Raw genomic sequence first — 114,800 nt, 5'->3', positions numbered from 1 at the left:
TTTGTCTCAACCAGAGAACACAGCATGTTATCTTTTCAGTATTCTGCTCTTTCACCATAATCTAAACAGGAAAAAAAAAAACACAACGGCGGTTCATGGCTTTTGAAATTCTGTAGAAAATACATTTCAGCTCTTGTTGAATGTCTTGCTGCTTCTGTCACTTCTTTAAATACATGCAGACAGACAATAAAAGGATCTTAGTGAAAAGGAGTTTTCAACCTCTGTCATCAGCTACAACCCCCGTGTCAGGTACAAAAATCTGCACAGAAAGAAAATAGGCCACATCAGGTGAGATGTCACTGCAGAATGATTATAAAAGACAGATATCAGGTCTCATAATCAAAGCAGTCAGATGAAACAAAATGTGTCAATGCTACCTGTAAATACACAGGGGGCTCTTGAAGCACTAGTTTGACATTTGCTGTAAAAAGCTTATTTGCTTTTATGCAGAGTTAGATTAGGAGACAGATCTGACTCTCACATCTGTAGTAGCTGGTTAACTGAGCTTAGGACATAGAGCAGAAACAAGAAGAAAACAGCTCGCCTGGCTTCATGTACATTGTCAGGCCACTTTATTAGGTACACCTGTTAAATTGCTTGTTAACACAATTATCACATGGCTGCAAATGCATTCAGGCATGTAGACGTGGTCAAGACAACTTGCTGAAGTCCAAAGGAGCATCAGAATGGGGAAGAAAAGGAGATGTAGGTGACTCTGAACGTGACATGGTTGTTGGTGCCAGACAGGCTGGTCTGAGTATTTCACAAACTGCTGATCTACTGGAATTTTCACACACAACCATCTGTAGGGTTTACAGAGAATGGTCTGAAAAAGAGAAAGGATCCAGTGAGCGGCAGTTGTGTATATGAACAGGTCTTGTTGATGCAAGAGGTCAGAGTAGAATGGGCGGAGTAGTTGGAGATGATAGAAAGGCAGCTGTAACTCAAATATCCACTCGGTACAACCAAGGAATGTAGAATACAATCTCTGAATGCACAACATGTCAAACCTTGAAGAAGATGGACTACAGCAGCAGAAGACCACTCCTGTCAGCTAAGAACAGGAAACTGAGGCTACAATTCACACAGGCTCACCAAAATTGGACAATAGAAGATTGGAAAAACATTGCCTGGTCTGATGAGTCTCGATTTCAGCTGCAATATTCTGATGGTCAGAATTTGGCATTAACAGCATGAAAGCATGAATCCTTCCTGCCTTGTATCAACGGTTCAGGCTGCTGGTGGTGGTGGTGTAATGGTGTGAGGGATATTTTCTTGGCTCTCTTTGAACCCCTTAGTAGTAACTGAGCATTGTTTAAACACCACAGCCTATCTGAGTATTGTTGCTAACCATGTCCATCTCTTTATGACCACAGTGGACCATCTTCTGATGGCTACTTCCAGCAGGATAATGAACCATGTCACAAAGCTCACATCATCTCAAAGCGGTTTCTTGAACATGACAGTGAGTTCACTGTACTCCAAAGGCCTCCACAGTCACCAGATCTCAATCCAATAGAACCTCTGGGATGTGGTGGAATGGGAGATTGGCATTATGGATGTGCAGCTGACAAATCTGCAGCAACTGCGTGATGCTATCATGTCAATACGGACCAAAATCTCTGAGAAATGTTTCCTACACCTTGTTCTATCTATACAGCAAAGAATTAAGACAGTTCTGAAGGGAAAAGGGGGTCCAATCTTTTACTAGCAAGATGTACCTAATAAAGAGGCCAGTGAGTGTACATCAGCAAGAAGATGAATTCCTTCATAACCCACAATGTGAAACTATTGCTTGGCAACATGTGGATGAATAAAGCTGTTAGTAACTAAAAATAATACTTAAATAAGTAGCTGTACTGTTTGAGTTTATTCCACATTTGTGTATACCAGAGTTCCCTGACTTGTACAGGCGCATTATGATAACAACAACAGAGTACTTTTATACAATTATTAATTGAACTAGGCCTGTCAAGCTCCATAATAAATTATACTGATATACTATTAATTTGTTTTGGCAGCTATATTTTAAGTATAGTCACATAAAATGGAAAAGTGGAAGGCTTTGATTCCTAAAAAGAGGATTTACATTCCGTGTTTCTTCATAAATTCAAAAAGCACCAAGAAAAGAAACTTGATCTCACTTAAAAAAAAAAAAAGATGAGCATTCAAGATCTTTTTTCAACCTTAGGTGATTCAAGTGCTTAAACATAAACACAGTAAAAACATAAACAAGTAAATAAATGCAACGTCTGTCAACAAAAAGACCTTTTGGTCTCTGCAATACACCTCATTGAGACACTTTTCCTGGCTGTTTTTTAGTGGAACTAAGTTTAAAGAAAATCTTAGAAAGAAATAAAATTAAAGTTTATTTATTTAGCTCTGAGGAGACACAATGGGGAGAGTAAATGCAAAAGAAGTTTAAAGGCAGGCAATGTACAGGCTAAGGCAAAACATGTGGTGAGAGGTGTACATGTTTGTGTCCATTTGATTCCGGTACTGTTTGATACTGATGCCGATTTCTATCACTGCAACCTCTTACTGCTTGTAGAAAATCTGTTTTATCTACTGTAGTCCTACAATGATTGTTCCACTGTTCCTGAACATCACAAACAGTAAAAATTAAAAACCAATCAGAGGTACACCCTGGTGGGTACTTCTGCAGTGGCCAAGGACTACATGGAAAAACATCTAAAAGATCATAAATTATAATTTGAATAAGTAATTAAGGTGAAATCTGGAAAGGTTTGTATAGAAAACTTAATAGGTACCTAAAAGTAATAGAAATTCTGTTGAGACCAACATCCAAAAGACATGCATAAATGATTAAAACAGATCAATCATATTAAAAGAATGAATAGATTGTTGAAATAGCGCCTTCGCAACAGTGCATACTGTTACTTTTAGGTGACAGCTACCTAGAAGTATGACCAACGGTTGGAATACTTTGCTAACAGTTCAGATAGAAAGCTAAAACAGTTCACCTAAACTATGGGAACAATTGAAAATTGTTAAAATATGGATAGAGAGCTGAAGCTGTTTACTAAAAGTATGAAAACAACTGGAAATTGTCAGCTAAAAGTATGGACAGACAGAAAATTGTAAACTAAGCATGCATAAGCAAATGAAATTGTTAATGAAATAATAAATAAACAGCTGAAACAACTAGCAAACATTAGCAAAAGCAGTTAGCTGAAAGTTTGGCTAGCCGTTGAAATTGTGAGCAAACAGTATGTATTCATAGTAAAAACTGCTTACTAAAAGCAGATGAACAGTTAATATAGCTAACTACAAGTATGGATAAACAATTAGAAATTGTTAACTGACAGTATGGATAAGCAAATGAAATTGCGAGCTAAAGAATTGCTAAACAATAGACATATAGTTTATATGTTTATATGTCTATGGGATAAACTGTTGCAATTAAGTAGCTAAAATGAGCACTAAATATCTGGAAATTGACTTAGGGTAATGTTTAGCTGGCAATTGGAACTGTTCAGTGACAATACTGGTTAACAGTTGAAACAATTTCAGATTAACAAGTGACCTTGCTAGCTTTGTAAATAAACAGCTAAAATAGCAAGCTGGATATATGGAAAAACAGTTGTGGATAAACTGTTCAAACTGTTAAATTTTATAATTTAATACATTTATACATCTGCGCAAACTGACATCAACTGATTATTCAATGAGATGAGAAATTATTTATACAATATACACCTTTCACAGTTATGTATTCAATAGGAATCTGTTTAAAATGAGTTCAAATGCACACATTTGAGCTGAAATGGTATTGATGAAGAGTAGAGTCTGAGTGATGGAGGCGGCCTAAGTTAGATGAAGATGGATACATAATGCAGCATGTAGGCATGATAAAACAAGTTACATCTTCAAGTTAAAGAGTTTTCAGTGATGCAAAAAGACTAAAAAAAGGTCCTTATAAAAGGCAAACCTATAAAAGCAGCCATGGTTGTGTTGGGGTTGGCATGCTGGCCAATTTAGCTGCTACATTTTGCTCTGAGCTGTTGCTCTTCTGCTCTGGAAATATTTGATGTTGTTGTGTGGTAACATCCCAATCTGAAAACCAATCATCCAAACCTTTGAGTTGTGGGGCATTTTAAATTATTTTCTGAAAGTCCAAATTTGATTCCAACAAAAACTAGCTGATTGATTAAATACCGCACATCATACCCTGAATACCAAAATATATTGCACAGTATCGTTCTTTCTCTGGAGAGGTCATCACTAAATTTCTAATAAAATAAATACGTTTGTCTGGATGAGTTTTCCTTCATTTTTTCTGCAGTGTGGCATTCACTGTTGGCCAAAGATTCACCCTGAAATACTCCTCTCAAGTACTGAACCAAAAAATTGTAGAAATAACTTGCTCATTCCTTTTAGTATTGCTGATCACTTGGCAATGCAACTTTCATTGTTTATTTAGGTAACATTTTTCTCGTAGTAAATGCATAACTTGGCAACATTTGATTATTAAATGTCAACTTTTGAAAGTATAACTACTTCTCTTTGTGGGTATCAGAGGTCAAAGGGAAGTAACCAGCGTGTGCACATTATATCTGATCAGGGAAGAGAAACTTTTACTGTGAAATAAAATTGCATTATTTGAATATTCAGAACATAATGGGACTTTTCTATTTGCTCCATACATGTCATACCCCTCTGGAATATCAGATTTTCTAATTTGCAGCAGCAAAAATGTACAGTGCTGTGTTTTGAAAAGGGAAAATTGAACATGGGAACCATTATTCAACAGATATGTTGAAATCTGCAAAGGCCTGATGGAAAATAACAAACTTCTTATACACAAAGGTCTTTTGATGTCACTATTTAATTTGACAATCAGTTTAAATGGAGAAGCAGCTTTTTAATCCAATTGAAATAAAATTCAGGGAGACAGAAATAAATAGTTTAAAGACTATGTTGGTCTTATCAGACATCCCAGTAATCTATCAAATACACTATACTCAAATGGAACTTACATTGTGTCTGATGGATGTTTGCTCTGAAAACTGATGTGAAATCATCTGAAAGCAACGCTAAATGTTAGAAACTGAACAGTTAAAGGACAAGCAATAGGTTTATTTTTTCAAAAATGAGTTTTATTTTACCCCTAAAAACAAACAAAAAAAATCAAACAAAATAAAACAAAAAACAGCTGGGAACTTAAAAGAGGTGAACCAAACAGAACTCTTCTCAAAAATGAAACTACTTTAACAAGATGTTAACACAACTGACTGACCTTACAACATGAGGGATGAGGAAAACATCTACACCGCCTTGTTATAAATTAATGTCTTTTAACCGTTTCAACTGTGTATTTTGGAATAATTTACTGTTATTTTACAGATTTTCCCTGTTTTGATAAATTACAAAGAAATGAAATCACAGAAAAAAATTATTTACATTCTATCTGTATTAACTGTACCACATTATAAACTATTCTTACTGTATTTAAATTGGTAAACTCTTATCACTTTACAGATGCTTTCCAATATTTGATGAAGTGTTTCTGTATATTAAGGATTGAAAATGAGTAAAAAAAAAAAAGAATTATTTTACAGATTTTCTGCTTTGTGAAATTACAGATAATATCTAATATTACCCAAAAAAGGAACAAATAAAACTAAATAAAAACAGGCCAAAACTGATATCAAAACAAGCATCATTATTCTCCAAATATTTGCCACTAGTTTTGTCTTTTTTTTATACAACTTTTGAGCATTACACCATATTTTTTTAAGTATTTTTTCTGCCACCTTTTCTGTCAGATTTTCCCTTTTTTTCTGGGATTTATGTTTACAAGATAAGCCCATTACAAAAAACAAAGATGAAAACAGCAGAGATAATAACTACAATTTATCAACACAACATTTTTTCAAAACATATTCACTCCCCTCCAAAAGTATTGGAGCCGTGAGACCAGTCCCTTTATTTCTGCTGTAGACATCAAACGATGAATATGAGACAAGAGATCAACATTTCAGTTTTTATTTCCAGGTATTTACATCTGCATCTGATACACAACTTAGAAGATAGCACCTTTTGTTTGAACCCACCCATTTTTGTGTGAGCAAAGCTATTGGAAAATGTAACTGACAGGTGTATTTTGTTGCCCTGGTGTGTCCGATTACATTGATTATTCAAACAATAAGTAGCGTGCGAAGTCTATGTTTAGTTTCAGATTTGGGTTTTACCTGTGCAGACTACAACTATAGTTAGTGATGTAACCAACATGAAAACCAGAGAGCTGTCTGTGGGTGAAAAATAAGCAATTGTGAAGCTGAGAGAAGATTGAAAATCAATCAAAGCCATAGCACAAACATTGGCCATAGCCAGTACAACCATTTGGAATGTCTTAAAGAAGAAAGAAGCCACTGGTGTACTAAGTAACAGATGTGGAACAGGTGGACCAAGGATACAGCAGCAGCTGATGACAGGAACATTGTGAGAGCTGTGAAGATAGACCCTAAAACAACTGTCAGTGACATCAGCAAAAACCTCCAGAGGGCAGGCATGAAGGTATCACAGTCTACTGTTTGCAGAAGACTTCATAAACAAAAGTACTGAGGCTACACCAGTAGATGCAAACCACTCGTTAGCAAGAAGACTAGGAAGGAAAGAACAGACTGGAATTTGTCAAGAAGTACAAAGATGAGCCTCAAAACTTCTGGGACAAAGGCTTATGAACTCATGAGACAAAGATGAACCTTTACCAAAGTGATCAAAAGGCTAAAGTTTGGAGAAAGAAAGTATCTGCTCATGACCCCAAACATACAAGCTCATCTGTGAAACACAGTGGAGGTAATGTCATGGCTTGGGCTTACATGGCTTGTTTTGGGACGGCTCATTAATCTTCAGTGATGAGGGAACACATGATGTCAGCAGCAAAATGAAACTCAGAAGTCTGCAGAAACATTTTGTCTGAAAATAGAAAGATGCAACCAAACTGATTGGGAGATTCTTCATCTGCAGCAAGATAATGACCCAAAACACACTGCCAAAACAACAAAGGAGTTCCTAAGGGGTAAAAAGTGGAAAGTTTTAGATTGACCTAGTCAATCTCCAGACTTAAACCTTAACAAGGAAACTGAAGGGAGTAACCCCCTAAAACAAACAACAACTGAAGAGGCTGCAGTGAAAGCCTGGAAAAGCCTCTTACTGCAACAGGTTATGACTCTTTTATGGCAGATCCAGGTTTAGTGCTGGAGACAATGTGGATTTTGTGAGGCAAATCACAATGTAATCATATATTCTGGTGTTGTCCATTACTAATAACCTTGTAGCAGGAGGTACAAGTATTAAGGTCCCTCTAAGGCTAGAAATGTATACAGATTTTAAGTGTAGCCACCAGGAAAGCCATTAATAGGAAATGATCAAGCACAGAAATAACTAGAACAGATAATTGGATTGACATACTTTACATATCGTCTAAGAAGTCTGTTCTGCTTTTGCAATGCTTTTTCTTTTTTCATTTTATTTCTATTTTTATTAATTCTAAAGGGCTTCATATGGTTTTGTGCTTATTCAAAATATTTATTATTGCTTTTTTATTGTTTTTTAAAACTGTATTTTGCAGAAGTCCAAGTTCTTGCTATTTGCAAAAATACAAATTAAAAAAAGAAATATAGTGTAGAAAAACAAATTCTAAACCAAACTTAACTGACTACAAAGAAAGGTAACAAAACTGTGATAATGACGTGGCAGAGTGAGTGAGACCATTATACTGTATTTTGGATTGTGTGGCTGTGGATCAGGCCTTCACTATCACAGTACAATCATGGTATGGACTCAAAATGCACAACTGTGGAGACACAAAGTCTAATGGCCTTATCATGCAAAAGAACAATTAAAAGGCAAATGTATCCAAATCATAAAAGCAAATTTGGTAGTTAAAACAGTCTGAATCAGAAAACACACAGGCAACACTGGGAAACTCACTAGGAAAAAGCTGGGATGCTGGCACGAGGGCACCAGGCAAATGGTCAAGGAAAATAAGGGAAAAGGCTAGAGGCAGAGGAGAACATCGCACACAGGTGGAGAACACTGGGTGGTGGTGGTGACCCAGGTGGAGCCCCTCTGGGCAGGGGGCCGATGGTGGTGTCGGTAGACTCCAACTTGAGAGCACGGGCACTGTCTGCAGACTCTGGACCAGACTCTGGGCCACGGGAAGTGACCATGTTAGGCCTTGGACTTGACATTGGCTGACCCAGGTGACCACTCCAGAACAGACAAGATGTCTGAAATGTGAGCCAATGAACTTGTCAGTTGTGTCTCTGGAGCCAGGGGAATCCCAGCTGAGGTGGTGCTGACCTACATTAACTGGGTGAAAACTGAGTCTCACTGTGTGTTTGTCAGAGAATGTACGATTTCCTGGGTTAGTATAGAGGGTCACTTGCCATAGGAGCTTGTCATTGAAAGTTGTGGCTCTCTGGTGAGGCTGGTGTCCATTAAGTTACCATCAGCACCAGCATCTACCACCAACACCTGTGAGTGAGAAGCAGCGGGAGAGGATAAGATTATACTGGGCAAAGGGCAACGAGTCATTCTCAGCGGTGTCATTTTGGCCGACTAAGATTCTCTCTCTGTTTTCAGACTATTCTCAGTCAACCCTAGAGATGGTTGTCCATGAAATCCAAGTATATCAGCAATTTCTGAAATACTCAGACCAGCCCGTCTGTCACCAACAACCATGCCACGTTCAAAGTCACTTAGATGAACTTTCTTACTTGCTTTGAACTTCAAGTTGTCTTGACCACGTCTACATGCCTAAATGCGTTGAGTTGGCTGATTAGATATTTGCATTTTCGAGCAATGAACAGGCGTACCTAATAAAATAGCCGGTGAGTGAATATACATTGGAGCAAAGAAGACAATCACACACAGGTGGAGCACTTCAGGGTGGAGCAGATGGTCACACAGGAAGAAACAGACACCTGTGAAGACACCTACAATGAAATAACAGTGAATACAACACACAACAGGAAATGCCAGAATAAAACAGGAAATTTAAAATTATTAGTGGGAGCTGGACATGACAATAAGACTGTGAATAGTAACACCATTTTGTTCACATAAATGTTTAATATTTTAGAGCAAGCCAATAAACTAAATCACTCCTATACCATGGCTGTATATTCATATACTATATGTAGCATATAGGGTTTGTACTGCGGATTTGAGAATCTGCAGTTGTGCACTCAGAATTTGTCAAATGACTTTGATCTTTTACAACGTGCTCTATCTGATCCAGCTGTGGCAAGTTAGGATTGACCAGTACAGTCAGATCTGATCCACGGCGTGGTAGATGGTCCTGGAAGGTCCTGTGGAAAAGTTCATTCAAGCAGCTGTGCCCTCTTGTATCTCTGAAGTGGGTCAACCTGACGTTAGTTTGTTAAAACAAGTAGTTATTCTTTATTCTTGAAATGTTTTCTGCTTTAAAACAAAAGAATATTTTTAGAACATTCTTCAGAAAATTAAGTTTAGCCTAAATACAGATAATTGGATGTATGAGCCGGTTATGCATTAATCTATTTGCTGCTTCAGTGAGATATTTAAAGACAGTTTAAAGGTACAGTGAAGAACAAATTATTTATATCTATAGCAAATTTAGTTTTTTTTGTGGTCGAAAACGACACAAACAAGTGACAAAAGACAGTAAGACATTGTGTTTGAGATGTTAATGATATATCTATTTTTAAATTGTTTATTTATTTATTTTTAACTTTAGCTAAAAATGACATTTCCTGTCTAAATGATTAACAGTAAAGCTTTACTATAAATCAAAATTTGGCTGGGGTAATTATGAATAACTGTACATGAGGTCAGGTTTAGAGAACAGAGTCTACTATTCAAGGGCTAAGTAGATATATACCTGTTGCAGGGACTAAGAATGAGTCATATTATTATGTCATATGAACGTTAGACTTCCATAGAAGACATGTAGACAATCCAAACAAGATATCAGAAGGGCACCATTCATTTATTAGAAATATTTACACATATTTTACAGTTTACCATTCCATTATTTGTTATTGTTTTCCTCTTCATAACCGTGTGAAAAAGGCAATGCTTTCACATAAACATAGATCACATTTCAAAGACACAATATGAATGAAGATGAATAGGTCATCCTGTCCTTGATTTCAGATGTTAAATGCTCAGACAACAGTGGAACAAATCCCCTTAAAAATGCCTCACCTGTTCCCTTTGTAAGGTGATTCTCACGCTTCTTTCATGAAGGAGCAGCTCTTAGACAAATGTCTGTGAGCTCTAGCAAAGGTAGCTGTTTGGCTTGGCTACATGCCATCAGGTGCTTGGAAACAACGTTGTCAGTGCAGCTGGTGGGAAACAAAAGACTCATCTATACATTTTGAATTTCAGCCTTTAAAATGATGATTTAACATCTAAAACTCACATCCATGTATCACAGTCACACATTTAGAAGTATTGTTCATGGAATGAATCCCTTCCTGCCTTAAAATGACTTAAATGTAACTGGACACCATCACTTTCTCTAGATTGTGCAGCCCTATGAAGTTCTTGCCTCTCTCTCCAACCATCAGCCCCCTTACACTTACTGCACCTGAAGCACACCAGCTCACCTATGACTCTGCTCAGAAACTGTAAGGGGTGTCAAACTCATTTTAGTTTAGAGGCCACATTCAACCCAATTTGATCTCAAGTGGGCCGGACCAGTAAAACTACAACATAATAACCAATAAATAATGACAACTCCAAATTTTTCGCATTGTTTTAGTGCAAAAAAAAGAACATTCTGACAATGTTCACATTTAATGAACTATCTTTTTACAAAACAGTATGAACAACCTGAAATTTCTTAAGAAAAATAAGTGAAAGTTACACATGGAGACCACATGGAGGACCGGTTCGAAGTGCTCGCAAAGGTATCTCGGTATCTACAAAGGCACAAAACATTTAGTTGCAGGGGTCAGGCATATGGGTTCTGTAAAGCGTCTCAAGACAATTTGACTGTAATTGGCGCTATATAAATAAAATGGAATTGAACTGAATTGAATTGAATCTGGAACTGAACAATATAGTATTTTACAACTTGTCAAGATCTAGAAATTATTTTAAATTCTCATCCCGTCATCTCTCAAGTCAAAGCAAAGTTTTACTTGCGAAAGGAATCGCTTGAACAGAGCAGAGTCAGTTTCAACTGGCTGCTTGCAGGACCAACGTGTTATATTTTCATGGTCAAAGTTAAATCAGTTTAATCACTGGGTACATTGGGTTAAATGAGTTCACAGTCACACAGTTTTACAGTAGTTTGAAATCATAAAGAGCATTTAATCATAACATAATTCTAATTTGAGAACAATTTCCACATCTGTGTAGTAATCCTGACACACCACACAAACGAAAGTGGGAGCTACTAAGGAAGAAGGTTAAGTTACCCCCCCCCCGCCTTGTAAATGTAGAAAATTTATACATAAAAAATGCATAAAAGTTGTGACAGTGCATCAACAATAGGGTTCAACCAAACCAAACTCTGTCATACTGAAGCTGCTGACTCATATTATATTGCACAATGTTCAGTGTCTTTAAATATTTTCACAATAAGGATTAATTTTCACCTCTGTAATTTTTACACTTCACAAAGTCATCCCGCAGGCCAGATTAGACCTTCTGGCTGGCCGGTTTTGGCCCGCAGGCCTTATGTTTGACACCCCTGCTGTCACGCCTTAACTATACTCCCTTGTTAACACACTGATATCACAGAAGCTTAATATTAAATATAAGCAGCGTCATTTGATCAACTAATTTAACTTTCAAACTTAATGCAAACATTTGTTGATGAAGATCAGATCAGCTAGAACCTGTCAGTTCAACAACATACATACTGTATAAGGAAGTTAATGCTGCAGTTCCACTTTCAAACAAGAAGAGCTTCGGTAGTTACAGTAAAACTACAGAGCTCCTTAAATCACAACAGTAAAGCGAGACAGTTTAATAACTAACTGTGTCTTTAGATGCAGCTATAATTACATTTGATGGAACACTTGATTAGAAGTACAGCACCCACTGGGGTAAAAATAGGACAAAAGTAATAATAATATGAATTTTAAAGGTGTACCTCAAATGCTACTCATTAAGCTGAGTGAATGCAAAAGTAATGCATTAAAATGATAATACAAAGGCAGCCACTGCTTTGATAAAAACTGCTGTTTCATCCTCACAGACAGTGCCAGTAACACAGTGCAGCTACTGTTCAGCATCCAAAGTAATGCAGTTCAGTCTAAAGCCACTATGTGTCACTGTGCCTTAATCACAGGAGGATTTAAAATGTACTCAGCATCAGCTCTTATTTTTGGGTATAGCTGCATCAAAACAACTCCATATTCCCTTAATCACATAATTTTATTCAACATTTAGAAGTGAAACCTGGACTCATCTGCTGATAAATGCTTTTCATGACTTCTATGCAAGAAATACTTTCATTTTCTCTTCTTTTAGTATTTATGCAATGTTGAAATAAACAAAAATATTAATAAAATTAAAAAAACTATACCTGTTATTCTGAATAACCATAGAGTCTTAATCTATTTTCAAAAAGACATTTTTTGACGTAAATAAGACATCTATCACTAAAAAAATATACAGAATCTCAAGTAAAATTAAGGACAGAACATCTAGTTTAATTATGTGTTTTTTTTTGGGTCACAGTGCATTAAAAACTCCAAATTCAACAAAATCTTTCAGGATCACTAAATTAGTCTTAAAATATATTTTAGAAAAACACAGTCTAGCTTCATTAACACATTAAAGTGAAATAAAGGGGTAAAGCCTGCTTTCAGTTACTGCACTTACTGTTAGTTTTGAAAGATAAAATGGCAGAGATCCCTGATGAAGCTGTATGGTGTAACTGAGTCACAAAAGTTGCTCTTCATGCAAAGTGGTCATCGTTTTAAGGGGTCAAGGAGGATTTTCTTTAGCCAGCAACAACTGCATGCACACATTTCTTCTGGAATGACAACCTAAGAACGCTGTACAGGAGTTTCAGGCCCTGGCATTAAACTCAGCAGCTTCTATCTGTGACACTACATGTGCTGTTAGGTGCACAATGAACATTAGCATTGCTCTTGTGCTCAAAACAGAGCAAAGAAAGCACGCTCGGTAGAAACTTGACACCCCTTAGACATGCGGTTAGTGAAGTGCTATTTAAGGATTTGGGCATGACCTTTTTTCCCTTACGCCTCCACTCGTCTGTGCATAAAACCTCAGCAGCTTGATATGTGCAAGTTCCCCAGTGAGCCACTGACAGTTTACCCACCGCATGTTTTAACAGAAACATTTAACAGGGTTGTAGGGCAAATGATGCATTAAGGCGTCGCCTATCACCACCAGCAGAGATGAGGAAATGTAACCTGTTTGCAGAAGAGAATATGAACACCTGCATGGAGAAGGAAAAAAAAAGAAGAAAGACTGATGGTGAAGTAAAGAACTAAGGGGAGGAAGTGTACAGTCAAAACATGCCGACCACAAATATGAAACAAACAGAACGATGAAACGAGAGCTTGACTGTGTTAAAGTTTGAAGGCACTGAGGACATTTACACCAAAAATACTTTGCAAGCCAGTCCAGGAAACTACAGTGAATCCTTAGAAAGTGAAAGTGAGCAATTTGTACGTTACATGACCTGTTCCTGAGAAACAGTTCTGCACAGTGTTTCAGTGTTTTGAGACTTCAGCTCCACAGTTGAGTGAGCTGAAGTGCAGTTTAGTAAGCAATTGTAAGTATTAGTAAGTTTTGACTGGTGCTTTTACTACAGTACAGTGGTGGGAAAAGTACTCAGATCTTTTCCTAAAACTCCAGAATGACAAAGTAAATGTGTATAAGCATTGGGGACAAAATTTAAATAAAAGTACCTCTGACTGATTTATTAGTATGAAGAGAATATTAACAATTACTGCTAAATTATTTACTTTATCAAGTTTCACATATGTTGACAGCAATTACATCTCAGGGCTCGTCACATGATTAATAGGAGAGGAAAGAAGAATGAACAAAGATCTAATACACAAATCTGTTTTCAGTTTTTCTCTTATTTTTAATTTTTATTCAGATATGGGATTATTCGAACATTTGTTGAAATAGAATGGTAGATGAAAAAAGAATCCTCATGTGGTGGCCTTCTGTCACATTTTTACTCACAGGGAACTCATTTTTCACTGCAATATAAAGTCCTGCATCTCTATGGAAACAACACAGCCATGGCTAGAAGTAGACAGAACTCAAAGCCAATAAACCATAAACATTGAAAAAATAAAAGGCAAATTAATTAGAATATTTATTTTAAAAAACATTGAGAAAACATTTATTTTATTGATCCTTCATTTTTCATTAATCTCTGTGTCTTTTACTGTCTTCTCTCTGCTCTGTGGAAACACTACCTGCAGTTCAGCTGAAAAGTCACTATATTTTTGATCACAGAGTCAATCATGGTGTCTCATTTGCGACATGTGACAGAATTGTTTTTGCTTTTCTTTTTTTTTTACAGAATCTCATTAGATCAGACATTTTATTTTTGGCAGTTTTTTGAAAGACATAAAGAATAAAGGATTTCAATGAAATATCACATTTTAAGCTTTGCCAATCATTTTTCTGATGGAACCATTTGTCAAACACACACTAGAGAACGGCTAAAAGTTGAAAATAATATAAGTCTTTCTGCTTTTACTGTTCCTAGCTCTGATAAATTCTGCAATTTGGGCAATTTAAAAAAACAACAACAAAAAAAAAACATCTTTTAAACTCGTTGGTGGGTTTGATTTTGTGGTTCAGAGGATTAATATTTAACAGTGTTCTATTTTTAAAACTTGCTGTCTAAATGGCAAATTAGCTGTCAGATAAATGTAGTAGAGTAGGAAAATAGAATATGGCATAAAATAGAAATTACAAGCACCTAAAAATTGTGCTTGAGTAAATGTACTTAGTTACTTTCCACTTTTTGTAAAAAAAAAAATAAAATAAACTCCCATATAAAACTAGAAATGCACTCAGAGAGCGCAGTATTCCACCAAGGCTGCTCAGTCGTATCATTTCTGATGGTTGAAATCTTTCAAACATTCGTGGATGTTTGAAAGATTTCATCACTGCCAAAATCTAATCACTTGGTCCTTGTGTCATTTCTGACCTTCCCTGAAACTTTTATCCAAATCTCTTAATCTGTTTTTGAATCATGTTGCTAACAGACAAACAAACAGACAGACACACAAATCAACGCCGATCGTCACATGACTTTGCCGAGGCCCCGCCTCCTTGGCTGAGAAAAAAAACAACAAATTTCATAATCCAAACATCAAAATGAGTAACTATGTCATATACTACTACTTCAAAATTTTTATTTATGTGTTTAGTAAAGCCAAGACTCCTCTAAATCTCAGCCTACTCTAAAAGTCACAGTGGAGTTAATATGGTGTACATCAGCACTTCACAAACATCGAACCATCCCACAAGAATGTTTCCACCACTTTGCTTTTTATGCACTCAGAGCAGATACTGTTACAACAGACGGACCTCTAGCAGTATTACGTGACCTAAAAATGCCTTTCTTCTGCAGAAGTTTGTCTGATGTGCTGTCTCTGTGGTAAAACTGTCTGACCACATCCTCAGATCCGAGTGATGACGGTGGTGAGTGAAATGTTAGTACATTAAATAGAAAGGAATGACTGTGGAAATTGTAAACGAAAGGAGAGACTGGTTGGTCGGAATTCCTTCTGCTGAGTAAGATTTATCTTTGAAAAGTGTTTTTCTTTGACTACATGCTGCACACACCTGTTACAAAACAACCACAGTTCTTATTGTCTGTCTGTTAACTCAGCAGTTTTGAAGCAGCTCTCAGCTTACAGCCACCAGAACATCGTGCGCTTACTCTGAATATGACACAAAAACAGGTTTTTTCCCCAACTTTACATGGCTTCATATCACTTTGAGAACAAGCAGGGTTATGCTTGCACATAGAAATTTAAGTAGTTTATCTTGTAAATGTCCTTGAAAAGCTGAGAGATAATGATAAACCGTTTTACCAGTCAGTTGCAACGGCTCCCTGAGTTTAGCATTGTACACCATTTTGTTCAATAAAGGTTGTTTTGTGAAAAGTGGAAGAAAAAAAAAAAAAATATATATATATAATTTCAGGGGGGAAATGTTGTATTTTCCACTTTTCCACACTTTTCCACATTCTCCACTGCAGACTAAAATATAACATTTAGGCTAAAAAAAAATAAAAAATTAATGCCATTTTTTGCATCAATCTTTTAGAGTTGTCACAACTTCTAATGACATTATGTTCAACCAACAAACAACATTCATTAAGGGGAATTGGGCTTTCCTCTATACAATCAAAAGTATTTTTAATAACCAACTATTTAATGATTTATAGCATAATTACAAGTGTTTAAGTTGATTAAGTTGTTCAGAAGAGTATTTCCACATAATTTCAAATGGATGTTTAAATGTTATTTACTTAATTACAAAAATTATGAAGACAAAGAAAAATAAGTTGCTCAAATTTTAAGTAAGTAGAGGAGGAGATTTGAAATTTGAAAGGAAATTATATTTATTAAGTATAAATAAATTCTATGTACAATTGTATATTGTATTTATTCTTTAAGTTATCGGAATTCACATTAGTATTAGATTCAAATTTGAATATAAATTACACTAACTGTTGAGTTGATGAAATTAAGGGACTGGGTCCCTTGAATTCCTTGTTTTCTTTCTGTTTTGCTGATGAAAGTTCACGTTTGTGCATTCTATCAACTTGAAATTACACCCTTTAAATTGCTGCTTTGATTTCAGTAAAAGTGCAAAAATTACGTTTGCTACTTTTTCTTTTTTCTGCTGCAACTCCACTGTTGTTTTTCTTCAAGCAGCATTACGGATTAAAAATTAGGAGCATTAATCTGATGACAATCTCATATTTTACTTTTCAATAAACACTTAAGTTTGAAAATTTTGAAACTAAAATAAAATTTTTCTTAAAATTAGGCAAGTTGTAGCAATGCAAACGGTACATTTGAGAGGAATCACATGATTTTGATTTAGGTACATCTGACTTAAACCAGTGGCCTAAATAATACTCCTTAACTTAATTTAGAAAAACTTAATTTTGCTGCATGTTACCAGTTGAGGCAATTCATTTAAGCTGATCCGATAAGTCTCTTCTTTCAGTGGAGGAAACCTTGCAGTCAGGCTGACTTTGATGTGAACTTATGGTATCCACAGAGGGTGATGTGTGACTGGGTGGTGAGTAAACAGGAGTCCAGCAGCAAATTTATGACTCACACATGGTTCTTCAAACATGTTTATCTGCCTTTTCTTCTTCTTATTATTATTATTATTATACAATACTCACAGGTACATTACCCATCCGGGTCTAATTATCAATTTAATATGGAATAATCACTGTGAGTAAAAAGGAATTGATTCACTTTCCACACCTTCAATAGGTTTATTAGCATCGTTTCTGAGTTACTCAGTTCTTCCTTTTTTTTCTATGGACGCTGTGTAAGTACTGGATGAGACATTCAGCGAGATTAGAGGCTCCCTGCTTATCTCAATGAATATCACGTGACAGTGCTGCATTCACAGTTTTCATATTCCAGACAAATGCAAATCACATCTTTTGGCGTCACAGTGGTGAGTCAAGAAGCTGCTCTCCATTGTGTGTTTGTATCTGAATCCTCCGTCAGTTCAGTTGAATGAAATTAAACAGGTCCTAGAAGCTGATTAGAAAAACTACCGACTCCACATAGTCTCTTAGAGTTTGATTGTGTTGATCTTCTCAGGAAAATGCAAAATCTATTTAAATTTGCATCAAAGACATAAATTTACACATGAACTGTTTGATCAAAACACATTATTTAAAGTTAAATATTGTTCTTATATTCTATAGTACGATGTATTGCTGGTAGCACTCTGTCTAATGAGTTTAGGGCAGCTTCAAATGTTTGGTTAGGACTTCATTGACAAGAATCTTCGTTTTTCTCTGTTACAACCTCAATGAATATGAGATATGAAGGGATGCAGTGAGGAAGAGATAGAGAATGAGAGAAACAGGCGCTAGATACACTGCCAGTCCAAAAAAAAAAAAAAAAAAAAGTTGCACACTGTAATATTTCATTGGACCACATATAGTTTTGAGAACGGCACACATTTGCCATGGCATCGTTTTGATACGTTTCTGCAAAGACATAGCAAGCATTTTTTTCTGTCCAGAGTTGCATTGATTTTTCACCAAGATCTTATATTGATTATGGGAGAGTCCAACAGCTGTGCAAAGTCTTCTCCAGTACATCCCAAAGATTCTCAGTGGGGCTGATGTCTGGACATGATGTCTCATGATCCCTGATCCATTCATTCACAATGTGAGCCCCATGAATTCTGGCATCGTCATCTTGGATCATGTCCATGTCATCAGGGAAGAAAAACTCCATTGATGGAAAGACCTGGTCATTCAATATATTCAGGTAGTCAGCTGACCTCATTTTTTGGGAACATAACGTTTCTGAACCTGACCAACCCCAGATCATAACCCTGACCCCCACAGGCTGGTAGACACTAGACATGATGAGTGCATCACTTCATCTGCCTCTCTTCTTACCCTGATGCCCCATCACTTTGGAACAGGGTAAATCTGGACTCATCAGACCACATGACCGACCACATTTGCTCCTCAAAGATGAAGGTTCACCACTATCCTTCCAGGTTTTAATAATGCGTTGGACGGTTCTTAACCTGATTTGAATAGCTTCAGAAATCTGCTTAGTTGTTTTTTTTGCTTGGAGCAGGTCAATAATTTCACCCACCTGAGACAGATTAACATCCTTTCCATGACCACAGGATATGTCTTCCAACATGGTTGTTTAAGAAATGAGAAGCTTCTCACTGCATCAGCTAGGGTTAAATAAGTTGTTGCAGCTGAAACTTATTCATCACTGCAGTAATTATTCAGTGGAATATTTGCTTAGTTAAATCCAGGTGGCGACTTTTTTTTTGGACAGGCAGCGTATAATAGTAATAAAGTAATAAAAGCTGACCACTCTTTTGACTTCTAAGTGTTATTGCCTGTTGAGTTTGTAGTGTTCTGTATTCTTCTGTTTGTTAAACCCTATTGTTTTAGTGTATATATTGTCACATATATTGCTGTGGTGATATATATGTTGGGGAATGCTTTATTGTTTTGTGGTGTTTTATTGTTTTTCTATATTTCTGTACTACATGTAGTTGTGCTAATTTTAAAAAGTTCACTTCAGACTCACTTCAAAGGTGAATTGATTTTAATAATGGGTTCAAAGGGGATTCTCTGCCTTTATTTTATTTGCCTTATCATTAAAAACATATATGTAGCTGTGATTCCTTTTCTTCACCTGAAAAACTTAAATTTGCATTGCAGTGTATTTTAAGCCATTATTCTTGACATATTCTAATGCAGGCAACAATACATTGGATTACTTGTTGCCACTTTTGTCATTCTGTGTTGTTTACAGGAACAAATGCAATGTTTGTAACGTCTATGCAAAACCCTAAAGCGGAAGTGAAACCAAAAAAGCCTGTTCACCCAGTAAAGCAGATGTTTGTGCAGATGTCTAAACGTGCCTGAGTGGACACCACTCGCAGCCTCAGCTTCTTTCAAAATATACATATTAAAGGACAAGCTTTCGATAATTTACTGTCAGTTCAGTATCATTTAGACCTGACGCTACAGTTTGTTAACCCAATTTGACTGTTACCAGATGACTGAACAAGCGTCAATGCTGCCTCAAGCATCAGAACATGTCATTTAATGCATTGTGGAGAATTTTTATGCACTGATATGTGGCTTTTGTGCGTCATTTTATTGTGGAAACATCTTTATTTATGGAAAATCCAGAATCCAGGCACAATTCTCCTACTAACCTACACCGAGGCTGCTCGAGGACTAAGCCTCTCTTATCTCCTCTCCTCTTCTCACCATTGTATGGATCCACATGGATGCTCCTACAGATGTCCACATGCAGTCTAAAATTGTGAACGCATGGACCGTCAGTTCTGCGAGTTCACCAACTGCACATCTGTCAGAAAAAAACAAATAGAGCTTAAAAGAAATGTTTGTTTTGAGAAGATACTAAGAGATTCTCCATCATCCACTTCTTTACAATTCATCATCAATTAAAGTAGTCACTTTGGGACAGCTTTGATTTGTACAAACTTTCAATCAGCAGTGTCCAAACACAGCAGGAAGTTGTAAATTCTCCAGATATCCTGTGCTGTATCGGCACACTCTGCTTGCTTATCTCAGGAATAATTACTGACATGACGCTGTAGCCTAATCTGTAACTAGCTGCTATAATCTGTATAGTCCCAGAAATATCAGTAGGTCATGTGCATCTATCATAGTATGAACAGAACTGTGTGTGAGTCTGTTGTCCATTTTCAAAGTTGGTATTGGTTATGCAAAAACCACGACACCCTCACCCCAACCAGTCGAGGCAGATGTCTTCCCCCCTGAGCCTGGTTCTGTTGGGGGTTGGTTAATGTTTTTCTTCTTCCCTCTGTCACCAAAGTGCTGCTTAAAGGGAACTATTTGGATTTCTTGGCTTTCTCTTAAATTATTAAGATCGATCAGGTATAACATTATGACCACCTGCCTAATAATGTGTTGGTCTCCTTTATGCTACTAAACTCCTCTGACCCAGTGGTTCATGGATACAGGACCTCTGAGGATGTACTGTGGCACCAGGGTGGTGGCAGTGAATTCTGTGGGTCCTATGGGTTGTAGGGTGGGATCTACCTAGATCAGGCTGATCCTGGTACATCCCACAGATGCTCAGTAAGATCTGGATCTGGGGATTGTGGAACCCGGGTGAACAGCTTAGCTCTGTCATGTTCCCCGGGTCACTCCTGAGCAGTTTTTGCAGTGTGTTGGGATACGTTGTCCTGCTGAGGGTGGCAACTGGCATCAAGGACTGCTGCTGCAATGGGGAGCTGGGGGGTTGCTTAACCTGCAATGTTTAGGTGGGTGGTACATGTCAAACATCCACAGGAATGTCGAGACTCAAGGTTTCCCAGCAGAATGTTACATTGTAACAACATAATCGATGTTATTCACTTCACCTGTCAGTGGTCATAATGGTGTGGCTGATCGGTGTAGTATTGTAGTCGCCAGTTTATGCTTTCTGTTTCTGTGTGCTGAGACCAAAGTGGCTTTGAAAGCTGTGAGCAGATGCACAGGTGGTTCTGTTCATAGATACATGTCGATCTGGCAGCAGCTACTTCAAGTACAGCTCTTGGAATGAGGAATTATAAAGATGTGGATGACTGAGAGTCCCCTCACACATTTTTCTTGTACCAAACCTTTCTTTTAAGCACCCTTTACTTTCCTGGTTCATGCACAGTAGGCATGCTTGCAGTGTGGACAGTCAGTGTGGCAATTTTTGGCCTGCACACAGACACCTATGCAGACCCTCAAGGAATTAGATAGATGACAGAATTTACATTACATGTACCCTCGCAAATGCAAAAAGCATGAATTGGCCTTAAAGTCTGTCTATGAAGTGACTTGAGATGATTTATGTTGAGAAATGGTGGTATATAAATAAAATCAAACTGAACTAACCTGTGTTTGTAAGGCCTCTATCAACATTTAAAATTCATTTATACATTTCAGACAGGGACCGTGTACATTTATATAACAGTTCTGTAAATATAACAGTCATTTTCATCAAAACTCACACTTTTATTCATGCGCTAACATAATTGCACAAGGGTTTTCTAATCATCAATTAGCCTTTAAACATGATTAGCTAACACAATGTAGCATTAGAACACAGGAGTGATGGTTGCTGGAAATGGGCCTCTGTACCTCTATGTAGATATTCCATTAAAAATCACTCGTTCTTAGCTAGAAGAGTCATTTACCACATTAACAATGTATAGACTGTATTTCTAATTCTTTTAATTTTATCTTCACTGAAAAAAAATGCTTTTTTTTTCAAAAATAAGAGCATTTTAAAGTGACCCCAAACTTTTGAACAGTAGTGTACATAAGATAAAATATTGCAAATTCGAAACTTTTCTATAATAATTCCTGCAGATAATTACAAAACAGAAAGATTAATTCAAGCCTAAATAAATAAATGACGACGGACACACCAAACAGAAACAAGAAGACAGAAGGAAGGATGGGTTGACTTATTGTTGACAGAACAGATTATCAAATTTCTTGAACTGACATTTAAAGGTGTTGTATGTGTTCTGCTGTCTGACACTGATAGAATAAAGGTCTATTGTTGTGCAGCCTTTACAGAAAATATTATACACGACGAAAAGAACTCTTCAATGCAGCCACCTCTTTTTGTACTTCATTTGATCTAGTTACTGTATGAGTGACAGAGTGGTGTAAAATATTATACACAACACAAACATTTGTATATTAATATAAAGCTCAGTAGGTTGAATTTCTGTATAATCAAATAATTGTGTGGTTTTCAGTGAAGAATTTTCACAGTTCTGTTATATAGAGATAATATATCTACATTTTAGCTCCATGAACATACGTTATTTAAAGTTTCCATTTTTTTATTTGGGAAAATAGTGAATCTATGACAATTCCAATGTATATTTAATATGCTGTAAATCTGCTTCCTTTGTCTTTGGTTCTTCAGCATCACATGTATTTGTATAACTGCTGACAGCTTCAGTTCAAACATTATGAAGAATTTCTGTCTCTGACAACGACACATTCATTTGTGCGTGTGTGTGTGTGTGTGTGTGTGTGTGTGTGTGTGTGTGTGTGTGTGTGTGTGTGTGTGTGTGTGTGCGTGTGTGTTCATACAGTGCAGGTATTGAATGACTGAATGGACGTTTCTCCTGATGAGTGGATGAAGTGAATGTGGTATTCTGACAAACAGGTTTTCTCGCATATCATGACAGCTCCGTATTTTTTACACCTCTCCATGAAACTGTCAGGGATTTTTTTTTTAAACTGTCACATTTTCCTTGAACTTCTAAGTCTTCCCTCAGTGGGTTCAGATGACTGCAACCACGGGGTTTTCATTCATGCCACTGTAATCAGCTGCAGCTTCACATGTCCAGGAGTAGAGTACAGGTTCACTTTCACACACTTACTCTTTTTATTCACTCTTACTGTACGTAGAAAAGGCTGTTCGATCAAATCGGTGGGGACAAATGACAGGTTTTTTTGCAGCTCTTGTCTGTAATTACATTTCCTGGACTCCTCCCACGTTCCGGGTTATTTCTCAGATCGGAGCTGCCCTCTCTCCTCACCGACACTCTGAGGCACCACGCAGGCTGGGACTCACTTCAAGTTGTGCGTCTTTACGCTTTTTGAGCTCTGGATAATAAATCCAGATCGGATCGCTACAGCGGTTTGACTTTTTGTTGTCTCCAGCGGTGCGTAAAAAGCGTAATGGCAAAGAGGATTCTTGTCCACTCCTCGTATTTCTGCTGACATCGGTGAGTTGTTCCCACATCTAGGAGGAGATTCTTTATTCTGAGCAGCTCAGGACATGATCAGTTATTTAAAATCTGGATTTAAATCTAGTTTTTGCAACTTTTAGGGTGACTCCATGAAACGGTTTGCAAAGCGCTTTGCAGACCGACACCTGCGTATGGAGCGAGGTGAGTGTTTTGCCCACTGTGGAATGTTATTTGTCACCTCCACGCGTCTACGTGGTTTCTCCCGCCCACTCCTGTTTAATTCTCGTGTTAATGTAAATTCAGAGTTTGTGCTCCCTCTCAGCATGTTTTCTCTCTTTCCACAGAATGAATACAAGATGTTCATTACTCAGGCTAAGAAGGAAACAGTTCATTCCCTCCCTCCTGTCCCTCCTGTCCATATGTGTCCTGCTGTTGATTTATACCAAGTACAGCTACATCAACAACTCCTTTTTTCCCCCAGATATTCAGACGTTTCACAGGTATAACATTAACTGCTCGGCTATCTATGACATGGACCCGGTGGAGGTGGGGAAATCCCTCATCATCCGAACAAAAAACGTGGTGGAGGACAGAGATGAAAGTCTGGTTAACTTCACCTCCCACTGCTCAACGTTCCTGCAGTTCAGAGGATATAATGATGTGTGTGTCTCAGAGGAGGAGAGAGACTTTCCTCTTGCTTATTCTTTAGTTGTGCATAAATCTGCCTGGATGGTGGAGAGACTCATCAGAGTGCTGTACTCGCCCACGAACATCTACTGCATCCACTATGACCAGAAGTCCTCGGCTCATTTCATCTCAGCCATGGAGGGTCTGGCCCGCTGTCTGCCCAACGTCTTTATTGCCAGCAAGAGAGAATCCGTCTTCTACGCGAGTATCAGCCGACTGAAAGCCGATCTAAACTGCTTGTCTGACCTTTTGGGCTCAGAGGTCAAGTGGAAGTATGTCATCAACCTGTGTGGCCAAGATTTCCCGCTCAGGTCCAACATTGAGCTGGTGTCAGAGCTAAAGAGGCTAAATGGTGCTAACATGTTGGAAACAAGCCGACCCAGTCAGTCAAAGAAGCAGAGGTTCACCTTTCACCATGAGCTGAGAGACGCCAGCTTCGAGTATCAGAAGCTGCCGGTAAAAACACATCAGACAAAGTCTCCTCCGCCACACGGCATGGAGGTGTTCTCCGGCAATGCCTACTTCGTGCTTTCGCGGGAATTTGTTGTGCACTTTGAATCCTCGGCTGTAGTGAAGGATTTTCTGAACTGGTCTGAGGACACCTACTCCCCAGACGAACACTTCTGGGCCACGCTTGTGCGACTGCCGGGTGTTCCAGGAGAGGTGTCCAGATCACAGCCGGACATCACCGACCTGATGAGTAAGACCAGGCTGGTGAAGTGGCAGTACCTGGAGGAGAAGCTGTACCCGCCATGCACGGGGCAGCATGTCCGCAGCGTTTGTATATTCGGTGCAGCCGAAATGCGATGGTTGCTCAACTATGGTCACTGGTTCGCCAATAAGTTTGACCCTAAAGTGGACCCAATTCTCATTCAGTGCCTGGAGGAGAAGCTGCAGGAAAAGCAAAAGCTATTCCAGTTACATGGCTCCTTGAACTGTCCAAAAGGTTGACTGACAACATACTGTAGAGCTGCAGTCGACTGACAGGGAACTAATCAGCAACAAATATAACAGTTGATTGGGGTTTTTTAAAAGTTATTTTTCATATTTTATTGAATTTGCTGCTTTTTCTTGTCTGACATTGTAGTAAATTGACAGAATTTTGGACACTTGGTCAAACAAACCATAACATTTGATGACATTATCTTGAGGCCAACTCTCTGAACCCTCAAGGTGTTTCTTAGTTATTTTTTTCTCCTGTCACATTTTTCCTCGCTGTGGGCACATTTTTTACTGCAATATAAAGTCCTGCACCGCTGTGGAAACAACACAACCTTGACTAGAAGTAAAGATAACTTAGAAATGTCTTCTGTGCAATAAACAAAATTCTAGTTTTTACTAAATCTACAAACTAGTTGTTTTTTACATGATGCTGCACATCAACTCTAGAAAGATATTTCATCATTGTGAATGTATCTTCCAGAAATATTCTCCTCTGTGTACTGTGTTCAGCCACGCCTAATTTATTTTATTGATCAGATATGCTTAATTTTCTTTCAGTCTCTCCATCTAGCCATCCATATTTTTCTCCTCCCTGCTCTGTTTCATAGCTGACTACATCTCAGAATTTTTTATTATTTTTGTACAGAATCTGGTGCAAATGATTTATTTTTGACAAATTTTTAAATGAGACGTGTAGAAGGATAATCCAGACTTCTCACTGTGAACTTTCTGCCTCTTTCTACTGAAGGAATCATCCAAAAACTGTAATTTACAGTACAGGCAGAGAGAGAATGTGTTTGTTTGTAATTTGGCTGAGTGGCTGTTTGATGATGAGTAATTACGCTGTAATGAGCAGTTCCATTAAAGATCTAACATGCTCTAACCTGTTTATCCACTTCCTCTCATACTCTCATACTCTATGTGTGTTAATTCAGACGCAATTTTGACAGAATCTTCTAAAGATATCAGCGTTATTTTTTCCAAGGTTTCAAAATCCACAATCTTGGGAGCAATTAATAAAATGCAACTTAATACATGTTGCAAGTCTCTATATTTAGAGCATACATATTGTACAGTAAAACAGACGGATATGTTGAAACTCTCTGGTGAATTAATTCAAGAATGTTGTCTCATGACACAACATGCAGTCTATGCCATCTTGTTTTTATATTTAGTATATTGGACAAAGGAATTTAGAGTCAGTTTGACAAGGTCAAGTGAGTGTAACACATGTCACCTTAATAATAGTTCTAAATTTGCTGCTTTCTGAAGCTTAAAGGAATGTTGCAAGATATTTAATTACCTCATTCAAGCTTCGTAAAGTGGCATCTGGTTCGAGACGAGGAGGGAGCAGCTCACACACTTGAGCTAATATGTAAAGTAAATGAGTGTATTGTACCTAAAACAAACAGTTGCACAAGTCAGCAATGCAAACACTTCATGAATACACATCAGGTGCAGTGGAGGTGTTTGTGATACAAAAGTGGAACAGGTGATGAATAGAACTCCTTCTCCATCAGTGAAAAACCCACAACCTGCACTATAACAAAAGCATGCAGTGTGCATACTGGCAGCTGTTATCTCCAGTATTTTACACTCACTGTAAAAGAAAAAGTTGGTACATTTTACTGTGAAAAATTGTCACACCATGACAGGAAAAATCTGCACACTCTAAAACAGTTTGACACAGTTTACACTACTGTTCAAAAATTTGGTGTCACCCAGACAATTTCATGTTTTCTATGAAAACTCACACTTTTATTCATGTGCTAACATAATTGCACAAGAGTTTTCTAATCATCAGTTAGCCTTTCAACACCATTAGCTAACACAATGTAGCATTAGAACACAGGAGTGATGGTTGCTGGAAATGTTCCTCTGTACCTCTATGGAGATATTCCATTAAAAATCAACCATTTTCAGCTAGAATAGTCATTTACCATATTAGCAATGTCTAGACTGTATTTCTGATTAATTTAATGCTATCTTCATTGAAAAAAACATTTTTTCTTTCAAAAATAAGGACATTTCTGAGTGACCCCAAACTTTTGAACGGTAGTGTAAATAACACTGAATTACCGTAAACAAGTTAATCAAAATAATAATAATAATAATAATAATAATAATAATAATAATAATAATAATAATAATAATAATAATAATAATAATAACAATAATTATAATGTTTTTTTCTCTTGGGAAAATGCATTTCCCTACTCTTGCACAGTTTTTTTCATAGAAAAATGCCGTAATAACATTCATAATATTCAATACTGTAATTTTTGCATAAATTTCTTGAGAGAATAAAATTTCTCCCAGTTCAATGTGTGTACTGATAACAGAAACATGCTGTAATATTTATAACAAGTAACATGGCGATTTTTGCATTTCTTTCATTTGTTGCCGGTCAAATTGATGTACTTTTGTGTTAATAACGGACATATGCTTTAATATTTATGACAGCCAATTTTTGTATATATGTCAGAAATACATATATTAAATGTTAATTACACTAACTGTTGTGCTGATAATGGAAAAATGCTGTAATATTTATAATAGGTCACACAAACTTTATTTTATATGGTATTTTCAAACTACAGTTTTTTGAAAAAAGTACAACTTTTTTCTTCCGTAAAATATGAAATGAAGCACTTTTTTTAAACCGTAAAATCAACAGTATCAGTACATTGTTTATTTTACCACAATTTTACTGTAGCTTTTTTTTACAATGCTGTTAATATTCACTTTCACAATTAATTATTGTATAATTGATTCCAGCACTCAACAGTAGAATATACTGTGTAATACTGTAACTGGACTTTACAAAGATATGCTGTATTTATATTGTGTTGTGTCTCATTTACGTGGTTTTGTGTCTCTTTGGGACAGTTTTGTCTCCTTTCTGTCTTTTTGTGTCTCATTTGTGTTGTTTTGTGTCTCATTTATCATTTCTATCTTACTTGAGTCGTTTGGTCTAATTTTTTGTCATTTCTTTTTGTTTGTGTCATTTTGTACCTCATTTGTGTTGTTTTTCGGGTGATTGTTTCATTGTGTCTAGTTTGCGATGTTTCGTTTGTGTCTTATTGTGACACAATAAGTCACAAACACTACTTTCTATTATTTTGTGACCTGTTTTTGTCACGTTGTGTAACAAATAATTTTATGTTTCTTTTGTTTTGCTTTGGGCCTCATTTTTCTTTTGTGTCCCATTCATGTCAATTTATGTCTCTTTGGGACGAGTTTGTCTTCTTTTTGTCGTTTTGTGTTTGGTTTGCATAATTTTTGTCTAATTTTTCATCTCTATCTTTCTTATTTTGTCATCCTGTGTCTAATTTATGTGGTTTATAACTCACTTTACTTTTGTATGTAGTTTGGAAAGTTTTGTTCATGTCTCTGTGACACTTGTCTCCTTTCTGTCATTTCCTTTCTGCTGTGTCTCATTTTGTCAAGTTCTGTTTTGTTTTTCTTTTGTGTCTCGTGTATGTCATTTTGTTCTGCTTTTTGTCATATTGTGTTATATTTTTTGTCCACTTCACATGGTAAATTTTTACAATGGCCTAGTGTTAAGTTGCATTTTGAAAAAAAAAAACAATTAACTACTGTTAGAATTTGGCTGAATTTTTTTTACAGTAATTCATTCTATTGTATGAACCTGCGAAAGTCTTTTCTCTCAGTAGTCTAACTGCTGGAAACAAGCAGTTTCCCACTCAGTGCTCAGTGACTATGCAATAAAGGCTCTCTATAAACACTGCAAACGGAACCGTGACTGACAAAAAAATGATGCTCACGCATACAAAGTAACACTCAAATATAAAGTGCTTACAAAGAAAAACTGTCCTGCCAGTGTTAAACTCACACATACTGTATGTGCACTTATGTAAATCATTGGGTGCAGTAAAACTCAGGTGAATTATCAACAAGTAAAACACATTTTCGTTTCGAGGGAGAACTGAAACACGTCAAAAGTGGCTCTTTGTGAAGCCAGTAGCACTTTTCATCATTGTATACTCCCACTGGACAAGATCAGAAAAATACTGGATAAGTTCTAAACCTTATTGTTCATTATACTGACAATTTATTTGCCTTGCACAAATTCACAGGTACATTACAGGATGGACTCCATGTCAGTTTATTTATAACATTTGTCCCAAAGGTTATTTAAGTTATTAAAGTCAAGGAGTTTATAAATGAATTCAAATAAATGAACTGATCTTTGGCCTGAAAATGTCATTTAAAGAGGTTACTGCCCCAAATAAAAGACCCAAAAGATGACATAGGAATGAATCATGTCTGTATGTGTGTTGACTCAGCAGGACAATATTAAATATAAAAAATGTAACACTTTCAAGTATTTCAAAGTGTTACAAAGTGCCTGAGATCCTTCCTATTTGTCTTGTCTTTTAACAAGGAGACATGGAAGTCACAATCTCCAATCTATGGATACTCGTGCAATTTGTCATCAACAAAGTAGTTGATCTGAACTTGGCAAGAAAGCATTTAGGTTTTCTGCACCTAATGCTTGGAGTAATCTTAACTTCAACCACAAGCCCTTGTTCCACTGAATGAGTTTAAAGCTCCGGTGAAATCATTACAGTCTTCTTTGTATGTGTGCAAGTGTTATATGTGATCAGATTTAAATGTTTTTAATTTTATCTGCTGTTTATTGTTGCTCTGCCAAGGAGTTATGTAACGATCAGCACGTCTGCTCATCTGTGAATCTGTTTATCTGTCTGTGCTCAACAATACTCAAAAACAGACTAACAGATTTGGATGAAATTTTCAGGGAAGGTCAGAAATGACACAAGGTCCACCTCATTAGATTTTGACAGTGATATGGCTTATAGTCTGGATCCATGGCTTTGTTAAAGATTTCCGTATCATTGCGAGATAGCGACACGGCGTCACTGTAACTATGACAACAAGTGAACACTACGTCAGCTGCCTGCTGACGATCACGATTGCGATTGTACTACAAATCCACCGGACTTATCCGTCACAACTGATACAAGGAACAGTTGATTAAATTGTGGGGTGTTTCTGAGTTCCATCAATTCCTGCCGCACACTACATATTTAGGTCACGCGATTCGGTATTTGTACATGACATACACATGCATAACACACGCCTGTGCTCAGGCAAGGTCATTTAAAAAAAAAAAATTCTATAGTAAATGGCCACATTCTATGTTGCCATGATTTCTGATCATCAATTACTAATAAACAAATGCTACATCTCAACAAAAATATGCTGCATTTCTGGCAATGCCATTTGGGGGAATGAACAGCCTTGGCGGAGTACTGTGCTCTCTGAGTGCTCTTCTTGTTTTTAATGTAACTATGCTGTTGCCATCTTGGCCAGGCCTCCCTTGTAAAGGAGATCTCTGATCTCAATGGGACTAACTTGGTTAAATAAATCCATCCTCATTGTGTGTTACCTGGTGCCTGAATTATATGCTGTCCTTTACATAAATTACATTTACACCATTAACAGATGCAGAAAAGAGACAAATTGGTGCATAACAACTCACTAACTTGCAGAAATATAAGTGTTTGATGTCCAGATGTCTCTGATATTCAAACAAAGTCCCAGCATGCCTTTACTTTCTATCTTTCTGATAGATGGTTTTTGTGCATTCATGAGGTTTATTGAGCAACATGACAAAAAGTGTCCTTTGTAAACCATGTGATCTGTTACAGTTTGTGCTGTTTACTAACCACTGATTCCCTGATTAGATAACATTACTGCCACATGAAACAATAGATTTAAACATGAACTGCTAATCTTCTACTTGGTTGTGATATCAGGAAAGTTTACAGTATGCATTTCCTACATGAGCAAGTGCATTTGCTTGCAAGTCTGTGAGTCTTGTCAGTGTCAGTGTGGCATACTTGGGAGGAAAATAAGGAACTTCAGTTGTCCTTAGAGGTAATGTGAGTCACCATTTATTTTTTAAAATTCTCTTTTCTGGCAAACAGTAGAGACATGTATTAAATGACATGCTATTGCAAGACTGAAGGGGCTTATCAAAGGCTTGTTGTTTGTAATTACAGATAAGCATGAATTCTAGAAGTTCTCTGAAAAACTTTCAAACAATGACGAGGCAGAGAGAACAAAGTGTTTTGTAATTTGTAAAGTGGAGATCAGTTTCCCTATTGTGAAACTTTTTTCTTAGGGACAAGACATTAGCTGAGAAACAGGAATGTGGTGAAAGATGAGGCTCTCACCAAACTGATGTCAATTTACTTCATCATAATCACACAGAAGGATTTATCACATAATGCTAGTCAAAACTATGAAGACAAAATATTTTTAGACACCGAAACCAGTACAAGGGAAGAACACAGTGACTTGGCTGACAATCTGAGAACTAGTTTCCTGTGCACTGAAGTACACAGCAAAATACAAGCATCAGTGTACAGACAGGTGACAAATTGAAAGAAAAACCAACATAATTAGTCTTAGTAAGGCGTTGGGCCACCATGTGCCACCAGAACTGCTCCTTGGCATCGATTCTCCAAGTCTCTGAAAACTCTACTGGAAGGATGAACACCACTCCTCCAAAACATATTCCCTCATTTGGTGTGTAGATGATGGTGGTGGGGAGTGCTGTGTTGTTAGATGTGAAGGGTCACACCTCTTTATTGCATTGGATGCTGTGTGTGGAGGCAGTGTCGTGGAAAAAAGATTGACAGGTGCTTTTCTCCAACAGAGGCTTGCTACAGCTGCACAAACACTCCCTGTACCTGATTGGATAAGTTCTTCTCTCAGGGACTCTGCATGCATCTGGATTTTAAGTGGACCAAGTTTGTGGCTCATTTGGAAACTTTTGCTTATATGATGAAAACGGTTCACAAAAATGTGCTTCTGAAAACATTTAATGCACACCTTAGGATTAATCATTGATATCAATCTGTAGCCAGCTGCTATATCCTGTAAAGTGACAGCCTGAAAAACAACTATCTGTGTTTAATATAAGGGCCAATATGACATGCTCCCAAACCACTCCGGCCATACCAGAACCCAGAGAGCCCAGAGCAGCCCAGCACCCATGCCTGCCCACCCACAGATTCTCCAGGTTGTAGCCAGCCTGGAGAATCTGTTACATCTCCAGGAGCCACTGCTCTTGGACCGGCAAACTTACAAGTCTGCCATCGACCTGCTGGCTACAGACTGGTGGACACAGTGGACCGATCTGCAGACTGTACGCTGCAGCAGCCAGGAACAGGCAGTCTCCCTCCGGCTGTGGTTCACACACAGGTACGCCACAAAATTTAGGAAGCTATGAACCACTGCAGTAAGTCATGTTTTATTTTAGTTTACTTTGAGAACAGTTGCTTCTGTTTTATAAAATTATTTAGATACCTTGTTCTCCGGTTATTTCAGTCAATGTTGTATGAACATGTACATCCTCACTTTTGCGCATCCACTACCTTTTGCACTGCGTATATTCCATAAATATTACCATTTTACCTGTTTTAATTTCTTGTATATTGTAGTTTTACCTACTCGGGGGTTTTTTGTATTTGTATTTTTCTTTTGTAATTTAATATTTTTACCTATTTTAACATTTTGTATGCATAAAGCCTGGTGGACAATCACTACATTTCACTGCCATACTGTATGTGCATGAATTCATCTGCAGCAGAAACACAAACAAGTGCTGTTCAGAGTCTCTGTAGTTGTTTTGTATCTCTTTGTAGTTGTTTTGTTTCTCTTTGTGGTTGTTTTGTATCTCTTTGTAGCTGTTTTGTGTCTCTTTGTGGTGGTTTTGTGTCTCTTTGTAGTCGAACGCCAAAAAAATTTTTATCTAATGAGAGCTCTTTGTGGTGTGATTGTTTTGTGTCCCTTTGTGTCACAGCCTGGCCTGGCTCCTCTTCCTGCTATCTTCTCCTGCTATCTCTGGCTCTGTCTCTGTCTCTCCCCCCTCCTCTCCTCCTTGCTTCTTTCCTTCTTTCCTTTCTCCCTCTCCTCCCTTTCTCTGCTCCTTCCCTGTGTCTCTTCTCCCTGATCAGCTTCTGTCCTGCTCTAGTCCTCCCCTCACTCCTTCTGTCCCTCCAGTCTGTCAGTGGTTCAATCTCCTGGTACCTCCCCCATCCTTGCTACACCTCTGGTCGTATCTGCATTATTAAATTATGGGACACGGCTGTGCAGCTGCAGCTGATCACCCATTAGCTCCTGCTAAAGCCGGGCTCTTTCCCTCGCCGCCAGATCGTAGCGTCCGCTACGCCGTGTCGTGAGTAGCGTTCATAACTTTATGATCATTTGTTTCAGCCACCATGCTTACCTTGGTTTCCTTGTCCCTTCCTCTTTAGCTCTCCACTGGACCAACCGGTCCGTTGGCAGCCTGTCTGTTCTGCCAGTCTTCTTGCTTACCTCTGCTGTTGGTTCCCTTCCCGGCTTTCTCCCCCGACCTCTGCGGCACATCCAGTTGCCGCCGATCCCCGTGGAAGGTCCAGCAGCGCCTCAGGACCACCAGTTACCTGAGCCTGCCAGACCCCTCTCCCTCAGTTCCTTGATAATGTGAAGTACAGTCAGGGCTGTTTAATTTAGTTTAGGGAGTTGATCCGCTTTGTGACAAATGCTTTTGTTCTAACCTCTGACTGAGTGTTTGCACTCTGGGTTCAAACCCCTGACCCCATGACACTTTGTAGTTGTTTTGTGTCTCTTTGTGACGGTTTTGTATCTCTTTGTAGTCGAATGGCAAATAAATAAAATAAATAAATAAAAATCTGATCTAATGAGATATCTTTGTAGTGTGGTTGTTTTGTGTCTTCTGGTAGTTCAGTGACAAATGAAAAAAATCTAATCTCCGAAACATCAACATGAGCAGAAATCTGGCTGAAACACATCATTAAAATGGTCCACATTCACATTTAAAGACTTTACTGCCCCAAATAAAAGGATATGCAGCCTGAATGTGTTCTGTCTTAGAAGGGATAATATTACATGACAAAAGTTACAGGAATTTAATATATGAAAGCTAAACCAAATGTCTGAGAGTCTTACTGCAACGTTTCACCACATTTTGAACTATTTTGTTTTCTGATGCATAGATGAAGACATTTCCCTCATAAATTGATGCAGAAAAAGCACAAATTGATACAGAAAATTTTTACCAGAAGCCAGAAAATTCAAAATTTGGACCTAACTCTCCTGAAGTTCAAATGTAACCTACAACTCTGTGGTTAAGCATAGGTGTGATAGTCTCCTCACAAATATCAGACATCAGCAGTTGATTTCCCCTGGCAGTAATTATCATAAATTAGAAGACAATCTGTCAAACGTGTTTTAACTCCCACACAGTGTATTAGCTAACACCTCTGTACCACATAAGGAGTGCTCTGTTGCTCCTCTGTGCAGCTGAGCAGTTTAGTTACAGAACACTGAGCAGATGGAGTCAAGAGAGCTTATTAGGTTCCAGTAAATTATTAATTTTACTGGATGTTCTGGTGTTGTGTACTTCTGAGTGAGTAAGATGAGCTGGCGTGAGAATGCCACACCTGCATCCCCCAGCAGAGTGTCAGGTTTTCTTCAAGTGCAGTCAAACAGGAGAGCAGCTCTGCTACATATCACATATTTCTGTCTGTGCACCAATCAGGATTTAGATACATTTGAATCACAAGCTGACAATGTTTGATGGTTGTTTGATCACCGTGAATCAGTGAGAAGGATAGTTTACCTGAGTGTCCAGTGTGTGGGCTGAGCAGGAATATGCAGGTCAGGCCAACAGAGGAAACTAATGTGCCAACTCAGAAGCAGGAAAATACCTGGCAAGCAAATTTCATTTTGGTGAGTCAAGGCTCCTTAACAGTGCAGACTAAATTCACATTAAACCATTCACAATAACAGCAGAAATAAGTGGGGCTAGTTTTTAAGTGTGGTGTTATCCCAAAGTGGTTAACCCTATATGTGCTAATGTCCACATAAAAAGCCTAAATTAGCTATTTTGATGTGTATTTTAAGCAGTTGTTTACCAAAAGAAAAAAGAACCAGCACAGGGCTCCTGTAGAATGAACTACATTTACTGGATTATTGTTAAACCTGGATTTTATTTTCATGAGCCAGCGGTGATGTGATGTGACTGATGACATCCAATAACTATGTCATTAATGTACATTTCCATGTAAATACGAGAGATCCATCTCGTGTCCCATTGGCAGATCAAAAATAAAGAAATTACAAATAACATAAGACCATAACTAAACAAAGACATACAAAAAAGAAAAACAAGCAACAACCAATAACATGTAGTGCACACAACAGGCAAAAGCTGGGGGACCAAGGCAAGCTACCAAGAGGTAATTAATCAACATTTACACATGATTATAGTGCAAATACCTCTTTGTAATTATTGCACATATCCCTCTATCATTATTGCGCATTGCTATACAACACTTATTCCTTTGTCACTATAACATAAGATTCCAATACTGCACATTTCTCTTAACCACTATTGCACTTATCCCGGTCTACATTACATATAATTACTAGGGCTGGGACTTTAACGTGGTAATTTTGGTTAATTCATTACAGAAAGAATAACGCTTTAATTAAATTAACACGTTAATTTAATCAGCCCAGTAGGTGGCGGTAAAGAAACTAAAGTCTGTCTGCAGACTACGGTCTATGATCTGCAGCCGTGAAGAAGATACACAGGAGTGACATCAGCGCTAGGAGGTTTGGTGAACAGTGAAGGAAGATGAGACTCATTGAGCTTGTTGGGAGGAAAGGTTTCTTTTAAAAATCTTCCTGATGGGAGCTTGGATAAAAGTGTGGCTGTGTGCAAATTGTGCAGCAAAGAGTTTTCTGATCACTGCAGCACTTCATGCCGACTGTATCACCTCAATGCAAAACATGTTGCTGTTAGCACCAGAGCTAACATTAGCTATGACAGTCCTGCTAATGGCTAACTGCTAATGATGTAGCCATCCCAGAATTAGACCCCTCTAGAAGATAAAGAAAGTGCTTGAGTTTACAAAAAGTCTTCAAATGTTGAATATAATCACTATAATTGCATTTTGAGTTTGCAGTAGGGCTGCACAGTGGTGTAGTGGTTAGCACTTTCACCTTGCAGCGAGTAGATCCCTGGTTCGCGTCCCGGCTTTCCCGGGATCTTTCTGCATGGAGTTTGCATGTTCTCCCTGTGCATGCGTGGGTTTTCTCCGGGTACTCCGGCTTCCTCCCACAGTCCAAAAATATGCTGAGGTTAATTGATTATTCTAAATTGCCCGTAGGTGTGAATGTGAGAGTGCTTGTTTGTCTTTGTATGTGGCCCTGCGACAGACTGGTGACCTGTCTAGGGTGTCCCCTGCCTTCACCTGAGTCAGCTGGGATAGGCTCCATATATATATATATATATATATATATATATATATATATATATATATATATATATATATATATATATATATATATATATATATATGTATATATATATATATATATATATATATATATATATGTATATATATATATATATATATATATATATATATATATATATATATAGGTGGCGGTGCTGGGCCACCACCCTTTTTACAGGCATCTGCTTTCTTTCTGTTGGCTGAGTAAAAGTCTGTGTTAGTTTAAATAGGCTTAATTATTAAACAGAAAATGATATGAATGAAGACATTTAGGTTATGTGTGGGATAAAATAACTGCACAGTCAGCCACCTAATATTTAGGCTACTTTACAATGTAAAACATGATCAAAATGAGTTACCTCCATGAGATTATGCCACGTCTTACCTTTTTGAACAATGTTTTTATATTTCATCTTAAGCTGCTACCACATGCGCTTCTCCCCTGCAGGACTGCACCTAAATGAAATAACTTAATAGTTTTCCCCTGTAATATTATTGTGATTTCAACTTACACATTGACCCGGGCAGCAATGTTCTCCCACGCCGTCTCCCTCTCTTTTGCAGCTGCAGGTGTTGCACTTCTTTCTAAAAACGTGTTCAAAATCGCTATATAAGTGCATTAAGAGTTCCAATTCTAACGGTGTAGTCCTCCGCTTCCCCGTTGCCATGGTGACTCGTTGAATCGGCGCTCCATTGATACTGGCTTTTCAGAGTTGTGGTGCACGCTCTGAACTCTGGGTGAAACTACTCCGAGTTGATTTAACCAACTCAAATCAGCCGTTGTGAAACCGAAAACTCAGAGTTTTCTATCTCAGAGTAGATCAACTCAGAGTTCAGGGTTAAACTCAGAGTCTGTGAAACGGACCACTGGTGTGTGTTTTAATACCTCCACTATTGTAGTATTTGGTATGCCAAAAAAACATTCGGCACTGATCGCTCCAATCTAGTGCATCGAATTAGTCTGGATGTGTGTGATTTAATAAGAGCAGCGTTGTTCTGTAGCCACTCGACTCCAAAAAATAAAAAATTATGTTTGGGCTCACAAAAGACAAAGAAATAAATTAACCCAATGGTTTGCATCAATCTTTCTTTTTTCTTTCTTTTTTTTATAGCATTTTGGCCTTTATTACATAGGACAGTGAGAGAGACAGGAAATACGGGTAGAAGAGTGGGGGAATGGCACGCAGTAAATTGTCATGAGCTCGATTCGAACCCATGATCGCTGCATCGGGGACTATAGCCCCTGTTTATGGGTCGTCTGTCCAGCCAGCTGAGCTATCCGGGCGTCCTGCATCAATCTTTTTGAGTTAAAACAACTTCTAATGAAATTATATTCAACCAACAAGCAACAACAAGTTAGGGGAACTAGCGATTCCTCCTAACAAAAAATGCCTTTTTAATTACAAGGTATTTAGTGATTGGTAGTATAAACCCAAGTTTTTAAGCTAATTCCTTATATACACTATATTGCCAAAGGTATTCGCTCACCTATCCAAATAAACAGAATCAGGTGAACTGTGATAGGATGCCACCTGTGCAACAAATCCAGTCGTGACATTTCCTCGCTCCTAATTATTCCACAGTCAACTGTCAGCTGTATTATAAGAAAGTGGAAGTGTGTGGGAACAACAGCAACTCAGCCACCAAGTGGTAGGCCACGTAAACTGACGGAGCGGGGTCAGCGGATGCTGAGGCACATAGTGCGGAGAGGTCGCCAACTTTCTGCAGAGTCAATCACTACAGACCTTCAAACTTCATGTGGCCTTCAGATTAGCTCAAGAACAGTGCTTCAGCAGAGAGCTTCATGGAATGGGTTTCCATGGCCGAGCAGCTGCATCCAAGCCATACATCACCAAGTGCAATGCAAAGCGTGGGATGCAGTGGTGTAAAGCAGCCACCACTGGACTCTAGAGCAGTGGAGACGTGTTCTCTGGAGTGACGAATCACACTTCTCCATCTGGCAATCTGATGGACGAGTCTGGGTTTGGCGGTTGCCAGGAGAACGATACTTGTCGGACTGCATTGTGCCAAGTGTAAAGTTTGGTGGAGGGGGGATTATGGTGTGGGGTTGTTTTTCAGGAGCTGGGCTTTGCCCCTTAGTTCCAGTGAAAGGAACTCTGAATGCTTCAGCATACCAAGACATTTGGACAATTCTATGCTCCCAACTTTGTGGGAACAGTTTGGAGCTGGTCCCTTCCTCTTCCAACATGACTGTGCACCAGTGCACAAAGCAAGGTCCATAAAGACATGGATGACAGAGTCTGGTGTGGATGAACTTGACTGGCCTGCACAGAATCCTGACCTCAACCCGATAGAACCCCTTTGGGATGAATTAGAGCAGAGACTGAGAGCCAGACCTTCTGGTCCAACATCAGTGTGTGACCTCACAAATGTGCTTCTGGAAGAATGGTCAAAAATTCCCATAAACACACTCCTAAACCTTGTGGACAGCCTTCCCAGAAGAGTTGAAGCTGTTATAGCTGCAAAGGGTGGACAGATGTCATATTGAACCCTATGGATTAGGAATGGGATGTCACTTACGTTCATATGCGAGTCAAGGCAGGTGAGCAAATACTTTTGGCAATATAACGTGTATATATATATATATATATATATATATATATATATATATATATATATATATGGCATGCCGTTTAGGAAATTATATATATATATATATAATCTAGAATTCTGAATATATGGAATGAAAGTCGGAATATATTGAATGAAAGTCTGAATATATGGAATGAAACTCTGAATATATGGAATGAAAATCCGAATATATTGAATGAAAGTCTGAACACTTTCATTCAATATATTCCGACTTTCATATATATATATATATATATATATATATATATATATATATATATATATATATATATTTATTTATTTATTTATTTTTATATATATATATATATATATATATATATATATATATATATATATATATATATATATATATATATATATATATATATTTATTTATTTTTTTATTTTTTTATTTTTTTATTTTTTTTAAAGCATGTTTTTCTTTTGGCCCAACAGATTCTGATGGTACTATCTGCCTGGTGGAGCCCCTTCACACCACAACAGACCTTGTAACTGTAAGTAGGCAATATTCCAAAGATTTTGCCAAATGGTAGTTTAAGTCTACTGAAACATATCACTCATCTAGGATGAAGAGGATGAAACTGTGTCTGCTGCCTTTACAGAGGGGGATCCAGAAAGGCATCTAGAGGTATGTTACTGATAGTTCTCTTCCCATTCACATTTCTTAACATTCTGGTGGAATATAGACTGGCATTTAGCCTACACTAAAGTATTGCACATTCTCATCCTTTTTAACAGAGCATGGCTGGACAGCAGCAGGATGCTTCCTCAACTTCCACTGCACAGATTGACACAGTGAGATGGATGTTCAGTAAACACCAGAGGTTCAGTCCATGGAATTCATGTGCAACTGTATAATTTAATGTCCTTTATGTATTCCCAGTAACCAGTAAAACAAATATACCAAATCCACTTGCTGAGAAAAATCCAAAAAACAGATGAAGAAATGCAGTACTTGGACCACCAGATTAAGAAGGCAGATCTGGAAATTGAAATACTGGAGCACAAGTTAGAGGTGGATGCAGGTCACAGGTGAATTATGTTAACTACTGGAACATTAACTAAACTAGCTCTTTTATTTGTAGGAAATAAAGAAGACCAAATGAAATGTGTGTCACGTGTTTATTTCACTGCTGTGGTGGTGATGATGGTGACTTAAACTCTGAAGTGATTATGGCATATGGTGTCTCTGACTGCTCTGCTGTCCTGGATAGCTGGCAGGTGGATGAGGTCATCATCTGGGTCTTCAGTTTGTAGGGCAGAGTGTTGCTCTCCTCTAATAGTGGTAATATTATGAAGAACAACACATGCCACAATAATATCACAGGCCTCTCAGGAGTCACCCTGAAGTGATGTAGGCACTGGAAACAGGCTTTCAGCAGGTCTATGGTCATCTCCACCCGGGCTCTCGTCTTGCAGTGAGCCCGGTTGAAGTTCCGTTGGGGGTCTGGTTCAGGATCAGGGTATGAGGTCATCAGCCTGGATTGGCATGGTAACCCCTGTCACCCAGCAGAAGGCCATCAAACTCTCCTGTAATGTATAGTGGATACATTAGAGTATATTTAAGGATGGAGACAAGTGAATTATATTGTTAAAATCTTTAGGATGCCTACCACGTTGCAGTCTGTTGCTCAAGTTAGACTCATGATAAACCCTCCAGTCATGAACAGACCCAGGCCACTTGGCCTCCACATTGGAAATGATGTGTGCAGCATCACATATGATCTTGACAGTGCAGAGAATGACAGATGTTGAACTATGATGCAGTCTTTAACATTTTGAACTGTAGTCAATCTACCTCTAACCTACCTGCACATTTATACTGTGAATGGACTTCCTGTTCACATAATCAGCTTCATTATATTTGAGAGCTTTGATGGGGATGTGTGGGCCATCTATACAGCCAATCACACTGGGAAATCCTAAAAGAAATTAAAATTACTAATCCCAGTCTGAGGTTGCAGCACAATGTCATTAACAGAATATTATTTAAAATTAATTTAACAGATCTCTACATCATTCACCTGCAATCCTGTGGAACTCCTCCTTGATGGCTCTGACAGGTTTATGTCCAGGGAAAACCACAAAGATGAGTAAAAGTCGTTTCAGGGCCAGACACACCGTCCTGCATACAGTTGCCTTACTGAAGTGCTCTGTATCTCCGACAATATATAAAAAACTTCCCTTTGCAAAGAACCACAGCGCAACACACAATATCTGCTGGGATGTGAGAGCATGACTGTGGTTGGTAATGTTGCAAATGTAAGGACGGATTAGGTTGTGGATGTAGATTATGGACTGTGACGGGAAACAGTACCACTGAAAAAGATAACTGTCCGGAAATGCCAAAACATCTATGCGCGGTCTGAAAACGATCTCCCAACGAATATTTAATTCTCTGCGCAGTAATGCTGCTCCTTCATCTACTGGATCGTTCATAAAAGGACATGATATTTTGACACATGGCAGAACTAGACTACGCCAAAACTCGCCAGCTGACTGAATGAGTGAGGAAATCAAATAGTGTGTGTGGCTGAAAGAGGGCGGAGACTGAGAGAAACTCGAGGTTTACTGAGAAAAACCTGGTCCCGACCAGGTTAGAGTCAGAGAGTCTGTTACTACGGTAACTGACCGAGAGTTTAAGTTACCCCTCTTTGTGAAACAGGCTAGAGTTACCCCTCTGTCTCGGGTTTGAGTTACCTCCCTTTGTGAAACGGAGATCAGAGTTTTCCTCATTTCAGGGTTAACAAACTCAGAGTTTTCACTAAACCTGCTTCATGAAACGGACCCCTTGCTTTGTGAAATGGACCCCAGGTCACACATATGATGCAAGAAGTAAGTGCAAAGCTACCAGGGACCATAACAACATTCTGTTCTGGTTAATGCACTTTCAACAAGAATATACAGGCAGCATGCAAAACATCTTTTTTCTTGCTGACAGTTAAAGGTAAAAATTACATTCCCATTGTTCTGGTCAGACATGGATTACGCAGTGCACAAAATGTTCTTAATTGTTTAACAGGTGACAGATTGTTAACCACTGAATTAATCCACAGACTTGTCAGAGGCCCGCAACCTAGATGTCATTTGACATGATTCTGAGCTAACAATGCACAAGTGACCAACGTTGTATCAGAGCCCTTGAAAGAGAGTTGCAACTTCTCTGTTCACTCTAATGGACTGTGGAGGGTCTAAGTAGTTCCTAGAGGTTGACAGCTAGCGGCACAGAGGACTTGTAACAAAGGAGACCGTTTATGATGCACTTTTAAAAGGTTAGATGTTTAAAGAATACAATTTATTATTATTAAAGCTTATCAGTGGATTTTCTCTCACTAAATTAGTGGGTTTGAAGAATGTCGACAAGTAACAGATTGGGCTCTGGTGGGTTGGGCTAACCACAAACAGCATATTAACTGGAAATTATCTTGATGTCGTTTAATTCAAAATTGTGGTATTAGACAAATAATGCATATAAAAGTGATGTTTTTTTCCATTTTTATTTTTCAGAGTGCAGGGAGTTAAATGCTATTTAAACCTCCGGTTAGCTTTGTTTGTCAGGAACAACAATAATTTTCACAGGCATGTTTAATTATCCAAAAATGTCAGAAACCAAAAGAATCTCAACAAACCTTGCTTATATCTCATTATTAATTGCATTACAAAACATTTTCGTCTATATTTAGTGCAATGGTGTTCTGTACCTCTCACAATAATTGTTCAATGAGGATAATTCACTCATTTTTCATTTAAAAAAATGTTAAATTCTTTTTAATGTACACTGGACAGACCTACATATAAAATGAAATAGTTTTACATGACATTGTTTTTTTCAAAATGTTATTTTACATTTGGGACTTTTTTGTTTTTATGGAGTGATGTTAATAAATTAACACAAAACACATCTTCTGGTCAGGGTTGCCAATATGTGAAGTGAACCATTTTGTATGTTGTTTACGTTTATTAAGTCAAGCGAAAGGAGTCTCATTCTGAAAAAATGCTTTTAACATTTTTTTAAAAGATTTTTTTCGCTTTAAAAATGGGTCAATTTGACATAATTTGAAGTAATTGTTGATAAATGTTTTGTTAAAAAACTATTTAACATAACAAGAGGGTTAAATATAATACTAAGGTGTGATTGTAGAGTATATATGGAGTGCATATATGATTGAATACACACACACGCACACGCGCACACACACACACACACACACACACACACACACACAAACACACACACACACACACACACATATACACACACACACACACACACACACACACACACACACACACACACACACACACACACACACACACACACACACACACACACCAGAAATTTCCTCTTATTTCAGCAATAAGTGTACAATAAAGTTGCAATGAATTTGAATAAATACTGTACAGTATATCAGTGTTTATACGGGTAAGTGTATAGGTGCTTAAAAATGGCAAACATCTAAATACATTTAATTTCACTTATTTGCAATGAGTTTCCTAAGACATCACATATTCCATACTGCAGCTGCTGCTGGTCTATTGATCCACTGGCAGTTCTCAGTCTTCTTCTTTCCTATCTGAAAATCCTTACTATTACATTAGTCTTCAAATCATTGTGACTGCTTAGGGTATGAGTTACTATGGGATTACTGAAACCACAACAAATTTGTTGCAGAAAATTGATCTACTGGTGAACTGTTCAAGCTGTCAGGTTGGTAAATATCCAACATATTCTAATGCTGCCCCCCGCCCCCCATCTCTACAGTATGCCTATCAGCACAGAGCGCTCAGAAGGACCAAAAACTTGATCAGGGACCACACCCACTCACAGCACCACCTCTTCACACTGCTCCCATCTGGCTGATGCTACAATACAGAATCTTTAGTTTCAAGGACAGTTTCTAACCCCAGCAGACCATAAGACTGACTCAACACTTTCATGCCACTGCCCCGTCCCCTCCCCATGTCACCTAACAAAAGGCTCAATGCAAACTTTGCACTACGGTGTGTAAACATTTTGACAGACTTTTTGGCAATTTTTTTTTAAGTTCGTGCTCTTTTTTTGCAGTGTTCTATATACATTTAATATTTGTCATCTCAGTATGTATGAGTAGATGTCAGTAATCAGTCTCTTTTACTACACAAGGTACACAGAATTTCATTGCACTGATAACTTGCTTATTGCTGCATATGACAATAAAACCCCTTTAAATCTTGGTGTTGAATTTATGGATCCATTTCTGCACGTTCATTTCTTGACATCTTACTTTCACACACTACAAAACAAACAACCAAAAAAACATTTGTTATTTTATAGAATTTTTGATTTTCACAGATTGTTTTCCTAGTTTTTGAAATGCACAAAATTCCCAATAAAACTACAAAAAAGGACTGATTTACATGTTGAATGTAAAACAATATTAAACACCAGTGGAAAAAAAACTGTGGTTAAAGATAGAATTTCATTTTTTAAAATGTAAATAGATTTTTTTACATGTATAATATATTTGAATGTTTGTTGTAGTTGACCAATATTTTCTTTTTATTTATTTAATAAATAATACTAAAAACTTTGCTGTTACATTTAAAATAAATACAGTACATATATTTCTAAAATCAGATACAATTGGTGACAACAGAGAGTATTGGTTTCGTAATTTCACATAGATCTATTTATTAAATGAGCGATATTTCGTAAAAGTACAAATGTTTTCACAACCAAAATGAATAAATGTTTTTTTCAAAAGTATGAAATATAATCAAAATACTATTTCAATCCATCTATTCATCTATGTATAAATCTATCTTTGCGGAGTCATCATCATTGCACATACACTATATTGCCAAAAGTATTTGCTCACCTGCCTTGACTCACATATGAACGTAAGTGACATCCCATTCCTAATCCATAGGGTTCAATATGACGTTTGTCCACCCTTTGCAGCTATAACAGCTTCAGCTCTTCTGGGAAGGCTGTCCACAAGGTTTAGGAGTGTGTTTATGGGAATTTTTGACCATTCTTCCAGAACTGCATTTGTGAGGTCACACACTGATGTTGGACCAGAAGGCTTGGCTCTAGTCTCCACTCTAATTCATCCCAAAGGTGTTCTATCAGGTTGAGGTCAGGATTCTGTGCAGGCCAGTCAAGTTCATCCACACCAGACTCTGTCATCCATGTCTTTATGGACCTTGCTTTGTGCACTGGTGCACAGTCATGTTGGAAGAGGAAGGGACCAGCTCCAAATTGTTCCCACAAAGTTGGGAGCATGGAATTGTCCAAAATGTCTTGGTATGCTGAAGCATTCAGAGTTCCTTTCACTGGAACTAAGGGGCCAAGCCCAGCTCCTGAAAAACAACCCCACACCATAATCCCCCCTCCATCAAACTTTATACTTGGCACAATGCAGTCTGACAAGTATGGTTCTCCTGGCAACCGCCAATTCCAGACTCGTCCATCAGATTGCCAGATGGAGAAGCGTGATTGGTCACTCCAGAGAAGGCGTCTCCACTGCTCTAGAGTCCAGTGGTGGCTGCTTTACACCACTGCATCCCACACTTTGCATTGCACTTGGTGATGTATGGCTTGGATGCAGCTGCTCGGCCATGGAAACCCATTCCATGAAGCTCTCTGCTGAAGCACTGTTCTTGAGCTAATCTGAAGGCCACGTGAAATTTGAAGGTCTGTAGCGATTGACTGCAGAAAGTTGGTGACCTCTTGGCACTATGCACCTCAGCATCCGCTGACCCCACTCCGTCAGTTTACGTGGTCTACCACTTCGTGGCTGAGTTGCTGTCGTTCCCACACACTTCCACTTTCTTATAATACAGCTGACAGTTGACTGTGGAATAATTAGGAGCGAGGAAATGTCACGACTGGATTTGTTGCACAGGTGGCATCCTATCACAGTTCCATGCTGGAATTCACTGAGCTCCTGAGAGCGACCCATTCTTTCACAAATGTTTGTAAAAGCAGTCTGCATGCCTAGGTGCTTCATTTTATACACCTGTGGCCATGGAAGTGATTGGAACACCTGATTCTGATTATTTGGGTCGGTGAGCGAATACTTTTGGCAATATAGTGTATCTTGCATGTGACACATATGATGACACTAACCCCCACGTGGCCAAATTGTTTAAAATGTTATTATGATATCCAACAAAACAACAATAAAATATGTATACAATCTTTTTTTTTTTTTTTTTTTTAAGTCAAAGTAGAAAAAATGAATACATTTAAGGGTCTTTGATTTAAACTTTGTTGCTTTCAATGATGTTTTCACAGAGACCCGGAGCGTCACGTTTGGCCACGCCCACCGACGTTATCTCATCTCGTCAGGATTTCCGCATCGCCATATTGGTTCGGTTACATCAGTACAGCTACCTGAAGACTTCGTGTGAGGGCCATCATCACCACCACCATGGAAATGACTCTCTGACCGCGGTGAAACCGACCTTTGGAAGTACGTGAATTCTATTTTATTACAAAACAGTAGTTAATAAAGTGTCCCAAGGCTGTGGGAGTAATAGACCTTACTGACAGGCTGTGTAAGTCAGTCCGGGTGTGACGGCTAATGTAGCTAATGCTAACCAATGTTAACTGTAGAGAGTAGAAGCTGCTAAGATGTAGCTAATGCTAACCAACAATAAGGCTTAGAGGGAGATGCTGCCTGTGTGTGTGTGTGTATATGTGTGTTTTTTTTAGAGCTATAGGACTACACTGAAGTGAGTCAGTGGATTTTGAACCAACGGTAATCCTTCACGGCAGTTAACAGTCAAGAATGAGCGATATTGTGGTCTCATAGCTGTCGGCTAAACATATAGAAGTGTGTACCCGGTAGGCGTGTGCCTGCCATTTGCCAGTGATGGAGTGGCCCTTTCGTTAGGCTGGATCTGAATACTTAATCGAAATAGTATAGAAAGTGTAATATGGCGAAGTGGAACATCAAAATCGCAGGAGCTGCAATCTTTTGATTAGAAGTTACGAAGTTTGATGCTGCAGAGATGTTCTGGCCGGAACAGAACATACTTATTTGGTACAGACTAGTTCTGCAACTAGCATTTTTTTTCACTGTCGATTAATATGTTGTTTTCTCGATGTATGTGGTCTATAAAATGTTAAAAATGATGATGATAAAGATAATAATAATAATAATAATAATAATAATAATAATAATAATAATAATAATGATAATAATAAAAACGTCATTCAGTGTTTCCCAGAGTCCAACATAACAAATATCTTCAAACATCAAATATCTTGTTTTGTCCCCAACCCAAAGATTTTCAGTGTACTGTCTTAGAGGAGGAATAAATGTCTAAAACATTCTAATTTAGGAATCTGGAATTGGAGATTATTGATGTTACTTTCTTTAAAAAAATACTGAAATCTGTTAATTGATCAATTAAGTAATTATTGATTATTTTCATAGTTAGTAAATGATTGCTTAATTGTTGCAGCTCTAGTACAGACCACAGCAAAATGACATCCTCATTTAATTTTAGTGTAAAATAATTACAATAATCACTGTTCCTACTTAAATTGTGACTTATATTGGGATATGTTAAAAGAATCACAATATTCCTCAATTTTATTTTTGCATTGTGTTTAGCTCTAGGTACGGTTGTGACTTTCAGTAGCAGGAAGGCATCCTGAGACCATGTTGGCACGTCTGTTCAGGCTCCATGGCCTGCTGGTGGCCTCCCACCCCTGGGAGGTCATAGTGGGGACCCTGGCTCTCACCGTCTGCCTCGTGTCTATGAACAACCTCTCAGCCAGCAACCAGATATGCAGCTGGAATGACTGTCCCAAAGTTGAGGAGGTGAGGCTGGTGTTTGTGTGGCACTTACGAGCAAGTGAAACCTGCATGATACTGAATAAAACTATTATCAAGAGTTTTCATTAAGTGGTTAGGAAAGAGTTAATCACTCTAAAATAATTGGGGTAGTTTTGTAAACAAGTTCATATGCAACAAAATTAGAGTGTAATTCAAAAGAAACTTTTTTCACATAATGTAACACTGACAGAGGCATCCAGTATAGTTTTTTTTTTTTTTTTTTTTTGCTTTGGATGGCATTTCAATCTGACTTTTCACTCATTGCACAGAGCTGTGAGGTGCTGATTTAAATGATTAAACAAATTAGTTGTCTTGTTATGTGTAGTGGCAAGAGTTGCAAGACAGAGTACCATACAAAGTTTGCAAGTTCAACGTTAAAGGAACAGTGGGTACGCTATCTGGACATGGCAGAAAAAGGAAAGAAGAAACTATCAGCAGCTGCCATCGGATGTCCGAGGAGTCAGGTGACCATAAACCTTCAAATGACTGCAAAAGACCTGCAGCAAGACTTGGTGGCAGCCAGCACTGAGGTTCCAGTGTCTACAGTAAGGCGCACACTAAATGCTGAAGGTCTCCATGCCCGAACTCCAAGACATACACCACTACTGACTGATAAAATAAAAGTCGCCTCCAGTATGATTGAAACCATATAAATAAGCTACAGAAGTTTTGGGATGCTGTTCTGTTAAGTGATGAAACAAAACTGGAACTTTTTGGGCCTATGGATCAGCGGTATGTCTGGATGAGGAAGAATGAGGCATACCCTGAAAAGAACACCCTGCATACAGTGAAGCATGGTGGTGGGCTAGTGGTGCTCTCATGCTGCTTTGCAACTTCTGGCACTGAAAACCTGCAGCATTTGGAAGGCAAGAGAGATTCTGTCCAGTATCAGCAAATCCTAGGTGAAAATGTCATGCCATCTGTGAAGAAGCTGAAGCTTGGGCATCATTGGACTTTCCAATTGGACAGTGATCCCAAGCATACCTCAAAATCCGTCAAGGCTTGGCTTCAGAAAAAAGTCCTGGATGATACTAGAGTGGCCATCAGAGTCGCCTTGAAGCCCATAGAAAATCTTTGGTGGGACTTGAAGAAGGTGGTTGCAACACGTCAACCCAAGAATATTAAAGAGCTGTAGGCTATTGCCAATGAGGAATGGGCTAAGGTTTCTCAGGAATGCTCTCAGAACCTAGTCAGCAAAAGGGTGCTCTCCTCAGTACTAAAGATGCTTGTTAACAAGGGATTGAATAATTTTGAGACTGCAGTACTCATTAAAAGTAGCATTTTGTTTTGAATTTGGGGAAACCGCCTGTAATACTGGTTGTGTTCTTGTTTGAGTTGTTTATCAAAAACAACTAAGTTTGTAAATTTTGCCATTAAACCTGATTTGCAATGCGGGTTGAATAATTTTGAGTGCAACTGTATATGCTAATAGGAAGAAATTAAGGCATGTGTTTGTCTGATCTCTTATAGAAAGTCCACAGCAGTGACATTATCATTCTGACAGTCACACGCTGCATGGCCATCGTTTATATCTATTTCCAGTTCAAGAATCTCCGACAACTGGGATCCAAATATATACTGGGTCAGTATAATGAGATGTTATAGCTTGTTCAATTCTGAGCTTGAATAGCACTACTACATATATCACACACAGAATACACTTAACCGTAGTTTTGACCGCAATTTTAGTTTTTCTGGTGCCACGTGTACTTTTTAAGTATTTATACTTCTGTAAAGCCACATTCAGCTTTAATAATTAATATGGAAAACATAATTTGAATTCATAATGCTTTATTTGTTTTTCAACACACAAAAAATATGTAGGTGTGTTTGGTTCTTGCAAACTTGTAACCTTGGGCTGTAGTTAACAAATGAAAATATCAGTTAAATTGTCACCATTTTGTTTCCTGTCTTTCTGCAGGTATTGCTGGATTATTTACAGTGTTTTCCAGCTTTGTTTTCAGTACTGTGGTTATCCACTTCTTTGGGAAAGAGCTGACAGGCCTGAAGTGAGTTTTTCTAATGCAGTCATGTACACTAAAGGTTACTGCAGATGGTTTATGATCTACTTGGAGTGTTTCCATTTATGACTAAGTTTACTAATGCTGTTCCATCTTCCCAGAATCCCATTCATGTGGTTTTGATCAAGAAGCTTATTAGAGGGAGAAGTAAATCTCTGCCTGTGTTTAGAGTGCTGGAGAGTTTCTTGCTGTCTTTTTAAGTTCAAAAAACATAGCTATAAAAATACTTTAAAAAATTATTCCAAGGAATGTTTGAAGAAGAGGCTTTTATAACCAGTGCATGTTTACTGGCCAAACAGTATTAAATGTGTAGCTAATATAGTCTCAGACAACAGGCCAGCTGTTCGCTAGTGAGATCAAATGGTTATAGTAGCTGACAATTCAAGCCAGGGGTCAGTTGGTAGATGTAGTGCACCATCTGGGTAATATAATGGTTTCATTCTCCTTGAAGATGTGACTAAAAATTACAGATTCCCTTTTTAAAATTTCTGCACATCCATCATAGATGTAAAAAAAATTGCCTGTTTGACATTTGACTCCTTTGACTCCTACAGCGAAGCCCTACCGTTCTTTCTCCTGCTTATCGACCTGTCCAAAGCCTGTACATTAGCAAAATTTGCTCTCAGCTCGAACTCTCAGGTAATGTCACACGCCTGGTCCAACCATATGTATGACCTGTTGCTGCTCCATATGAAGAGTGTAGATGAGGTGACGGATGATACGGCTCTGTGTCTTGTGTACAGGAGGAGGTGAGGGAGAACATTTCAGAGGGCATGGCCATCCTGGGCCCCACGTTCACCCTTGATGCGCTGGTCGAGTGTCTGGTTATAGGAATTGGAACCATGTCAGGTAAGATTTACTAATACTTGACATTGATGAAAAATGGTGACAGGAATCCTTTGTGTATTATACAGCTGCAATGATTAATGGATTTGTTTTATCAGCTATTAAGATAATCCCAGACATCTTTGATGATTCATTATTCGATTTGAGTAATAATAAAAACAGAAGTATAAAGTTTCTGATTGTAGTTTCTTAAATTTGAACATTTTCTGGTTTCTTTCTTCATCTACTACAGTAAACTGAATGTCTTTGAGTTCTGGACAAAACAATTTATATTTTTCACCATTTTGTCGACCAAACAACTAATTGGTTAATGGAGAAAATAATCGATAGACGTGTTGACAATGAAAAATAGTCATTAGTTGTAGCCCCAGTATATCCCAAATGTTGTGGTAGTGCTAAATGGAGCAGAAAAAGAAACGAGCTGTGTTTCTGTTGTTTTCCAGGTGTGCCACAGTTAGAGATCATGTGCTGTTTTGGCTGTATGTCTGTTCTGGCCAATTACTTCGTCTTCATGACGTTCTTCCCTGCATGTGTCTCCCTGGTCCTGGAGGTAAGTGTGATTTGTAAATTGTAGGAAAACTGTCGTCTGACAGGATGAGGCAATGAGCTGCTTGAATCTCACCATACATTTTCATGCATGTTTGTGTGTATAGCTGTCAAGGGAAAGTCGTGAGGGCCGTCCCATCTGGCAGCTGAGCCAATTTGCCCATGTGCTGGCTGAAGAGGAGGATAACAAGCCCAACCCTGTGACCCAAAGGGTGAAAATCATTATGGTGAGAAATAATTTGTAGCCTTGTTGGCGCAGATTTTAAGAGTGTTGATATGTTATGCTACGTGTCAACTAGATGCGTTTTTCCCACATACAAACGCGCTGCATCTGAAAATTGCCTGCTTGGTGGGCATGTACTTGAGGCCAGTAGCAGGTGTTCAACTCCTGCCGACCTTCTTCTTGAACTATCCTGCCTGCCCCCGACTGGACAAATGCATACACTCAGGAGCTGTCTACTCCTGGATTTCAAGCCGGACTAACATGGTGGCTCAGTCGCAAACTTTCGTTTTTATTACGAAAACAGCTCAGCGAAAAGTATTTCTGAAAGCATTTGAGTTGAGAAATAACCTGTGCAGTAGCTAAATCTGTCCTCGTTTTAGTTCACTGACGGTAGTTTAGACATTTGACGAAAGTTTTGCAATGCGTCTGAGCTCCGTACGCCACATCGAATTTGCATAAAGTAGAAGTCGAGTCTATTTTATGCAAATGAGCTGCAGCCTGCTCCGGGGAGAAGCACCGGATTGTAGCTCGAAACGCACCACAACCGTACCAGCATGCAACGCAGTGTGTTTTACATAGACAGTGAATGGGATGCAGGAAATTGCCTGATCTAGTGGACACGTACATTTAACCTTTTGAAAGCTGCTGGCAGGGTTGAATGACATGTTTTCTTTAAAAACATCACCAGAGTGACACTATTTGTCAGAGCCAGAACCTGTAAAAATAGAGTTGTTGGATTTTTAACTTTCTGACAGTCCTTGAACTATGAACTCATGTGTTGTGCACTTTTGTCGAGAAAATTTACAAATCTAAGCTTAAAATTGTGATATTTGATCAAAACAACCTTTTGTCTGTATGTCTCATTTAAAAATAAATCGTAGAAGTGTAAAGTCTTAACTGCGCTGTCTGTGTGACGATGTCTTTCAGTCTCTGGGCTTAGCCTTGGTTCATGCACACACTCGACTAATTGCCGAGCACTCGGGTCAGAATCGCACAGAAGAATTACCCATAGTAGAGAGGCTGGACCCTGCTGGTACCCAGTGGCCTGTACAGCTCAGCAGGTAAAACATTAACAAGAAACATTATGTACATGTTTACACCGTTATATTTGTCTGTAAGCATGTCTTTTGTTATTGACTCCTGTGCTGAGATGTCCACTGATGCCTGGCTTTGTCTCTCTCTCTACCTACCAGCATAGACCTGGAGCAGGTGATAACCCTTGGCCTTGCTCTGCTTCTAGCTGTGAAATATGTCTTCTTTGAGCAAGCAGAGACGGAGTCTTCGCTGTCCCTCAAGAGTCCCATTATTAGCTCCCCTCCAACCCAGAAGCAATGGCTGGCAGAGGACTGCTGCAGGAGAGACCTCCCAGCCCCAAAACCCCAGAAGACCTCAAATGGTATCTTGGCAACCAGCCCTACCTTCTTACCTGTCTCCGACTATAAACTTTCCCCTGAGGTTGACATGGCAGTCAGACAGAACGGTGAGACTCATAATTATAGCTTCTATTTCAGAAAACATCTTTACTCATTCAGGAAAATACAAAAACAGTGATGTAATTGTTGCTTCATGTGAGTGTTGTCTCTGTCTCTCCTGATTCCTCTGCAACAGAAGTGACTCAGCCTTCAGCAGCCAGTGTTTCATGTTCTGGGGAGTCCCTCGCTCAGACATCTTGTCCTCCTCAAAGTGTTTCAGAGTCCCGATCACTGGAGGAGTGTATGGCCATCCTCTCAGATCCTCAGGTAAGTTTGCCAGATCAGAGAGACTGCGTAACAAATGTTATCCTCTGCTTTTGCCTAATGGGTTAAAAATATCACTGGTTTGTGCATGGTGTTCTCCAGGGAGGTGCTCATTTACTCAGCGATGCAGAGGTGAAGAACCTCGTAACCTCACGTAAAATCCTGAACTACAAACTAGAAGCTGTCCTTGAGACTCCAGAGAGGGGCGTGGCCATCAGGAGACAAATGTTATCATCCAAACTTCCCATCCCCACTGCCTTGGCTAGTCTACCTTATAAGGACTACGACTACTCAAAGGTACTGGCAACAGTCATTATTTATGAAATGTGTAGTTAAAAAATGAAACTTTCACCTTCAGTTATTGGTTGTCTCATTGGTTTTTAATTTTTTTAAACAAGTGAAATGTTTCTATGTGCATGTTGTTGCATATTTTTTATTTAATCAGTATTCCATTATTGCATTGTAGGTGATGGGTAATTGCTGCGAGAACGTCATCGGCTACATGCCAGTGCCAGTAGGTGTGGCTGGTCCTCTTTTGTTGGACGAGAAGCAGTTTTACATTCCCATGGCGACCACAGAGGGCTGTCTGATCGCTAGCACTAACAGAGGATGCAGAGCGCTTTCTGTAAGTGAGCAATCTCTTATGACAGTGGACAAATTGAAGGGAAAGACCTGAACTGTTGACCCCCACAGTGAGTGGATCTGGTGGCTGTGTTATCCTGTGAAGGGATTATTGCTGGCAGCTGAGATTTTCAAAAGAAATCCAAGTTTCTATTAAAGCCCGTACGAAAGTGGAACATGGACGCAGTGGACATTTTACAAAGCAGCTAAAGCAACAATTTTTTCCCCTATTTTGTAATTGTTGCTGACTTTGGTGGTGGTTCAAAAATCTCTGAAAATTCAACCAAAAATGTCATCACAGCACAGTGTCTACATAATTGATCATCCTGACAATCCTGAGTTGTTCTCATTGATCACTTCCTTCTGCGAGTGGTCTTTTTCAGAATGACACTGTTAGCACGAGGGGTCACTGAATAGTTTGGAGAAAATAAAGTGAATCAGAAACTGTGGCCTTCACAGTCACCAGATCTCATTCCAGTTGAACACCTATGGGAGATTCTGCACGGACATGCTAGACGGCACTCTCCTCCATTATCATCAAAACACCAAATGAGGGAATGTCTTTTGGAAGAATGTTGTTTCATCTCTCCAGTAGAGTTCTAGAGACTTGGAGAATCAATGCAGTGAAGCTGTTTTGGCGTCACATGATGACCCAAGACCTTAACAAGATGCTTCACTTTGGTTTTTCCCTTCAATTGTCACCCATCTGTAGCTGTTGTTAACTGTGCATGTGTGTGTGAACCATGGTGACAATGTTATCCTTCCTGTCCAGCTGAGCGGGGGCTGCAGCAGCAAGATCCTGGCTGACAGAATGACCAGGGGTCCTGTGGTGAGGCTGCCCTCAGCTTGCCGGGCTGCAGAGGTCAAAATCTGGCTCGAGACCTCTGACGGATTTAGCCTGATCAAAGAGGCCTTCGACCAGACCAGCAGGTCAGTAGACAAACTACACTGACACAACACTAATGCCTCCATTCCACCCACCTGAACAACATATCTTTAACTTAATCAACATTGTGCTCACATCAGCACAATGTTGAAAGAACTTTTCTGTTTCAGAACTTTGCACTATATGAAAACAAATGTTTAATTGATGGAAGCTGGACTTTAACTTGTTATAGTTCTTCAAATCCCTTAAAAAACTCACCTTTTTAAGATCGCTTTTAATGTTCAACTGTTTTTATGCTTTTATACCTGTTCTATTTTATTTGACTGTTTTTGTTTTTATTCTTGCCTGTAAAGTGTCTTTGAGTGCCCAGAAAAGCGCTATATAAATTAAATGTATTATTATTCATATTATTATTTAAAAATGTACACAGGAACACGGTACACGAGTAACACAAATGACATTTATAAAATATTTATTGAGAAAGCTAGTTTGGTTAGTACAGATGACAGAAAAGAAAAACTGTAATTTTGATATGTACATTTAAATTCAGTGGTTTTATGTAGTGTTTATTAACTTTAAATTAAGTGTAGTTTTATTTGTTCTGTCGTCATATTGGTTTAGATATAATTAGTTTGAAATGTATTTCTGTGGTATTACTGTGTTATTGTTATGCTAATACAAGAATATACCAAACTGTAGTTTTTGGGTGTTTCTGTTTTCATCCTATAATGTATATATAAAGAGAGGAAATTTTATTTTTGTACTTACGACAGTAAAAGATTTTTTAAAAAGTTTCAGAAAACTGGCTAAACACCTGCCGTGGTGGTACGGTTGTCCTGTGAACAATCCATTAAACTGGATCCTGATAAATAGATAAAATGAACCTCTCTCCCATGCAGGGTTGCTCTGCGTCCTGGAAAACCTGGAAAATGATTGACCAATTTTCCAGTCATGGAAAATGTATGGAAAATGAGAAAAAAGGTCAAATGTCCTGGAAATGGTTAACTTATCCTAGAAGAATATTTATCCTCCCCCTGTCAATGCAAACGGGTTAAAAGTTATGCGCATGCATGTCTGTTGTCACCTTATCTTCTGGGCAACATGAAGGCAAATATATAATAGTGCTTCTCTGCTTCTAGCCAGCGCAGCGCCCCACGTGACGCTACCAGCCAATCAAATTTGCATTTCCGCTTCGAGCAAGTTCTGCAACCCAGTTCTTCCAGTTGACTTTGTCGCTACACTTAGCGACTTTTCAGACCCCGTTAGGGACTTATCGCCTAGAGACAAAACTAGTGACTGTTAGTTTAAAAGTGTTGCTAGTGTTGGTCCACGAGTGTGAGGGTTTTCTTTCCCATGGGCGGCCACAGGCTCCTCTCTGTCCTCCGTTGAGTGACAGGCAGAGGAGAGTTCTAGTGGGCGTGTCGGTTACTGAGTTGGCTGAGCAACACATCTCTGATTTCAGCACAGCGGGAGCTTAACAGGTGATCTTAATGGGCCACGTTTCACTCAGTATTTCACACTTGTTTTATTGTCTGACAAAAATAAGTGAATGAAAACAACGTTAGGAGTTGTGTTGTATTACTATGTGCACAGATAGATAGAGAGAAGAAATTAGAGAGATTAACGACTTTTCATGTCGACTTAATCTCGTTAATTTCAAATAAAAGTAGTTGTCAACAGAGTGAGAGGCACAGAGACCACAGGGAAGAGGGGCACCCTTACAATGAGAAGACTGTAACTATGGCATGTTCATTTATAGCACCCCGGGGGGATGTGGGTGTTGTGACACCTGCACTTTTACTTAAACATCATTTCATCCCCCTCACTGCGTGGTGGTGTCCGCATAAACTACATCTTCTCACAACAGTTGAGGTGCAGCTGAGCGCTTCATGTCTGGAATCAAACTTTCACTCGATGACGCCGGTTAACACAGATACATAAAGTCTCTGTAGGGACTGTCTGCCTCCATATGATGGTGACGTCACGGTGACATCGCTCACTACACCTCCTGCGTCTCAGTCATAGACTGTATATTAAAAATGCATAAGCTGACATGAAACAAATAGTTTTTAAGTGATTTGTTGAAAAGATACAAATATTTTTAAATGAATTGCACCAGCGAAAGTAAGAGAGAAGAGAAAGTTGAGTTGGGAATTACCCAATTGAACACTGTAACTGCAGTTTGTCATGCTAGTGAAGTGCTACGCTGTAATCTGTGGGCGTGTTTGCATTATTCTATGATACATTTGTCATAATTATTTTTCATAGATAAATTATAGCCATGGACTGCACATCAAATGTCTGAGTGATAAATATAGAAACAATCTGGGTAAATCCAAGTTACAACTGTAGTAAAGAACACTTCCAAAGAATGAGGGGGATGGGAATGTATTAGTGTATGACGTGACAACGTGTGTCTGTACCAGCTTAAAATGTCCTGGAAAATAATTTCAGGGAAAGAGTGGGAACCCTGCCATGACTGCAATGAAGTTTCCATCCATATGTAAAGAAATGCATTTCCTTGCGTGGTAGGGATCTTAATCTGTATATTATCTGGAATTATGGACACCAAATGAAGCTGTGTGGAAGCGAGGCCAAACAGAATGAATACAGAATCACGTATGAAATGTTGTACTCACATGTGAGTACAGACATATCATAAATGATTATTTTCACTTTGTAGGTTTGCTCGCTTGGAAAAGCTGCTGGTTTGCTTAGCTGGCAGAAACCTGTACATTCGCTTCCAGTCTCTGACCGGGGACGCCATGGGCATGAACATGCTCTCCAAGGTACAAACTCATTTTCTTAATCAGGAGTCACTTCAGTTGAAATTAACGTACTGAACTTCAGCTGCTGTGCAAATTCAGGCCACTCATTTATACAGTATTTTCCAGTGTGTCCACATCTGTAAACACATGTTCTTTTATGCTGTGTTCCCTAGGGGACTGAGCAGGCTCTGCACAGACTCCAGCAGCAGTATCCAGACGTGGAGGTGCTGTCGGTCAGTGGCAACTACTGTACTGACAAGAAGTCTGCTGCCATTAACTGGATTCTGGGCCGGGGCAAGTCTGCCGTGTGTGAGGCCACCATTCCGGCCCGGGTGGTCCAGGAGGTAAAGACTGTCCAATCTCCTCTCACTGTATTTCACATTTTAACGCTGAAATCAAGTAACAGTTCGTCCTTGATTTCACTTTCCACAGTTTTTGCTTAGTGGTGCTGTTTTTTTCTGTTAGCACAATGATGCTGTCCTTACTAAAGCAGCCTATTCATGTATCTGCAGGTGCTGAAGAGCAGTACAGCTGCTCTGGTGGAGCTGAACATTAATAAGAACCTGGTGGGCTCAGCCATGGCTGGCAGTATAGGGGGATTTAATGCTCATGCTGCCAACATTGTAACAGCCATCTACATCGCCTGTGGACAGGTAATGGATCACTCAGCATGCTTTACTTGACCTCTACTAAATACATTTTACAGTTTGTCGCAAAAAGTGTCCAGATGGTTCAGGAATTAGTTAAAAATGTTTAAAAAGTGAAACTACACAGATTCCTGATGAAACTCATCGCTGACATTGGTATTTATTAGAGTGTATCATGTTCTGGTAAGAGACGTGAAAGAATAGACACTGGAAAAATGAAACTATTTTCCAAAGTGCTTGAGAAGCAGACATTTGGCAGTATTAGAAGTTGAGCTCGACTTTTTTTTTTTTTTTAAAGAAACTTCACCAAGAAAACTCTAACAGAGAATAATAATCCTCCTTTATAAGAGCGTCCTGGCTGAGACAGGCTGCAGCTCAATTCAACAGGTTGTAGAGGTACATACACTTTAAACAAGCCTGACATAGAGCTTGGGAGTGCATTACAATATCACAAAATCACAAAAACACGTATCACAAGTCATCAATGTCAGTGATCAGACGATGACAATGTGAATCAGTCATAATAGTCCATCTATATGTGTCTGCTTCCAAGTCATGAAAAGTTTCTATGAATTTATTTACTATAATTAGCTTTTAAGATTCTGCCAATTTTTCTGCTTATTCCAGGCAAAGGGCCAGCATTCTTAAATGCCCTTTTTCCCAATTTAGTACAGACTTTGAAGGCAGGCAGCAGGAATAAGTCCTGGGAGTTAAGACAGTGGTTTCCTGTACTTTTTTGACAGATGTACACCTGTAGAATGACTCTTTGTGGAATGGATTTACCCCAGTTAGTACTGTAAAAGAACCCAGAATGATCTCTACAGCAACATAGGATTTTACTGTAAGAAGATTAGATTTCAATTTCCAAGATGAGTGATTAACAGGCCACCAGAGCAGGTGCAGGACAAGAAAGGATAAGATAATCTTTTACTGGTCCCACAGGTGGGACATTTGCAGTATTACTGCAGCAAAGGGACAGTGCAAAAACACAAGGATATCAGTAAAAAGTCACAAAGTACTGTTGGTATTGTACAGATTTTTCTACATGTAGAAGTCTAGATCAGGGGTGTCAAACATACGGTCCATGGGCCAAAAATTGGCCCACTAGAGGGTCCAATCCGGCTCGTGGGACGACTTTGCAAAGTGTAAAAATTACAGAGCTGAAAATGAATCCTTCCTGTGAAAATATTTGAAGAAGTCAGCAGCTTCAGTACAAAATAGTTTGGTTTGGAGGAATCCTGTCAAAACTTTTATGTATGTTTTCTGTATAAATTTTTTACAATTACAGTTTTTACGGCCGGGGGATAATTTAACCTTCTTCCTTAATAGTTCCCATTTAGTTGCATGATGTGCCAGTCCAGGTGGTCAGGATCACTGCACTCTTAAAATAATCTCCAGATCTTGACAAGTAGTTTTGATCTTAAAATAAAATACTATATTATTGTTCAGTTCCAGATACGTGAGACTAAATGTTTTGTACCTTTGTACATACACTGTTATCTGTAGGTTGTAATTTGTAAATGATAAACTGAGGCAAAAATTGCACTTAATCTTCTTCAGAAATTTGAGGTTGTTCATAATGTTTTGTAAAAAAGATAGTTCTTTAAATGTGAACATTTTCACAATGCACTTTTTTGAATTAAAACAAAGGGAAATATTTGGAGTTGTCATTATTTATCGGCTATCATGCTCTGATTTTACTGGTCCGGCCCACTTGAGATCAAATTGGGCTACACGTGGCCTCTGAACTAAAATGAGATTGACACCGCTGGTCTAGATATTGTCTAGACTCCTCTGAATGTAAAAAAACAATGATATTGAACAGATCCTTTCATGAGTAAATAATACTGTTACTGAAAATACTGATACTCTACAGGCTCTTTTATACTTAGAAACCCATAGATAAAGAATGAACACAATACATGTTTGTGATGATTTGATTTAAAATGAACTGAGGAGAAACGAAAGACTTCATAAATTGAGGATAGAATCTGTAGATGATATAAGATTTTCATAGCCATTTGGGACATTTTCTGGTGATGAGTGCTGCTTCTGTGTTGTGGTTCAGGACCCGGCTCAGACGGTGGGAAGCTCCAACTGTATCACTCAGATGGAACCTGCTGGTCCGGCGGGGGAGGACCTGTACATGAGCTGCACGATGCCCTCTATAGAGCTGGGAACAGTGGGAGGAGGAACCAACCTGCCACCACAGCAGGCCTGTCTGCAGGTAGTCACCTCATCTTATTTTACCTGCACAAGAAGGAATTGTTTTATTCAAGTTTGTACCTTTTATCATTTCTAAAAGCTTTCATAACTACCCCGGTCTGATATACACACATGGACGAAATTGTTGGTACCCCTCGGTTAATGAAAGAAAAACCCACAATGGTCACAGAAATAATTTGAATCTGACAAAAGTAATAATAAATAAAAATTCTATGAAAATTATCAATGAAAATCACACATTGCTTTTGAACCGTGGTTCAACAGAATTATTTTAAAAAATAAACTCATGAAACAGGCCTGGACAAAAATGATGGTACCCCTAGAAAAGACTGAAAATAATGTGACCATAGGGACATGTTCAATCAAGGTGTGTCCTCTAATTAGCATCACAGGTGTCTACAAACTTGTAATCAGTCAGTCGGCCTATTTATAGGGTTACAGTAGTCACTGTGCTGTTTGGTGACATAGTGTGTACCACACTAAACATGGACCAGAGGAAGCCAAGGAGAGAGTTGTCTCAGGAGATTAGAAAGAAAATTATAGACAAGCATGTTAAAGGTAAAGGCTATAAGATCATCTCCAAGCAGCTTGATGTTCCTGTGACTACAGTTGCACATATTATTCAGAAATTTAAGATCCATGGGACTGTAGCCAACCTTCCTGGATGTGGCCACAGGAGGAAAATTGATGACAAATGGAAGAGATGGATAATACGAATGATAACAAAAGAGCCCAGAACAACCTCTAAAGACATTAAAGGTGAACTCCAAGGTCAAGGTACATCAGTGTCAGATCACACCATCCGTCGTTGATTGAGCCAAAGTGGACTTCATGGGAGACGACCAAGGAGGACACCATTGTTGAAAACAAATCATAAAAAAGCCAGACTGGAATTTGCCAAACTGCATATTGACAAGCCACAAAGCTTCTGGGAGAATGTCCTATGGACAGATGAGACAAAACTAACTTTTTGGCACATCAGCTCTATGTTCACAGATGCAACAATGAAGCATATGAAGAAAAGAACACTGTCCCTACTGTGAAACATGGAGGAGGTTCTGTTATGTTCTGGGGCTGCTTTGCTGCATCTGGTACAGAGTGTCTTGAATCTGTGCAGGGTACAATGAAATCTCATGACTATCAAGGTATTCTAGAGAGAAATGTGCTGCCCAGTGTCAGAAAGCTTGGTCTCAGTCGCAGGTCATGGGTCTTGCAACAGGATAATGACCCAAAACACACAACTGAAAACAGCCAAGAATGGCTAAGAGGAAAACATTGGACTATTCTGAAGTGGCCTTCTATGAGCCCTGATCTAAATCCTCTTGAACATCTGTGGAAGGAGCTGAAACATGGTGTCTGGAGAAGGAACCTTCAAACCTGAGACAACTGGAGCAGTCTGCTGATGAGGAGTGGACCAGAATACCTGCTGAGAGGTGCAGAAGTCTCTTCTGTGACCATTGTGGGTTTTTCTTTCATTAACCAAGGGGTACCAACAATTTTGTCCACGTGTGTAATGAAGGCCACACATTGTACAGATGTCTTTTCACATTTATTTTCTCCTCAGTCAGCCGACACCATGAAAACTATGAAAATGAGGAACTACAAACATTTCAGACATACACAAAGTGTATTCACCAAAAGTGTCTCTAATTAAACGGATTCCAAAAGTAAATCTTTCAAGCTACTTTTCTGTCCTTAGATGGGTCCAGCATGCTATCTTGTGACAACAATGTATTAAACTGTCCATACAAAGCACTTGAACAAATAATGCCAACAAATATGAAACAAATAAAACTTAAAGTCACAATTACCGTGTGCACGTCTCAGGCCATGCAGGATAGTTCTGTTTTTTAGGTCATATCTTTACCTCTCTGGCAATGTTGGCGTTTTCCCTCCGCAGCCATATTGCATCTGACCCACAATCCCACAACTGTGACCTTTAACTAACCTGTGGTCATGTGACTTGTTTCATTCTCCATCAAATGAACATTGTAAAACAGCATTACATTTTAAACCAGACCTCAGTTTTAAAGGTGTTACCTTTCTTAACATCTTATTTGTTGTGCTTTTAATTAGTTTTCATTAGGGCTGGACCCGAATATCCGAATTTTCGGTCCCGACGGTGGTATCCGGATGTTAATTTTGAGATCCGAATATTCACCGAAAATTCGGTTCCTTCCTCCATTAGCTCACGGCCTCTGACCTCACGGACCGAACCAAATATTCGGGTCGTTCTCCGTCCCTCCGTCAACCCCCCATCCACACCCTCCTTCATATCCTCAAGTGGTTTATGTGCATTTATTTGCTCCTGCACCGCTATGGAAACAGCACAATTACTACAAGCAGAAGACAGTCAAATTTAATTATTTAATTCATGAAAATTTTGGAATTGACATGTACAGTATTTTTCCAGTTGTTCACAGGAGTTACCTTTTACCACCAGAAGTTCTGCAGTTCAACCCAGTTGAGCTAAAAAAAAAAGTTGCTGATTTTTTGTCACTTGACTATTAGTCACAGTCATTAATGGCTTAACCGTTGCACCAAGGAGTGCAAAATATTGTGTTTTTTACAGAATCTAGTTACAACTAACAGTAACTTAAAAATAGTATGAACAATAAAGTGAGTTTGATTTACAGTTTTTTCTCAGTCGCTTTGGTCCATTTCTCAGATCAGAATTGAAATTCTCAAAACTACTCGTTCAATCTTCACATCATTGTGTCACTTGTGCACATCAAAAAAGCAGTTTCTCATTTCTTTGAAGAAGCTGCAAATGCTTTGGTTCATCCATGCAAATGATTATGTACAATTCTCTGCTGTTCCCTACATTATCAATTGCTTATGTCATGTTCATTAAAACGTATTATAATAGGTCTCTGTTGAATAGTCTCACCCTCCACAACAGTTAGGCATTAGTTCATTGCATAAGTGTTTACATGCAAAATGGTTGAACAAGTTTTCATAATATGTCAAGGATATTTCTATACATTCTATACATAAGTCTGCTTATGTAGTCCTAACCTTTGACTGCAGTATCAGCTGTGCAGATGACAGCTGAGTGTTTTGCAGATGGAGGGGAAAGGGAATGATGACCCTCCAGTGACTGTGTGATGAATCAAATGAACTTTCTACAGCAGATAAATGAGGAAACTGAGTGACTTTAAATAGAATCTGCTGATGTGTGCCAATAAAGCCGGACTCAAGTAGCAGAACAGCTTGAATAGCCAGAACACACATGAAAGAGGTGCATCTTTTCTAACCACTCACTCAGATCCCAGATGTTTTTCTTTCCCTAACAAAACTCTAATATCCGTTCCAATCTGTAGATGCTTGGTGTTGAAGGTAGTAGTCCGGACCAGCCAGGTGAGAATGCCCGTCAGCTGGCCCGTGTAGTTTGTGCCACCGTCCTGGCGGGGGAGCTCTCCCTGATGGCAGCTCTAGCCGCCGGACACCTCGTCAAGAGCCACATGACCCACAACAGGTCTGATTTTTACTCCTCTTTTTTTCTCTGTACATGGAGTTTTTCCCAGAGATTTCTCACTTTATTTTCCCTCTCTTAGATCTAAAACAAGCCTATCAGAGGTGCCTTCAACGTCAGTCAGCTGTGTGACATTGAACGATGGTCCATCTGAGTGAATGTGTCTTCAAATGACGTGGTCCTGAAGTTAGCGCTGCAGGACGTCCTCATAAAAGGACTGCTAACAAACAACCAACGCCTGCTTGCTTTCGTGTGCCACCCGACTGATTGCAAGTTTTTTTTTTGTTTTTTGTTTTTTTTTGGGGGGGTGGGGGGTGGGGGGTGGGGGGGGTTTGAGATGTTTCTTTGCACCTACTAATTTGTGCCATTTTTCTGCATCTGAACTTTTTTTTATTAGTTTTGAAGAAGCCTTTATTTTTGGTCCGTTAGACCACTGTGAATCACTGACAGTGTTTGGATCGGTCAAATCCACCGTGCTGCTCAAGAAACTTGTGTCTCCTAAGAGCTGCACGGCCAAAAGCAGACAGCTTTTTTCTCATCATGCAGAGGACAGATACGACTTGTGACTAAATTCTTGTACGTTTTTTACATATAAAATGCATGAGGTGAGATCATAGGACAGGTGGAACATTTTCTTTCTTGAGAAATGGATCTTTGCACTTGCCAAACGCTTACTTGAGACAGCGCAGTTCATGTCATAGATGACTTCTATTGAAAATGCCAACTTTATACCTGAATGTATGTTGTACTCTCCGTGTTGTAGAATGAACGAAGGTGCTACTGTATACTGTGTATACTGTAGACTGACCCAATCTTTTGGACTTCTTGTTTCCAAGAAAGAAAAAACAAGTGAGTTTTTGGTCTGAGTGTGGCTCTGGTCAGCCTCCTACTAACACAGGCCGGCCGTTACGGGCTGGTTTCTTATGAGTTAAAGAAAACTGAAAGCCATATTAGTTTATAAAATTTTTATGGTAAATTATATGTGCAGAATTATTGGAGGATTTATTGGAATGTGGTTGAATAATAAAGGTTCTTGTATCATTTTCAGAAAGCGGTGGAGCTTACAAGTGGCCTTACATACAGTATCACTTAGCACGCTTTAGATAGAATGTCCAGTTTTCAAGCAAATGTCAAGATTGTTCTGTCGTATTTAAAAAAATAAATAATACTACTTTACCTATCTCTTGTCTTTCTGTAACACACACACAAATGGTCACGTAGAAAACTGGAGGATAAACTTATTTATTTCACTTTTTAAACAGGGCAGAACAAGTGCCACATTGTCGTCACAGTACATTTATAAGTTGATCCCACAGCATTAGTATGAACAAATTATTTACAAAAAAAAAAAAGGATTTCTAATTACATTCAGCTGAACCAACATGCTAACAACTAAACCTGTATTAGAACTGTTAGGAGAGTGATCGCGAGATGCTGTGAGATCGCGAGATTCAGTGAGAGTGACGTAATTCAACATGGCGGCTCCCAGCTGCTAGATGAGAAGTAAACAAATCGCCGCTATCTCGACGTATTTGTATGAAAAATAAATAAATAAATAAAACAACAACCTAACTAAATAGCCTGCTCAAGATCGGAAACGGTAGTGCTCACAGTGGAGGACCTTGAGAACTTTATTGACGACTACTTCGTCCGGTGCACGATGGAAGACGCCAACCCGAGCAAGAGGAAGAAGGCAGACTCCTCGACGGACACACAAGACTTGGAGGTCACGGATATCCAGGTAAGTGTTCTCGAGTCAATTAATAAGAAGCTCGATATCCTTAGCTTGCTTCACCAGGAGATAAAAGACCTGAAAGCAAGCCTGGAGTTCACCCACCAGCAGATCGAGGATCTGCAGAGGGACAACACCGAACTCCGGTCCACGCTGACAGCGGTCACTTCAGAGGTGTGTACACTTAAAAAAGAAAACAAAACCCTGAGGGAGACCGTCCTGGACATCCAGTCGAGGAGCATGCGGGACAACCTGATTTTTTCTGGTATCCCTGAGTCCACACCGGATAACCCAGAGACCCTTGTTAAAAACTTCATGGTGTCGGCGCTTAAAATCCCTGCGGAAACGGTGAAAAACATCACTTTCCACCGCGTCCACCGGCTCGGACCCCGAGGAGGAAACCGACACCGCCCCATCATTGCAAAGTTCGAGCACTTCCAGCAGAAAGTGCTCGTAAGAAGCAAAGGACGGGAGCTGAAAGGCACGTCGTTCGGAATGAACGACCAGTTTCCCAGGGAAATCAACGAGAGGCGCAAAGTATTATACCCCATCATGAAAGAACACAGACAGAAAGGTAAACGGACTGCACTGGTTGTGGACAAACTATACATAGATGGGCAGCTATTTCGGGAACCCTCCATTACCCCCTGGCTCTTCTAAAAAAAAAAAAAAAAAAAAAAAAAAAAATGGCTTAAAGGTTTAATATATCACTTAGTCATTTATGTTAGAAAATGTTATTAAAAAAAAAAAAAAACAAAAAAAAAAAAACTCACAGGTGTAAATGTCTCACTCTCCTAACCTACACTCCCCACTGGAGAACCCCCTCCTCCTTCTACTTTTCTCTCTCTCCCTCTCTATATGTCTCCCTTTAGCTCTCTCCCCCTCTCACACACTCACCCCCTACACTCTCACTCACACTCTATGTACCCCCCATGTTTATTGTGCTTGTATGTTTTATAATGTGTTTGTTGATAGTTTTTCAGGCAATGATGTGCTATTATATAATGTATATATAGATCCTGACCTGCTGTATACATCTCTCTCCAACACTCACAGCTCACAGACAGCAACAGACAGCTCACAAGGACACACACAGATGTTATATTACATTACTACATACTCAGTGACAGAACATCTTCTCTCTGTATGTTCAAGTTTAATATCGTAACCTGGAATGTTCATGGCATACGCTCACAAACAAAAAGAGTTAAAATCATGGACTATGTCTCTAAATTAAAAGCAGATATTTTGCTCCTTCAAGAAACACATTTACTACAGTCGGAAGAAAAATGTTTATCAGACTCGAATTATAGTATTATCTTTTCATCTTGTTATAACAGCAGACAAAGAGGGGTCTCCATTCTAGTCCATAAGAGAATTCCATTCACTTTAAACAGTACAGTAACGGACTCAGAGGGCAGATATATTATTATCCAGGCAACAATCTTTAATAAATTATATTCTATTGTAAACCTCTATGCTCCGAATAATGAAGATCCAGCCTTCTTTCACACTGTTTTCTCTCACTTAGCAGACTTATCTGCTAACTCAATAACTATTATCGGTGGTGACTTCAACATAGTTTTAAACCCTTCAGTAGATCGATCTAATAGTCCAATACACGTTAAACAGTCACAATCAGTTAAAGTCATACATGACTATATGAAAGATTTCGGACTAGACGACGTCTGGAGACTCAAAAACCCTACAAAGAGGGACTATACGTTTTTCTCTCCGGTGCACAAAACATTTTCAAGAATTGACTTTTTCCTCTTAAATAACTCTATCGCACATAAAGTTACTACTAAAATCCACCCAATCATTATCAGCGACCATGCACCAATATCACTCAGCCTGCAAACAGATTCCATCCCTAAACCTCCTCAGACTTGGCGCCTCAACATCTCTCTACTCAAAGATCCAGAATTTGATCGAGTAATAAGGAGTGAGTGGGCAGACTTTCTAAAAAACAATGACTCTAATGACTTATCTCCATCTTTGCTTTGGGAAACTGGAAAGGCCGTAATCAGAGGTAAAATAATATCATACTCCTCATACAAGAAAAAAAAAGATCTACGAACAGAGAAAGAAATTGAAGAAAAAATTAAACAACTTACAGAGAATTTTGCAATAAACCCAAGTGATCAATTATGGTCCGAACTACAAAATGCAAAACTAAACCTCGATAATATCCTATCCAAGAAAACAGAGTTTTTATTACAACAACTAAGATATAATGATTTTGAAAACAATAATAAATCTGGAAAATTTCTGGCGAACCAACTCCAGCGCAATAAAGAAAAATCCTTCATAACAGCAATTCAGGATCCCTCAGGAAAGTATACTCAGTCACCTCAGGAAATCAACCAGACCTTCTATAATTATTACCAGAGTTTATACTCAGCAGCAGTTAACCCAAACATAGAAGATATACATAATTTTCTCAACAATCTAAACATGCCCGAACTAACGTCAAATTACAGAGACATATTAGATGCTCCATTGACTATGAAAGAATTACAGTGTGCATTAGACAGTATGCCAGCAGGCAAGGCACCTGGTCCTGATGGTTTCCCTGCTGAATTTCTTAAACATTTTTGGTCAATGTTAGCACCCCCTTTTCTTCAGGACAGTGACAGAGATTAAAAATAATGGTTATATCAGTCCGCACATGAATACAGCTGCAATTAAATTATTATTGAAACCAGACAAAGATCCTACGCTTCCCTCTAGCTATCGACCTCTGTCACTAATCAACACCGACATCAAAATTATCTCAAAAGCTCTCGCCTCTAGGCTGGAGAAAATCATCCCATCAATAATTCACAGCGATCAAACAGGATTTATAAATGGCCGACACTCCACCAACAACATCAGAAGACTTCTAAATCTAATCTCTTTGACGCAACGCCACAACAAAGAAGCTATTGTTATGTCACTAGACGCAGAAAAAGCCTTTGACAAAGTTAATTGGTCCTTTCTCTTTGCTGTGCTCCACAAATTTGGCTTCGGAGAATCATTTATCCAGTGGGTATCAGCTCTGTACAACTCACCCAAGGCTACAGTCACCACTAATGGGATCACTTCACAAAGCTTCAGTCTGCAAAGGGGAACGAGACAGGGATGCCCACTCTCTCCCTTATTGTTTGCGATCTTTATCGAACCATTAGCAACAGCTGTACGTCAGAACACCGATATCAAAGGTATCTGTGCTCTGGAGTCTGAACATAAAATTAACCTATACGCAGATGACATTTTACTTTATCTACAAGAACCCAAAACTTCAGTAAAGGAAGTATTTAACCTCATCACAACCTTCTCGCGTCTTTCAGACTACTCCATCAACTGGTCAAAATCAATTATATTACCTTTAACAGAAAACTCGTGGAAGCCCGCAGCCCAAAACTCGCATTATTCTTTTCCTACTGGCAACATCAGATATCTGGGCATAAATATTTCCTCCAAACTCTCAGAATTAGTTCACCTGAACTTCACTCCACTTTTGGACAAAGTCTGTGATGATCTGAGGCGTTGGAACAACCTCCCCATCTCCCTTTTGGGACGAATAGCTACAGTCAAAATGAAAATATTACCTAAAATCAACTATCTTTTCTCCATGATTCCATTTAAACCCACATCAAAGTGGTTCCAATCATTAGACTCCGCTATTGGTAAATTCTACTCAAAGAATAAAAAGGCTAAAATCAGTCTGACTACCCTCCAGAAGAATAAATCCGAAGGGGGACTGGAGGCTCCCAACTTCATGTATTATTATTTATCCAACCAAATACAATATCTCACCAAATGGATACATCCTCATGAAGAATATAACTCCTGGCTGGAACTAGAACAGTTAGATTGTAACCAGATCAAAATCTCTGACCTTCCCTTTATCACTTCTGCCCTTAAACATCACTCCTGCTTCAAGAACCCTATGATCGCTTCCACCTTGTCTGCTTGGTGGAAAGCACTGGAAACCACAGGCTCCCAATTAAAACCCAGTATACTCTCCCCAATCTGGCACAACCCTGATTTTGCAAACAACAAAATAGCTCTTTATTTCAGCACATGGGCAGAGAGAGGAGTCACTCACCTCCATCACCTTCTGGATGTTAACACATTTAGGACATATATAAACTTATTCCAAACATTTGAAATAAGAAATGGAAATTTTCTTCAGTACCTACAGGTAAAGAAGACTATTACAAGTAGAATTCCATCGCTTCAGACTACTTTACAGCCAACGGATTTACAGCCACCTGAATTTGTCAACTACATTGTGAAACTCTCTCCAAGAAATAAGAAGAATCTCTCAAAAATTTATAGTTTACTCTCAAAGACACACTCTATACACCTACCAACTCAAAAATGGGAAAAAGACGTATCCAAATCTTTTGACTCTGATTTTTGGACCCAAATCTGTGAAAACACATTTAAAATGACTAAAAACACCAACTTACAATTGATCCAATTTAAGGTGCTTCACAGAACGCATATAACGCAATATAAACTGTATAAAATGGGCTTCTCACGCTCAGACACATGTACGCAATGCACCCAAAACATGACTGACACTTACTTTCACGCTCTGTGGCTTTGTACACCCGTCTATCAATTCTGGGTAACAATCACGCAGAAACTCTCCAATATTTTGGACTGCGGGATTCCACATTCCCCGAACGTTTGCCTAATTGGTGATCTAACGCAAACAGCCCTTCCAGACATTCATATCCAACCCACACTTGCAGCTATCGCCATTGCCAAAAAGACAATTTTAGTTAACTGGAAAGATAAGAAAGCCCTCAACATCACCCATTGGCTGAACCTCCTCACAGAACACATTTCACTAGAGAGAATATCTGCTATCAGAAAAAACCATTTGGACTCCTTCAAAGAAAAATGGTCTCCATTTATTAAATCAATAAATATTAATCTATAGCCTCCGCTTGTATGTGGGCGTATGCCATTTCCCTCATAAAATTGTAATTATTATTCTGTCTGTGTGTATGGTCTGACTTCTCTCTGCTTTATTTCAGCTTATTAACCCTCTACCTTTTTAAGTAGGATGGCACCATGGACTTCAAGGCTGTGTGCATACACTGGTGGTGTCCCTTCCCTATTGCTCTTGGGGTTGCTCTCTGGCTCTGCGGGGCCTGCGTGGCTCGGGCCCCTCTGCCTGGGGGTGGGTGTCCCCGGTGTCTCTCCCTTTGAGTCCTGGGTCTGCTGGGTTTGTGCGCTCTCCTGGGGCCTTGGGGGTGGCGGCGGCTGGTCTCTTCTGGGGCGCCCTGGCTGGCCCTGGGGTTTGGGGTGGGTCGGCCCTCCGGTCGCTCCCCTGTCCCTTCCTGCTCTGCTTCCCTCCTCCTCCCTCCTCTCCTGCCTGGCCGCTCGTCCTCGTCCCTCTCCCTCCCCTGGGGGGGCTGGGGGCCCTCCGCTGCCTGGGGGTCTGGCATGGGGGCCGGGTGGTCTCTCTGGGGGGGTGGCTCTGGCTCATCCGGGCACAGGCCTTGGTACTTGCCTGTGTGCCGCCACTGGAGATAAATTTCTGCTGGCTGGGGGCTTCTGTCCGGGCCCGGTGCTGTCCTGGGGAGTAGTGGGGTGGGTGGGGTCTCGGTGGTGCTGCGGAGTGGGCGCCCTGCATCCTGGACGTGCCGGCTCCGGGGTGGGCGTGGGGGCTCATGGCCCTTGCTTCCTAGTGGTGCGGCCTGGTCCTCCCTCCGGGGCGGGGTGCTGCATGCGGCTGGCCCGTGGTGGGGCTGTGGCGCCTACCGGGGCGCTGCTCTAGCGCTGCGACTTCTGGGGGTTTCGGTGCTGGCCGGGCCGGTCGGGTTCGTGTGGGCTCACCTTGGCCTCTTGCCTCTGGGCTCTGGGGGCCCTCTGCATCAGTACCGGTGGTCTTACTACCTGTCTCCCCCGCTGCTCTCTCCTCATGGGCCGGATCCACACCAGACTGCCTCTTACTGTGCACTTCACACACTCCACACGTCACTGTATATAGTTAGTCTTAGGCACATATAGGGACACAACAGCTAGGGCCCCGAGAGCAGGTGGGGGCAGGAATGATGGGCTCTGTGGTGGGGCAGATGGCAGGGCTCTACGGCCTTGTCTCTTCCCCATCACCCTCTTGCTTGCCTCCCCTGCTCTCTAATTTCTTTTTAATGCACCACATACACTCACACCTTGGGGGTAGGTCTGGGACGGCTCGGGGAACTTGGGCCAGGGTAGGCTGCAGAGTAGCCATCCTCTGTGGTCCTCTGGCCCGCCCCCTGGACGCCTCGCCCAGCCTCCCCACTTTTAATGCACCACATGACACTCAGGGTTACACTATCACGGTGCAGGGATAATGTCTCCAGTCTGGGATCGGGAGACATATTAACAGGGAGTAATGGGGGGATCTCACTAATATGGCCTCACTGGTGGGACCCGGCCCCCATTTAGCTATGGGGTGGCGGGGGTGGACCATCATCCGTGTTGCTGTGGCTGGGGGGTCCCCGGGACCTGGGGGCTGTGGTCGGGGGGGGTTCTCCTGCGTGCCCGACGGGTCCGGGCAGGTGCGATGGCTCTTGGTGGGCTGCGGGGGCTGGATTGGCCGTCCTGGTGGGCGCTGTGGCTGTACTGCGGGCTGGTGGCATGTGGTGGCTCTGTCCTGGTGGGTTGTCAGGGCGCATTGCGGGGAGTGGGGGCCCTGGGTGTGCTGCGCTCACCTGGGGCCTGGTGCGGGGGGTATGCGGGGTGCCTCCCTGTCGGCGTCGCCGGGCCCCACCACACTGTCCATTTTTACCCTCTGGACTCACATCGGGTCCCGGCTCCGATTTCCTCTGGCCGGCTCCCGGTGGCGGCCTGCCTTGTGATGGGCTGGTTGCCATCCCTTCGGTGGGCCGCTCGGCCCCTGTGTCTGGCTTCCTGGCTGTGTGGGGCCGTTGGCCCCCTTGGGGGAGGGAGAGGGGGTGGGGGTGGGCGGGTCGGGTGGTGGGGTGGGGGGTTTGGTGGGGACTGGGGTGGGCGGGGTTAGGGTTTGGGTGGCGGGTGGGTCCTCGTGCCCCGGGCCACCTGGGTCGGTCTGGGCGCGCAGGGGGTGTCAGTAGCTGCTCCCTCTTGTTCTCCGGGTTCGCGTCGTTCACGGTGGCCCCGGTGGCTCTCTGGGGGTGCCGCCCTGTGGCTCCTACGGCCCGGGGGGAGGGATGCCCTGTTGACTTGGCCCTGCCTTGCCGTGACTGCTGTTCTGGGCTTCGGGGTTCTTCACACTTGCATGTTTGATCAGGTCTTGCCAGCTACTGCCGAGTCCCATTTCAGCGATTGATGGGTCCCGCCAGAATGTGCTGAGAATTTCTCCAGTCTCTACCCTAAACTCATTCTCTCTCGCACTAGTATCCTTTTCTGGCCTATTCTATTCTATTCTATACTATCAAGACACCCACAATTATGGTGCTCAGTACCATTTGTTCATTTATTATTGAATCTCTTTTTCTTTTGTGTTGGTTTGGTTTTCTTTTCTTTTTTCAAATTTTTATTTATTTATTTATTTTTTTTTTTTTATTGATGGGCAATTAGTAGTTGGGCATAACACACCACCTTACAATCTTTAATTGCAATAGCAACGCCTGTTATTTTCTATCCCTGTTCATCCTGTTCGTCCTGTTCGTCCTGTCCAGTCTTTGTTTCCCCCACACATCACTGAGGTGTAGCACTGCCCTCCCTGGCTCATAATAGGGAATTCTAATAAAGAATATCTGCTTAGCTTTCAGGGAGGGCCGGTGATGGTCACACACATGCACTAAATATTAAAATATTTGGCTGCAAGACTAAAATATGCATCAATCTCATAAAATGTTGACTCCCCTTTTGTGGAGTTAAACAATGAGAACAAATGCAGACAAAAAAAAAAGAAAAAAAAAAAAAAAAAAAAAAAAAAAAAAAAAAAAAAAAAAAAAAAAAAAAAAAGAACTGTTAGCTTCAGCCTGGAGCATCATGTGGCTTCACTTCACCCACATCTGGCAGCTCTAAAATCAAAGGCGTAAGAGTGAAGACTGATAAAACAGCTACAAATCACCGGCAAGACCCCAGGGTAACATTTTGCGCTGTCAAAAGGTGAAAATACGACTAAAAATGTATTTGATGCTGTCTGCAAAACAAAATGAAAACCTTATTTCTGTCCAGAAGTGCAGTTTTATCCTGTAAAACAAACATCTAATAAGGTATTGAAAGCACAATACTCCCATAAAAAAAAAAAAATCAGAGTAGAGCCTTACTAACAGTCCTGCACACACATTATCAGCATTTTCAGACAGGAAATACATGATGCAAAGACACATTAACAGAATGGTTTAACTGCACGTGTAACAAATCCCAGAAATACTGACGGAAACGTTGAGGTGTCAGCAGCTGATGGTGAAATGAACCCGACATCTTCATAATACTAAAACAAAAGATCCTGCAAGCAACACGTCACATTCATTCTGTAACTACACTGTCAGACAGAATGGAAATAGACTCTGAAAGACATTGATAAGGGGATCGTAGCCGCGAGGCACTTCACTAGTGATTTCCAAGGTTCTCTACCAGCACCCTGTCCCATCTCAATCTAGAGTTTCAGGTAACACTAAGGCATTTGGGCTCAAGTCACAAAAAAGCTTTGCAGATCTTCAGCGAAAATGTTAGTGACACTATTTACAGTTCATTCAAAACATGTGCGATGACACTAAAAACATAAAGCCAAGAAAATAATGTACATGAACAAGACATAAATGACGATGTTTGGTCTCTCCTTCAGCACCAGTAAGAGGTGTTTTCATGAGAGAGACAAACTGTGAAGTCTCACATCATCGGGGTCACTGGTTAATGACAGCCCTCTGGACTTACTACTAACAAATCATTTATGTTGTTTTACAAGCGAGGAAACAGTGAGCAGCTTAAAAGAAAGCTGAAAATGGTACTACTTAACAATATTGTGAAAAATCAACACAAAATAGGAGCTAAATATTTCAGTCTATCGAGTGAGTTTGTTTTTTTTTTTTTTTTTTAACAAACTTCTTACAGAACATACATACATTTCTATATTTACACATTTGTCATAAACTGGTGTCCCTATGTGAGCATGAAAGATGTGGCTTCAGGAGCTGCTGCTGCAGCCAGAGGAACAGTAACAGGTTAACCCACAGCTGCAGACAAAGTTAAAAATACTTACCAGGCTTTTACTGACACTTTAAATAATCTACAGTACATTTGACTGACTGTGGTATAGTATTTTATAAATTAAACCGCAACGAAGGGGAACGAAACCAAGCAGTAATCTCTTTTGAAATGATTAACAAGAATTACTGCCAGATTTCAATCAACTGGACAGATTGATGTTAGGCTGATTCTGAATGCAGCAACCCGTGGCCATTATGACTCTTCCTCTTATACTGGGATGAACCTGTGGCTCAGAACCGGGAAGGGGACAATCACTGTGAGGAAGGAGTTTGTTCATCGTCTTGCAGATAGCAGGTCCTCAGCCTCAGATGCAGCTCCGTCTTCATGTCTCAACACTGAAACGATGCAGAAGCCGCGTGTTGTCGTTTTGCAGCATTTGTACGTACTCAGTAAATACTCAGTGGTGACAGATGTGGACATAAGACCAGATTAACACTCACCGGTGAGTCTCAGAACAAGATGGGCTTGCCGGCAGTTTTTTCCTGCACGTAGGAGGTGAAGCGCTTGAGGAACTTGGGGTACTCCCTCTTAGCCACAGCCCTGAGCACTGAGGCCGGAGCCCAGCCTCCAGGATTCACTGCACAAACACACAGGACACCAACTTTACCAAGCAGGAAGGCCTCAGTTCATAATAACCACTTTAGAGCATATTAGAAGTTGTCACACCAACTTCCAAGGTCACATAACATGAATTTTAAAGAGGAAACATCCAAGTGGACGGTTAAACAAAAAAAAAAAGCCATCACTAAATATGTGCTGGTACATCCTTCCTCAGGATGTTTTGGGTCACAGTGAAGCTAAACCAAACAAGAAAACCCGAGAAAGGAAAGAGCCAATATGTGGTACTTCATTTATATTCATGCACTAATCCATAATCATACAATGGTTTTCTTTTGTAATGGTCAGATTTGTTAAATATATAATATTATAGGGCCTTAATCTTAATATGTAAAATAGAACACTTCAATAAAAACTATATTACAGGGTCTTAACTTTCACGTTTAAGTTTGTTGGGTGAATTTATATAAAAAATGATATTGTAGGATCTTAACCCTAATATCTGAAATACTTGGGTACATTTGCATTATATACAATACTGAAGGGTCTTCACCTAAACATATAAACTTAGAAGGCAACTTTGCAATAAACTGGGTAAACATCTGCTGTTTTTAATGTTTCCAAATGAATAATGTTTTCTGCAGGATGCACACAGTTCAGTAAAAGACCTTTTAAGACATTTTTAATGCCATGTTTCACAAGCATAATTCCCAGTGTACGAAAATATAATGGAAAACCAGCAGAGACCATATGGCCTGTAAATATTTCACAGTTAATCACTTTTTTCCACTATGGAAGTATATAATAGTATCTCCTAATGATAAAATGAATTGCCAGGTTAAAATGATTAATTGACTGAAGTTTTATGGTAAAATTCTGAGATAGTGTGTAACGTAGCGAGCAATAGTAGAGTGTTTGCTACAGATTCAATGGTGCCGACTCAAACACCAAAGAACAGGACTGAGCAGCCTCCTCATTCACTCACTGCTGTAATAGATATTTAACTCCAGACTCTTGACAGGCGGCTACACTAGTAGAAAACACAGGCATGAAAAGATATATATACTAAGGTTCAAAAGTTTGGGGTCAAATTTTCATGGAAAACATGAAATTGTCTGAGTGACCCCCAACTTTTAAACGGTAGTGTAAGTCCCATGTGAATTCAATTTCAATGTTACTGTAGGTGGACACTCACCATTGGCGACATAAGTGATTTTACACAGGATATTGTCTCTGCTGATCTCTTTATCTCCCTCTGGTGGGCTGACCAGGGTCTGGCAGATCATGGCGATGTTGATTTTGGCACGGACACACCTGTTGGTTGGCTGTGGACATGGAGGGAGCACACAATTAACAAAAGCGGCTTCTCTATATAGAAACAGCTCGATGTCGGGAACCTAAAACAGATCGCTCACCTGCGCACCGTCGTGATCCACAGAGAAATTACAGACCAGCCAGGTGTCTGGGTCATTCTCATTGTTGGCCAAGATCTTTCTCATGGCAGAAAGGTACAGCACGTCCCTCTGAGATGCAGGCCACACCCGCTGAAACACAGAATATTGTTTTTGTCATTTAAGATTCCAGTGATCATAGACAAAACAAGCAAATCCACATCGATCATGTGTCATTTTGTCTATGACCATGAGTCTAGCTTGGAGCGGCTGTACAGACCAGCTGTGTGTCTAAATTAACATATGTAGTCTGTAGCTCTTACCTTGTGTGTTTGATACACAATTGCAGCATTGTCTGACAGTGTCTCCACAACATTGAAGTTTTCAATAGTGGCTAAAAGAAACGAAAACATGAGAGTGTTGCAATGAAGGAGCATGCTTAAATCGGATTTTAGGAGTAGATTGTCTGAAACTAGCATCAGCTGAAACCTACTCTCCCAGTCGTTGCGGTAGGTGGTGTCCCAAAAGTAGTGGCAGACCTCGTGACCAGTCACTCCTTTTACTGAATGAGTGGCCTTCAGAGGGTCCAACACAATCCCATTTTCTTCCACCTCTCTTCTGTACACCTGTACACACACATCACATCTGAGTGAAATCATTCCATATTCACATTTTCTAATTTGTATGAATGTAGGTTTTGATAGAAAACACTGTGGTAAAATGGTCTATCCCAGGTACTTTAAGAAAAGCTTATAGTAGATGCTATACTATGTTGTTTAAAACTGCTCCTTGCACCTTCATTTCTCCCTCTTCTACAACCAGCTGCCAGTTGGCATCCCCACCGACATCCTGCAGAGAGTAGGTCATGTGACTCTGCACCATCTCCTCCACCTACAACACAAGGCCAGTGACAGAAAGAAAAGGTAATATTGATTATGACAACTTAATGACATCAACTTGAAAAGGTACTCAGGTATCAACATGGGAGTCAAAGTGAGCTGAGAACTAGAGACAACAGCCGAAACGCTGCCTAAAAAGCTGCACCTGGTGAATTTTATATGTATTTTATACTAACAATACATCTGAGGCACAAAAACTAAATGACATTGTTGAAGATGGATTAATGAACATAACTGTATTGCTTTAGTAAAGTGACCCGTATGCATTTTTAAAATCAAACATAATGCTCCCTAGCTAGTTCAACAGTGTGCTCTGCTGCCAAAAAGCTTCTCATCTTCAGAAGCTGATTAGCTGCACTAATGAGCATCATCTCGTATTCAGTCTGGCACTAATGTTACCAAGTGCCAGGAAGGCCTTCATCCACAAATTACACACAACTGACAACAAAAGAGCTCAAACAGACCACAGAAACATGCAGGCCAGCACCAGGACATTTAGACAAAAAGATACTTTAACATTATACAGGGCTGTGAATGTGGATGCAGACAAAATGTAGGAATAACAACTGAATTTATTATGAAAAGGGAGTCTTGTTTTACTAAAGAACAGAGCGTTATATGTATACTGTGTGACTGAACCTCTACAGTCTGGTAAAAACAGATAAATTTTTTCTACTATCATGTGATACACAAACAGCACTTGTAACTATGGGAACTGTACACTTCAAACATAGCGGAAATTATGTAAACTGCACTTAAAACTCTTGTTTTTGTGAACAAAAACTGACAAACTCAAATGAAACTTGGGAGGAGAACCTGGTTGCAGCCTGCAGAATGGGGCAGAGTTCAGCAGCAAATGTTAAAATGCAATTCATTACTACGAGGCTACTTTCATGTCTTATAAATTTATTATACTATATGTAACCACTATAATGTAAGTGAAACAGAATTATAAATGATGAAGGCCTGTTGTGCACTATAAATACAGTTTATGCTATTCACCTTATATACACTGCATATAACTTCCCTTTTGTCTCATATTCTCTGTTCACACTGTCATTTATGCCTATCTTTATATTTACATTAATCTACACTACTGCTCAAAAGTTTGGAGTCACTTAAAAATGTCCTTATTTTTGAAAGAAAAGTCTTTTTTTTAAATTAAATGAATAAGAAATACAGACATTGTTAATGTAGTAAATGACTATTCTAGCTGGAAACAGCTGATTTTGAATGGAATATCTCCATAGAGGTACAGAGGAACATTTCCAGCAACCATCACTCCTGTGTTCTAATGCTACATTGTGTTAGCTAATGGTGTTGAAAGGCTAATTGATGATTAGAAAACCCTTGTGCAATTATGTTAGCACATGAATAAAAGTGTGAGTTTTCATGGAAAACATGAAATTTCCTGGGTGGTCCCAAACTTTTGAATGGTAGTGTATCTTTAAAGTGTTATTTATTTAGCAAATATATATTGCTTACAGCTTATTCCATTTATATTTAATGTATATACTTAGTATGTTTATACCACTCTACTTGTATTGCTCCTTCTGCTAATACTGTATCCTACTGTATACATTTTTGCATATTTATATTCAATTCAATTTTATTTATATAGCGCAAATTCACAACATGCAACATCTCACAGCACTTAGCATAGTAAGCGACTGTTAAAGCTATTTTACTAGATACTTGACATTGCACTGCACTTTACCTACTTCTTCTGCAGTGCCGCTTAGATGCTAAACTGCATTTACTTGTCTTAGTACTTGTACTCTGTGCAATGACAAAGTTGAATCTAATCTAAAGAATGCAGCAGGTGGTCTAATCATTTTTTCTAAAGCTGTGTACTGGCAGGTCAAACATTAAACCCCGCCTCTTTCTGCAAGCTGCAGCAACTTGAAACCTTGTAGCCATAAAGCTTTGTGTACCAAGGAGGTCAACGGTAGAATATTTGTGTTACACAGGTGACCTGGCAGCACATTATCTCTTAACATAAATTATTATTTCCCACACAAATACAATAGTAGCTCATGCTTCAAGCTGCTACAGTGACTTAAAGGCCCTTACAGAATATTCTTGAATAAACTCATGCAGTTTCCAGGGATTCAACAGTCATGCAAACACAGTGTTTATTTTAGACAAGTGGGACAGTGGAAGAGTGAATGGCTCAGCCTTGGCAGCGAGTTACCTCTGCGCTGAATCTGTGGACGTGATGAGGAGGGGCCGTAACTATCAGAGCAGGGGAAGACTGACTATGAGGCTACAGGGAAAATGAGAACACAGAGGATGATGGACCAAATAAACAAAGGAAAACAAAGTCATGTAAAATGATGTGAGAAATAAGAAGAGGAATAAAGGGAGGTGAGACCGGTGGGATGATTAAGGTTGAGGCTTGTTGAGTTTCAGAGAGTGAAGAGTTTAACAACCTTGTCAGAGAACCTGTGTGTGCCGGTGCTGGAATAGACGTCTCCAGGGGGAACAGGGCTGGATCTCTGTATCCTCGTCTTCTCTGTTTGACACTAGACACAAACAAACAGAAGTAGCTTTATTATAAACTGGACAGAGAGAGTAAAATTGGTTTAGAATTGAACCTAAAAAAGCTTTCTGAGTTTTAGTCACATTTAACACTCTGTAATTTAATCACCTTCATGATAGGGATGGGCATTGTGAAATTTAAACAGCACTACTACAATCACCGAACATACGGTTTATCAACTGGGTACTTGAATAACACTTGTTCTTTTAGTTATTTTTTTATGAATTTTGATTGTTTTATTTACTTTTTGTATAATGTAATCTCCCTCACTCTTTTCTAATCAAATTCTACTACTACTTTTTCCTCAACAGTGTTTTTACTGGGCTGTATTAATCGTTTTACTTAAAAAAAAACACTGCCAGCACTGACACTTACTCTAAAAAGGTGACAATAAATCAGTCTAAATCACTTAAATCTGTCCTGCTCTGAGCATTCTGAAACAGAATTTGGGAAAAACAGTTCAGATGATGCTGTGACCGTGAATGCACCCCATCAGTTTAACCATGTTTGTGTAATGTTGTTCTCTCTGTGTGTGGCCTCCAGACCACTAGCATACATAACATGTGTGGAGCAACCAGAGATAAACTATGCGGTAGGACTGCCAGTAGGGAGTACTTTTCAAAATGAATAATTGTCCTCCAAAAATGCAAAATTTCCACTTAATTTAAGTATATTCCATTTTGACAAACTGTATGTCACTGTATGAGGTAGCACAGTGCAAAATGGAAACAAAGGTTACAATGTTAAAGTGCAAACTGTAACTGGAATCTCCAAAGCAATTCCTTTTCTCCTTGTTTTTTGATTGTTCTCTGACTTTGGTAGCAGCTTCAAATTCTATGTAGAGATAGCTGAATTCACAGCACAGCTTTGTGGTGAGTTTGTCAGACACTATATTGGTTGTAAAAATTGGGATTTCAGTGGTACGGAGCAGCGTCTATGAAGTGACTGCTGGTTAACATGTAGTCTTAAAGAGTCGTGTTTCCGTCACTATTTCAAACACTGACAATAGAAACCGAAAAATACATAAATAAGAACAGCTCTACTGGGAGTTCAGCTGTATTTAAACGCAGTATATATGAGCACAGAGACCAGGAGAGAAACAAAACGATGCAAAGTGCCTCCGTGCTGAATAGGGAGTTTTACTCATATCTGGATTGGGAATAGCAAAAATGCATCATATTAGAAACAGAGTTGGTGAGAGAAAATGGGCAAGATAACAATGATGAAGCAATGTTGAATAGGAAATCTATTTTTAAATTTTTTTCCACTACTGTTAGCAGAATAGATAATAACAGAACTAATATCTGGTCTTTAATAATTTTGCCCTAGGGCCTGTTTAAAAACTAGGTTTTGGTACTGGTTCCTACTTGACTGTTACCGTTTTATAAGAAATGTATTCGATCTTTTGCTTACCTGTTCCTCTATTTTGTCCTGTCTGTCAAGAGCAGCTTCAACTGCATCAAAAAATTCATCCTCATTGATGAGGCTGTTTGGACCTTCCTGCCAATAAAACAAAAAGGGAACATTGTTTGAAAAGTTCTTTTACAAGCCACAACTTTTGGTGCATTATGGATGAATTTCACAATTGTATTACCTCATAATCTGGACCGCCAAAGTGAGACTTTTTCTTCAACTCAGTCAGGGCTGATTTATAGCCCTCCTCTATTCTTCGCCTCTTCTCCATTTCCTACACACAAAAAAATTCAGTTGAGGAAAAGGACATTAGAAAAGAGCCTTTCTTTCAAGCAAACAGATGAAACATGGGTATTTTGTCACTGCAGCGATCTAAATATTACAGACCTTATCCAGTCTCTTCTGCCAGCTGTCTTCTCTTTTCACCATGAGGTCAATACAGTGTGACAGAGTGGCTAAGATCCCAGCTGTGGTCGCCTTGAATGTGATGGCCTCACCCTTAAAGTCTATGCCATTGATTCCCTTGGGACTCAAGGACTGGAACACTGCATAAAAGAGAAGCAGAGAGCAACGGTAAATGTACTTAGAAATGCCAGATTTCTATGACGAGTGTCACGTGTGTGCTGGATCAAGTGCTGAAGTCCAAGATTACTCCTTACAAGGTTCAGTGTTTACATTATGAAAGAAACAACAGTTTTATAAGGTCTAAACCTTATTTTTTCAATCTTTTTTTAATGACTCTTTCTGTCCTCTCAGAGAAATACTTACAATATGAAAACAAGCCAGAGAGAATTACACGTTACTCACATTTTTCTTTGCTGCCATTGTTATTGTGCAGAAACTCTCCATCTGTCCGGGTGTTTGGAAAGTCATCTTCATCATCTTCCACAACTGAAAAAGAAAAGAAATATTCAGAGGGAACACAAAAACACCAAACAGGTAGTTGTTGCACATAAGTCTTCTCTCATAGGACCCTTCTAGAAGTCATGGCTCCAGGACAGGGCAGCGCCTCGTGGCCCATTCACAACTTCAGCTACAGCACAGTGAACCATCAGACTGACAGATCTCTGCTGTGCTGGACAACATGACAATGGTCTGATTTCATCTTTAGAATAGAGAGAGGGTGAGAGAGGAAAAGGGAGAGAGGAGCAAAGGAAGGGAGGTGAGGAGAACAAAAGCAGGGCTTCATTCACCGCAGTCATCCACAGGCGCCCAGCGCAGGCTGCCATGAACAAATGTTCAGCCAGCCAAGATGGGGTGAGGGTGAGGGGGATGTAGAATAACTGCTTTCTGAGTCACAACACAGACATAAACACATTCCTTACGAGATACAGTGCAAGGGTTGCCTAAATCTCAAATATTTTCATAATGTATGCATGGAAAAAGAAAGTTTTTTCCAGTTATCCCTTTAGTTAAGAATGATCATTTATGAGATTAATTCTCATTCGCTGCTTGATTTTTGGCACCTTTTCTTGAAAAATGATAAATTAATTAACTCACTGACTGACTGTTTCAGGCTTAAAGGAAACCTAAAATGTTATAAAGTTTTATTTTCACAATTAAATGTCCAAAATCACCCCTAAAAACACAATGAGATAAAACTGGATAAAAGAGTTGTTTAGTCAGAGTACACAGGTCTGTGGTTCTTACTTTTGTCTCTTTGCAGCTCATCCTTGGACACAGCATCTGCACAACTATCGAAGTATTTCTGAAGCGTGTCCACCTGCCTGCACAAGATATCTCTGAATGTCTCCATCTCTGCCAGCTTCTCTCTCAGGCTGTGGCCCTTCTGATCAAACAATACAGAAACAGAGTGACTAAGGCTTTTGTTTACATTTCCATGAACAGCTATGCAAAAATAAATAAATAGATTCCAGTGCTGACAAAATTAACAGCTTGTGTCTTCAAATATCCAAACATCTCTCAAGCATCCCTCATGTGTGCATATAGAAACTGAAGCCAACAACTCCCTTGGCTAGAGTAAATACTAACCGGAAAACTCACCTTGAAGGATGATGTGGAGGTGGCAGAGTAGCCGCTGGTGGCTGAAGTGAGAGACAGCATGGAGCCATGTCTCCGCAGACTGGACTCAGAGCCATATCCAGAATCAGCCTGGAGAAAAACCAAAGGAAACAAATCAGTGATGCTGTCACAGAAGAGTTGAACCAAACAAAATACATTCACGATCATTTAATTATGATAAGATACAATTACTTATTGAAACAAGAGCTGTAAACTACAGTAAAACAGACAGGGTGAGATTCCGAAAACAGACAGCAGTGACTTATTAAATAAATCCAGTGACACAAAACAAAAGCTCAACCATGACTAATTGTTTACTTAAAGTGATACAAATAAACACAGGCTTCTTATGTGGCACTCCACATCAGTCAAGAATCAGATTCATGTCCTGCAGTTGTGGGTTTTTGCTCTGTTTTAACCCTCTTAACCACAAGAAGTTTCTGGATGATTATCTACTGCTGTCACATTTTTATTCACTGTGGGTTCATTTTTCACTGCAATATAACAGTGGAAACAGAACTCAAAAATGTCTTCTGTTCATTATAACAGTTATAAAAAATAATATAAATAAATAATGATAAAGAAAAATTGAAAATTGAATTTCTTTATTTTGTAAAATTTGAAAAAACCTGGAACACATCACAATGTAAAACATTTTTCCATGTTCCCAATGGTGTCACCAATACTCAAAACTCAAACACATGGTAGTTGTATTTACTATAGAGATTTCACTGTTTACATTTTAAATTTGTCTCTTTTTTGCTTTGTGTAAAAACAGCCCACAATTCAGTTCATCTGAAAAGTACCTGGATTCTTGCAATGCGTCTGCTGCTGAGTCAGTTATGTCTTGTCAGTTGTTTTGAGGAGCGCAGATTTTTTTGCTTTTTACAAAACTTTGGTTAGACCAAGGGCTGCACAGTGACTCGATGGTTAGCACTGTTGCCTTGCAGCTACAAGATCTCAGGTTCACATCCCAGCCTGGGCCTGGAATCTTTCTGCATGGAGTTTGCATGTTCTTACTGTGCGTGGCTTTTCTCCGAGTACTCCTCTCACAGTTCAAAAACTTGCTGAGGTTAACTGATGATTCTAAATTGTCTGTAGGTGTGAATGTGAGTGTGACTGTTTGTCTGTATATGTAGTCCTGTGATAAACTGGTGACCTGTCCAGGGTGTCCCCTGCCTTCACCCTAAGTCAGCTGGGATAGACTCCAGCCCTCCATAACACTGATGAGGATTAAGTGGTGTATAGATAATGGATGGAATGGATGAGTCATGTAGAATAATCTGACTTTAATGACATGTCACACCTTTAAGCTTAGATTTGGTTAATTTTTCCAACTGAACAGTATGCCACACATGATTAAATCAAGATCAGCCAGAGAGTTGAAAATGCATCGATTCTCTGCTTTGACAGTTTCTGGCTCTGATAAATGGTGTCATTTTGGTGATTTTGTAAATAAAACATACTTTCTAAACCTGCTGGTGAATTTTGGGATTTGGAGCTTTAAATATCAAATCAATGTAGATTTTAAATTTTTCTGTCTCTTGTTGGAAAAGTAAACACATTATATTAATTAATGAAATACAAATGTTCTCTTATTTTTGTGTTACATTCAAGTATGTATTAATATTCTTCATGTTGTAATGAACACTTTGAAAGGATACAGTGTCATCAACAGCAGAACTACATGACAAAGGCTTACTGACGTTGGCAGCACAACTGAAACATCCTCTGACTTCCTGTAAACCTGACTGGTTCCCTTTCCCCTTTACATAACTGCCAGGACCTCAAAATAGATGGTCTTGACAGCAGAGAAGGGAAACACAGATCTGTCACTTTCAGAGATGCTTCCAATTTCAGCCACCAGAGGGCATGAAAAGTAAATGCACGTGACTAGCATTTATAAGAGGCAGGGTAACTGTCGGTCAACGACCAGAAGTAGCTTTGCCTGCATTCACATGGATTTCAGTCACTGCTGCTCACCCTTTAGCCAACATATTGCTACTCCACTGACTTCATCAGCACAGATAGCTCTATTTGACTGTTTGCATGGAGGCTGTTTAATCTGACAGAAAAAAACAAGCAAGCAAAAGCTTTGTTGCTGCTACTGGATATGATACAAAACTGAATATAGGAAAGAATAGCTGCAAAAGATACATTTATCAGATGCTGGGTCTCTTGTCAACAGTCTCAGCTCTACAGTACAGACATGCACATCCTCTTAAGCTGCATGCAGCAGGTTAAATACTGTGCAGCTGTTTTTAAATGTGCCTGGTGATTAAAGGCCCAGCGAGCACACACACAACTGACTTTGGACATGAGGAGATAGAAAACCTGCTGCTGATAAGAATTTACTTTTGTTAGTTTTCTTGTAAATCATAAACAAAAACAGTATAATTTGTATTTGTGTCTGTCTAATGCAGCCACACCTTTTGAAACACAAAAATGATTTTTCCACAAATATTTCAATATAATATTTGAAATTGGGCAACATTCTAAAGGGTGTCCGAAAACGTTTTTCCAACACTGTATGATTGCACGTGTAAAATATACAAGCACAGCTTATTAAATAGTAATAGTATCCTAGAAACAAGTGTTGTTATGTATTTAGATGTTCCACTTTTTCAAGCTATAAGATGACTGCTGCAGCTCGCTGTAGTGTGTTATGTCTCACGGGAGACGCTGGCTGCTGAGTGCCGTGAGTAACGTGGGTTACAAATGGAAGCAGGGCCTTCTAGGAAGGAGAGTTTTTGGCGGTGACTCATTGTGGGTGGGATGGCCGGGTATGTATGTATGTGCTCAAGAATGACTCCCTCCTGCTCTTCTGAGTCACTGGAGGAGGGGGCAGTAGAGGGAGGAGGGGGGATTTCCCAAACCAAGGACCACGAGTGAGCAGCATGTGTTTTGGCAGCAAGACTGAAGGTGTGGTTACTGCCTTCGCTTCATCTAAGTCAAACAGACTCTGGCCACTCTGGAGCATGTCTGCCTTAGATTAAGATATTCAAACCAACACTTTCCTTATATTGTGCACTTATTGGCTCATATTTCTTTTCCCTCTTGGATAAATAACAAGGCCATAAATACTAGATGTCACTTGCGAATGTTTTCAGCAACAATGCGAAACACAATTTAAAAATGTGATTTTGTTCATTTGCCTACATGTGTGGCCATAAACACTGTGTGAGTCTTCTCAGCCCCTATTGTCTTTTACCTAGCGGTCTGCAACCTGCTTCCTTTGTCCTTCGCACTGAATAAACACAATGGCTGTTACGTCTGCTCTCCCTGCACTAGAAGGCTTTTCATACTGCACGTAAACTACAAGCTTGTAGTACAGCAGTGTTTCTCAAATAGTGGGGGGTGCAGAGGCATGTCAAGGGGAGTGCGAGCGACTGGGAGGAAAAGGTCCCACTACACGGAACTAATAAGCTGAACTATTGTTTTAATGTTGGCCTGTTTTTCGCAGCGTACAACAATACTGAAATTGCGCTTGTCTATAGACTGCATATGTGCTGGCCGTTCAGACTCGGAAGTACAGACTCCCGAAAATGGGAGAACACATCGTGAATGTGCAGTTGGAACACCAGCGTACTTGATCATTTCATGTACTCGGCTCATCTACTCCAATTATTTTTACCAGCGATGTCAAACATACGGCCCGCAGGCCAAAACCGGGCCGCCAGATGGTCCATTTCGGCCCGCGGGACGACTTTACAAAGGATAAAAATTATAACGACATTAACTGTAAATTGCAAATTTGTAAAACTGTAAATTTAAAATAATTTCTAGACCATGACAAGTTGTTTTGATCATGAAGTAAAATACTAGATTGTTCAGTTCCAGATACCTGTGACTGAATGTTTTGTGTTTTTGTAGATAAACTGTGATCTGGCAGTTATAATGCATGTGTAAATGATGAACTGAGGCATAATAGGCTACTGTTGAAAATGAACTTGTTTTCCATAAGAAATTTCAGGTTCATAATGTTTTGTAAAAAAAAAAGATAGTTCATTACATGTGAACATTTTCAGAATGTCCTTTTTTTTAACTAAAACAAAGGAGAAAAGTTGGAGTTGTGGTTATTTATTGGTTATTATGCTGTGATTTTACTGGTGGGGCCCACTGATGATCAGATTGGGCTTTATGTAATTTGACACCCCTGATCTGGACTGTGAAAAACAACAAAATGAAATCAGATAAAATAACACAGCCCTGTATATATATATATGTATGTATGTATGTATGTATGTATGTATGTATGTATGTATGTATGTATATATATCTATATATATATATATATACACACACACCCTGCACTGATATATTAGGCAAATGCCAAGAAACCCCCTTACTTTAATCCAGATCTGGGTGTCTCACCTTCAGGAAAAGTTAAACCTCTGAACCCCAAAACTTGCTGCCAGGTTTAAACTGCATGTTAATTAGTAAACAGGTACAAAAGTTAGACAGTTTTTCAGAGATAGAAACTGTTGGATTTTTAAGTTTCCAGTAGTCCTTGAACTGGTTACTGTTGAAGTGGCAATGTTACTTTCAGATTTTTCTGCAAAATGAACCAAATCTAAGCTTTAAAATGTGACTTTCCACCACATTCACTGTGCTCTAAATGTCTATCAAAAATGAATTTCGTGCTCTAACCAGATTATGAAAAAAATGAAAAATTCTGCACTTCTTGGCACCAAAAAGTTGTGAGTTACACAGCTCTGACCAACAGTTCAACAGAAAAAATTCGGGGACTGGTCGGGTGAAGTGAGTTGAGCTGCAGGTTGTGTTTAAAATGAGCAGAAAGGAAGCAAATATGGAAACAAACCCAAAAATGTCAATAGTAAATTATCTATAGTACAGTCAATATTCACTTCCAGTATTAGGAATATGTGTAGGCAGTTGGAATAAAGCTGTGCAGGTTGATTTTTTTTTTTTTAAATAATCAGAGAGAAATTACGTTTGTTTTTTCGTTTGTGAGTTACCGCATTGCAACTGTGTCATACCACACAGAGGACATTCTTGAGTTCTCTTTCCTTCTAGCCATGCTGTTTCCATGGAGGTGCAGGACTTTAAATTGAAAAATGAGCTTACAGTGAGAAAAAAAAAACGTGGCTAGTGCAAATAAAGCCAGAAACTGCTTGGGGGTCAGAGGGTTAACTTTTTCGGGCTGTTCCCGGAAAAATTATTTAAACATAGTTATATTTCGGCTGTGTTCTTTAAACAGCTTCATCAGCAAGTCTTTTAACCATTTTCAGAGTTACCCATGTGTGAAATTTCTGTTTGCTAACCCTGTGCCAACTCCAAGGTTAAGATAACTTTGAGCTAACCATGCCACTGTGTTAAAAGCCATTGCACAAGTCATGCACCAATAGTGAACTATCCACACACAACACATGCAAAAGAATTCTTGTATGTTACTGATGTACTATCACGAACACACATACGATCTGTAACAGTGTACTGTGCTAAAGACAACAGAGCTCCCACAGTCCCACAGACTTGTCAACAAACGCACCAGTGGTGGAGGGATGATTATTGTTCCCTGGACTCCTCCCTTCTCTCTCCTGCCTTCTCTGATGCTCTAATAGAAACACACACACACACACACACACACACACACACACACACACACATACATTAACACATACATTCACAAATCCAGCCTTGTATATAATGAATCATATTTGTTGAAAATGTGACATGGATGTTTTCTGACACCAGCATTTTATTGCCTGCTGTGCTATGTTGTGCATGACTTACCCTGTGCAGCTCAATGGAGTCGATCCACTGGTGTCTGTGCTCCGGGTCTTGAGCTCTGAGGTACCACACGCTGTCGTTCACACTGATGTCTAAGCGGCACTCGTCAAACTCATGAGGCTAAAAACAATGTACACAGAGAAAAAGGAAACAGGACAAAAAATGAGGTTAATCAGTGTGTGTGATTCTGTTAAATGAGGCCAGTTATGGAAACTCAGCTGGCTGGAGATCTGCGATGACACTGCCACACAGTTCCTAGTGTGCCTTAATGTTCTTTTCATAGCAAATCTCTTTTGTGGTCAGAGGAGCAGAGAGAGGCATATGTGTGAGGTGGCCACCCATGTAAATAGCTATTAAAATGACACTGAAAAAGCAAACTGTGAATCTCTTGCCCTCTATGTTACATGGTGGGCGACAATCTGTTCCTGAGTCAGATTGAACAACTGAACACATGGCAATCCACCACAAGCTAAGTGATGTGAATTGGATGTCTTTAATTTAGGCCAATCTATATATCTCAAAGGGATGATAAACAAAGAATGTACCAGAGGCACAGAGGCCTCCATTTTCACACAGAGTCCCGCAGGAGGAGCAGTGGCAGATAACCGGCCTCTTAAAGTATTTTGCACAACGGAGCATATTACTAATAGCCCTCCAGCGTACACTAAGCATTGTAAAACTGCTGTGCTGGCTTGATCATCACCCACAGTCTGTCTGTGTGTACTGGGAAAGGGCAGAGGTGGTGATTACCTGTATTTACTAAATGCATTGGATCCTCTGAATGGACACTTCAGCAGTGAGTCTCAAGGCTAAACTCACATCCCAGTGAAAGAACAGGCTGATATATGAGCGCAAGCGTGGCGTTTTCAAGCACAGTCAAGGGCGAAGGAAAGAGAGGAATTGCAAATTGGGAAAAAAACAGAGCAGACTGCAGTGCAAGAAATGAAAAATCCCCTCAGATAAAAGACTTCTACCTTCCTATGCTTGCCACAATACAATAAACACATCTGGAATCACTGGTTTAGCATTTTGTGATAAACAAAAACTTCTTCTAAACATTTTCAGTACTGATTGAAATGACCAGCTATAGTCTTTAATTCATGCAATTATTGATTTTTTTGGATTGGCAAATCAATAACATTACTGTGAGGGAAAACATTGTAATTATACTTTATTGATTATTCCCATCCACCAACTCTGTTTAATCTATACAAGATTACCAGTGCTTAAACTGTTATATTCTGTGAGACAGGCTATAATCAAACAAGCACATAATCATTTACAACTGCAATCTAATATGACCCAGTGGATGCAAGTGCCCTGAGACGGCCCGAGTCCAAACCATTACCAGAGACTGTATTACTTCAGAGTGTTCGCAGGGTAACAAATGGGCCACTCTAGTGTCTTTAAGGAGATTTCATTGCAAGAGTGTGACTTGGCTATGGTGCCTGGCATCTGGGCTGCTCTGAGGCCAAGTGCAAAATGCTCTCTGTCAATAATGCACACCATGAGAATGAATACTAAAAGCTTTCCAAATGTGATGCTCATTTAAGAGTTAACGGCGGTACTTGCGTTAGATCAACAGCAGTCACAGAGACAGATGAGAAGAGGAAGCACAACCAAGGAAGGAAACAACTGTGATGCATCCTTAACTGTGCATCAGTTATAACAAAGAAGAAAGATCAGTTGACAACTTCAACATCCTCATTCTCTGTAAACCAGGAATTACACTCATCAGTTTCAGCATACATCGTCAACAAGCCACTGATGGGACTAAAAGTAGCAAGTTTACATACACTGTCTTCAGTTTCCAATGATCCCTCTAACTCTTAATTTCTTAATATACATGGTCTTTACAAGTGTATGTACACTTTTGTTCACAAATGGTGGAATCGCTACACACACAGCTTGTGTGTAACAGTTTTGTGTTAGATGGGATTTTAGTGCCATTTGGTTGCTAGGAAAGTAAGAAAATTGGTTGCTCTTTATGACCTCTGGACTACAGGGTCATGGCTGTACTGACTGGTAAGCAAGGTTGATGAATGGAAGAGTGCACTGGGTTTGACAATACTGGGATCCAAGGCAACAGCAAAGAATAACGCATCACTGGAGGGCTACTTTTCAAGACAACGTGACATGCTGACGATCAACTAAGTCTGGGCCCTGTGTGAAATGCAAGGAGACAAACAATGTATAGGATGTTTAGTTTGTGTCTGGAGCTTTATCGATTAGTTGTCAACTATTACATTATTCACCAGCTATTTTGATAATCAATTAATGAGTATTTTTCGAGAAAACTGTGCGTTTTTGAAGATTTTCTGGTTTCTTTGCTCCTCTGCGAGAGGGAATTGAATATATTAGGATTATGGACAAAACAAGACATTTGAGCAAGTCATCTTGGGCTTTGGGAAACACTTTTCGGCATCTTTCACCATTTCTGACATTTTATAGACCATACCACTAATCGCTCAATCGACATAGATTCACTGACAATGGAACAACCATTAGTTGCAGACCTATTTGTGCGTCTGTATACATGTGCTGTGTCTGTCTACTTGTTTTGTGCATGTCTGTGTAGGTAGATGAGATAACAACAGAAACACAAGAACACAGGGTCACACATAACAAAATCAACATGACCAGTCTCCATCATCTTACAGCCTCCTGTGTCCAATCACAGCAGGAGCAGGCACACAGACATGGATAGACATACAGATACAGAAATGGATAGTTTGATTTAACTGCAGTGAGGCACTTTAGATCTAAGTCAAATCTATATTCTCATCTTTTAATGGGTTTAATTGAAAATAAGGAACAAATCAACTATGCATTAAGTCTTTATTATTGCTAACTGTATCTGGGGAAAAAAGTAAATTGTGACCATTAGATATGAAAAGGATTTCAACTTCAGAGACGATGCTTTAAAAGGCCAGTGTGTGTGCAACAAAATAAACCAATCAACAGTATGGATAACACATTTAAGTCTTGCTCACTGGTATACAAAGCTGTCTCCCATCAGAGCAGTTTTTCCTTTGTTAATTTGGGGCACTGTGTTGCCATGCTTGCCTATTTTTGATGCTGAGAAGCCTTTGCCTGCAATTATTTCTGATGTCTGTCTTGCACCTCCCTTTGTGTTGGGTCCTACAGTAGCTTCTATTTCTCTCTCATATCATCACTGTCAAAGTCTTTGGTACTGGGGACTCACTTGTGTCTTTGTTTGCTTTGGATAGTTTTCCAACTTTAAAGTGAGGAGAATATAACAGGAAAAGGGAGACACAACATTTATGAGATCATTTACTATTTTGTGTAGTGAGTCATATAATATCAAAATCAAAATGATGACACAGAACAGTTTCACCCTGTCTCTATTCTCTTGAAACATAAACTTCCTACTCATTCTCAAAAAGACTCCCTTTCTGTCCTCTCCCTTCCAATGTCTTGTGAGCTGGTGTACGTGCCTGCACTCACAGCCTCCAGAACTGAAAGGCCAGGAGTACAGAAATCCTTGAAAATTACAATACAGAAAACATGGACGGGCTGAAACCAATGTAAACACTAGGAAACCCTACAAAAGCTGCACTCGACTTAAATGTATCGCACAACTAATTTTAACAAATTTAAAGAGTATAATTACGTCCTAAGCAAAGGGGATTCTGACAAATATAGTGTCTCATTCCTTCAACATTATTACTAAGATCTATTGCCAGGAACATCTTTCTGCTGACGCCCTGAACACTAAAACGGGATCCCTCATAGGGAAACACTGACTCACTGAGTGGTCAAAGTGAAAGACAGGGAAGGGAACTCTAAATAAGCAAGGGTGACCATACAAACAGCATTCTGTCAGTCAAACACACACATACAGAATCAAGCATGTGGTTCCCGACACTCCTCGTAACACCTTCTGTAGAGGAAGTCACATGCTGTGAGGAAGAGTCACATTTCCCGGCTAAAGACACTTGGCACATTTCCACAAAGCCTGATGTCACTTGGACTGGTCTGTTTGACCTCCATCTGAACTCTTTTCCTTCTCTCTTTAAACATTTCAGGTGGTGAACTGCAACAGACACGGTGACGCAAAAATCAGATTATTGCAGAACTTAAAATAATTCTGAATCCAGTCTGTACTACTCGCCGATTTCAGCAAGGGAGGAATCAAAAGTAGGTCAGTGGCTCTTATTAACTGACCATGGATCTAAAAATGGCAGCGGTGCTTGTCAGCCTTTGTAGGTATAGTTGTAAACCCACACTGGCACCAACAGAAAATCACAAGCACTCGCACCTTGGAATAACATAACAAGATAGTCCACGTCCAAGTCAACTGCCAATACACACTCTGATGTTTTTCCTAGTTTGCCACCACTTTCAAAATATCCATAGCTGTAGTGCTACTGAAACACACTGGAACAATGCTCCACAACAGCTTTCTCCAAGTGACAAAACAGAATATCTGTTGTTTGAAATCTTCAGTTGAGGTTCATATACATTTTTTTTATGTTCTTAAGATTCAATTATATTTAGAGCATCAAGTCACACAGCCAATAAAAGAAATGGAATGGTCAAAGTTGTACTTACAGATTCACAACATTAACTCCTGGACTGAGTAACACTTTAAAAAATCTTTCACCTTAAACCTTTAGCCTTAAGCCTTTAGCCTTAAGCCTTTAGCCTTAAGCCTTTAGCCTACCAAGGTAACATTACCTGATAAAAAAAGAAAAAGCAGCAGAACATCCTTTCATTCATCAGCCGTGTTCTCATAAGGAATGGTTAGAGATTACAAACAAGCTTGTATGAAATGAAAGCTTACTTAGCTCCATTTTCATAGCGTAGTCTATTAAAAAAAGGTTGACTTTTGCTTGCACTGCAACTTTTTCTCAGAATGGATATTTCAAAAGGTGCTTCATTTGCTCGGCACCAGTAAATTAATTTGAATCACTAAAAACACAAATTACTAGTGTTTATTTAGTGTTCATTACAACCTGCTACATCATAGTATTGTTTTACACTACTTAGCTAGATGTTTAGCTAGTAACACTTAACAGATAAAACTGCGCATGCAGTCAGTCTAACATCTAATCCTGAGCTCAAGTATAGTGGACTAATGTATATAAACCTGTCACCAACAGTAATTCAATAACCTTAAAACCAACCCACAACCTAACCATCCGTGTGCACACATGCATCGTAGATGTCCCTCGACAAATAGCACAACAACACTTAAGATATCTACTAAATGGTAAATAATAAAGTCTCCTAAAGTAATGGCACAATCAAGGATTTCACTTCGTTTTGCTTTTGTCAGATGTGAAGCTGAAACAAGATGGGCATCATTCTTATGTGGTTGATCGCAGGCCTCAATAGAGGTATCTAAATCTGAAGCTAGTGAAGTAAAAATGATGGAAAACTGAATTCTTTGGTTAGCAGAAGCCTCTTCCAACCTTTCTAAATACATAAAAGTCGGAAGCAGTGATAATGACAAAGTATAGTCATTATATGTAGACAACCACACAACAAACTAGAGAACAACTGATGGGATTACCCCACCCGTCCATGACCAGAAGCTACTATGACACACATGCACAGACAGACAGACGCGCGAAGTGAAAACAATATCATCACGCCATCAAGGATGTTAATCAAGTGCAAAACTATGAGCCGATGAGTCACTGATCGTAAGCCGCTGTATGTAGAGAACATAAGGAAATAAATTATTAACATTAATTGCATTTCCAAGTGATCTAAGGTTTCTAAATAATGAGTCAGTGATAATGTGGACTTACTATAAGCTGTGTTTGCTTAGCCCTGCCTCGTGCTAATGGTGAAGTTATGCATCATTAAAATGAGTTCTCTGTGTACACATACACTGTATACTAGTTATAATACTTTGGTTGAATGCTATCCAGTTCAGTGTCATCAACTTTCATAGACAAAAAATCATTCTAAACATAACATAGGAAGGAAGAGTGGGCCACCAGCAACAAGGTGCAGGAGTTGTGTGTGGTCCATCCCAATCTTGGGTTGTAACACTGTGACAAAATATTTTTTTGAGAAAGCCTCTGTGCTCTGGCTCTAGGTGTTTTAAAATGAAGAAATTAAATTACGGGTTTACCCACATTGCTCAAGTGTGGTGTCCTAATGGAAACCTGTGAATGACTCATAGCGCAACGCAGGGCACTGACTTCCCTCTGAACTAAAGTGTCTAAGTAAACTGTTTGGCCACCACAAGCTGCCTGAACAGCTCTCTGAATCTCTGGAACTACGAGAAAGATGAACAGCTTTCTTTCAGAAGCTATTCCCTATTTTTGTGTTTTGATGATTCTAGTGAAGAAGAGTGGATATCAGTTTATAATCTCCAATAGGCCTGTGATTGAGTTAAGATCTGGTGACTGTTAAAGCCATAACACATGATTTACATCATTTTCATTAAACCGTTTAGTGACACCTCGAGCTAAATGAATGGGGGCACTGTCATCCTGGAAGAGACCTCGCACATCAGGATGTTTCGTCATAGGACAAGAGCGATTACTCAGTACAACTTTTTAATTCAAAATATGTTTTTTGTTTTTCACATGAAAATATAGGTACATTTGTATAAAGCATTGGCTCACAAGGTCTTCTTAAACAAAACATAAAATAAAACACAGAGACAACCATGGTGTGAGTCACTGGAGAGCAATACAGGCGCGTGATCAGATATTACAATCGGCTGACATTTGCAGGTAGTAACAAAAGGTAAAAGTTCGTTATCAAGGAAGAAATAGTCAATCCTGGAGTATGTATGGTGCACTGGTGAGAAAAAGGAGAACTCTTTTACATTTGGGTGCAAAAAACACCAGATATCACAAACAACAAAATCACTAAGAAAGCTATTGATGACACAGGCAGACCTACCCGCTGTACTGGGGCCGCCTGAGGACCTATCCAATAATAGATCCAACCAACAATTGAGATCACCCCCAAAAATAAGATAAGTATTCAGATCAGGTAGTAATGAAAACAACAGATTGAACAAACTGGTATCATCCACATTCGGGGCATATACATTAACTAGGACCACCAGCATATTGTACAGTTTCCCTGAGACAATTACATATGGACCATAATTATCTGATATTACATCATGTGACTCAAATTGAATATCTCGATTCATAAGTATTGAAACCCCTCTAGATTTGGCCTGAAATAAAGAATTAAAACACTGCCCAGACCATTGCAGCAGATGACTGGAGTCAGAGTTACGGATGTGGGTTTCTTGTAGAAAAACAATTTTGGCTTTAAGATATTTTAAATGGGAAAATACATTTTTGTGTTTAAATGGATGATTCAATCCTTTCACATTCCAGCTCAAAATTAAGGCTAGCCATTGCTCAGCAATAGATAGAACATTGTACCTAGAACTGGTTTTAGTAACCTGGTAGTAGGACTGGAGCAAAATAAAGTGTCCAGCACTTTTCCCAAAATAGCTGAATGTAGCAGTGATGGGCCCCTCCCCCCACCCATCCTCTCTAACCAAGATAGCTGCAACAAAATATTTATAGAAAACAGAAAAATAATAATATTAATACTAAAAAAGCAAGCTCTGAGAAAAAAATCTTCTTCTCAAACTCTTCTTCCAAGTGCAACGTGAAACTCAAACACAAAATGCAAAGCTCCGGCACCGATAATAGTAAATAGTAATGGTAACCCCTTATTTGAAATTACAAAAGTATGCCAGGGAATTAAATATAGTAAACTAGCAAAAAATACTGTCCCAACGAAAGTCCGAATTCCTAGTGTAATGGGCCATTTGGCTTATTTAAATATTTTAATATTTAAGTGAAAATAAACTTTACTTGGTAAAATTATCAGAAATAAAGTAATGCTTACGAAAAGGTTCAGTTTCAGTTCAGTTTCGGACTAGCCAAGGCCTTTCCGCAATTTAAAAGTTAGAAAGTTAAAGAATTAAACAGTGTGTTTCACCAATAATATCGCTGACAGCCAGGACGATGTTGTAGATGTGTTAGCAGCAGCCGCTCTGTTTACGCCGAGTCGAGTTGACGTGTAGGGTGATCATCGAGGAACTTTTGCGCAGCGTCAACAGACTCGATCCATTTCTTCGCTCCGCTGGATAGCGTAAGACGGAGATGAGCTGGGTAAAGCAAAGCAGGTTTAACGCCCCTCTTGTAAAGCTCCGTCATCACGCCTTTGTATTGCACTCGTTGATTCATCACCTCCGCGCTGTAGTCCTCCACAATGCGAATTTGCTGGCCATGGAAGTCAAATTTCCCCGTGACAGGCTTCCCGGACGATAAGCTCCTTCATCTGGTACCGATGCAGGTGGAGAAGGACTGGCCACGGACGTTGCCCTGGACCCGGCTTTGGAGTCAGTGTGCGGTGCGCTCTGTCAATCTCAGATGCTGGCTCGGTAAAATGTCTTTCCCGACTACATTCTGGAGCAGCGAAGGGAGAAAAACTCTGTTGGATGACCGCTTTCAGTGGACTCAACCAGGCCAATGATGCACAAGTTTGAACGTCTGCTTCTATTCTCCAGGTCGGTGACTTTAGCCTTGAGCTTGGTGTTTTCCTCACGGAGATTGGAGCAGACAGCTTCGAGATCCAAGACCCGCTGGTTAAGGTCATCTGCAGCTAGCTCAAGGGAGGAAATTCGTTGGTCATGGTCATCCGCAAGAAGTTTTGTCTGGTCCAGTTTGGCCTCAGTCCAGCGAGTGATGATTTAAACTCAGCAGACAATTCTTCACGGTGTTTTTGGAGTAGGACGGATATAGCTTCGATACTCAAGCTAGGGCTAGCAGTAGCGTTAGCAATGGCGTCTTCTTTTTCAGCAACTTTCTTGGGTGGCATTTTGGTAGATGTTTTGTATGTCCCCAGCTTCAGATAAAGATAATAAATCGTTTCGTGTAAATGGCAGAAAAAAAAGAATGTAGTTTATGTGGGTTTTTTGGTAAGAAAATTTCGAAGTCTGCTAGAGCTTGCTCCATACGCAGCTACGCCGTTTAGACCCGACCAGGAAGTCTCCACTCAGTACAACTTTGTATTGATTTGTACTGACCCTTGCCTCTGAGGTGACAAATGGACCCAAACCACAGAAGAATGAATAAAACCTGGGCCTTTCCTTTTAAAAACCCGCCTATACCGATTACACTTTGTAAATACCCTATAATGTCTTTTCTCATATTTTGTTGTTGTCCTTTTCTAATGTTTGTCTTTTTAATGTTTTGCTTTTGCTGTATTTTTGTAAAGGACCTTGTAACTCAGATTTTTAAAGGTGGTAGAGAAATAAAGAGCAATATTATAATTAATCTGTCACGCCTCTTTAGATGCCAGCATATGTATGCACATTCATAATCTGGCCTATAACTGAAATGACATAATAAAAACCCTCAAAACTGTAAACACTTGGTTCGTAAGTAATGTGTAACGCAAAGATGTATTATAACAAAGTGATCTGACGCAGTGAAGCAAATTTCACAACAGATGAGATATTGCATACTACTGACACTACTGTATCATAGTGCCTCTGTGTTTGAGAGCTTAAGAATCAGAGAGAAATGCTGGCAAAACGAAAGCTATGTTTCTGTTGAAAAAAAGGCAATAACTGTCTGTGGACAACCGTCATCAGATTAACATTTCAATACTTATGTCGCACACTTATGAGGCATATTTCCACTGGAATGAGAGGTGACTACGGCAGAGCACTACATGGAGGTTAATATTGACATACGGTGGGAATGGGTGAAGCTGAACACATACACCTAATAGCAAAGCCTGGAAACAGTAACTTATTCATTTCCCTTGACACTGTTTAGAGAGAGACACAGTCTGAGCTTCTGTCAGTGACTGACCTGCGCTTCCCCTGAAACATGATGAAAGGTGAAACAGTGTCAACATCCACACTGTTGACACATTTGGATTTAATTTTTCTGTGCTTAGCAAAGCGTGACAGATTTTTGTAATCTCTGTGACAGGATATTATTAAAAGTATGATGAGCATGAGGGTGTCTGCTTCAAATACTACATGTTCCTAACAGTTTGGAGCTGTGTTTCTAGGTCTATCCTATACAGTGACACGGCATTAGGAGTCCCATGATGGAGCTTCCAGTAAAGTGTTACCACATAGCATGCTGTTTTTAAACTCGAACAGTCACCTGATGAGCCAGTTATCCTCAAGCACAACTTGGGACATAATCAGTTCTTTGTTAAAAAAAAAAAAAAAAAAAAAAAAAGGTTTTCACCTATGATGTGAGAAACTCTGGAGTAAAAATCTGAACTCCTTCATGAATTGAAAAGAAACATATGGAGGATTCCTGACATCTGAATCACATCTTGCATATCAGATGCCAAACTTCTCAAAACCATGTGAGAGGCTAGGGGAAAGGAGAGGGTGTGGGTTGAGAGGCTGTGGAAGCACATAACAAAATCTTTGCTCTGCTTTTCACTGCATATTAAAGAAAGATGTTGCAAAGTTAATAAAATGGAAAGTGATTTTTAAAAACTGGTCACATAAAAGCTGAAGCAGAATTTCATATTAAAAGGTCAACCCAGTCAACCCAGTGCTGAAACAGAAAAAGAGTGCTTCTTAACAAACACAAAAAAACTTCTTTTGTGTTCTTGCCTAAAGCTATCGATTGTTTTTGGAGTTATGTGTCAATTTGGAGTTAGGTGAAATGTCAGTCCCGTAAGTGAAGTTGTTTTTCACACGCAAGCTAAACTAAATCCAATGTGCAGCATACAACCAGATCTCACTTTCAAGGAGAAGCAAATAGTTTTTATGTGATTTGAATGAAGCATGCAAAGTGAGGAAAACGTTCGGACAAAGGTGAAAGTTGGTGAATTCTGTACAGTGGTGTCTTTTCCATGCAAGAGCCATTATTTCTGAGGAAAACACCTCATAATCCACCACTCAGCATGAACAGCGAGAGTGATAGTTAATCTCTCCTAGCTAAAATGCAACCTTCTTGCACAAACAACAGTGCTCATTCTTGTTTCGTAAGGCCCAACACTGCACAAACTTAGCAGAATGCTAAATTATTGCTACTACTACTAACAAATAATCTCAATGGTACTCACAGTAATAACGGCTTTGCTAAGGCAGAGGGAACCCCGGCAGCCGTACTCTGTCTCATCCTGAGACTTGTAGTAGCTCAGTGTGTTGTTTTTCAGCACAACCCAACGGTCCTGCCAGCCATGGATGTAGTTTGTCCACTGAAAAGAAATCAATGTTATCAATACCTTTGTACGCTGATGCACAGGAAAAACACAAACACCTACACAATGGCATGGAGTACTATAGATTTGCAATAATAAATACTACCATATAACCAGTTCAGTTTAGTGAGCAACGGCTAAAATGTGTATGTTTGGTATTTTGTGGTATGTTTGGAGGCTGCACTTTGTGGTGTTCTGTGTCAAGTTATCGACTTCATGTTCACAGTTTTTTATTCTATAGTGGTGTAGTTTAATACTACAGAAACTAAAACTACAGCCTCAGTAAATCAGCTCACAATTGAAACAACACATCTCTTACAGTGCCAACAGTCAAAACTTAAAGTTTTTCTATTGCAGGACTGTTTGATTTTCTAAGGAAACCTCAGTTAGGACATGTGAGATTTTATGCAAGGTGTAGCCTCATTAATCCTCACAAGACTATGACGTGTGCACGGCTCAGTATGATTGAACAGGTGAGCTTTTCTGGATGTGGATCTGCTTAATCTCTCAATATGCTTGGTTAGCAGGTCAGCATGCAATCTGTTTGGAACCAACCAGTGTTCAGTCAGATTAATACCACATTAGCTTGCTAGTAGCTTAACGAGAATTAATCCTGGTCAGTTTTCCCAAAACAGGGCCTCACACAAGTGAGCAGAAGCATATGGCAAAATAGGTTACCAAGACTTTGTCTAGCCATAGACTTAACAGTCTGTTTACCAAAGAAAAACAGAACAGATCAACAGTAGCTTGCAGCATTGTTATTCACATAGTGCAATCACTTCACAAACATAATGTACTTGTACTGGTGTCCCAGCAAATGTTTTCCTGCAGCTTGCATACTGTTGTCAAACCAATATTTACAGTATCGCTGGACATCTGCCTATAACACATAACACCATTTGCTCCATTCATATTGTGATTACAGCAGTCATAGGAATGTGTGTCAACTTTAACCTTTTAAATTAGTCCTTCAGTAGTAGGACTGCAACAAATAATTATTCTACACTAAGTATCATTGTGCAAGCACACTAAGCAAATATAAATTGTTGGTAACAGAATTGTAAAAACGTTGCCAACTCGTCCACAATACAGGCTTTAAGTTAATATACAGGTAATTTAATATTTAGGAAATCAATCAACTGCTCTTAATACTTTAAAGGGACCCAAGAGGAAATGTATCCAACTATGCAATATGTACCCTGTACATCTATTTCACTTTTGTTTCAGTGGGGCTTACCACTCTGGTATTGCTGCTAGATGGATTCTGGATGGAACCCTTCTCTCAATTAGACATGCCATGATTTGCCATAACATCAGCCAATTACCTAATTTCTCCCTGATATGTAGACAGGCGTCTCCCTGTCAGTTACGCCCTTAGCACTTGACAGTATGACTGTTGGTTCCATGTGAACATTAGGAGGGGACACATTAAGCAGGTAACCCGGCGTTAAACATGTCATTTTCTGTTTTCTGATGAATTTTTATGATCCAATGTTTGCCTTTTCTGCAACAAATTGCAGTGAAAATATGTTTCAGGTGAAGGAAAACACAAAGATCAGACACCAGGTGACAATTCAAAACATCATGGAATATAATGCTCTAAGATATTCTGTAATGTTTTCATTAAATCAACTTTTTGTCGTATTGTCCCTGCTGAGTCAACACACATAGGCATGTTTTATTCTTCTGGTATCTCCTGTGTCTTTGTTAAGACTTGCCCTTTGGCAAATCAATGATATGTTTAATTTATTTATTATACAAATATTGAAGTGAAATCTACATCTATGTTTGGCAGAGGCATTGACCAGGCTGGAAAGATAAATTCTGTTTGGTCTTTTACCTTACTGAGGACTCCACTGAACTCGGCGATTCCAACGGGATGTCCAGGCTCCTCTCTCGGTTCCAAGTCCTCCTCAGACCCGGAGGAATTCCAGCTCTGGTTGTCTGACATTTTCTATTTGACTAAAGCTTGAAACAAGCGACAAGAACGTGGCATATGACACTGACACGTTAGATTAAAACGGACTACCTGGATATTAGTGACAGGCAAAAATGGAGCAACAGTTCACTGGATCATGCTGTGTTATTATCGACTGGCTAATCGCGCCCGAGTGCACCAGGAGTTAACCCAAATAGCTGAGCGCTTGATGGGATCGATAGCTAGCTCCCTAAGAGTTAGTTAGCAGGAGAGGCTCTGTGGTCAGACCGTCCAGGTAAACGTTAGCTGAGCCCGCGACGTTAGCTGTCAACTCCGCTCGACCGCCCCTTCCTTTCGGCATACGTTGAGTCCCAGAGGTAGCAAAGAAAAAGATGAAATGCTGATGAATGTGCTCCGGGAAGCTTCAGTTTGCTGGCTCTCAGAGAAGCACCGTGGCCCTGGCGGCGTTTGTTTTGCTCTGTGTACGGTTGACAGCTCTCCAGCTCATCGCCATGTTCCACTGACGTCTGGAGCTTCCTCTAGCTGCTGCTCAGCGCGTGTTCCAACTTGTGTGGTGCGCAGGGGTGCTGGCCGCGTGACGTCACCAAATCCTATCCTCAAATAGAAACAGGCCCCGCCCCCTGTTTATACGACTGCAAATAGACTGAGGAGCATTGAATACACGCAGGAGTAGACTGTTGAAATACACTGAGAAGTACTAACAAATACAACGATCAGTATTAAATACATTGAGGAGTGGACTTTAAAATACACTGAGAAGTGCTAAAAAAATAATACACTCACTGTCAGATTGTTGAATTACACTGAGAGGCACTGTACTCCTCAGTGTATTTAATACTCCTAAGTGTATTTTAGACTGTTGAAATACACTGAGAGGAACCAACAAATACACCAATCAGTATTAAATAGATTGAGGAATGGACTGTGAAATACACTGAAAGGTACTGAAAAAACACACAGAGGAGTAGACTGTTGAAATACGCAGAGAGGTACTAATACACTGAGAAGTATTAAATATATTCAGGAGAACTAACTAAATAAACTGAGAAGTATCATCAAAAATTCACTGAGGAATAGACTGTAAAAATACCCGAAAATGTACTAACAAATACACTGATGAGTGTTAACAAATATACTCTGAGTATTAACAAATACACTGTAGAATAGCCTGTCAAAATACACTGATAAGTACTAACAAATACTCTCAGGAGTACTGTTATATTTTCTCAAGAATATTATTAAATTCACAGGGGAGCACTGTTAAATGAGGAATATTAGAAAACATGGAGATGTGTACAAAAAATAGACTAAGGAGTACAAGAAAATCACCAGGAAGGAGTTGAAAATACTCTAAAGGATATTAAAAATACATTACAAAGTCCCAAAAATATATTATGTTCTATTAGTACTAGAAAGCTTGCAGAGCAGTACTAGAACATAGTCTGAAGAGGACTATGAAATACACTGAGGAGGACTAGAAAATACACTGAGGAGTACAAGACAGTGCATAGGGCTTCCTGTAAAATACTCAGAGGAGTAGCCTAATGGATAATACACAGAATACAAAAAAATAGACTGAAGCGTACTACGAATATGCTGAGGAGTACAAACAAATATACTTAGTACTGGAAAACATGCTTAGTAGTGCTAGAAAACTGATCACAGAAGTGTAACGTGCGATGATCTAGACAACTGTAGATGAAAGCAGACAGCCTAATTTAGCTTCAACTCTTTGGAACAAAATCCCAGAACTCGATGTTTTCCCACCAAAACGAACTGATTCATCATTTCTGCACAATAGTGAATTCAGTTTCATGGCTGATGTAATCAGTCAGTGACCTCAGGGCAGAAGTTAGCCAGCTTGTGGAAACATTTTTAGGCCCATATATAAATTTGTAATAAATGTGAGAATAACTTTGCCTGTTTTAAAATGGTTACATTGCAGATATTAATGTATAATTGACAATCTCATTGACTCTGAGGTCAGGTAATGTCCTCTATTTCCCAGTTTATCACCCAACCCAGTTTTGTTTGGTTTTGTAAATTAGACGCTATTATGAGCCACTTTTCTTCAAGACATAGTAAATGATGAGTCTTAAAACCCCAGAAAAGATGTTTCTCAATCTTAATTATGACAATTACAACTTGTATCTATGGAACATTCACAACAAAATCAGCAACAGTCAGTGTGTTCATGTCTGGAAAGAAAGTGAAGTATCGTTTACATGGAGTTTGACACTCAAAAATTCTATGTGGTTTGGTCACATTTTTTTTTCAGCATCAGGAGAAGCCACAGCAGAGTGTCATGCATTTCCATGGAACCATGAGACCTGGAAACAAAGAAACCACAAGACTTCTATTAGCAGCACAATCCAACGCTTCTATTCCATTAGAGGGTAGGAAGTGAGAGGCAGCAACTTGGGAGTTTAGACACTTAACAGTTATATTAAGCTGCATAGTGAACTCATTAATCTAAAGTAGTTAGGAAAAGTATACAAGGATTTCACCATTTTATCACTATGTATTCATGTTTTCAAGTGTGGCAGTTTAATTCATCACTGTATTAGCTGTGAGAAGAAGGGAGAGGGAGAACAAAATATCATATATCACTGTATTTACATTGTGATACCAGTAAAGGTGTGATGAAACGGATATGAGGCTCTTATAGTTTACAAGTGAAATCAGTTCTGCTTTGGCCCTGCAGTCAATCCCTTCGCTTCACATTAAGCGCCTGAAGAACCCTGACAGTCGCTCGGCAACGTGGAGGGACTGTCTGGGGAAGGGCTCGCAGATAACCTGTTGTTTGACTTAAGTAGCTGATTTAATCAGGGTGACATACAAATTGTCCCTGACTCCGTGGATCTGTGATTCATTTAGAGACCAGGAGTCAAGGACCATGACTCAGGCAGGGCTGATCAAGCAGTAATGTGATTAAATCACATCCTCTTTCGAGCTGCATTTTCCTCATGGGTCAGCAGCTCCAAGTGGGCAAAAGGGAAGGAAGCAGCTGGTCCTTCTGGCTGGATTATTTTTGTTTCATATCAGTGCCATACGCTTCCTCAGGGGCTGGAATATAACTGCTCAATAGTGTAAGAAGTTTTAGCTCTTTAAATGTAAGCTGTGAAATAGCTAGTAGCACTGATTGTGGTGTTCTTCAGCTATAGTTTATTCTTTAAGTCTTTTTCATTTTTCAGAAGATATTTATTAGTATCTGCATGTGGATGTGACAGTTGAGTAGTGGTGTCAGGGAGGCCAAGGAAAATCTTGTGTAAGAAGCCTCGCCGATGTTAGACCCAATAGTATGTGTCTGCAGAGCCGGAGGCTGCACGGAGAGGGCTGCACGGAGAGGGCTGTTTGTTTTATAATGTTTTATTTGTTTAACGTTATAAGCATTTATATTTATGCATGTTTAACGTTATAAACATTTTTATTTATGCATGTTTAATGTTATAAACATTTGTATTTATGCATGTCAGGGAGTCATAGAGCTAATTTACCTTTGTGTGTTTGTGTATTTAACTTTTATTTTTATTTAATGTTATTGTATGAAATAAATATAAATATATATCTGCCTCCAGAGTTGTCTGTGTGTATTGCCTCTTTCCAACCTTTCAGATTGTGCTGTTTGAGATCTCGACACCACAAAGTTCGTTACATGATTCTATTATTTTTTTTTATCTGATAATTTCACAATTTGTCCAAATACAGATTGTTAAGGAATTAATTCCAGGCTTCTTCATGGAACAGGTATTCGGAACTTCATCAACATAGACCGTCAAACGATAACCGACAATTCCCGGCGCTCACAGAATACTTCGCTTCCGTGTGCATATCTCCTTCAGAATAAAATCTTAAATAGGATATGAAATAGTACTTTGTGTGGAGTACTCGATGTGGTCCTGAAAGTGCAGCCTCTGTAGAAAAACTTACCGGGGCTAAAATGAAAGTGGCATACTCCTTAAAAAAAACCTTTTAAATTCTAAGTATATTTTGAGTTAAATCATCCTTTAAAGCCATAAGTTCTGCATTTAAACCGTAACTTGTGTACTTTAGTGATCAACTATTGTGGTAACTTTTAAAAAATGCTCTAAATGTGCAACCGGAAGTGTGCAGCCCTCTCCGTGCAGCCCTCTCTGGGCAGCCACCGGCTCTGCAGACATACCCTTCTTATTAGACCTGTCTGAGTGTAAGCTGCATCTTGTGCCCTCTGCTGGTAGTGCAGTGCTGTTGACAATAATAGACAGACGGGTGATAGTTACAGTTTTTTTCAATTGCTAACACGCATTGGTCGAAACTGAAGTCACATCTTCAAAACTCTTAACACAGCCTGCATTTCCATCATGCATGTCAGCTAAACAGTTAATCTCATTCCCAAAACTGTTTCTCACCAACAAAACACTTCATACATGTCTCAAAATAAGCTCATTCCACCACAACACTAGCAAACAGTCTCACTTTGGAAACAAACTCTGTCACTCTTAGCACACTGAACTACAAAATACCAACAACAGCGAGCATTACATGAAATAAATTTTAGTCTTTCAAGTTTGAATGATTTCTTTTTAGAAATTAATTAGAAATTAAGTATTTTATTATAAAATAAGATCTTTGCACTTTGAGTGTTCTAAATCATTGTAATATATTGCAACAAGAATGAATCAGGAATGCAGCAATTTACTTCAAGAACATTTACATATTTTCTTTGTGCCTTTGCATAGATACTTTGGAACCTTACAAAAAAAAGTATACTGTAAACAAACAAAAAAACAAAGCAGAATCTCAGAATTCAGGGGGCAGAATAGAAATCAAGAGATAAAACTCAAAAACCAACAACACGTGTATACTGTAACATTCAAACCCTGTCGTCTGCATTTGGCCACATGTTTCCATCCATGTCACATCTTATGTCTTCTCTGGTGATGCACTGTGGGTAGAACCTTTTTGAGTGTCTGATCCACCTCTGGCAGGCTTTGGGAGAAATATCTCCACACCCAACATTCATTGCATCCAGCAAGGAGAGCTGGTTGTATGGAGAGTGATCATAAACTTTCCACCTCCATGCTGAAAAAAAATTCTTTAATAGGGTTCAAGAAGGGTGAGTATGGAGGTAAAAACAGCACAGACATCCTGGGATGTGAAGTGAACCACATAGTCACTGCAGCTGAGTGGTGGAATGCCACATTGTCCCACACAACAACAAATGTAACATTTCTACCCTTTGACCAATCACCCCTGCTGGCACAAGTTGAACATGGAGGTCATCTAAAAAAGAAATGAGTCTCTGTGTTGTATGGGCCAATGAGAGGTTTATGTAAAAGCAAACCATCACTGGAAAGGGCTGCACACATCGTAATATTTGCACCTCTCTGGCCTGATACATCAGCTGTTGCTTGCTGCCCAATGGCATTTCTTCATCTGCGTCTTTTTTTTTTTTTTGCCAGGTTGAATCCTGCTTCATCCACATACATATACAAATTCATGTGAAGTCGGTCTGGCCTCCATCTCCATGACCGTCTAAAATAAAGGAAATCCACAGTTTTACAGCACATCATGCATAGTAATGTATGTCTGCTTGGTCAGTAATTGAACAAACATCTTACCTGAACGTATTGATAATGAAGTTGTTTGACACGTTCATCATGTCTTTTGAAAGGTACTTTGTACAGTTGCTTCATCCTTACTTTGTGCTTCTCAAGGACTCTGGCAATTGTTGTAGTGATGACGGTGTTCACATTTGCAAAGGTTGCATTGTCTCTCAGCACTCTGTCCCGAATTACCCTCAGCTTTATGGCATTGTTGCAAATGACCATATCAATGACAGCTGTTTCCTGGACATCTGTGAAAATTTGACCTCTTCCCCCTGTAGGTGGCAACAGTATGTATCCTACATACTGTACAGTAATATGAAACACAAAATACTGTAATCAATAGATTTTCCAAAATGCCAGCTGATGTAAAAACAGATTATTTTTTTGGAAAATCTGGTAAAATACAGTGTTTGTGGGATGCATCTTGTCTGTTGTTTTGCTGGAAAATTCTCATAATTGATGCAACTGTCAAACCCTGCAAATTTGGCTGCACCCTTGAACCAGCCTCTCTAAAAGAGAGTGCATGATTTACCACATGGTCAATCACTGTGGCCCTAATTTCATCAGAGACCACAGCTCTTGGTCTTCCTCTCCTTCCTCCTCTCTCTCTTGGCCACTCTTCTCTACCAGCCTGAAGCTGTGCTCCTTGATCCATATTTCCAAAGTAAAAACAATCAGAAGCCACTCTTTTTATATGGTTTCTAATGAGGCCAAACACAGATTGGAATTACATAATCTTTTTATTTTTTTTAATTGTCAATATTTTGATATGATTTTCAATAGATTTCAATGTGGCTGCAGCAGAAATTCCCCATGTTTTTTTTATACCCATCATTCTGTTTTGATTGTGTTTTTAACGGTTTTGAACAAAGTGTGTTAGTATTTCAAAAATGTGCTGTAAAAGTATAGTGTTTTGCAGGTGGTGAACTAGTAACTGAGAAAAGAGTTCATGAATTTTGGTGACTGTGGTCACGGAATGCATTCTGTGTGAAAGCAATGGAAAGTGATTCACAGTTCGGTCCACATGGACTTCTGTTTTGCAGACTGTGTTAAGAGTTTTGAACATGTGACTTCAGTTTCAACCAGTGCGTGTTAGCAATCGAAAAAAACTGTAAAGGAAACAACTGAAGACTTGACCCCCACACAATGGCCCTGGTTTGCTGGCAAGGTTTGGGTCCACTTGTCCCCTCGGTAGAAGGAGATTTCATAGAATATGACTGAATGATCATATCTTCCACTTCTTTCACAGTCAACAGATTTCAATGCAACAAAACACGTTTGGGAGGTTCTGGACTGATGTGTCAGACTGTGTTCTCCACCACCATCATTAAAACATTAAATAAAGGAATATCTTTTGGAAGAATGGTGTTCATCCCTCTAGCAGAGTTCTTGAGACTTGGAGAATTAATGCCAAGCAGCAGTGAAGCTGTTCTGGCAGCACTCAGTCAACAACACCTCTGACAAAGGCACTTGATGTCTGTAGTTCTTACTGGGTGTCCACAGCCCCTGTGTGGTTTTATCTCATCAAGGTGCAGCAGCTGTGATGCTTATCCTGACAGCCCAAACATGACCACTTGGAAAAAATGTCCAGGAAACCAGGAGGAAGCATTAAAATGTTTACAGTGTGTCTGCATGTGCCAGACACACGTGTGTGTGTGCGTGCGTGCGTGCGTGCGTGTGCGTGTGGTTTACTTGCAGAGTGCAAACCAAAGCATTTGATAGCAAACCACATTGTAAACATCCATTATTTTGTAAATGTACACTGGAAATGTTAATGTACTGACTGAGAATGAAAGTCCATCCATTCTCCAGACCAGGCCTCTCTGTCTCTCCCACCTCCTTCTGGGAGGTCCTCAGGCACTCTCAGGCCAACTGGGAGGTATAATCCTGGGAGGCATAATCCACATATCAAGTCATGAGTTGGCATCCGGGCCTCTGCACAGCCTGGTGGACCTCTACACAGGTGCTCATGGAGCATCCTTCTCACTGAACCATCTCAACAGACTCCTCTCAGTGTCAAGGAGCAGTGGGTCTACTCTGAGAAGTTAGAGAAATTCAGACCAAAAAAAGATCTTTCTTTTTGTAAATTCTTACTTTTTCCTTCATTATGCCATTTTAAACCATTTTACATCCATCCCTTCTAATGGAGTTTCTGCGTGCTTGGCATACCCAAGTGAAAAGGCCTATAATTAAAAACTGTAGGTGCCTGCGTGAGACTTTATTTGAAAGGTAACATCTTGTAGTTTCTGAAAATGTGCTTTTTTTTTGCAAAACACAAACTTCATCAGTTCAAGTGGCTCAAAAAGTTCTTTTTCCTCGTCTATAAAAAGCCATTTTTGAAAGACAATAATTAGGACATGCTTGATGTCAGAACTCGACATTTCACCACATACCCTGTAAATCTTGTCGACCACCCCGTATAAAATTCAGCACCTCTAGGCTTAATGTTATGGGGGCTATAAACCATAAAATCCATACATTCAACTCAATAGCTGAAAAGTGGAAAATCTATCTGATCTGACCAGGTGCAGCATTCCCATACTGACAAAAATGTAAAAATGTATATCTTAGCGCTAGATGCTAACCTGCCTTAAAAGAGCCTAAAGGGTTTGCTGATGACCTGCTGACTGTTAAGATGTTAAGCATACTTCCAACTTGATGTATTTTGCCATAATGAATGTGGTTTGAAATTTTTCCACAAATATAAGAAACAAAGGATGAAAATCAAAACAGAGTCTAGTCCAAGTCGTTTTGAAAAGATGTACTGCATTTAACGACAATGAACATTAAATGACAGGTAGATAAGTTAATGACATCAACATTGACCATATAACACTTTATAAAACAGCCGCAAAATGCTTTATAGGATTTTTAAAAATCACGATTTAGGAAATAGTACTCTCTTTTGGCCAAAACCTACATACAGTACATGTTATGTACTGTATGCTAACAGTGCAGACATTTATCCTACAGTAGTAAAAATGAAGCTCCATCCAATACTTTTAAATCTCAAACAAACCTAATTTATAATGGGGGTGTTGTACAGCTATAAGGAGTTTGAGGTTTATTTTTTATTTTGTTATAATTACCAAATATGTCTGAATACTAAGTAAACTGGTTCTATAATCAAAAGGCTCAAGTTATTACTGTGTATTCCCTCAACATATTCTGTTGAATTATCCAAACAAAAACACTAAAGATATCTTTATGATTTCTCTTTGGTGTGTTGGAGCTCTGAATAAGAAAATGAGCAATTCAGATGGATTTAGGTTTATGAGTAACAAGCACACTTAAAAATTACAGTGTGTCCAGTCAGAAAGATCTCTGTGGACTCATGTTTTATGGATGATGTCTAGCTGGAGTTGTTTGTTGCCCTTGTTGTTCTGTTGTCTAGACAGACAAGAGTGGCTATAAAGTGGCTCCAATTCCCTCCAAAGCAACAGAATGGAATTGTTGCAGTAAATCTTTTCAATTCAAACACAACTTAGACTGATATAACCTTCGTTGTGAGGATTCTTCCAGGACTCCTTTTTTATTTTATGTCAGTGCTATTTTGATTTGTTTTTCTAAAAAAAATCTATACTACACAAGGATAGAGGGTGCTCTGCAGGCTTATGGTTAAAACTGTAACTTTACATAGTACAACACCTTATAAAGTGGTGATTGTTTGACCATGCTGTTTTTCAATTCCATCACAGTGCAAAATAAATTATTTTACATGTTTATGTAGTCAGACAATGATACAATGATATATGTGGAGTTTGTTGTTATTAAGAGCCTCAACAATGAAGTCATCATTAGTAAAACAAGAAAAGCACTCAGAGCCAGCAGTACTCTGCCAAGGCTGCTCAGTCGCTGTGTGATTTCTGACAGATAAGTGCCGATAAGTCCACAGCCATCAAACTTGTGTCATTTCTGACCTTCCCTGAAAATTTCATCCAAATCTGTTATTCGGTTTTTGAGTGATGTTGCACACAGAAAGACAGACAGACAAGCAGAAAGACAAATGCACCCCGATTGTCACACAACTCTGTCGCTTTCCTTGGGGGAGTAATGAACTTGAATGTATGCTGCAATATAGAGCTTTGTTGCGACAGCAAAATTTCACACACCATGACAGATTATTCAGTCTTAAATGACACTAGCAGAAGATTCTGCCAGTATTTATTTTTACCATTTTTTGACATTTTACATCATTATCATTTTTATTTTAGTATTTTAGCAATCTCTATATTTACATGAATCATTTGGAAACAGCAAAACAGAGAAATTTCATAATTTCCAGTTTGCTATCACTGCTACTAAATGTGCTACTAAAGGTGTGATATGGAATATTTTCCTTTTTAAGTGTGAGAAGGTATCAGATTGTCTGTAATGCTAATGAATCAGCTGTCAATACCAGTACACTTAAAATATAGCATGATGTTGACACTGCATTCCTCTGACTCCCAGGAATCTAAGGCCGGCTAGACTCAACTTAATAGTTCAGGTTTAGGCCCAGATTTATTTTCTGTGTGCATGCTCACTCACATCATAAAGCATCAATTCACGGCTCTAATACAAACAACATACAAATAAACCCTCCCCTGAGACCAGGTGACCCAAGAACCTCTTAGATTTTCTCTCTGATGGTAGCTGAAGGATGCATCCTCTACAATTCAGTGACTCAAAATCAGAAATCATTTTGTTCAGTTCACCAAACTGTACCGTGTCATTGAGAGCGGCCTTGGCTGGCCCCTTGTAATAAATTAAAATCCAGGAAATGGAAAAATCCATCGACCAATATACAGTCCCAGTGATAGTGCCACCTGGTGGATAGTCTGCAAGCGCTTCATTTCCAGGCAGTACATGCTCCAATCTGCCTGAAATTTTAAAAATGTGATCAGAATCCAACCCTCATCACAAATACATATGCTGAAATACAGTCGCAGTGATAGCGCCACCTGGTGGATGGACAGGAAATGCTTCATTTCTAGCACGTACATGCACCAATCTGCCTGAAACTTTACAAATGTGATCAGAGTCCGGCCCTCATTACATCCAATGGCCGAGCTACACTCTAGGCTGCTGCGCCACCTGGTGGACAGTCAGCATACAGTCAGCCTCAAAACAGCCAGAGAGTCTGCCAGTAACCCAAGGAGAAATACAAACAAAAAAAAAGATGCCTTCTGGGAGCGGCGAGAGCGCAGATAGCCAGGCCCTGGAGACGCGACATGACACGGTCATGGGCGAACCAGCGTGACCATGACGACGAAGATAGCGATGATGACGATGGCGACGACGACGATGGCGACGACGACGATGGTGATGACAATAGCGACGATGATTATAGCAATTATAGTGACGACGATTATAGCGATGACGATGATGATAGCTACAAAAGCGTCGTAGGGTTTCTTAATATATGTTTGTAAGGGTTAAATAGTTTCTCCATCAATTAAAACTGTAAGATTACTAATAATGTTTTTCCACCAATATTAAAATGTAGGGTAACTGTTTGCTCAAATGGGGTTAAAGTTTTTATGCAGAATTATTATATAGTCTACCTGATATTCGACCAGCGAAGTATTTAGATTAGACCAATATAATAATGCAACATATGAAACACTCCTTGTTGTGCTGTCAAGAAGAGCTTCAGGAATTGTAAAAAGGGAATTATTTAGCTTGACAGGTTATGTATAAAATTGAGGTAGCTGGAATCGATACAAGTTAGGGACCAAAATATGAACAACAAAACAATTGAGGCACCGAACTTATATTAACGTTTATTAAACTAAACTAAAAAATAACAACAACAATAACACACATTAAGACGAGTAACAACAACACAAAACAAATAAGATGGTTAAATTTGAATGATGGGAAAAGGAAGGAAGAAAACACAATATTTTAACGTAACACCGGGATTAATATTACGTTTGAAATATGGTGTTCTGAGGGAAAGAGGAAAATAGACCATACCTGAAAGCAGCTGTCAATTTGGTAGTGGGCTAATTTGATCACCTGTGAATTTTATCTTTGAAAAGATAATTTGAGAAAGTTGCACTAAGTTCCAGTGACTGAAAGGTACTTGCGTGCCGTGATGATGATGATGATGATGATGATGATGATGATGATGATGATGATGATGATGATGACGATGATGATGATGCTGCCTCAGTGGATGGTCCGGTTGGCCTTTGTTGATGTGGGTCAGAACAGTGGTGGACAGAGTGGAGCCTCGGAGTCTGGAGGACTCGATGGTAAAAGAGGATTCTTCGAACGGAAGACTCTGATGGTGCAGGAGGACTCTAGGTGGTAAAAGAGGACTCCAAGTGGTACTTTCAGATGTAGTCTTTTAAAGTGGACCTTTGCATATCATTAACTCAGCAGTGGTCTAGTACATCCTCCGTCGGGGAAGGCTGATGTCCAGAGGTCTCTCACAGAGTTACATTTTCAGGTAATTTTTGTGGTGTCTGTAACTCCAAAAATATTGTAATTTTTGTGAATATGATTTATCTAGGTGCATTACTGACAGACAGGGGATCAGAACGATATCAAATATGATCATGAGAATGACAGACATTATGAATTATCATATTGATACTAATCAGGTGAAATAAAAGATTAAAGGCAAGGCAAGATGTGGATTGACCATGAAGTTATTGAAGAGTTCACTTGTTCTTGTGAAA

General features: G+C 39.4%; 3 protein-coding genes, 1 long non-coding RNA gene and 1 pseudogene across 7 annotated transcripts; 3 read left to right on the top strand and 2 right to left on the bottom strand.

Annotated features, from left to right (window-relative positions):
• The first annotated feature begins 22,837 nt into the window (after positions 1-22,837).
• On the top strand, positions 22,838-25,978 carry LOC111575361 (beta-1,3-galactosyl-O-glycosyl-glycoprotein beta-1,6-N-acetylglucosaminyltransferase 4-like). Its single transcript, XM_023280424.3, has 3 exons — positions 22,838-23,502; positions 23,607-23,667; positions 23,811-25,978. Exon 3 carries the CDS (start codon positions 23,812-23,814, stop codon positions 25,102-25,104), a length of 1,293 nt encoding a protein of 430 aa, XP_023136192.2. The 5' UTR covers positions 22,838-23,502; positions 23,607-23,667; position 23,811; the 3' UTR covers positions 25,105-25,978.
• A 13,513-nt stretch (positions 25,979-39,491) lies between these two features.
• LOC129350969 (uncharacterized) lies at positions 39,492-40,173 on the top strand. Its single transcript, XR_008604570.1, has 3 exons — positions 39,492-39,565; positions 39,637-39,699; positions 39,810-40,173. It is a non-coding gene; the product is annotated as an uncharacterized LOC129350969 (long non-coding RNA).
• A 53-nt stretch (positions 40,174-40,226) lies between these two features.
• LOC129347307 (putative nuclease HARBI1) lies at positions 40,227-44,033 on the bottom strand (annotated as a pseudogene).
• Positions 44,034-46,384: 2,351 nt separating this feature from the next.
• On the top strand, positions 46,385-64,198 carry LOC111575348 (3-hydroxy-3-methylglutaryl-coenzyme A reductase-like). The gene is made up of 20 exons (XM_023280398.3): positions 46,385-46,528; positions 47,678-47,887; positions 49,373-49,484; positions 49,824-49,911; positions 50,478-50,562; positions 50,667-50,772; positions 51,213-51,319; positions 51,423-51,542; positions 52,466-52,599; positions 52,732-53,018; positions 53,147-53,277; positions 53,377-53,571; positions 53,741-53,899; positions 54,668-54,825; positions 57,465-57,570; positions 57,723-57,893; positions 58,062-58,202; positions 60,265-60,423; positions 63,746-63,900; positions 63,980-64,198. The coding sequence occupies exons 2-20, from the start codon at positions 47,726-47,728 to the stop codon at positions 64,053-64,055; spliced, it is 2,652 nt and encodes an 883-aa protein (XP_023136166.2). The 5' UTR covers positions 46,385-46,528; positions 47,678-47,725; the 3' UTR covers positions 64,056-64,198.
• A 10,426-nt stretch (positions 64,199-74,624) lies between these two features.
• On the bottom strand, positions 74,625-103,087 carry LOC111575349 (ceramide transfer protein). Of its 4 annotated transcripts, XM_023280401.3 has the most exons (19): positions 102,443-103,086; positions 100,465-100,599; positions 89,401-89,517; positions 89,156-89,221; positions 83,626-83,733; positions 83,272-83,410; positions 82,429-82,512; positions 82,009-82,166; positions 81,803-81,895; positions 81,622-81,708; positions 80,099-80,191; positions 79,861-79,932; positions 77,563-77,658; positions 77,261-77,393; positions 77,091-77,161; positions 76,792-76,920; positions 76,572-76,701; positions 75,259-75,395; positions 74,625-75,153 (listed from the first exon to the last, which is right to left on the bottom strand). In XM_023280401.3, the coding sequence occupies exons 1-18, from the start codon at positions 102,551-102,553 to the stop codon at positions 75,268-75,270; spliced, it is 1,950 nt and encodes a 649-aa protein (XP_023136169.1). In that variant the 5' UTR covers positions 102,554-103,086; the 3' UTR covers positions 74,625-75,153; positions 75,259-75,267. The 4 variants fall into 4 exon arrangements, with proteins under 4 accessions (XP_023136169.1, XP_054875366.1, XP_023136171.1 ...); XM_055019391.1 differs by lacking the exon at positions 89,156-89,221 and having other exon boundaries at positions 102,443-103,087; XM_023280403.3 differs by lacking the exon at positions 79,861-79,932 and having other exon boundaries at positions 102,443-103,085.
• Between the last annotated feature and the right edge of the window lie 11,713 nt (positions 103,088-114,800).

Source organism: Amphiprion ocellaris, chromosome 17 (assembly GCF_022539595.1).
Source record: "Amphiprion ocellaris isolate individual 3 ecotype Okinawa chromosome 17, ASM2253959v1, whole genome shotgun sequence".
NCBI classification, from domain to species: domain Eukaryota; kingdom Metazoa; phylum Chordata; class Actinopteri; family Pomacentridae; genus Amphiprion; species Amphiprion ocellaris.
Note: the sequence above shows the minus strand (reverse complement) of the source record. Positions and strands in the feature narration are given on the sequence as shown.

Coding starts and splice junctions, on each gene's coding strand:
- LOC111575361 (XM_023280424.3), top strand. CDS start 23,812: ATGAATACAAGATGTTCATTACTCAGGCTAAGAAGGAAACAGTTCATT.
- LOC111575348 (XM_023280398.3), top strand. CDS start 47,726: ATGTTGGCACGTCTGTTCAGGCTCCATGGCCTGCTGGTGGCCTCCCAC. Junction 49,912..50,477: donor AAAGAGCTGACAGGCCTGAA/GTGAGTTTTTCT, acceptor TGACTCCTACAG/CGAAGCCCTACCGTTCTTTC. Junction 53,278..53,376: donor CCATCCTCTCAGATCCTCAG/GTAAGTTTGCCA, acceptor GGTGTTCTCCAG/GGAGGTGCTCATTTACTCAG.
- LOC111575349 (XM_023280401.3), bottom strand. CDS start 102,553: ATGTCAGACAACCAGAGCTGGAATTCCTCCGGGTCTGAGGAGGACTTG. Junction 76,921..77,090: donor TTGTGTATCAAACACACAAG/GTAAGAGCTACA, acceptor TCTGTGTTTCAG/CGGGTGTGGCCTGCATCTCA. Junction 76,702..76,791: donor TGGATCACGACGGTGCGCAG/GTGAGCGATCTG, acceptor CCATGTCCACAG/CCAACCAACAGGTGTGTCCG.